The following is a 122,464-nucleotide window of genomic DNA, read 5'->3' on the forward strand; positions in this document are numbered from 1 at the left end:
AGCGAGATGGCTATAGAATTATAGCGGAAGATAGGTAAGATGTATAGGATTAACATTACGGCTGTACCTCCGAAGAAGCGATTATGTTGTATGAACTAGGCAGATACCCCGTGGTCAGCTTTCCTGTGTGATGTTATTAATACTTATTACACAAATGGGCATCGTCACACCATTGCACCTTGCCTAAAGTGGTGTGGTCCTCTGCCAGCAACTGAACGAAGCATGGGTTCGAGTCGAAACTGCGGCTTGAAGAAAGAAAGCCATGAACAATGACATATTGCTATCTGCTTGGTGAGCCACGATGAACAACTTTACTTACGTGTGTCATGTATTCATGGATATGAAAGCTTCCACAAAATGTCTCAGACCCCCTCCCGTGTTAGGCGATGTCCTCATTTCCTTCGAGGCAAGTTTAGATTATCTCCTTCCGATGATTTATACTGTTGAAACAAGCCAAGTTACTAAGGCATCACGAATAGTCTCAATGCCGATATTTGAGTATGTCAAATACAATGTGTTACATCATGCAAATCGATCGAGGGAGTTCTATAGGCAGTTCAGATAACAGAGCAGATATTGGTCCATCTGAGATAATACAGCAACAGTGACCTCCATATTCTGTATCTAACGAGGCGCGAGAAAATCATGACGCAACACGAGGCAGAAAAAGTGACGAGCCAACCCGGCCCAGACGGCCGCTGTAGAAGCAGTTAAGAACATACAAGATGGCCTTGCCATCCACTGCACTAGAACGGCGTGACCCCAAAGACAGGAGGAGGGCTAGTCAAACGTCAACTATGAGGTTACTGACGTTAGAGTAGCATGGTTGCTTTCATAAATACCGAAGAACTGAGAAAAGCTGGCCATACAAGCAACGGCCGTACGGGAACTCCTTATGCCAGGGATTACAGAGGAGGAGGGAGTTGGTACTTCATAACGCAGTCAAGGCTGTGAGGGTCCTTGACAGAGCGAGGAAGATGGACGAGCTTACTCAACTGTATTTGCAAGCATGGATAATATAGCAAGCAGACGACACTGTTCAATCGAGGTCAACCGCAAGAGAATATAATTTCTAGTCGTGCAGGGTGAGTTTAACCTTTAAGCCTGTGCCCCTGAGCCCCTGAGCCCCTGAGCCCCTGAGCCCCTAAGCCCCTGAGCCCCTGAGCCCCTGAGCCCCTAAGCCCCTGGGCCCTGAGCTCTGAGTCCAAAGCTTTGATAGACTTATCACAAGACTCGTCACAAACTAAACAAGTGAAAACCCCGAAAATTCACTTTGTAACAATCATTATATGTAGTCATAGAAAAGAAATGGAGAGTCCATTATGCATTCCAGTTCGTTATAGCTCAAGATGACAAAATGCATGAAGCTGATTGGGTGGAACCTTAAGTCCTGAAGGTACGTACCGCATCAAGCGGGCTCGGCCGATTAATATTCCGAGGATCAGCTCACCCAGCGACTCGGGTTGGGATGGATCCATTTCGATCTGAAGATGAGAGCAAGCGTGACGTCTGCAGCTATGAGCTGTACTCGACCTTCCCTGCAGCTGCTGAATCAAGAGCTTGAGAGCTTATCTCAGCGGGGAAATTCTTTAGCGATTCCCAACAGTGCCATCGCGACAAAACCAACGCCGCCCTCTCTCTCCAGCACCAACACATCGTCCTCAAGCAAAGACCAGACAGCATTTGATTTTGTCGCATTCTTTCCTGACTCAATCCAATTGTCAGCATACCAGGCCCATTCATTTCCTGATTCACGATGCTTTGTCAAACATGTCGGCGCATTGCTAGCCAAGCTACTAGGCAACTGGCCGCCACCACCACCAGAACCACACGGGTTGCGACGCAGCCTGCCTTCACAAGATTCAATGCCTCTCGCGCCTCTCGATTGACGTGTTTCCGTCAATTCACACCGATACATGCGCGACTGTACTCTACCTCACCCGACTCCTCTGCTGCCGCCGCTCCTTCGGCGCCCGCGACATCGAATGTCCCCGAGAAGCCCGACTATCTCGACGAGGCCGAGTCATCCATCTGGGACCAGCTGACGGCCGAGTTCTCCCCGACTGAGCTCCAGGTACAGGACATCTCGGGCGGGTGCGGATCCATGTACGGCATCGAGATCACGTCGGAGAAGTTCCGCGGCGTCAATATGTTGAAACAGCAGCGCATGGTCAACGCCGTCCTCGGAGACCAGGTGAAGAAATGGCATGGCGTGCAATTACGAACAAAGGTACCGGCCTAACTGATGCGGGCCGATCCTCCCCGCATGGGATCAAGGGGGATGAAGCGAAGGCTCACACAGACGGAGCCCTAGCCCTGCATAATATGGCCCACCAGAGCTGATTCTGAGGCGCCTCAGACGGATTCAGCTACATCCATGTACACAGCAACGACTAATAAATATTATGACAAGAGTGAAGAAGAAGAAGAATGATCCAGCACCGCGCCCTGAAAGAATGCTGAGTGTCGACATGTTACCAGACAGGCCGAACTGGCTATCCTTGACCCGACAATATTCCCTGGTATCGTGGTGGACATGTGTTCCGCCATCTGGGATTCCACTATTGATTGTACCCTGCCTCGGCTTCCCGGCATCTCTATTGGATGGGCTGATTCAATAGCAGAGCAATCTGAGTCTTCCTCCCGCTCTGCATATGTCTGCAGGTCATATGATACTATGCACGCAGACATGGCGGCACGCGCCTTGAAGGATGAGACACCTACTGCTGTTTGTTTTGCGCCACAACCCGTCAAACCAGCATCATCAGAGTTTCTATCGCATGGATATGGGATGGTCTAGACCGGTTTCCCACATACATGCAGATGTCATTTCGACTAATCTCTGAACCTCTTCTAGCACATCAAGATCTTCGATCGGATGATGTACTGATGTCTCTAGGGAACCAGCCCAGTCTCAGTGCGTACTGATCTACCAAAGAAGCTGGATACAAGACACAACTTGCACAATCCAAGGTCTCACAACAAGTCAAGGTTCGTTGACGCGCCGATCCAAGGGCTTTCCATGCATAAGAAGCTCTGCTGGGGTGCGGTTCTCCCGTCTTCACTCGGCACTCATGATGGGCATGCATCGATCTCAGCACTTGCCAACAGGTTGCCTACTTGGGTTGGCTGCACCCTCAGCCCGTGGGCTCCGCGCTACTCGATGCGCTACGCCTCCGACGCAACCACAAAGGCAGGCGCCATGTCGCCGGATAGATGCTCCGGGAGACCAAACGACCTCATGTGAAAATAAGCATCGTCCGGAATAGATTGCTCGAGTTCCTATTTAGTAGCCTTACGCCATCGACGCGTTTTCAACGGCAAGATCCATTGAACCTGGCAAACACGACCTAGATCATTTTCACGCTTCGCCCGCGCGATGTTCACTGGAGAAGAAGGCTACATCATATAGATGACAAATTGGACCATAGGGCTTTGGGGACCAAAATATCAGCTTCTACCAAACCACTGAGGGCAGGATATGTGTGTGATCCAGCTTCCCCCCCGGTCACGGATGAATATTGAGGTTTCCGACGGTTCCATGCCGCCTGTATTGCTTCTTTCCTTTTCGTCTGAAAGCCAGAGTGTCATTTCTCTAGCAACACCCGGTCTTGAGCGGCCCGTTCAAGAGATGAAATCTCCACTAAGGATCGTTCCATCGTGTTCGATGTGCTGTGGATCTCGTTGCCGGCATTTGAAGAAGGAAGAAAAAGAAGGCAAAAAGCAAACATAGCTGGAGTCACCGACCCTCCTTAGGCAAGACGGCCGAGAAGTGTAGCTTACCCGGCATGTCTTAGACGCATGCCAGGCGGACGGGACTACCATCTGTCTCAACAAGGCGTGGCGGGTTACCGACTTTCAGCACGCATGTGGCCAGATGTGCATGTTGGTTACCATGTCAGGCAGCCAGCTCATCAACATGGCAATGCTGTTTTCCAATCGGAAGTTTCCAACGGAGAATGTCCCGGACGTCATACAAAGCATGGGTTCAGATACATGCACGCATGATGATCAGGGACTAAAAGTAACCAAGTACTTTTCGAGCCCGATGGATCCATGCGCGGAATATATGTTTCCAGACGATGTCGACGTCAAACTGCGTGTCTTTTTGGAGTGTTTGCGGATCACTAATCGTCACGAACACCACCATCTCACCATGTACCGTGCCAAGCTTGGTCTGTAGGGCTAGGCTAGAGCAGGGACCCCTGCTAAGGGAATTAAGGAAGGGAGAGAGGGTGGGTGGGGACCCTTGTCTCCCTCCACCACGAACGACCTGTCGGATAGATGGAGTGGCCACTGCAACTGTATGTCACACCTTTAGCCCTGGTCTGACATACCCATGCGCAGTACCGTACCCGCAGTCCCTGGATCTTGGGTTAGCGGCAGCGATCCTAGAACCGATGCTAGATCTGGTCCCATCTAGAACCGACTTTGGCGCATCCACAATAAGCCATCAGCACGAGCGGTGACGGCCACGGCGCAACACAGACCCTTTCCAACAGATTAGCAACAATGGTTCTTAAACTTGTCGTCACGCATCCGACCTTGCCTCACGTTGACCCTTGGGGGAGGAAGAGCAAGCAGGGTTCTACCGGTGGCTTATCGAGCATAGTCCGGGCTGAAGAAAGACAGACACCCTTCGCGCCGTCTATTAGGACAGGGTATCCTTCTACTACTACATTCCTGACGTGCACCCAACTACAGCCCACGTCTACAACCACCCATTTTCCCCCTCTCGACTGCATCCGTCGAGTTTGCGTCTGTTTGGCAACAACTGGCGCTTTGCTGGTTAGTGGAAAAGCCATCTGCAAGCAATCTTTAATGAGGAGAACGCCTCATGTCTCGTATCCAACGATTGCTTCAACAATCTTGATCCTCCGCCACCGGGGATACCTTCCATCAGGTTATTGGCTCCCAAGGAGAGGTGGGCGACAAGAAGGAGCCAGTCGCTTGGAAGCCTGAAAGCAAACCCATTCCTCGAGGGACAGACCCTGGACAAGGGGGAAGACGCAAACCAGATCGTATCCCGTGGAACCAACCTTGAATAGAGGCAGCGACCTATATTAAGGTCTTGGTCGCAGGACTGACCTGAGTGATCATGCTAGCAGAGCATTACCATTATCTCATCTGTCCAGAGCTAGCTCAGACATCACCATCGCCATCACCATCACCACTACCGCCGTGTTTATCACTCCCAACACCATTCTCCATACAACAACCCCTAACACCAGCTTTCCGACCAGTCCAGGATACATCATGTCGCAAGAAGGCCCCGGCCAAGTTCCAAACCAGAAGATGCGCATCGAGGTGCAGCCGCCAGGTCATGTAGGAGTCAACCAAACCTTATATCCGCCGGTAGTCATAAGCATCCCCCACGACGTGAAATGCAACATGGTCTACGCCTATCTCAAACTCCCGTCTGGTAACTTCGCCGCCGCAACACTGTCGGGCATGTCGGAGTCCGGGGTACCCTATGCGATGACCCCGAGCAGCGGTGGAGGCGGCGGCTCTAGTTCGTCGTCCTCCAGCCACCCCCGAAAGTATTCCGTCTTCCCCTGCCTGTCGATCGAGCACGCCGGTAAATACAGGATCTTTGTGACAGCGATCAAGGTCCACAAGGACCACTGGGAAACGAAAGCCTATGCCACTAGTGATGAGTTCCAGGTATACAGTGATGCAGTGGACGACGTGACAGGTTGTGAGTTTTCTTCATGTTCCACTTCTACATGGTCTTGATTTCCCCATTTTTCTTCTCGGTCCCATTTGCGCCACGGGAATGTGCTTTTCCATTCCTATATTCATAAATAAGCCGAGGCATGAACCGCTAACACGACAACCGCGAAACAGCTCCCAAGGAGGAAACACTCCTGGAAAATCTACATCTGCAGGGATTTTGGAGAAGAGCAGGTGATCCAGATCCAACTCAAACTTAGAAAGGGAGTTGTTCGGCCAGACTGGTCGTTGGGCCAAGTGGCGCGGGATGAGGGAGAACTGTTCGTCGTTTCCCCCCTTGGTGTCTCTTCACTTTCTCTGTTGGACATAGATGGTTCATATCCCACCTTACTTGCTCCTTACTCATTCCGGAAAATTGGTGGTTTTCTACAGGTGTTTGGTTTTGGTTACTACGCTGCGGTGCTGGACTATGGATATACACCATGATAGAGGGATTACTGTTGTCGAGTAGCTTCCCCGCCGGAAGCGCACATTCTCCCTAGATCTTTGGATTAACAATAGTCACAATGCCAAACTTGGTCAGCCCATCGACTTTCCTTTGACGGTTATTGCGTAGTCTGTTGAGATGTTGGAACAAGAAGATCGACAGGGTCCGCTCTCAGCATTACGTGGGTGTCTCTCTGCCATTCTCAAGACCATCATCATACTACTGGGAAAGCCAGGAAAGATGACGATGTCATGGGCCCAGAATCGGCGAGCTTGACTGTTTGCGGAACATTCGCCAGGGCTGGCCGGGCAGGGGTTGGATCGTAGGGTGGTAACCATGGCACACGCGCAACGATGCAGGGTTTTCCGGACAACCGAAACCAACCCTGTCAGCCGCCACCACGCCATTTGGGGCCGTGAATGAAAATGTTGGAAATCATCCCTTGCAGGACTCGAGGAATGTTTACTGTACGTATGGGCTGGGGTGTTTAAAAATAAGCACGCGGCGCAGAACCGAGATCGGATGACACCATGCCACACCGGGGGCAATAGGGGCAAGATGCAAGTCTTAGACCCCCAAGTCTCCTTCACGTCTACCCTTACTTCTTTCTCGGTCGGTAGTACTGCATCGTCCCAGCCTCACTGGTGTGAAACGCCATGCTGTCGACGGACGAGTCCGGATCTCCTGCCCTTGCTTAGGGCCATGTAAGGGTCTGTCTGTGTGTGCATGGTATTACAAATGGACGGTGATAATGATGAAAAGGGATACATACGTAGGATCATGAGGTAAAATTACGGCCGGAGATGTTGGAAATGCTACCGTACCATCTGAACCTAAGGCATGCCGAGGATCGACAACAAGAAGAAGCATGGGGTCTCTAGGTGCGTTCCTATTCGGGTATGCATGACGAGCCACGGAAAACGGCAAACGGTAAACGGTGGGGTCCAGACCATTGGGAGGCTCTCGGCGGGGCGCGTCGCTTACGGTGGCAGCCAGCCTTACTTATTACCGACTGCCCGGGCCTTTAACGTCCCCTCGGGATCTTTAGATATTTTTTGGAAACGGAGGACGACATCGCAAATGCCAAAACGGGCCAATTGGAGAATTACGGTGGCATGTCTTGCTTGGACAGGCTGATTCAGGATAAGCTTCTTTATGCCATTTCATGCATTAATGCCCGACTCTGTTTACTGCCTAAGACGGCATCCTTGATGACATAGCTTGTACTACTGGACAATGAGACTGAAACTGATGAATACCATTCTGTACGGTATTATTTTGCTTTCAGATCTTGCCTGGTGACGACAGACTAGAAACATCGTGTACGTGTGCTTATTTACTTAACCGCATTGCGTGGAATTAAGAAACAAAAAAGTTGTCAAGCCGATTGTGACAAGCTTACTGGGATCTCAGGATCTCAGGATCTCGCATCCGCATCTCGCATGCCGTGAAACGTGCGAATCGGTGGCATGTCATACTTGTGGTGGCTTGGTGTCTGTATCTGGTTTTGCCAGATGCACGCTCTTGTGCTGCCGCTTGGCGATCTGGTGGCTCTGTCACCCTCTGTTTTTTCTTTTCTTTTTTTTCAGCTACCCCTGTAAGGTCGTACTGCACAATAAGAAAGATCAAGATTAGGCAACGATCCGCGCGCCCCGGTGGCTCGACACTTACGCAGCCCCGACGGTAGACAGGCGGCCTTGAAACAGCCCACCACCCCCCGGTCCAAGTAGTATTAAGCATGGTTCGTTCCGAGCACGGGGGGCAGAAGCCGTCGGGGAATTTATCGTCCCGAGTAGTGTGCCCATCATACATACTGCAGGATCTCGTTTCTGCCAACAGAAGAAAGTATGTCCCCACTAGATAGATAGAGCTAAGGTGATCGGAGAAAAAGAGAAGCGACCCAATCGTCAGTCGCATCATCATTCCTGACGCAGATATCACCATACATTATTTATTTACTTGGGGGTATTATCGGTTCGGGTAGAGGTCTTTTACGTAAAGAACCGCCCGCCGTGCCGCTCACAGGTTACACAGAATGGGGGTCAGAGATGACCGACTGTCTTACTTAATTCTTCCGCCACAGCGGACGCAGCACGGACGCAGGCGTTCCAGAACAGCTCCATGTGGCGCTCCTTAGGTTAGTTAGGGGGGGGGCGTGGGTCCTGCACAGTACTACTTTAGCGTACTCCGTACAGGGCAGGAGCTCAGACGATGGGCTTTTTGCCCTGGCTCATCATTCCTGACCGACCCAATCGTACGGACGAAACGGGCCAAGAACCGATGGGCCAATCATCGCCGGTTGGTCTGCTGGGCTTGTGTCCGTGATGCGGCTCTGTCTTGCTCTTTGCTTTTTCTGTTGTTCTTTGGCTTCACTCTCTCTCTCTCTCTCTCATCAGCAAGATACGTAGACAGCGCAACTCCGTGCAGACCTCAAAGACTGTACCAGCTGTCAACTTTATTTGATGGCTCAGTCTTGGCATGTCATGCTCGTATACCCTCATGAGTGGCTTGCCCAGCCATCGATCCAGCTTTCCGCCATGTTGCGCGGAAGCACCAGAACCCGCTGTCATCCTATTAGTTACTGGAAGGACTGCTGCCAGGTTACTGTGTCAAGGGAATGAATATGCAGCCTCGAGATGAGGCCCTGGGCGGTCTCTCTCTGGAGTGAGGCGGCCTGATGAAGGGGAGGGGGGCATGATGATAGCCTCATCTTACAAAGTACGTGGTCTGACCACAAAAGGTAGAAAGACCCGATCAGCCCCCTACCAGACCAGTCAGTACGCATGTCTTGGTTCAATTTCCCGCTCGTGTAGTACCGCCGACTCGTGATCCCCCTATATCCAAATGGCTCCCCAGCCGCGGGCTTTCGGACCCTTTAGTTTCGTGGTGCTGGCTGGGAACGAGCTGTGCCTATGACCTTGGCAGAACAGGGCGGTCTGGCATTCACCAGCTGGTCCGACGCCGAGCTGAAACATGAGTGCAAGGTATGACTCAAGTATGTACTCGAGGCCATGATCCTGAGCATATGATATGTGGCCCTCGAGGTCCACGCTTGTCACGCAGGTGTACAACATAATAGGGGTAGGCAGGGGAGTAGGAACCGGGTCGGCGGGTTATGCAATGCCACGTTCCCATCGTGCTTCGATCTCGTAAGATGATGACCCATGATGGATCTGGCGAAGAAAAGAACCGATTGGTCGGGCGCAATCCAGGCGTGCTTGCTTGGGGGGGCTGTCCAGTGTTACATAGAAATAAGACCTTCGGGACGCGGCAATGTTATCTCCGAGAAAAGGGGGCTCATAATCCCCGACATGGGAGATGAGCAATATGTCTTCCCCATGTCCCTACCGAGGCGTACCTAACGAGTATATATTAATAAATCGGTATATAAGAACTATTGGTATACATTTCCATATGAAAATGAGAAGATTCTCTACTACCCCTAAAAAGGCCCCTGGGAGGAAATGAGGCTGACAGATTCGATAAAGCTCACTATATCAAGAATGAAGCTCGTTTAAAACATCCTTAAGCGTAATAATGTAATAATGCATTTTAGATACACAGTGGATTTTAGAGATAATTAGAGAACACAGTACTTTGTTTATTATCAGATAACTATTAACAATGTCATAATACTCCTAACCCAACGAGCTATGCCTCCTTCCCGACAACGGCGTGATTCTTAGCCATCCGCCTCCGCATATCCCCCAAGTAGAACCGAACAGGCCACGTCCGCAGCCGCGTCGGCAGCGCCGGATACACCGCCCGCACCGCCCTCTCCAGCACCCAGTACGTCCGCCGATGCCGCCGATACCCGTAGGCCTCGCGCAGCCTGGGCGGCAGCCACTCGGCCGTGACGACGCGCACGCCCGGCAGAAACAGCCGCAAGTACCAGGGCGCCCGCCTCAGTGACAAGAGGTCCACGCGGCCACGGCCCGCGCGTGGTCCGTGACGACGAGCCGCTCGCTGACCTCGCGGTCGAAGTAGCGCCAGAAGTCGGCGCGCGTCGCGGGCCATAGGTCGGGCGGCACTTGTAGGGCGCACGCGAGGACGGTGTATTCACGGTATATAAGCTCGTGCTCGGCGGCGTCGGCGAGGGCGTGGGGGCCGAAGGCGCGCTCGTAGACGGTGATGGCGGTTCCGTATAGGGTGGCGGCGACCCAGAGCTGCAGTTGCGGGTCCAGGGCGGGATCTCGTCGAGTTTTTCGTTGGTCGGCGGTTCAGGGGTGGTAGTGACCCCTTTGTGGTTGGACGCCATTTTCTTTGAGAATATAAGAGGATGCGGTCTATCTTCTGGGGGTGAAGAGGATGCTGTCTTGGAATATGAGACGCATTATATGTGTGAGATAACAACCAATTATGCGAAGATGTCTTCTTGTCTTACCATATGAATGCTGCCGGGGCCCAGCATTACTGGCTCTTATCGACGACCCAGTACTTTCTATAGTAAAGTCACCTCGGTTGGGGTTGAGAGAACCGTTCCGAGGATGTCAAGTAAATCACTTTTGCCGAAGCTGACTTCAAAACTTGGGTTGTTGAAGCCACTGACTGACTAGCCAGTTGATGCACAAACGTGGTTTCCTAATCGGGCCCGTCTGTTCGAGCTCAGGTCACATCCCTGCTACGGCACTGCGGAGCTTATAATTACTAGAATCGCGCATGTACTGCATGCTCCCGTAGCGAGAATATCCGCAGGTGTGTCGAGGCCTCGGGAGAAGTTGTCCAGCCCATGGAGGATGGATGCTGCCTCGGTGTCCGAGGCGCTCACTCGAGAAGTGATGTGACTGTATGCAGCCCCCTCCGACTGTGCATGGCATTGCATGCTTGGAGAGACCAATCATATATCCAGGATGTCGGGATAGTACTCCCCAACCAGCCCTGTAATAACCTCCATCGGCTGGGCCAAGTGTGGGTAAGACGTTGGGGTTGGACTGAAGGGTGGCAGCTCAGAAACGCCAACTGGCTCGCTACCACATCCGCCGCTTAGGCTATATCAAGTCCATGCCTGATGATGTTCCTACGGATACCTTTGGAGTTGGTGTAGGTATCGCGGCAGAGGCACGCGTGGGGAAACCGGGGTAGGGATCGACAATATTCGTCGCAATATTGATAGTCCCCTCACTTCATTACGACAGAAGCTCTTCATGGTGATGTTGCTCAAATCCAGGCCTCGTGCTGTAAGATCTACATGGAGAAGAGGAAATCTACGAGTTTAGCAGGTGCACGTTTTCAGCAATAGGGAGCCACATCTCCCGAGAAAGGTAACACCCCCCCTTTTGAACGCTGAGGCGGGTGTTGATTGGTGCCACCAGTAATCTTCGATATTGCCTACGATGTCACACTGATTAAGGTTTGGGGTTATGCGCCGAGACGCCTCCTTTACAGCCCCTTCTTGACCTTGAGGGGCCAAACCAAGGCACAAACTCATTTGCTGGGAGAGTGTAGAAGCTTGTACGGAAGTCTTTATGAAAAGGCCTGTGTATTTCTCCGATATGTAACAGTCAATCTCCCCCAGATGTGTGCCATGTCGAAGCGCTCACGGCTCATAGCATCACCTAATCAAGCCTCACCTCTGGTAAGGTTTGGCGGTCTCCTATAGCGCGGCCGTTGACAAAGTGCCATGAGACGCCTCCAAATTTGCCTGAAACAATAGCTGGCCCCTTTTATGGTCTACCCAAGATCCTCCCCTAAGTAGTGATATCTGGCTGACTGGGAACGACCCAACGCCCGTTCTGATTCTTGGCAACATACACGAAACACCAACACCATGTACAACACTCCTGCAGGCAAGGACCGTGTTGGCGGCATTGGCAAGGCCATGTCAAAGGACAGCTCTCCATACAAGTCGGCAGGTCCTACTATGGTAGCACCTGCGATCACCAGATACAGCGAAGATGATGATCCAGATCACCCCGAAAAGGTCTGCGCGGCGCCCCCGAGGGTCGGAAAGAGGACAAAGGTCAAACGCCATTTCGCACGATTCTGGTATTGCTACCTGATTGCGGTCATCGTTTTCCTGGCCATTATGCTGCCGGTGCTGTAAGTTTCACTCCGTGCTGTCAGATCCCAGTCGAAGAGCGATAACCTTACATGCAACATCCGCAGCTTCCTGAAAATTATCCCCGCCACGGCCCAACGTATAGTAGACGACACGGACTTGCCCATCAAGAACGCGACCCTGAAGGCCGTGAGCAGCGACCTCATCAAGGTCTCGCTCACCACCTCGCTGAACGTCCCCAAGGGCCTCACCGTGGGCCTGGACGAGTTCAGCCTGTACATGTACAACCCGGACACCGCGGGCAGCGGGGTCTACCCGTACCTCTCGCTGGACATGAAGGGCCTGAGCCTGTCGGGTGATACCGACATCACCGTCCAGGACCAGATGCTGCGCGTCTCGAACCACACGGAGCTGGACCGCTGGCTGAATCGGATCTTTGTCGACACGACGACCGAGCTCAGCGTGCGCGGCGACACGACGGCCCACCTCGGCGCCCTCAAGATGCCCATCCACCTCGCCAAGACGGTGCCGCTCGCCGGGCTGCGGAAGCTCGACGGCATGCGCCTCGACGCCATAAAGCTGGTGCTGCCGCCGAAGAGGCCGACGGCACAAACATTGTGGGCAACTTCACGCTGCCGAATTGGTCCATCCTGACCATGGACCTCGGCAACATCACGCTGGACATCCTGGCCGACGAGATCGTGCTGGGTACGGCGACCATCTTCGACGTGTTCCTGCCGCCGGGGAACCACACGCTGCCGTTCCGGGGCCAACTTCACATACCGACGCTGATGGAGAACTTCGGAGGTCTTCTAAGCAGTCAGGGCGCATCCCTGACAAAGGGCCAGCTGATGCTCGGGGTCAGGGGCAACTGTACCGAGGTCGACGGGCAGCGCATCAGCTACCTGGAGAACGTGTTGAATAACCTGGTTATTATGACTGACGTGCCGGTCGCGCAGGTCCTCGGAGATCTCGCCGACAGCGTCGCGGGCCGCAACGCGTCCGTCTCGCTCGATGGGCTGCTGGGGCTGGCCGGGGACGTGCTCGGGCAGGGGCTGCAGAGCTCGTTGGACAAGCTGCTGACGGGGCTGAATATTTCGACGGCGGCGCCGGCGCCCTTGTCTTCTACTAGCCCCGGGCAGGGAGCTCGGGTGGTGGTGGGGGGTTGCTTGGTTCAGGGGGGCTTGGGGGGTTCATTGACAAGTTGAACATCCCGGGGATATTGAATGACACGCTGGAGGAGCTGCAGCATAACGATCCCTTGAACGGTTTGTTTGGACAGAATAACGATCCCTTGGCTGGTCTGTCTGGATTGTTGTAAATTGAGATTCTTTGGTGGGACTACTACTAGGCATGCTGGAGTTTAGTTTATATATTATTATAGAACGGAACGCCATAACATTATTAGCAGGCTACGGTAAACCGAACAGCGCTCGGCTCGACTACTTATGTTAGTATGGCCTCCTCTACGTTAGTCTCTTTCGACTTCACCGAATTCGAAGATATTGACACGGCCTTGCCTCGATGCGCTGTTGGGAGTCGAGGGTTATCGATAATCGACTCGTACCTAGTCCCGCTTCGGAGACTTGTAGAGAAACTTAGTACGACAAGGAAAGCCCTGCGGAATACGGAACGCCTAGCTACGGGCTTCGAGGACCTCGTCGTTATTTTTTTTAAAACCGAGCGATATAAAGGATAAGATACTTTATAAAGATATTATTACTAATAGGGGGACTCTTATCCTAGGGCTTTAAAACTATTAAATTAAATATTACGATTTATATTCTAAGGTTAGAAATATATCGATAATATTATTATCGTAGAAATCCGACCGTTTCGGAGTAATAAGATACGATAAGCGAAATGTTACAGTGCGTTTAGACTAACCACTGCGCCACAAAGCAAAAGCTTCAGAAATGACTAGACGGTCATTTCTGTCCAATTCCACGCCTTAAGTGCTACCCCGCGGGGGACTAACCCGCCGATCGTAACACGAAGGAGAAGAGACCCGCCGACGAAACGACTAAGCGGCTTATTAAACCGTGCAAGAGATACTTCGCCTATTATACTTAAATATTATAATAATATATTATTACGATAAGGATAGCTTTATAAAGAATATAAAATATTTAAGTTTTTTTCCAGAAAAAGCTAGTATTATTTCTTTATAAATATTAAATAACGGTTATAAAGTCGTTAAAATTCTTAATATTTACTTAATATATTTTATATAAATTAAAAAAGGTTTATTTATATAAAATTATTAAAGAAGTACTTATTCGACGTTATATTCGTTATTACCGCGAATATATTAATAGGCCGTCGAGTATTCGAGTTAAGTATAAATAGCTTTCGAATAAACGTTAAATATGAGTATATTATAATCTTAGCTCTAGTAACTCCGCCACTTTAAAATTAATAAAAAACTTTAAAAAATAAGTTTATAAACAGTTAAAAATAAAGTAAGTATAAGCCCTCGGATCTTTAGAAACCTATTTAATTAACCTGCTTATTAATTTTTTTTAAAGTCGACTAGCTTATAAAGTCTTATAGATATTAACGAGTGAAGTTATAAGATAAACCTCTAGTGTTTACGAAAGATAAACCACGCCGTAGAAAGAATAGTATTTTATAGAACTGACATAGACGATACGTTACTTATATTATCGCCGGGGCTCTCTAGAAACGAGCCCGAGCCCGAGCTAACGAATTCGACTCCGAGTCTTCTGATGGTTGGAGTGACGTAGCTGGTCCACTGACGGATGAACCCAGCTGCGTATCGTACGTATCATGCCGAGTAAGATCCAGATGGCCGGTCTGGAATCTTTACATCCTTTTGAGGACCTTCCAGTTGGCCTGGTGGCATGGACCAGTAGAGAAGCGTGACTGTTGGGATAAGATAATTGCCGCGAACTGGAGGTGTTATTAAGGGAATTTATTTCATGATATACTATAATTCTTTATTTCGGACGTTTCTCTTATTCTCTCTAATTTTCCCCACGCCACTGAACTTCCCGGGGGGGCCCTTACTCGAGATGACAAAGCAGCAGAAACCGTCTAATCTGGATACGCCTACGCGTCGCGCCCGACCTCGTCAGTATGGAAACGGAGAGCCGTGCCTTGAGCCATAGTAAGTAGAAGGATTGGTAAGGAGGTAAGGAGGTAGCCTAGCAGCGACTTGAGTAAGCTCCCTCGGCGCCGTATTGCAGAAATTTCGAGCCACCTCCTCTCAGGAGCCGTTGGACAGTAGCGTAAGGAGATTACATCTCTCGTATACGAGGTGGCGTTACTTCTGTTCGAGGTTCTAGCTTATAGCTTTATAGCACTCGCGCAAGGTGTGTATATAGGTGTTGCAAAGAGGGTACGCGTAGATAAAACCGTCCGTTATAGGTAGGCCTGCGTATTAAAAAATATCGTGACTTGGCTTATTATATTAGCCGTAGTATTAGTTAGCACCCGGCCTACGCTTTTTAGTAGCCCGGCAGCTATTCTTATCTTTGCTGATCGGTCGTCCTAATGCTGCTCGGGGGTGGGTTTTCGGACGTGACAAGAGTATTGTTAATAGGAACTGACGTAGAGAGACTTCGGGTGGCGGTAAATTCACGTTACTTGTCCATCGCGCGACGAGCATCTCGTTTAGCGACTCCGTGTTAGTGGGGTGAAGGAGTATATTGTCAAGTCTTCGTTATCCTAGACTCGACTAGAATGTTATTGCTCGACTCGTTAGGTGTTCTGAGTACGGGATTAGGTCTGGTGAGCCTGGGTTAGTATACGATCCGCCGAGGTATGAGATTTTATTAAGGTAAAAGCTTACTATAAGTATCGAATACGCCTTATTAAACGCTATTCTTAAATCTATATTTTTATAAGTATACTCGGAATAATATTAAGGTGTAATTTAATATTCGAATATAGCTAGTTCTTTTAAAATAATATTAGCTTTATTAAAGTACTCTAGCCTTTTTTTTAAACTAAGCGTAAGCAGCTTTTTTTACTTGATTTTTATTTTATGTAGTTTTCGAAAGGTTTTTATTAATATTAACTATGTGAGAAGCGTTCGAGCTAGACTTTTTAAGGATATTAATAGCGTTTTTATCTCGGTTTTTCCTCGCGTTCTCTTTATTACCGGTAGCTTTATTATAATCCTGCGATTTTTAAGCGATTATAAATATCGGAACTTCGTTAATTACGCGGTTCGCGACGTAGGCAGAGGTATATATTACTATAATACTTTTCCTACCGTTCGCTATAGTTCGCTTATAAACTTTTAGCTTAATATAGCGGTTGCCAAGCACCTTTAATCTTATAAGTCCCACGTTAGATATGTTTAAGCCCAGCTGAGCCGTTGGGTAGAATAATAAGGCTTGGCCAGTTTCGAGGGTAACGATAGTTTCGAAAAGCAGGCTGGTGTAATCGAGGTCTTTTTTATTTACGCCGGCTAGGTGCTTCTTTAATACTTCGTACTAGGTTAAAGAAAAGAAGCGGTGGATAAATGTGGTATTCGCAAGGTTAATTAGTTCCGAGGCGAGGGTGGGTTCTTAGGTAGCGATGATAATATACGTGCTCGTATAGCGCTATTAGCGTATAATCGAGGTTAAATCGCCCGTAAAAATACGCGTTAAACTAGACTATATAATAAATTATATATCTCTAATTAATTACTTTTATTAATATTTTTATAATATTAATATTATATTTACTTTATAAACTTTATTTATAGTTATTATATAACTATATATACCTCGATTTTTTAAAAAAAATAAATAAGTAAATAAAGAATAGAGTATAAGTATTATCGAAGTTAACGAATAAATTATTTAAGTCGACGATAGTTAAATAGCTAAGCGTGAAAGCTTAGATATTTTCCTTCGCTTATGCCGGCCGAGTAGATTACGTAAATAAAGAAGAGGTAAGGAACGTATTCTATAGTTGTAAGGGTATATTAAGTGTTACGTTTTAGCCTTTAATTTATTTAAAAAATTTTAAACTCCGACGAAACTCGGTATATAAAAACTTAGGACCCTTTATAGCTATTTAACGAATAATATTTATTATTACCTTTATATATAAGGGTGAATCGCCGGACATGGGGTCGATTATTATAAGCTTTATAATCCGTGAGATATTTAACTAGTTCTTCGTTAAGTATAGTGGTAGGATCTTTAGTCGCGGAGATCTAAGTTTAAGGCTCGAGAGGTTCGAGTAGAGGCGCTTTATAACTTAAATGTTTAAAGGATAAACGAAAATATTAATTAAAATACCGAAGGAGCATAAGTATATAAACTTATATAATTACGTCGTATTTTCGTTAATGAAATTATTATAGTGTATTATTATTTTAAATAAAGGGTTCGAAAGTTTACTCGTGCCGCTATTCTTATTAATATCGCTTTTTAAAAGGTAGCTTATTATATAGCTTTTATTTACGCCTTAAGATCTATAGATAAATGTCGACTAAGGAATATTTATGTTTATTAAAATAAATCTGTCCTCGCTTGCGATATTCGGAATATCTTATTAAATGTCGACTAAACCGTACTATAGGGTGAGTTAAGAGATGCCGCCTTTTATTTTAACGTTAGAGACCTACCTTGGGCCCCCCCCCCTGCTTCGGGCCCCCTGTTAACCAGCCACCTGATTTTTTACCCCCTTTAAACTTTTGTAACTTATTTATTAATTCCTTATCGTTTTATTTTTATTTTTTTTATAAAGTACTATTATTTAATTATAAACTAATACTTTAAAAAAAGCTTTAAAAAGCCTTAGATTATATTATAAATAATACTTTAATTAAGTAAGCCGCTCGAGAATACGGTATTTTTAAGTTAACGTTTTAAAACCGGCTTAAAGGTTAATATTCTCGATTAAAGGGTATAATAGATTTATAAAGGCTTAGTCTTAACTAAGAGAAGTACTTATCGTTATAAATTATTACTTAATAGGCTTTAAGGCTTCCTTTAACGTACGCTTAAGTAAAAGAATTCGCCGAGCATATTCTCTAAGCCTAAGGGGATCTCGAACTACTCGGTAAAAAGTGGCTGCAAGCCTTTTTACGTAGGAATCTTATTATAAAGGCTTAGAGAGCCCGATTTATCGATTTAAAACGTATTAATAAGGCTTTTATCGAGGTAATTCGGTTATAGTTCTAGCGGCTTAAATAACCCGAGATTCGAGAAATTAAACCGGCTAATTATTATAATATAAACGAAGCAGGGGTCTTAAAAGGTATCGAATCGAACGGTTTAATACTCGAAAGTATTAAAAACTAGTTTATTTAAAAAAAACAGCTTAGTTTAAAGGCTTAAACCTCTTTTATTAAATACGTATTTATTTAAAGGTATATATTACTTTTATTAATTATTTTTAAAGGTAAAACTATTTAATAATAATAGTTTCTTTTTAAGGGCTAGCAGTTTACCGTAACGGAGAATAGATGAATAACGGATAAGACGGCTATCGAATAGTTCGAAAAGATCTTTATCTCGAATACCGCCCCAGAGGACCCTTTAAAATACCGGCTATTCGTTATAGATAGCTACGAAAGTTATAAAACGACCGATTTTATGTATTTATATTTCCGTTATCGTATTCACCTTCTTTTTTTACCCCTTTATATAACTTATATTTTATAGCCTCTCGATTTAACCGTTTTTAGCGCTCTTAAATCGGTATATTAAAAAGTATTTAAGAATTTAAATTAATTAACGAACTCGACGGTAATTAATAAGCGATATTTATTTTAATACTATTAAAAGGTATGTTCAAAAGTACTTTCGAGCTAGAATATCCGAAGTGGCTAGAGGGTAGCCGGTCTTTAGCTAGTAAATATAGCAAAATTATTATTAAGCTCGTATTTATTCGAAAATATTAGTTATACGACGGCCGATCTTATTAAGATAAGGCTTAACGAGTTTAATAAAACTTTTTATACGCCTCGAAATACTGCTCGTAGTTCGGATATTATTTAATCGATTTTAAAAAAATCGAAAAAGTTTAAAGAATAAATATAACTTATTAACTTATTAAAAGAGTATATAATTATATAACGTTAACTATTTCGAAAAGTTTAAAAAGTATTCGATAAAAAGGAAGTATAAGTTATTATTTTATAAAAGTAAATTAAAGTACTCTAGGCTTAATTAAAGGCTATAAGGCTAAGGAAACGAAAGAAGGTTAATTTAAGCCCGAAATTAAAGTTTATAAAGATTAAAAATATATAGCGTACGTAACTAGCTATTAATAAAGCTAAAAATAGTCTTAATAAAAAGAGTAATAATAATAATAATAAGGCTAGTTCTTATATAATTATTATAATAAAGACAAGTTAAAAAGACGGCGTTAAATTAAAGGGGTTAATTTAAGCGAACTAGTTAATAGGGGGCCCGAAGCAGGGGGGGGGCCTAAAGGTGAGTCTTTAACATTAGTTTAAATAAACTTATTAATGCTTAAAGCGAAGAGAGGAATTTTAATAAACGCTTTAGCCTAGAGTTTATAAAAATAAATTCGTGCTTTAAGAAGATTCTCTCGTTTTTCGTATTAATACTATTAATAAGCGATAAGAGCGGGTAGAACTTTAAATATTCTTAAGGCATCTTATTTTTTTATTAATAAAGAGAAGTCGAGATTTAGTCGTAAAGTAAAGTTGTAGCGCATTAATAGTAAGATTAAAATTAAAAGTTAATAGCTTAAAAAAAGTATAATAAGTTATAATATATACTTTTAAATTATTATATTAAGCTTTTAAGGGTAGATAAAAATAGTAAAGCATTAAGCTTAAATATCACGCACATTAGAATAGATAAGAATAGTAGCGCCATAATTTCTATTAAATAGAACAATAAAAGCTTTAATAAAAAGATATATCTCGCCGTTCGTATAGTATATATAAGACCATGTCGCGAGGACTCGTATGTCTTTTTCACTCTGGTGTTTCTCTTGGCGACGAACAGCCGCAAGAATGTTGGTCCCTAATATCGGTCCAGTGCATATTGTTGTTCGCGAAAATGGAGCATGGGTGGCTGGTCGGGCTGAAAAGCATAACCGTCCAAAGCCGTCCAGCACAGTCTTTCAGTATCCTAGGCTGAAGTAGCTTGCTCAAATTGTCGAGTGTCGCATTGTCGGTCGGTGACGCTGTACTTCACCAGCTCAAAATTCGGGGAGCCAGTACGAACTGCAATGTTGCAGGAGCAGCTGCAAATGGCCGGCGGCTTCAACACTATCGGGCTCGAGATCACTGCTCCAGGGTGACGGTGGCGTGTGGGTGCCAAAAGAGTCGCTGTACGGAGTTGCGAATGGCAAAGACCTAGACGAGGCTGCCAGATAAGTTCTCCAATTGGTTCGTGCATATCCGCTGCCCCACCGCGGGGCATATCGTACGCTCCAGATGTTGTTCGCTGTGCACTGGAGACGAGACCAACACGTCTTACTGTGACAGCATCTCGCCGCCGCTTTATTCCTGTATCCTAAGACTGAACCAGGTCTAAGCGCGCATCCACCCCTAGGGCAAGTACTGAACGCCAAAGCTACTTACTCGCATCGAAACGGTCGTACAAGATAGGCAGCAATTGTGCCCAAGTTTATAGAACCATATCGTGTAGTACTTTTGCGCACCCCTAATTCATATGCGAAGTTAAGTTCATCGTCTCTAGCCATGTAAAGATATGCATCCTATTATCTGGCGTACGGGGATGTGGATAAGTTGGCACACGGCTATTGGAGTGGTCGACGATAAAGGGCGGCTGGCTACCGACGCCGGTCCAATTATGGATTTCCCGAAGTTGCTTGTTGACTTCGGCTTGTAGCCCACTTTTTGTAATGTTTATGCGTTCGGTGTTGACCCCGCCTTGGGCGCTGAAGTAGACTTCAAGAACATTTAGATCGTTCAGCCCTATAAGATGAGCTGTCTCCGGGTTATAATTCTTATTAAAAACGTCGAAGACAATATAGATGCGGTTTCATCTCTCCTTAATAAGAATACGAGGCACCGGAGGTTCAGTTAGAGTAATCAGGCCGTTTTCTGTAAGAGATCAACCGCCTTCGAAACAATCGCACCAGGAGAGGTCCAGGCCTCAGGGTAATAAGAACTTTTGGGCGAGATGGAGACGAAGACTCGTTTTAGATCGTTCGTAGTGTTCATATTCTGGGAAGTGGTTGACCTTTAAGGATTAATACCTGCACGCTGAGATCCGTGACGCATGGACGTAGGCGCAATCGTGTGAAGAAGCTATAATTATGCAGAATGGCAGCGCAAAGGGTAGTAAGTCCCTGAGAAGCCGGTTATTGACGTCGAGCCGCACGGGCCAGCAGGAGAACGCATCTCCTCGCATCATCCGGCTCTCTATTACTTGCTCCAGCTCCTTGAACCTAACTAACATAGCAATGGTCCACCATGAAACAATTTGTATACCAGCAAAGAGCTATGTACCAGTTGTGGCGCAAATCACGATGCGAATGCTAGTCAGTTGCGAGGCAGCGCCACGGTCTGGCGCACCAGCTTCTGAACGGTAAGGTTGTCGCGCATGAAAGCCAGAAGGACACTCTCAAAGCTCGTGAGGCAAACACCCATTAAACAAGCCTTGTTCTCACAAGACCGGGTGCCCGAGTTGGCGGACTAGTAGAACGTCGGTATTCCACTTCCTGGACTTTCGAGAGCCTAGTCGGAAATACCTGGTCACAAGCGCTTTTACGATCTGCTCCTTGGTGCCGTAGACCATCCGATGCCTTGCGCAGTTACGTGCATCGTCAGCTTCCTTCCTGCCTCATTAAACAGTAATGGAGCATCTGATTAAAGCAAATAAGAAAGTGCTTCTCCATACTAGACCCCTCGTTTTATTTAACCCTCTCCCGGTATACTATCATGATGTACTTGCATTGCTTCTTATTGAGGCAGCGGCTGCTTGCCCGAGTAAGTGGCTTCCCTAAGAAATCATCTTTGACGCCCTCCCAGTCACAAAACCATTTTTGATTTCTAAGTCACTCCGCTTCTGGTACCCAACGTCCATCCCATACCATATCGTGGCGCAAAAGTGGCTGGACATAACCAGATATCTCTTCGGTCGTATCTTGGCTATCCATAACCCGAAGGGCTCCCACGAACATGTGAATATGCCGTTTAACGCCCAAATGGAGTTCCGTCTTTGAATCATTCGCTAATACGTCTCAATCAGCGAAATACCGTGATTTCATCCAAGCGCCATAGCTAAGGACTTGCTCGCACGGTGGGATGTCTTTTGGGATGTGTTGACAGCACTCATACGCGTCTGGATGTATAATCTGGCCCTGACCAGGGAACAGGAAGAAGATCAAGGGTATAGCGCAGCGGTGGGGCACGGACACGCGACGCGCCGTGCCAGCTAACTCCAACAACTACATAACGGAACGGGCCACTCCCAAACGGGCCAGGTCCTAAACCTTGGCAAGAAAACACCACCGCATACAATTTTGATATAATCGCTAGCAAACTCACAGAGACTTACATTTATCACACTACTCAAACCCCTGTTAATGGCTGCTAATCGTGCTCGAGTTCCGCGAAGACTTCGAGGGAGGTGTCGTTTCTATGGCCCAACGGCAAGAGCTTCCGAGAACAGGACGTCCACCGCAACCCTTCTTGGTTGCCACCGCGCGACGTCTCGGTAGCACGAGAACCGTCTATGACTCACCGTTCAACAACAGAGCTAAATCCTTTCTATTGGTCGACATATTCCGGCAGGTAGGATGCATTCTGGTTGCTGCCTGCGTACGCGTGAATCCCTGAACCCGCGCCGAGGCGTGATGAGGGCGAGGACAGTATGCCATGTAAATAAATAGGCCCCAGGTTCTCCCTTTCTTCCTCTCACTCTTATCCCCTCCCAGGGTTTGCTTGTTCCTTCTCCGTCGTTTCTTTTTCTTCTTCCTTTTCACTTCCTCCTACTCCTTCCTAGGCAGCCAACTAATCAACCGGCTACATTTAGCTTGAGGCTGGTAAATCTCCGTAGCGCAACTGCACCAGCCAGGCCCCATCACCATGGACGAGTTCACGGCTACCAACTATTCGGGCGAACCCCAAGCGTCCCCTACGATGCCAAGGGACTTCACAGCGGCATCCCCGCTGATGGGCCATCTGCCCTCGTTTGCCTCGTTGGTGCCCGGGGCCCGCTTGTCCAACTACTGTTCCACGCCGCCGGCCTCGAGGATGACGGCACGCTTATGTTCCAGCTGACCCTCGCCATGGGCCTGGTCATGTTTGCCAAGTAGGCAAGGCCGTTACGGCTGCTCAGGGTGTGGTTCATGTGCTCCGTCCAGGTAGAGGGACGACATGCGACCTACGATGCCGTCATGGACTACTTTCGGGATGATGGCTTTCGGTCGCTGGTCTTGGCGAGGAGGAGTAAGCAGCATGGGTCCTCGTATGATGGACTGAGCGATTACACCATGGTGAACGGCTTTCCGTATTTCGGCACTAACCCGCCTAAACTGGACCATGTTCCCGCGCCGGCTCCAAATGGTTCGTTTTCCGACATCCTACGACGAGAAAGAAGACGCTGGTATATATGGACCGCACGCTCGATAAGGAGCCTTACCAGTTTTGGGTTCGCCACGACGACACGAGCTACTACACCATGAAGCTCTACACCTTTGGGCGTGACGCCAGGGCCCTGATCCCCATGCTTCACCACATGCAGGCCGTGTACGCGGAAAAGATGGCGGGAAAGCACCTCGAAGTCTACATGACCGAGGTCGTTGACGAGGCCGGCTGGTGTGGAAGAAGATGTCGCAGCAACCGCGGCCGCGGCGTCATGACACCATTAATATGGACGGCAACGTTATCGAGATCGTACTCAACGACATCAAGGCCTTCCTTCTCGAAAAACCCTTCTATTGCGAAAGGGCGTGCCGCATCGGCGTGGTCATCTTTACCATGGTATGTGTTGTCGCTTTATCGCCGCTGGTTAGGGAGACTTGCGCCATTAAAGCCCTATCTGAACCAAAATGCAAGCGCTGCTATGTTTCGTTACTAATACGGTTTTCTCTAGGAGCCCCTGGATGCGGCAAGTCGTCGTTGGCCCAGCTGGTTGCGGGCGTCTTCGGGCTGGCCATCCACATCGTCAGCTTGAAGACTCTGCACGGGAGCTAAGAGGCCATTGCCGAGCTATTTGGTGATATGAAGAAACTAGGCGTTCTCCTGCTCGAGGATATCGACGCCGCCGGGCTAGCAAACCGGGACCTGGATCCGGACCCGGACCTCTCGATGATGTCCAATGACGAGATCAAACGCGGCGGTTTTGGCGGCACGGCCCCTAAGGAGCCTGCCATGGCTAGATTGGTCGAGCCGCCTTCGCTCGACGTCGTCTTGAACGTCCTGGACGGTGTGTCGTCCGATGAGGGCCGCCTGGTGATCATGACGACCAACCGACCGGACGCGCTCGATGACGCGCTCATAAGCCGGGGCGCGTCGACTTGAGGATCCACTGCCCTTTAGCATCTGCCAAAGTGGCTCAGGATATGTTCTACCGCTTTTTCGGCCCGGAAGTTGATGAGGCGGAAGACGAGTCCACGGCGGCGAGCAGCTCCGAGAAGGGCAATACCACAGCCAAAAAGCCGGAGGAGATAGCGCATAGCGACGGCGGCGGCGGCAGCATCACCTCTTCTTCGACGAAGAAGCCGTCACCGCCCGCCACACCGGCCCCCATTAGGCCACGAGGACAGTTGGAGAGGAGCAAAGCCCTTGAGCTGGCAAAAGGATTCGGCGAGATCATGGGAGAGGAGCTCCTCAGCCCAGCCACCATCCAGGGCTACTGTCTGCAGATCAGGCAGGACCCTGTCGGGGGCGTCGAGAAGGCGCTCATGTGGAAAGAGAAGACACTAAAGGAAGCAAGGCAGCGTCAGCTCAAGAAGCAGGCCCAGAAATAGTTGTCGAGGAGCAGGGAGATGTACTCTGTCGGTATCTGGTGCGGTACGAAACGATGGAAATAAAGATGTTTTCTGCTCAGGTTACCACGAACTTGTTAACGTCGCACATGCCTGCCCGGTCGAAATTGAAATGGAAAAGCTGCTGCGGGACTATATATATGGTGCAGACTGGTTCGCCTAGGTATCTTTAACTGCGCGCTTTACCTCCTCATCCTCCTCAAGTAGACACCAGAGACACCAGACACACTGTAACTCCATTTCGGCGGCGCTTGTCTGCGAGTAAATGGCCGTCTCGCGTCCTTGGTCGTATTCCAACCCCCCCCCCTCCGGACCGGCCAGGCCATGGCTCGAACACTCAATTCAACTTCCATTTTACAATCCCCCACGACCCAGGCCTCGTAGTGTCTGGACCTCCCTGGCCGGGCACCCACCACGACGAGCTGCCGATCTTGATCTCGCGTAGCACGCCGTGCAACCCGCTATGCTGTAGTGTCTCGTGGATACGTTCCATGGTACGGTTCTGCTCCGAGGGCCCCAGTAACAGGTCGGTCTGCATGGCACTGAGTGTTTGGATCTGTATGCTGTACTTAGGGTCGTTGCCCAGCCTCCGCACGCTGTCCCGGAAATCTAGGGCGCTGGCTAGGAAGCGGGACTTGGTAGACTCGATATTCAGCACACCATCTTCACGGACTTGGTCGCTATGGGAGTATCTCTCAGCAACCCAGGCGGCGTTCGTAATGCGGGGCAGGTGATTGGGATCTTGGATACTCGAGCCGTGCCATGCAGTCTTCATGACGGAAGTGAGGTCGTCTCCCCAATTGGCAAGCATATAAAGAGGCTTCTAGACAACATTCTCATTGCAGTCGCCGACGGAAAGCCCCACTGTACCAGCGCACTGCTTGTTGCAACCAAATGTATCGCACAATGTGGTATTACGGAGTCGAAGTAGGGGCAATGTGGGAAGTCGCTATCGTACGAGATGGCCTCGGGTGGGTTGGGCGGAAGGCGCTGCATCCTAGTAATGGCTGGTAAGTGAGTAAGGATGCTGCCAAGGTGGCGGAAGAGTATAGTTAACATGCCTAGTAATAGTTGTTCTGTCAAATAGCGCTATACCCGTAGTCCAAATACGATAATCGCTACCTTGGGAGGCTGCCTTGCGAAGTGATGCTCGAGGAAAGGTGAGGTGGGGTGAAATTGGCGGCTGAAGAAGGCTCAGTGACGCTAAGAGCCATAATAGCCAATCGTTTTCTCCTAACCAAGTCACTATTTAAAAGGATGCCGTCAAACCCCTTTGCTAGGGCTGGTAGTTCGCTCCGGGAAGCTGGATGCACTCTTCCAGTGGGGTGCCGTTGGGGCTTCTAGCGCCTGAAGGGCTTATTAAAGGATGCTGGGGTGCTGAGGCCCCATAAGCTAGTGTCCGCACGAACCAACTAAGCAGCGAAAATCCCACCTCCACAATCCCTACCGCTGTACAAGGGCCATGCCGTTGTTGCGGCCCGCATTCATGCGCAGCCACTCCTCCCTTCTGAGACCGGCGTTACCATGTTCTGATTAGTTCACGAGCGCCTCCTGCAATTCGATGACGATAGCACTGGGAGCATTTGTCACTGTTTTGAATAGCGTCTAAACGACCACAGGCCCACGCGGGGACCTCGGCTGCTCGTTCGTCTCCTACAATATCGCGACGTAGTAGGTGTTTTAGGTAATAGTGTATAGAAAAAGCAACGCGGCTCTGCAGGCAGGCTATATGGGAGTTTGCGGCGACGGCTAGGATGCTCAATGGGGTAGTGAGGCCTGTGTTGTGGACTGGCCCTCGCCTCGAGTGAGGTCGGTGATGTTAGTGGGGAAGGATAAAAACTTTCAGTCCGCATAAGCTAATTGGATGATCAAGGCGATTGAACGTGCTGAGGTTGACCCACATGTACAGGGAATAGGTATCGTTTAGTTCGACTGAAGTGTAAGTAGGATTAAATATTTAATCTTTTGATTTTAGAGGACGGATTATTACCATTATATTTAAAAGATTAGGAACGACGCTCGACGAGTGTAAAGAACTATACACGAACGCCTTCGTTTCTAGGTGGCCTAATAACTCCACGCTAAAAGCGATTACGCCATTTTAAATTCCTTATGACGAAGGTTTCGTTTTAAGTGCTCTTATTATACCTAGGTAACTAACTATACTAAACTATTAGTATTTATTTTCTTAATCGTTACGTATAAGGATCTCGGAATAAATATGCGCTTATTTACCTCTTTCTATAGCTATTTCTCTAATATAATATAAATAAAAAATACGATTAAGCTTCTACTTTTACGAATATATATAATATAACTAGTTAAAACTATTTCCGACTAATCGGGGTTCGTTCGTTAAAAGTTATAGATAAGTAATCGCGAATTATAGGGGCATTATAGTAACGGTACCCAAATTTACGATACTAGGCATCATAATATTAACCAAAGTTCCTTCTAAAGCTTCGTATATAGCTTACTATTTAACTTGTACGTCGCTAATAATAATATTAGACGGATATAGGTTACCGTGAATAAAAACATGGGGAGCATTATCGAAGGCTGGGAAGTAGAAGTCGCGTATGCGACTCCGCAAAGCTTCGCATTCGGCAACTGATATATTAGGCGTTTCGCCTCGCCTAGACCGATCTATTCGTGTCTTATAGGTCTTATCGGTAATTCAGCCGAGGGCAGAAGTGCCTGATTTCATCAGTGCTGGGCAGAGGATAGGTATTACATATAATACCTCGATCTTGTATTTTAAGCATATCCAGAGTGACCTCTGCAATAGTCCGGAGAATGTTCTCGCGAACTGGTACAGGGGGGGTTGAGTCTGTCCATCTCAGCTCGATGCCATCTGCCCAGGTCGTGGCAATCAATAATAGTATCGAATCCAAATCGTAACCAATCAAGAGAGGCAAATAGGTGATTTGTTCTCTCTTAATGGCCTCCAAATGATGGATCTCCTTTTCGACTTTCAAAAGTCTTGAAGCGGAAAAGTTATGCTCGATCCGAATTGTAACCAGCAGGACATTCCGGAGCGTAACTCTCAGCTTCAGATCATGCAGCATATCTAAATGAGAGCGGAGACTGTTATCGTTTGGCTTGGGCAAGGCTTCCAGGTGGATCGTGAATTTTCTGCATCCCTTCAAAACCAAAGTCAACAAGTACGAACCCCTATGGTTAATCATGGCGAAGCTTCAACCCCGTTGCAAGATCCAGTGTTACTTCCACCCATGGGAGTCGACGCCTCAAGGCAGGCCGAATTAGCCAAGAGGCTCTGCAGGAATGAATACTGGCAAAGACTCTGGATCATTCAGGAGATTGCTCATGCATTCCGATTAGATGTACGCTTCGGTAGCTCAACTCGCTTAGAATGGGAGGCATTCATAGAGTTCGTCAGAAAGCATGAGATTGACGACCGGAGCGGACCTATTCGCTTGCATCGTCTCCGAAATGAGGTAGTGGTGGGGAGCTGCACGCTACAAGCTCTCTTGGTTGACCATTGCGACGCCAGATGTGCAGAACCGAGGGACAAGGTGTACGGTCTAAAGGGTCTTGCCGCCGACGCCGACGATCTCCCCGTAGATTATGGAAAGCCCCTAATGGAAGTCTGGATGGATGTGATGGAGTTTGTCAATAAGAAAACAACCTCGAAAATCCCCATTATGTCTTTCGGCGCCCTAGTCAGACATCTCCTGATGGGCGATGACATCACCCCTCTACGACGTGTTCTGCGACCGCAAGGAGTCACAGTCAACAAGTCCATGCATGTTGGCGAGAGCAAGGATCCCAAAAGCATTTGTCATGGATGGTTTCGTTACTGGGAAGATTCAGTTTGTGGGTCCATCGACGGTCGAGATCGTGACCAACGTGCGAAGCGTCGATACGTGGAGGAGCAAAGTACGGGAGAACTTTCCCAGCGATATAAAAAGTGCCACCAGGGAGAGCAACAAGCTTCTGCATGCGCTTCTGCAGTTACCTTCGACCCGGACGTGCGACAATCACGTCAGTTCCATCCAGTGGCAGGTACGGTCGCGCAGCCGCAGTCTCGACTCTGTACATCATCAAAGCGCGGATATAGGCTTTGCTTTGGCTGCAGAGTACCTCGATAGTACAGATAACCTTGCTCAGATGGGTAAGAAAGACGATGTGGACAAAGCTCCACGGCTTATCCAATTGCGTTCAAGGAACTCCCGAATTACCTGGCAGATGGGCATCGCGTCCAGCCAGGCTGAGCAGGGTGATCTTGTAGTCTGGGTCTCAGGTATAAGACACGCTATCGTCGTACGCAGAAGCGGCAATAGTAAGCTAGGTCACGCACATCTACAAGTGTACGGATCCGCTTGGATTACTGAAGATGTGGCTCGGTTCGAGAATAATCACGATGAGCGATTGAGGAGTTTCGGTCCGGAGGACTCTTTGTCTCTCCAGATGGATGCCGCCACGATCTTCGTTCTCGTGGCTCAAGATGATGCACGGTGTATCGGACTAACGGGGCGCGAAGGTCTCTGAAGCCTAACACATATTAGGAAGGCTTATATAGTCTAACAGCCTATATATTACAGGAGTGGATTGGGGACTCTGGTAATTGCCGGGATGATTTTGTTCCCCTCAGAACTCTCCTTCTACAAATTGCAATACCTGAGAATTCTCGTTTACCAAGAAGACTACACATGTGCTCAAAGGTGCCGAACCACGGGCGAAAACGCAGGTAAGCGACCAAAGCATCCAATTACAAGCTTCTTCAACGCGCCTACGTCTCGACACGTCTCGAAGCAACGCTTATGGCATCAGCGTACGCTCCGAGCACATCCGCTGCCCTGGCAAAGCACCCTGGGCAAGACGGATACGAGCAAGCCCTGAGAGCAGCATGTCAGCGGCGACACCACCGACGGCTGTACGTCCTATTATGGATTTTCGCGAACCAACTTCCCCAACCCTTCTCCAAACAAGCGCAGCATAAGCGCGGCATAAGCGCTGACACACCATTGAGAATCGTACCACATTGACAGGATAAGGGATAACCCAAGCCTGTGAGCATGCCTTCGCCCGGACCGAGAATTAGTTGCACCGCCGCACCCATGCTGGGCATGTCTGTCACAACTCTCCCAAGCCGGTTTTGCAGGCCTGCACTTTCCACCTTATCATCCATAAGGCATGGAACGTCGAGTGGAATGCCAGCGCTAGCAGCAGCGGATGGATGAGGATCGCTGTTGCGAACTGTTGGCCAAGAGGGTCATTATTTTTGTGAATCCGGCCGAGATCGTCCGAGACAGATATGAAAGGTGGATACGATGTATCCGATTTGGTGAGGTGTTGAACAGAGCTTTTCGTGACTTCAGCATCCGCTGAACCATGCTTCCTCCAGCCAGGGCAGACAATGCCAATGTGCTGTTTCCGAAGACTTTGCGACGGTGCCGTGTGGGATGGCTTCCGGTGATATCGATAGAATGGCTCTTCGAAATCACACCCAGGGTTGATATCGAAACCCAGCTCCGTGTTGTTCAGCTCGGGAATTGCTGAATTTACTCGACGCAGAAGAAGCAACAATAAAGTTGTTTTGTGGATCGATATCGGCCAGCCTTCTCCTCGACTTCTACATACTCTCGCTCGAGATTGATCAGCTGGTTTTGGTCTTGTCTGAAAAGCTGCAGGCTGGCTAAGCTGGGAATAGTTGTTGGAAGTGATTGATTTCCACCAAGAGTCGATCGCCAAGTATTTCAAGCATTCATAGATACCGGGAAAATCATGGTCGTTGTAAACCGATCTCCGGCGCCTGTTCAGTGGGCAATAGCAGGACACACGGAAGCATTCGAGTAGAAAAGCCACGGAGTATCCTGCTGCTCCGTTACAAACACCAGACAGAGGCGGGACAAAGAACAACAGTCTTCCAGAACGACGCTCGGACTTGCCCGTTGCCTTCAGAGACTTCCAGAGGACCGAACCAGGCTCAGTCTTGCTCCCCAACGCGCCATCTCTAGAATCGAGGCAATAATGGCTACAGGTGAAACTCTGGGACCTAGCAGGGAGGTAGGAAGCCTCTTCTACTCCGGGTGAGCGCATATCTGGGTGGAATCCCGTGATCTCTCCATATTTGATACTTTGTCATTCGATATAAAAGTAATGTGCCTTTTCTACCTGGTGTGCTTGTCTCTGTCCGTCAATCGTCATGAGCGGATTTATAACGCGTGCATTCTAAAAATATCGTCCACTACCGGCTTCCTGAGCGCGACGCCATCAAGTGTCCTGGCGTCTCGTCCATATTACTCCCCTGTCGTCTGCTACCATTGTACTTGACATCTGGACATCCTGTTTCACAATTCAAACATGGTGTGTGACATGCCGCGCCGGACTCGATGGCCAGCTTACTGATACGGCAAAGGAGCCAAAAAAGAGAGTCATCCTATAACCAGTCGGGCCCGCTGCCCATCGAGACGCCAGAGCTTCCAGAGGTGCTGAGATATGCCTTACGCAACACAAGGCTGGCGTGTGCTGGGGAACTCTTGGGCGCTTCAACAGTATAGCTTACTTAGTAACAACCCGTAGAGTTACAGTATCTGTCTAGCTGTTGCTCCGAGTTCCTAATCAACGTCCCTAATAGCTCGAAAAGTATGCACTATAGGACCTATGTACATACGCCAGTATATACATGAAAGTGCAGCAACTAATCGCTGTCTGCACTACACACAGTAGGGCCAATTACATGGCAACCAAATGAGACATCTAAGCATTAGGTTGTCTGTGCACGGACTGCAAGAAGCTAAAATCCGTCTGTCGTCCGTGCACAACTTCGTTAAAGTAGTGCCATTTTAGTTTGCCATGATATGCGAAGGTCTGGCGGCAGCCAACTCACGGTCCATGTTCCCGACAATCTTCGCAGAGACACCGTATCCCGTCGAGAAAGCCCTTACCCCAATTAGTAGTAAGCTCTTCTCCGTCGTTAATATCTCGGGATGCATAGATAATCATGCGATATCTCCCGGATATGGCTTCACCACATACCCTCACCGAAGGTCGTCGACAACGGTAATTCACAAACCGGAAGACATTACTCTCCGTCCTAGTATAAATCTGACTGACGGTCGGCTCTCCCGCCATGTCGGACCGTACAAGATCGAGAGCAAAGCCATCTTTGTACGTATATGGGGCTACGATACGTCCGACGATCTGTCCGAGCCGCTGGTTCTTTTTGTATGCTAACTCCCCTTTACCCGGAGAAACAGCACGAAGACCGAGGCCCTTAGGTCCGTAGCTAGCGACACAAGGCGTCCGGGCGAAGCAACTTCCTATACACTAGCACGCATCACTATGGCAAACAATACACTGCTCGCCGTCCAGAATGCCGTCGGGGTCAGCGGGCCAAGCTCCAGGCCAACCGTCTGGTTTGTCCCAACTCGGAGGGTCGAAGATGTTCTCGTGTACGTGTTAAACGTCTAATAGCTAGACCAGACGTTTTTTCGTCAACGTATCAAGCTCCTCCGCGTCGATCTCTTCCCATATCATCCTGGGGAATTCCACGTTTTTAGTAATCGACTTTTCGAAGAAATAACCCATCCTGGCGAGGATCGTAATACTTCGGTCGTTCTCGAGAATGGCGCGAAACTCTGTAGTGGTATCACTTAACATTTATAAGTAATCTTTCATCGTAATAGGGTCATCATCGTCTAATGAGAGGAAAGACAGCAGATCGCGATATTCTCCTAGAACGCTTACTAAGCTGCGTGAGAACTTCAGCTGGTCCTAGAACTTCTTCCGTATTTTAGGATCCACCCCCTTCCTTAGTTTTTCTAAAACCTTTTTGATCATGTCAGCGGGCACTCGCTCGTAGCCAAGGGCGGCAGCCTCCTTATCAATACTTTGGGCGACCTGGATTTTTACGAGGAGGGATAGGAATTTGTAAAGCTTGGTAGAGTTGTCCAGACTATCGCCAAGTATGTAGTGTTTCGCCGCTCGCTCAGCCCAGTCTCCAGTAATGCGAAAAGCAGGAAGCGTCACACTGCTTGACCTCCATATCGTGACGTGCGTGATAAATCGTCGGATACTGTTCGCGTTGGTTAACCGAGTTGCTAAATCTGTTTGGCTTGGACACTTTTTATGCTTCTTGGACTCCGTTACTACCAACTCTGTCGGGCTTGAACACTGTTTCTGCTTCCTGGGCTCTGCTACTGTCACTGCCGGAGCTCTCGCTCTTCTCTTGCTCTGCCGTCGTGATCCCGATCGCTGCCGCCGGCTACTAGGTATCCGACCGACTCCTGGTTCGGACCGAGCGTCTTTTGGCAGACTAGCCTCGATATCAGCATCGCCGTGTTCGGAAAGCGGCGACGCGATGTTGCTGTCATTTGAGGTCGATATCGGCTGTGAGGGGTTTCTGCTCACAGCTTCCACAACTTCTTCTCCGCTGGACTGTGAGTCTTGCGGGGTGGGGTGGGTGTGCTGTCGCAACAGCGGCCGAGTCTGGAAGGGTCGAAGAAGCCAGCGCGACTGGGACAGGAGGGGCCGGATCAGACTCGATCCGGCTTTCGACTGATGCTGACAGCAAGTGAAAGTGCTCGTTGAGTGTCTGCTCGCATCGCTGAATCCACGTCTGAATCCATGTGGAAGCAAAATTATTTAAGCGATTCGAAATAATGGTGTCTAGGGGAACTCTGGCTTCGTGACGCGTCTTGGTTGGTTTTGGGGCTTGGACTTGGCTCGGCCCTGTAGGAGCTTGCGTTTGTATATCGAAAGAGATTGCTGATATGACTGTTTCGAAATCCCGTTCAAGCTGTATAATTATTTCTCGAAGAAAATGATTAAGCTCTTGTGCTAGTCCGGCTGGCTGGGAAGGAACGGCCATTTTTATATAAAAGTACGTGCTGGTCTGTTTTATAATATTGAGGAAAGGTCAGTCTTTGGCTCAGCGCCCTCAAGGCTCAAAGAGCCCTAAGTAGTTGATCCTCGGTGCGTAGGACACTAAAAGGCCCTGGGATATTTACAGTTGTTTCACAGTACGTACCTGTAACCCCACCTCGACGTACTAGAATAGCTGACAGCGGGCCAGCACCCCAATCTGGGGCCCTAGTGTAGAAGGTCATTTCGCATACCGAAGCTTGACTGACTGCCTACGTGCCCCGCGGATTGGCGCAACGCAGGTCCCACGACAGGGATTACCCCTAATATGTCCACCCAGGATACCTGAGGGTTGGTTGAAAAGAACCGGCGCCGACGTCCCGACGCCCCGAAAATATACTTCTTTGTATTCGATGATTATTCGTATCCTTAGCAGGCTTGTCGAATGGACATGATGAATGGCAACAGAAGTTCGAAATCCGTCTCTATTTGCACTTTGTATGGATCTGGAACCAGCCTTCAAGCTCCACCTCATTTTGTTTACTAGACCGGACCAAAACCAAGACGAAAGCAATAAGGGATTGAAAACAATGCTGCTACAGGCAGTTACACCTGAGTTAATTTTTGTCCTGAAGATGTAAACATCGTCCGCGGAATCGCGCGTGCGCTTCGGCGCAGGAGGACGCGCGGCGCGAGTCTGACAGAATTACTGCCCAGCAGCCGTCCCAAGCGCTCCGCCAGACCCAGAAGTGGGAATGCCGCAACTTTCTCGCATTCGATGATAAGCCGGAAATCACGTGGATCACGGGTATGGTCTGGATCACGGAACATAGCCAGAACCGCCTCAGACGCTGGCGCCGTGTAGACGGAGAATGTGTCTTGCTGGTGGCCTCCGTTCTATCGCGTGGAGGTCGCAACCGCCCGTACTTCCGTCTCCGCCCCCTTCACTGCAACCTATTGTGCTAACGCGATCATCACGGCCAAAATGTAGAGATCCTCGTCGGCATTCTGGGAGCCAAGAGGCTGGTATTGCCGCATATCCAATGCGCGAACGGGTCCGTGGGCTGATGCTCTGTACACCGTGAACCGATTGGCCCTTTGCTAGTCGATGTGCTTCAAGAGGCATCTTGGAGGCGGAATTCCCCCGGGTTGTGGGCAGAAATGTCTGGCAATTGTCAAGTTCACACGGCTGTTTACCGAAATGGGGCTTGGGTGTTTCGGTCAGCGTGAAAGGGAACAAGTTAGTGAGAAGGCACTGGGCGGCGCAAGCGGTCTGGCCTTGGGCCGTCGAATCGTCGCTGGGGAACAACACATTGAGGCCATTGAGGATCTGCTGCTCGAGCGGCGATGGGGTCGTGGGCGGATTCGACGAGGCCCCAGCTTTGGGGACTTGGCCGGGCTGACGTTCTGCAAAACAGCAATGTAGGGACCGTAGATGCTGCTCGTTCCAGAAGGGGGAAATACGAACAGCGTTGAGTCTTGCTGTATATGACCATTCAGGGATGCGGCTGCTGGTTCTGCGAGAGTCTCGGTGGGCATGGCTAATGCACTTGTCTAGGCAGGCATCTGCACCTGCTGCTCGACGCGCACAGTAAGGCAGGGGGCGAAACGAACTCGCAAGTCGTTACTAGCGGTGGCATTCCCGAAGCGCGCAACAGGCGGCTAGGACGAGACGACCGGTCTTCGAAGCGCAGGGCCGAGAAGCAGAGCGTGTACTTGTGCTCGACAATTTCCAAGCTCGACGTCACTGTTGGGACGGGATGGTGCAGGTGGGTAATCAAATGAAGTGTCGGCGACTTTGCAGGACAGAGAGGGCGCTGCAAGAAGCGCTTCAGCTGGTTCGTGCGTCGCAGCACACGTGACGCTCACCACAGGGCCGGATGTGTGGTGCACCGGAGGGCAACACCCGCACCTGCCGCTGTCCGTGGGCTTTGATAGCACCTCGCCACGGCGTCATACCTTACATGTACTAGGCCGGGCGCGCATCGAGACGCGCACATCGAGACGCGCGTACATTCTTTCAACTCCACATAGCTGCGCTTCCGATCACGAAGACACCTAGTTAACGCCCGCGATAGACGCCGAGGTGACGCGACGCGAAGAAGAAAGTGCCTCCGCGGCGCAGACGAAGCTACTCCTGCCACCGAGCCACCGGCCTTGCCTATCCCCCGCAGCCTGGCCATCATGTCGCGAAGGAGCGCCAGCTTCTACGCCTGCCACCTGAGATTCTGCAAATCGTCCTGAAGAACATCAACGATAAACCGACTATACGGTCACTGTGTCTAGTCTGCTGGTCTCTTCGCTCGGTAGCGACGCCTTGGCTGCACCATCTTGTTGAATACGTCGCCACATCCGAGGGATGCCCCATAGCCTCGGTCTTCGAACCGTACCTGACCACCGCGTAGAAGGAGCAGTTAGGGAACAATGGCGAGCGAGTCCATCTATCCTCCTACTTCTGACGGAACAATTCCACCCGACCGCGCCCAACATGTGCGACGACTCGCGATTCTCGGGTGCGATGCCGATGGTGTTGACAGAAATACCGTGGCGCTGTATGCTGAAGAGGCCCTCAAGAACCTGGTCCAGCTGGGAACAGCCGAGTTGCACATCCTGACGGAGCAAGTGTCCGCTGGCCTGATGAGATGGGGCATTCGTACATCGCTCGCAGTTGCTGTAGACCTATTGCGCGTGGTATGACGTCCTTGCTACGCCTCGAAGCTCTCAGGAGTCGGATGCGCCGATTCTTTCACGACGAGACGGCCGCCGAGTTTCTGCGTCCCGTCCAACATCTGAAGCACGCATGGCTGGAGGTCGATGGTTCGCCCGTGGCTCTATTCGTCCTGTGGTACAATCTATGATCCATCATTCGGCCGGGACGCCGTGCAGCCTAGGCCTAGCTCTGAGCCCAGTGCAGGAGCCTCCTGTTTTCCACGGGGTACGTCTGGAACTTGCAATCCTTCAGTCTTATGGGTGTGTCGCTGCTCGAGAACCACGTTAAAAGTATGCTCGAGTCCATCGACTTGCTCCAACTAGGCCATCTTACCTTTCCCCCCGTAGAGCCCTACCCGCTTTTTACACCCCTCGTAGGCCGATTTCTCGAAAGCACCTCGCGCCTATGCGTTCGAGTTTACGCCCACCTGCTCTTTTCTAGCCTCGGTCTACGGCCGACGAGGCTTCCCGTACTCTCCCGTTATATCGCCCCTCGAACCACATAGCGCCCATCACCCATACTCCCCTCCCCCGTGCGCCGGGCCTCGTCGTCGCCGGCGGTCAAGCGGGGCTTCACTAACTCGAGCGCCGCATAGCTGTCATCCCCATCGAGCGGTTCCGCAACGTTTACACCGTCGCCCACATCAACCACAGCAAGAGCACCATCTCCTCCGCCTGCTTGAGACCACCGGCACCATCTCCTCGGCCGCCAACAAGCAGATCCTCCACACCCTTAAGGTCGAGCGCGAGCGCGGCATTACCGTCAAAGCCAGGACCGGCTCCATGATATATAACCTCACCTCGTCGATGCCCTTGGGCACGTCGACTTCCGCGCCGAGGCGACCCGGTCTCCCGCCAGCTGTGGCGGCGCCGTGCTGCTCGTCGACGCCAGCCAGGACATCCAGCCCAGACAGTCGCCAACTTCTACGCGCCTTCGTCGAGGGCCTCAAGATCCTGCCCGTCATCGACATGAGTGCCGCCGACGTCCTGCGTATCCTCGATCAGCTCGAGGGCGACCACATGAAGCCCCTGCGCATGCTGCTGGTGGACTTGTGGTACGACAAATTCCGCGGCGTCATCTGTCTAGTGCGCCTCTTCGACGGCACCGTCCGCGCCGGCGACAACCTGGTTAGTTCGCCACGGCCGAGAAGTACACCGCCGGCAAGATCGGCATCCGCTATCCCATCCAGGTTGCGCAGTCGGTCCTGCGGGCAGGGCAGGTTGGCTTTATCTTCCACCGGGCGTGAAGACGACTCAGAACGCCAAAATCGACCACGCGTTCACCACCGTGGGCTCTGAGGACATTGCGGCCCCCTACCCCGGCTTCGAGGAGCCCAAGCCCATGGTCTTCGCCGCGGTATTTCCCACCGATTCCAGCGACTACCACCGCTTGGCTGGCTTGGCTGGCTTGGCTGAACACATCGGCCAGCTTGTGCTCGGCGACAGGAGCGTGATTCGCCCCAAAGAACACTCAGAGGTTCTGGGAGCCGGCTAATGGCTGGGCCTCCTCAGTAGTCTGCACTGCAGCGTGTTCCGGGACCACGTGCGTTAAGAGCACGGGGCCAGCATCGCCATTACCGACCCCGCCGTCTCAGACGAAGGTGGGCTGGGAGGACGGTACCCCACAAGTCATGCAGATTTGGCCGAGTTCCCCGACGAGTATCACCGCACGTGGGGCACCGTGTTCTACAAGCCGTACGTGCTCGCGACAGTGACGGTACCCGAGGAGTATCTGGGCTGTAGCGGGGGTTCAAAGCCTTGGTTTTCGCATCTATCTACCGGGTCATTCTCATGTCATATATACAGGTCCTTGGTGTCTGAGCGCATACCAAATCATCCCTTCTGAACATGCGCTCAATGTATGGGGCACATAAGGCCTTCCTAAACCTTGATCTGCCTCCATCTCGTGCTGAACCATGCTGTAGCGTGCTGCCACATCAGATTGGTTGCTTACAGTATGAATATAGAGATGTCTAACTTATATAATACTGTAATACAGTACCGTAATAACGAAATCAAATCAACCGGCAACACCTTCCTCCCCCTACTCTTTCCGAAGCCGGTCTGTTGCTGTGGCATATCGAATGGTTGCCCGGACGGCTTCCAGGTCTGGCTTCCGCTTATTATAATTCTTCCCTTTGCCTCCAAGGTACTGCAATAAGAGAGGTTCCTCCTTCCTGTCTCGGTGCACTATAGCAACTCTGTGGGCTGAGATGTCCATCTGGTGCATCGGAATAGAGAGTGCTCGACTGTTTCCTTTGCATATCCGCATGCGCATTCTGCTGACGGGCCCGGAAAACCCACTCCTTTCGGGGAACCACTCAGTCAGCTGTGGCGATGCCATGACCCCGTACGCCTTAAGCTAAAGCACCCCTCCACGGACCACCCTTTTACGGATTACCGCGTTTCGCTTTATAAACGCGTTGGACCTTTAGATAATAATATAGATTCTTTTTATTACCTTTACCTCTTGATTATATATATTATTATTATTTTATTCGTTTTTTTCGAGTTATTTCTCTATATTATCGTTTAATACTTAAAGACGCGCGTAAGCTATAATACGTGACGTAAAACTCGGACTAGGTATTCGCGAAGCCGTCTATAGATAAGATACCGACCGATCCTATATTATATAGCGCCTAGCCGGTATATCGACGCGATAAGAGCTGAATAAGGACCGGTAGGTATTGTTACCATTTTTAAGACTTAATTAACGAATTAAGTTATCGGCTAGGCTAAACTAGGCTTCGTATTAACGCTCGTTAAGTTTAAATATATAACTTAACGAATATTAAACGCTTTTAAGGCGTTTTATATATTAAGGTAACGTTAATATACTCGATTTTTAATTAAAAACGAATCCGTTAAAACTATTAAGTTTAAAATAATTAATTATAGCCGCGTTAATAAAGTAATTATTATTAATATTAACTTTATTTCGATAGATTTAATACTTCGAAACTAGCTAATATCCTTTTTAAACGCTTTTATAATACTAACGAAATAAGTATCGGCTAAAGCGTTAGCGGTAACTACTAGGTGGTTACCGAAGCTACTAATTATGTAGTTTTTAAAAAAGACGTCGAAAAAGGGGAATAAATTACTACCTTAGAGTGTATAAGCTATAATAGGGTAGCCCTCCCGCCGCTAGTTATTTTAAAGGGGCTAACGTTTAAAGTTAATAGTTTTTAAATTAAGATGACTATTTTTAAGATAATTAACGGTTTAAAATATCGCTTAAAAGGTGGATTAATAATTCTATAGTATTAGATTAAATTTAAAATAGTTTTATTCCTTATATTCGATCTCGTTACGATAATAAATAGGTCGTTTTAATTTATAACAGCTATAATTTATATATAAACGAAAATTTTTTATAAGTTATATTATAATTATATCGTATAGGTTTTAAATATAAAAGTTTTTAAGTTATTAAAAAAAAGGCTAAAGATCCTTTTAAAGGTATGCCTAAACGCGGGTTTTAGACTTAAGCTTATTAAATTAAATATATTAAAGGCATACCGCTAGGCTAGGATCAACGTTTTAATTCTTTCGACGATTTAAAATACCTAGAAAATAGCTAGGATTTATTCGCGGGATCGATCGAAACTTTTATTATCGAAATATATTATCTTAATGGATAAGGGTGTCGCTTAATTATGTTTAAAGCCACCCTTAGTAGTTAATAAAGAATTTCCGCCCGATTTCGTTACTAAATTAACCTTAACGCCTATTAAAACACCTTTTAATAGTTAGGCATTAAGAAATAATAGTTAAAAACTAGCCGCTATAGATTTTATTTTTAACTTCTTTTCTTAAAGATTTTTTACTCGTAAGGTTAATAAGGCTTTTAATAAATAAATTAATAAAATCGTGAACCTCGAGGTTTAAATTAATTATTTTTAAGCTAAATTTAATAAAAAGATTACTAAGATATGTTAAAAAGTAAGAATTATATCGAGATAGCGATTTATTCGTATAGTTAATATATAACGGGCTAAGCGAAGGCTAAGGGGTAGGGTTATATTTAAAGACGAATTTATTAACGTTAAGGTATTAGTAAGCCGTAGAACGATATAAAGGGAATAAAAGACGATAAAACGGAGATAAAGGATTATAATATTATTAAGAATATTAGAAAATAGCATGTCCTGACTAATTTTAGTTATAGAAATGACTTTGAATTAAAAGGGTGTGTTTAGTAGGTTTTCTAGTCCGCGAAGGGGTGGTCCGTGGAGGGGTGCTTTAGCTTATGTTCTATTCGGAGACCTTCCTACAAGAGTATAGCAGCCCCCGTCAAAAGGCTTGAACGGTGCCGCCCGCATCCCGACACTTAAGCTTGCTTATATAACTATTTATTAAATAGATTTTTTATTCCTTCGTATCGTTAAGAGAGAATCGGCAATTCTTTAGCCTGTTAACTTATCTCTTATCTTTTATTCTTAAGGAGTTTCTTTATTACTTTTCCCTAGGCTTATATATATTAATATCTCGCCGCTCCTCACTTTATTAATAACCTTTTAAGTTTATAAAATAAGAGGTTAAGCTTAGAGTCTTTTTTATTATTAATAACGTACCTTATAAATAAATTAAATATATAAATAAATTAAATAATCTTTAAGACTTAATATAATTAAGTATAAATTAATTTTACTATAACGTATTTAATATTTTAAAATTAATCGGAATTCTTATTTTTAATTACTTTTATATTATTCTAATAAGTACGAGTATTATACCCGGGCTCTCCGCAGATTTTATAACGCTATAAGCGCGTTTTAAACGTCCTCGTATAATTACTCCTTTAACGCGATTTGTTTTATAACTATTTATTAACGTTCTTTTAAAATTATAGGTCTTTTTTAGCTTATATACGAAGTGATCTTTTATCTTATAGCCGTTTCTTTTTTATGCGGCGGCACCGGCTAAGTATCTTATTCGCTTTTCGTAATACGGTTACTTTATTTTTTAATAAAGCGAGCCGGTATATAATTTAGTTTATATTTTTTATAACTTAATTAAGCTTAATTAAAATTAATATCGGAGAGTAATTTTATTATTATACGATTCGATTTCTAATATATTTAATTTAAAATGGATTTTAATTAAATTATCTAAAGTTTTTAATTCTTAAGGTATAAATAAATTAAAAAAGGTTATTAAAAACGTCGGCGTATATAACTTTATATTTAATTATAAAATAATATATTCCGGGTTATACGATATAAATCTTACCCCTTGAAAACTTTTTTAAATATTTAAAACGGTAAAAATCGTTTAAAACGTTTTTAAAAACCTAAATAAAAAGTCCTCCTTTAAAATATAAGTAAGATACGCCCGTATAAAATGTTTAATTTCTTTCTCGTATAACCTTTTTAATATATAAAAACAGCCGATATTAAAAAATTAAAACTTATATAATAAATAAGAAAGTATATAAAGTATAATAATCGAGTTTTTTTTTATAATAAAGCTCGAAAATTATTAAATAATAATTCTTATAGCTAGTAAAAACTAATAAATAATAAATATTTTTATACGAGACTTTATATATTTATCGAAGTATCGAATCTAGTCCTCGCTTTTTTCGTTCGTAATCTAGCCGTTTTATTTTTTCGATAATAAGCTGTTTTCGTATTAAAAAAAGAGGTATGTTTTCTCGGTAAATATAATATACGGAAAAATAGTATAACTATATAATTCGACGCTTTAAATAATTATAACTTATTCCCGGTTCTCTTATTAAGTTACCCTAAGCTTCTCGTATTAATTAAAAGTTATAACGATTATTTTAAATGAGATTTAACTTATAAAAAAGCCGGTCTTATTAAAATTATAAATATCCTCTTTTTAGATCTTATATTTATTAATTATATTCTATATAAGGGTAGACTATACGCGATATGCGTCGAGATTTTTATAAAGGATTTTTAATAATTAATTCTTCGATTAAAACGCGTTTAGAGGTCTAATTATTATTATATAAAGTTCGAAGCTTAATTAACGCCGACACGTCCCGCGTCGCGTTAACGGAGTAATCGATTCGCTATATTTTTTATACCGCTAAACCAAGGAAGAAACGATCGCGAATTTAAATTAATTATATATCTTATAATCGCCCTTTCTTTTAAATTTATTAACTTTTAAAATTTCGTAAAAATTTCGCGTTTTATAAAAAGACCGAGCCGTCGGTTACAGAGGGTTATATAAAAAACTTTATATATTAGAGCTGTACGCTAGAGACTTAATTTTAAGTTATTTTAAAACGTTTAAAAAGCTAAAAGTATTTACTTCTCTTTTTAAATACCGACTATATTATATTATAAAAGAAATTAAGTATAATATACCCTATAAACGAGCTACGTATATAAGCGAGCTACGCACTTTCTACTATTAAGCCTTATAAGTTATAAATTAATTCGATTATAACGCTTAGAATTAATTAAATATATTAATAATAATTATTTTTAAAGGTTTCTATATTATTTTAATAAATACGCGTATTATACCCGGGCTCTCCGTAAATTCTATAGCGTTATAAGCGTACTTTAAACGTCTTCGTATAATTACTCCTCCGACGCGATTTGTTTTATAACTATTTATTAATGTCCCTTTAAAATTATAAGTCTCTTTTAACTTATATACGAAGTGATCTTTTATTTTATAGCCGTTTTTTTTATACGGCGGCGCTTACTAAGTATTTTATTTACTTTTCGAAGTATCGCGTTCTTACTTTTTAAAAGAGTAACTCGGTATATAATTTATATTATAACCTTTATAATCTAATTAAGGCTAATTAAAATAAATATCGAAAAGATATTTTAATATTATATATTACGGTTTCGAACCTATTTAATTTCGGATTAAGTTTTAATCGAGTTACTTAAAGTTTTTAATTTTTAAGGGATAAATAGGCCGGAAAACATCCTTAAAAGTATTAAAATGTGTAGCTTTATATCTAATTATGAAATAATATATTCCGGATTATTTAAGATAAGTCCTATTCTTTAAAAGCCTTTTTATATATTCGAAACGATAAAAGTCGCTTAGAACGCTTTTAAAAACGCTAGTAGGTAGTCTTCCTTAAAGATATAAATAATATACGCCCGTATAAAACCTTTAATTTCTTTCTCGTACGCCTTTATTAATATATAAAAATAGCCGATATTAAAAGGCTAAAGCTTATATAATAAATAAGAAAGTATATAAAATATAATAATCGAGTTCTTTTTATAATAAAGCTCGAAAGCTATCGAATAATAACTTTCGTAGCCGTCTAGGACTAAGAAGCGATAACGACCCTTCGTACGAAACCTAATATATTAATTAAAATATCGAATCTAATCTTCGCCTCTTTTATTCGTAATCCAGCTATTTTTATATTAAAAAAAAAGGTACGTTTTCTTAATAAAAATAATATATAAAGGGATAACGTAATCGTTTAATTTAACGCCATAGATAATTATAACTTATTCTTAATTCCCTTACTATGTTACTTTAAGCTTTTCGTATCGATTAGAGATGATTATAATTATTTCGGATAAAATTTAGTTTATAAGAAACCCGGTCTCGTTAAAATTATATATATCCTCTTTTTATATTTCATATTTATTAATTATATTTTATACGAGAATAAATTACGCGTAATACGCGTTAAAAATTTTATAAAAGACTTTTTAATAATTAATTCTTTAATTAAAACGCGTCTAGAAGTCTAGTTATCGTCGTATAAAATTAGAGGCATAATTAATACCGACGCGTCTCGCGTCGCGTAAACTAAATAAGTAATTCGCTATATCTTCTATACTACTTAACCGGGGAAGAAATAATCGCGTATTTAGATTAATAATATATCGAATAATTAATTCCTTTTTAAAATTAGAAAGCTTTCGAGAGTTTATAAAGATTTCGGATCGTGATCGAATTCCGCGTCGTTGGCTGCGTAACGTCGATTCTAGGATATAATATATCGCTATAGCTTTTCGTATACTTAATTTCGGGTTATTTTAAAGCGTTTAAAGGGTTAAATTAAACCTTTTTTTTTTTTTTAATTTTATAATTATTAAAAGAGAAAATTAATTTAAAGTTAATTATAAAAAAGTTAATTAAAAGTACGCAGCTCATTTATATACGCAGCTCGCTTATAGGGTACGTTAAAGGTTATTTAAATAAAATATAGCGAAAGTGTTTAATTTATTTATATATTTAATTCACTTATAAAGTACGTTATAAAATATTAAATATTCACTTTTACTTATAAACTTAACGAATATTATTTTATTATTAACCTTAAATTTAAACACATACCTTTACTTTATTATAATAATATACTCTTAATTAACCCTATATTAAGACAGAGCTTAAACGAACGGTTTATAAATTTAAATAATTACGATTATATATCGGAAACTTCACTGCCGCTATCTGCATTCCCCGTCACGTCGGCCAACCCTTAATCACTACATCCCCTGCTAGACCACCTACCGGATCTATTACTACCTTTACCCCTAATACACATACCCTCGCATAACTTTCTAAGTGAATATAATATCTAGTCTATAAGGAAAAATATCGGAGGGCTATTATAGTCCTCTCTAATACCTCGATATAGCCGGGGCGATAGCGGCGGGTAATATGTATTCGAACTTAAACAGTAATAACAGCATCCCTAAAGACCCTCATAATTAAGTCTTAGGCCTAGAGGCGAAATCGGCGCTTACCATAGGCTCGATACTGTTAAGTAATAATAAAAAAGTAAATATCGGACGCATATAAAAGCATATAATAAAACTCTACGAAATATAACGTAGGGGCTACGACGGTAGTAATACTAAAGACGGTATTAACGAGGGGAGCATCTCGGTAATTAAGATTCCTAAGCTACGATATCGGTATAACTAGCCCGGGTGTACGTATAAGAAAGTTTATAAGCGTAAAGAGCACCTCTAACGCTATATTAATACGTAAATAATTCACCGCTTTTATTAAACCTTTTTTTCTCTTCTCTTTTTTTATCCTTTTACTGATAATTTAATTTATATAATTATAACGTAAGAAACATCTCTTTTTAATAAATTTATAGTACTTTTTTTTATAAAAACCCTTTAACCGCTATAATAACTACGTGTCTCACTTAAACCTACACGTTTATTAAAAATATTATATAAGGCGTACTAAATACTTTTTAAAGGCTTTACTCGTTTAACTACGAGAGAAGAACTTAACTAATCGGCAGGGGGAAAAAAGTTTCCCCGCGTAATAATAAACGTAAAGAGCCTCTTACGAGACGTCTATACTAGAAACACGTTATAGAGTTTAAGTTAAAGGAGAAAATTACTATTAAGATTTCTTTTATCGTCTTTATTATAAAGATACTACGAAGGGCTTATAAAAAAAGAGAAGATTCTACGAAAATTAATACAAGATATCCTTTAGTAAATTTGCGCTTAATTTACTTAACCTCGCCGACGATCTAATAGCTACGTGGTTAACCGTGTATATCATTACCTTTCCCTTATAGTTGCCCTTATTCTCGTCGTCTTATACTATCTAGAGGACTAGGGAGATGTCTCTTAGCTAAGGTCTATAGTTATAGTAATAAGTGGCTTACGATATAAGGAGAAATAGCCTACTTATACTATACCTTTTTATATTAATAACGTACGTCACCTTATTATTAACCCCCCCTTATAATCGACCCCCTTAAAAGATTAATAGTATAAATCGACTATTAACTTTAAATAATAACTATTCCTTTAATTTTAAATTATAATATAATCGCTTTTAATAATAAATATAATAAATCTTTTAAAATTCGATTCTTTTATTTTAATTTAATCTAGTCCCTTTTTTATATATTATATACTTTTAATTAATATAAATTTCGAATTCGGACTAATTTATACCCTTCGCTTCTTTCGTAGCTTTACGAGCTTTAACTTCTCTTTTAAAGACTATAATTATAATTTCGTATTAATTAATAAATAATCCTTCTCTTAATATCTTTTTTAAATCTTTTTAAATAGCTAGCGTTATATAGTAGGGTTATTTTAACTTAATTAATAAAAGTATTAAATTTAGTGCTTTAAATTAATACATATTTTTAATATTAATTATAATATATAATTAGTTAAAAGAGTTTAGAAAAGTATGAGGGTCTTATCTTAACTAGCTAAGGCTTATGTTATCTCTTCCGGTTGTTTTCGGTTACTGTTTTCGAGTAAAAGAGGGCTAGTAAGTGGCTTAGTAACATATACGTGCTAAAAACCACTATCACGCTAACCACCCTTAATATTCTAAGCTAATAAAGCCTTTTTATAAGCTCTAGTATAGTATATAAAGAAGTTCTATTTATCGATAAGGGCTAAATTCGTTAATAAAGATAAAAAACCGATCTCTTTTTAATAATAAGCTTTTATAAAAGTAAAGACCTTAATATTAAAGGGTTAAAGAATATATAATAAATAAAGAGGTAAAAATAATAAGTAAATATTATTTTAATAGTAAAGGGATATAAAACCGTTAGTTATATAATTGCTATACCTATTTAAAATAAGTAAACGAGCATCCTTTAAATCGTCCGGGGCGGTTTTTAGTATAAAGATATCTTCGAGCTATTTAACGGCGATTTCGTTATTCGTTTAGCTTTTATTACTTATATCGAACTTTTATCCTTTAAATTTACCGAGTTTTTAAAGGAATTATTACTTTTAAACCGATTTACCCTTATAAATTATTAAAGGAGGGATAGCCTTATTAAGTACCGATATATATTTTAATATAGTCGTTTAGTACTTTAAATTAAGCTGTTTTTATTAAATAAAACGTAATTTTAAACTGTTTATTATAATGTTATTACTTCTTTAACCTTTTAAAATACCTTGCTCGTTTATATTATACTTGTTTTTAAGTTTAATAGTTTAAATTTAAAGTATACGTAATTTAATTAAGAATTAAAACTTAATTACTTTAATTAATGCTTAATTAATACGCTAAGAGTTAATATAATATTACCTCTTTATTTATAAAGCTAGGTAATATTAAAGGAATAAATTTATTTAGTTTTTACCTAATGGTATAAGGTTATTATAAACGGCTAAAACGCGCTAAGCTAGTTCCTTAATTTACGTATGCGTTAGTGCGACGCTAAGGGCTTCTTAGGTTAAAATCTAGTCTGTTAGATACTTTTCTTAAACTAGAGAGAGCTTCTAATAGGTAGATTTTAATTCTCGACGTAACTATCGGCCGTGAAGTCGATTAATAAAAGTAGACCGTAAAATACCCTAATAAAGGGCAGCCTTATAAATAGATTTACTGCTTACTATATTTTAGATGGCGGTAAAGATATTGTTTTCGGTATATGAACATATTATTAATAGATTAGTATATATTTAAAAGAATGAAATAATTCGGATTAGAATTCGTTAAGAAATCTCTTTTTAAATCGAAATAGCGGTGAATCGTGGTAGAAGTCGACAGGGGGGTTAATTATGAGGTGACGTACGTTATATATAAGAATTAACGAATAACTTATATTTAAAGGTGAATTATAAATGTATTTAAATTTAGTTCATCTACGTATTATAACACCTTAGTGTTTAGTATTAAATTATAATGTGTTAAACTCTTAATAAAAGAGCACTAATAAAAGTAGGTAATAAATGTATTAAAATATACGGATTTTTATATATATTATACTTATAATAGAATTAAGTAACTAGCTATTATTTTAATAATAAAATATTAATAAAAGTATTTATTTTATATAGCTCTTATACCCCTAGTTTAAGTATTATATAAATAATAAATATAGCTTTTATTATAAGTAATTATAAGTTATTAACTATTAGTATCTACTTATTTCTTTATATAAGATTAGCTAGTAAGTTAAAGGGGCGGTAAATAAAGCATCATTAATATTATTATTTTATCTCTAGCCTTTAGTCCCAGCAGCTTTAAAGATTAAGCAAGCTTATAAGAAAACCTCTATATTTATCTTATCTAGTTAATATCCCACCCACTTTAACGTCGGGTCTGTAGTTTACGCGCGCGCCTCTTTGTAGCTTTTTTTCGCAGTCCTGAGAAGCCCCTCTTAAAATCTAAGATACGCTCTTGCTTGATATCTGCTGCCTTGAGCCATGAGTTCTCCTTTTGAGAACGACCTAGTTATTTTTAAGATACTCGCTCTTCTTATTCCGTAACCGCTTATTAATTAGCTCGACGCCGGCGTCGTTGCCCTAGAAGCTTGCGTCGAAATCTTTAACTATATCTAGGCTAATGTTAATTGTGACTTCCTACGAGTTATTTTTATCCTTAAAGCCTTACTACTTAATAAGGTACTAGATAGTCCGACTTTTTTTTTACTTAATAAGTAGTTTTTTAACTTATTAAATATCTTGCTTTATATTAAGTGGCACCGGCGTTCTTATAGTAATATCAACTACGTTCACCGATTTTATTTAATTTTTTCTAACGGAGTCTAATATCACGGTATCTTGATTTATACTAGAAACTAAAAGTGTTTTTATTAAGGACGAGTGCTTAAGGCCGACGGATGGCTCTCCGAGCCGTGGATTAAGCATGCCGGTGAGCAGTACGTCTTCGTAGGGTTCATTAAAAAGCGAGAGCTCTTCGTTACCGTGGGTAGATAATAATATATTAGGTATTTTTATTAGAGTAGTAATATTAGATATATTATTAAGTGGGAACCTTAATAATAAAAGAAGAGACGTATTAAAAGAAAGTTTATAGAGGCCGTTATTATCTTTTTACGTATTAATAATTACTCGGCTAAGGGTTTTAAAGGTTTCTAGCTCTTAGCTTTAACTTTTTAAAAAGGTATAAGTGTCTATACTCGCAGCTAAGCATGAAGTCGATTTTATAAGCATGCCCGACGGTAATAGTGTTCGACTCTATTATTTAAGTCTTTTATATTTAGGGTCTATTTTTTTCGACCTTAATAGTGAGCCCTTTAATCTTATACGCATTGTCGAGGTAATAAATTAAATTAAATCGGCTCACGAAAATGAATAAGTATAAGAGATATAAATATAAAATTAAAACCGAGTTCTTTTAACTTGCGATAAATTCGGATACGTAGCGTGAAATATAACGTTTCTAGGTAAAGAGGTTAAGAAATTACCTTATCTTTTAATTCGCCGAGAGTAGGGTATTATAAAGATAAGCTAAGTAATATTCGGCACAGGTAACGGCGTGGCGAAAGGTGACTAAATTATATCGTAGTAGAAATACTCCGTTATTAAGGTAACGTTAATATTGGTTTTTTTACCCTTATTTATTATTAATTCATAAGTTATATAAGAATTAAAATTCGATAAAACTATATTTTTAAGAATAAAAATACCGATTAACATGCCTTATAAGTGAATTAAATATATAAATAAATTAAACACTTTCGCTATATTTTATTTAAATAACCTTTATATTTAATTTCCTTTATAATATAATATAATCGATACTTAAAAAGAGAAATAAATACTTCTAGCTCTTTAAACGTTTTAAAATAATTTAAAATTAAATCTCTAACGTATAGCTTTAATATATAAAGTCTTTTATATAACCCTTCGTAACTAACGGCTCGATCTCTTTATAAAACGCGAAATCTCTATAAACTCTCAAAAGTTAACGGATTTAAAAAAAGGGCGATTATAAAATATATAATTAACCTAAATTCGCGATCGTTTCTTCTTCGGTTTAATAATATAAAAGATATAGCGAATTAACTACTTCGTTAACGCTACGCGAAACGCGTTAATATTAATTAAACTTCGAACTTCGTATAATAATAATTAGACCTCTGAACGCGTTTTAATCGAAAAATCGATTATTAAAAAGTCTTTTATAGAGATCCCGATACGTATTATACATAATTTACTTTCGTATAGAATATAATTAATAAATATTTAATTTAAAATAAAAATATTTATAACTTCGATAAAACCGGCTTTTTTATAAATTAAATCTCGTTCGAAATAATCGTTATAACTTTCGATTAATATAGGAAGCTTAAAATAATTTAATAAAAGAACCGGGAATAAATTATAATTATTTAAAATATTAGATTATACGGTTACGCTACCCTTTCGTATATTATATTTATTAAAAAAATATACTTTTTTTTAACACGAAAATAATTTATTATTAAAGGATTAAATACTTATAAGTATTAAAAACGGCTAAACTATAAACGAGAAAAATAAGGACTAAATTCGATATTTTAATAAATATATAAAATCTTATACGAAGAATATTTATCATTTATTAATTTTTAATAACTATAAAAGCTATTATTTAATAACTTTCGAACTTTATTATAAAAAGAATTCGATTATTATACTTTATATATTTTCTTATTCGTTATATAAACTTTAACCTCTTAATATCGGTTATTTTAATATATTAAAAAAGTCGTATAAAAAAGAAATCGAGTGCTTTATACAGGCGTATTTTACCTATATCTTAAAAAAAGACTTCTTACCAGCGTTCTTAAAAACGTTTTAAGCGACTTTTATTGTTTTAAATATCTAAGGAGGTTTTTAAAAGGTAGGATTTATACCGTATAACCCGGAATATATTATTTTATAATTAAATATAAAGCTACGTACGCCGACGCCTCCGGCGACCGCTTCCGGCTTATTTATACCTTAAAAATTAAATTACATAATATCAAAATAACTCTCCGATATTAATTTTAAATAAACTTAATTAAATTATATCCCGGCTCGCTTTATTAAAAACTAAAATAACCGTATTACGAAAAGCGAACAAAATATTTAGCCGGCGCCGCCATATAAAAAAAACGGCTATAAAATAAAAGATTACTTTATATATAAACTAAAAAAAAACTTATAATTTTAAAAAATATTAATAAATAGCTATAAAACGAATTGCGTGAAAAGAGTAATCGTATAAAGACATTTAAAACGCTCTTATAACGCTATAAAATCTACGGAAAGCCCGGGTATAATACTCGTACTTACTAGAATAATATAGAAGTATCTAGAGATAAAAATTCCGATTAATTTTAAAATATTAAATACGTTATAATAAAACTAATTTATATTTAAGTATATTAATTCTTAAGAAGTATTTCATTTACTTATATATTTAATTTATTTATAATGTGCGTTATAGTTATAAATCTTTTTACTTTTTCGTAACCGGAATTTTAATTTAAAAAAGTAAAAATCTCGATAATAAAATAAACTAGGTTATATATCCCTTACCTCTTTATTTTTTAACCGTAAAAAGCTATAGGATAGCGGCCGTCGAAAGGCCGTAATACTTCTTAGTATACGACACGATAATTATTTATTCGAAGTATAATTAAATCGTATAAAGCCGTAACCTAGATAGTATTACGCGGTGTTACTTTATTTAATAAAGAAACGGCGAAACTGTTACGACCTGACCTAAACAGGCGGCCAAGATCCACCATCCGGCACGGAGCCAGGATAACCCGAGGCGTTTACGAAATCCTATATATAAAGCTAGTCTACGATAACGCCCTACTAATAATAATAGCCCTATTATACCGCCATAGAACGTCGATAAGTAATAATACGATAATAGTACACTACGACCAGCCAATTAAGGATAGACCACGGTGGACAGACAGGAGTAAGCAGACAGGACAAGGCAGATAACAAGGGATGGCCTAAAGTTACGTGCAGATAAAATAAGGGAGCTACCAGATTACAACGCTCCTAATAACCTAGGAGCGACAAGATCACGACGCTCCTAGTAATCTAGGAGCGACGGGATCACGACGCTCCTAGCGACCTAACTCGGATTAATAAAAAAGAGATTAGATATATAACGATAGATATTTCCTATATATTTTATATAAATACTTTTTATTTTAATAATTAATTTAAATATTAATCTTAACTTATTAATAAAATAAATAACTTTAACGAAATTATTATAAATACTTTTAAACTTATATATTTTAATTACTTTCGTTTTTATAAATTATTACTTATTATATTAATAAAAGCAACTTTTATCGCATATTTAAATACTTTCTTATATTATTAATATAAACCTTAATACGTTTTATTAAGTTTCTTTTAAAACCTAAATAATATTTATTATATTTTAATTACTTTTATTTTTACGAATTATTATTTAAACCTTTAAATAATAATATTATAAGAACTATATTTATATCTAGCCTTAATAACACCGTTTAATAAAGAAAGACTTTTATCGCCACCCCTAGTACCTCCTAACGAAACCTTATTATAAATATTAATAATAACGATAATAATAACGAGCTTATATAATAAATATTAATTAAACGAATTAAAGAACTCGAATAAAAAAGTACTAATTATTAATATTATTACGTTAAGCTTAAAAAAGAGCGTAACGAGCTCTTAATTAAAAGCATTTTAAAATAAATACTTTATAATATTAATAAGCTACGAGAAAAGGTGCGTTTCTTTTATATAATTATTAATATTATTTAAACCTTTATTATATTAAAAAAGGGTATAAAGATTAATACGTTAACCCTTTTTAACGAAATAAACGGAAACCTCCGAAATTTCTTTATTTAAGTTAAAACTTATTAATAATTTTATAAAAAAACGTTTTAAAACGTTATTTAATAAGTTATTCACGCCGCCTTGTTCTTTAAAAATAAAGCACTCGTTTGGTTTAAACCTTACTTAAACGAACTTATAAAAAACGATTAATAAGTTAAACTATACCGTATAGAGGTATAGCGTATTTTCGAAAGTTACGACGGCTTCGAACAAGCTTTTAAGTCATTTTTCCAGAACCCCGACGAAAAGCGATAGGCGGAGAAGGAGCTTAAAACCTTTAAGTAAAAAGGATTAGCCGCTTTTTATACAGCCGAGTTCTGGCGTATTATAACTCGATTAAATTATACCGAAGCTATAAAAATTATAATATATTATTAAAGACTAAAAGACGATATTAAGAACGAATTTAGTCGGCTTAACGCCCCCGATAATTTTTTCTCGTATATAGAGCTCACTATTAAGATCGATACCCGCATATACGAGCGGCGCCGTAAAAAGTAAGGCGGACTTTAGCGATAAACTAATTAAACCTTAATTAATATAAAGCGATTATAATAATATAATTATATACCGCTTAAAAATATTATAATATATAACTATTATAATAAATTTATAAACCTCGATATTATTAAATATAATAAATAAAATAAAAAGTTACGTAGCTTTTATTATAATTATTAAAAATTAAGATATTACGTTCGAAAATATCGAGTATTAAAAAAGGATTTTTAACGAGTTTTAAAAAAACGATATATTAACGCTATTAAAATAAAAAATACTATTATAATAATTATTAAAAATAATAGCGTTATTATTAAATATAATAATTTATCTTAAATAACCTATTATAATAATAAATATACTTCCTACTTAGCGGATAAGGAAAATACCGGATAGTTTTTTAAAACCCCGGAAAGCAAGGAGGGCCATAGTTAAAACGTCGCGATAACGCGAAAGGAGCAACCCCTCCTTTATAACGAAAATAATAATTTAATAAATAATATTATAAACTAATTAAAATAATTAATAAATTACGAATATTTAATAAATATATTAATAAACGAGCTAGTAAACGAGATCGCTAAATTTAAAAACTTTAAAATTAATAAGTAGTTAGCTATCCTTAATATTTTTTACCCTAACTTAAAACACCTACGCTAAATACTTATTACGGCCGGTTTTAATTAAAAAATTTATAATAACTACGTAATAAAAAACGACTTATAAATCTCTTTTATATACGAAAAATACTTCACGCTTTTATAAATCTCGTATATATATAACGTTTATATAAAACACCTTACGAAAAAGCTCAAGTACGAATAATTTCCTCGAAAAATCGGTAAATAACCTATTATATAACTATACCCGGATTATATTATTAAAAAAATTTAAATATTAATCCTAAACAAATAACGCGTATACTTATTAATATAAAAAAACCTATAATAATTATAATAATATTATTTAAAAAAACGAAATTAAAGGGAGTATTTCGAGAATTAATAATTTAAATATACTTAAAAAAATCGCGAGCTTATAAATATTTAAAAAAAAACGTTTAATACTTCTAAAACGTATAGGTATATACCTAATAAAAAAACCCTTTTAATATACTAAAAAACTTATAAAACGCTTATAAATTATTATAAACTTAATAAACCTTTAAATTATTAAAAAAACCCGAACTTTAAGTATTAAAAATAATATTTCATATAAGGAAGAATATAGAAACACCCTCATCGGCATACCGAAAAGCGCCTTATAAAAAACGGAGAAAATAATAGCGATAATACGAGGATCGATCGTAAAGAATTATTAATTACCTATAAGAGTAGCGTTCGGGAAATAGACGCCGCTTATTATAAAAGGACGATAATAAGCGGACTAAAACAGGTCCTTATGCTAAATAATGGATAATCGAGCTATTTATAAATATATTATATTAATATTAAATATAAAAAAAGTCTATATTAAGGCGCTACTCGATAGCGGAGTATAAAAAAACTATATTTCACCACGAATCGTTAACTGCCTTAAATTTAAATAATAAGAAAAAAACGCCGTATACTAACTTAAAACCGTCGATAAAGGATTTATAACTTATAACGATAAAGAAGTATAAAAAGAAATCGCGAACTTTTTAATCGATATCGGAGGACGCTATAAACGAATTACGTATAATATTACGGACGTTATAAGATATAATATAATTTTAAAAATATCCTAATTACGAGTAAATAATTCTAAAATTAATTAAAAAATAAGTTAATTTTAATAAAATATATTAAAAAAAGGTTTAATTAATAAATAACGGTTTAAAAAACGACCCCCTAATAAATTTAAAGTTTTTAAAATATATATTATTATTAAAAAACTTAAGCCGAATATTATAATAACTATATTAAAAAAGTATTAATAATTCGAAGTATTTTTTAATAAAAAACTAGAAATGAGCTTACCGTTTTATATATAATAAAATTATAAAATACCTTTTAAAAATAGGAAAGAACCCCTATTTATACTTATATATAAACTTAACCAGGAGTACGAACAAGCTTTAAAAAAATATATTACGGAAAACCTCGAAAAAAAAGTTATATAACTATTTATATTACTAGTAAGCTTCCTTATCCTCTTCGTTTTAAAAAAAAAATAAAAACGGGAAACCTAAGTAATATATATATATCAATTATTAAAAACTTAATAAAATCACTATTAAAAACCGATACCCCTTATTTTTAATTAGCGATTTATAAAATAAATTATTATACGTTAAAATCTTTATAATATTCGACCTCCTTAACACGTATAACTTAATTTGAATTAAAAAAGAAAAAGAATAGAAAACCGCGTTCCGAATTAAGTACGGCTATTTCGAGTATTAAACTATACCTTTTAACTTAATTAACGCACTAGCTAATTTCTAATCCATAATTAACCACGTCTTACGAAAATACCTCGACAAGTTCATCGTAATATATCTCGATAATATCCTTATTTACTCCGAAAACGACAAGTAATACCGAGAGTACGTAAAGCTAATACTCCGGAAGCTATAAAACGCTAACCTATTAATTAACTTAAAAAAGAGCGAATTCTACTAACGATCCGTCACTTTTATAAAATACGTAATATCCCCGGGCGAAATTCGGATAGAACTTTTAAAAATCTCAGCAGTTAAAAAGTAGCTTACGCCCACAAGCGCTACGGAAGTCAGATCTTTCTTAAAACTAGCTAATTATTACTAGATTTTCGTCCCCGGATTCGGCAGGATAGCGACACCCCTAACGAACCTAACAAAGAAGGACGAATTATTCTAATAAATAGAAAAAGAAAATAAAGCCTTTTACGATATTAAGGAATAAATCCTTAACGAACCGGTATTTTACGTAATAAACTCGTTTAAACCCTTTAAGGTTAAAACCGATATATCGAATTACGCGATCGAAAAATAACTAAGTTAACGAAATAATAACGGGAAATCGCACCTTGTCGCATTCTTTTCGAAAAAGCTTAATAAACCAGAACTTAATTATTAAATCTACGATAAAGAGTTAATAGCTATTATTAAAGCTTATAAAGAATAAAAGCATTACCTTAACGAAATAAAAAAACTAGTTAAGGTTTATACTAATTATAAAAACCTTATAACGTTTATTATTATTAAAGAGTTAAATAAACAATAAATATAATAGTTTAAATTCTTATTAAGATTTAATTTCACTATTATTTATTAAAAAAGTAACGAGAACGGTCGCGCTGACATATTAAACCGACGACCGGACTATTAAAAAAATCCCGCCTAAAACGCGGACCATCCTTACCTACGACCAAGACGGTAACCTTATACCGTTAAAATAATTAAACGTTACGAACTATATCTAATATAATAACGATTAAGTTACTAAATTCCGATAATTTAACCAAACCCCCGACCCCGCGAACTACCTTAAGAATCACTTCGAAAACCGCGACGGTCTCGCCTTTTACTAAAACAAGATCTATATCCTTAAGCAGTACCGCGAAGACTTTATCTAAAAATTCTACGAGCACCTTATATACGAACACTAAGGAATATTTAAAACTTAAAAAAAGATTACTAAATAATTCGATTATAAAAACCTTAAATTAATTATAACTAAAGTAATTAATAAGTATAACCTCTATAATAAAATAAAAGCTACCCGATACCGGCCGTACAAAGAACTATAACTAATCCTATTATTAAACAAAGCATAGAAAACTATTATATTTAATTTTATTATTAAACTATTTTTATTAAAAAAACTTTTAATTAAGGTTAATTACGATAATATCTTAATAATTACGAATAAACTCACGAAATATACCTACTTCTTACCGTATAAAAAGTCTAACGATACTAACGACTTAATATACACGTCCCTCCGAATAATCGTTAATTAATACGGGCTGCCCGGAATAATTATTTCTAATAAAAACAAACTATTCACCGTTAAATTCTAAAAGTTACTTATAATATAACTTATAATTAAATATAAACTATTCACGGCTTACTACCCCTAAACGGATAAATAAACCGAGTAAATAAACTAAACCTTAAAATAATACCTACGCTACTATATTAATTACGAATAAAATAATTAAGTATAATTATTATTAATAACTTAATTTATTTATAATAACGCGGATAACGAAACTACATATATATTACCGTTTCGAGTAAACTACGGATATAATCTAGAAATTATTAGAAAACCACTAAAAAGAGAGCTAATACTAATCGCGACCATTCAAATCGAAAAACTGAAAAAACTCCAGATTACGTTATAATAAGACCTTACCTTCTTCTAATAACGAATAAAGATATATACCGATTAGACCAGGTTAAAGGGACTAATTTTAAAAAAGGAGAAAAAGTATATCTTTTATAACGAAATATTAAAACTAAGCGATTAAATAATAAATTAAATTTTAAAAAGATCGGACTATTTAAAATTATAAAAGTTATTTTAAAAACTAAATACCGATTATTATTATTTAAAATAATACGGATATACCTTATATTTTATATCTTATTATTTAAACTAGCGGCTAAAAGTACCCCGATTAATATATAATTAGAAGTTATAATAAATTAATACGAATACGAAATCGAAAAGATTATTAATAAAAAAAAACTAAACGAAAGTATTAATACCTCGTTTAATAAAAAGGTTACCCACTTAAAAATAATACTTAAAAACTTAAGAAATATCTAACGAACGCCGCGGAGGAGCTTCAGGAGTTCGAACAGCAGGATCAACGGGAGACACCAAAGGACCCAGACCCCCGAAATTAGTTAAACCTAGAAAAGCTTAATCCACGTTAAAAGGAACGCTTATAAACTAGAGGTCCCCCACTAAATAACTTTCGTAGCCTTCTAAAGCAAGGAGGATATCGTCCTCTTTATTTAATTCCTCCATATTACGATTAAATAAATTAATACCCCTTTCCTTCACTTTTTAACGAATCTTCCGAATCCGTAATAACCGACCCGCCGCCTTAATAAGTTAAAATTAAAGCTTAACTAATTCCGAATATAGTAATAAAAGTTTCTCGCTTATAACCTCTTTATTTTTATTTAATTTATATTATTACGTTAAAACTTATTTTAAAAATAAAACTATTAAAAAATTATTATATAAACGACCACGATTCACGTATTTTTTATAGCGTAAAAAACGATCCGAAATATAATAATTAAACTTCTTATTTTTAAAATAATATAAATAAAATATATCGGCTAAACGACTATTAAAAGTAATAAAATAATAAAGAAAAGAATACTCGTAAATTTTAATAAAAAACTTTTTAATACAACTTAATACTATAATAAATATATATTATAATAAAAATAAAAAAAAGAAACTTACGAAAATCCCGATACGACGAGAGAATAACGAGTATTTATAACGATTAATTATTTTAAAAACAAAATAATAAAAAGAAAAGAAATAGTATTACGACCTGACCTAAACAGGCGGCTAAGATCTATTATCCGGCACGGAGTTAAAATAATTTAAAACGCTTACGAAATCCTATATATAAAACTAGTCTATAATAACGCCTTACTAATAATAATAGCCCTACTATACCGTTATAAAACGTTAATAAGTAATAATATAATAATAATACATTACGACCAGCTAATTAAAAATAGACCACGGTAAATAAACAGGAGTAAATAAACAGGATAAAATAAATAATAAAGGATAGCCTAAAGTTACGTATAGATAAAATAAAGGAGCTATTAAATCACGACGCTCTTAATGATCCAGGAGCGACAAGATCACAACGCTCCTAATAATCCAAGAGCGACGGGATCACGACGTTCCCGGCGACCTAACTCGGATTAGCGAAAGAAGGATTAGATATATAATAATAAATATTTCCTATATATTTTATATAAACACTTTTTACTTTAATAATTAATTTAAATATTAATCTTAACTTATTAATAAAGTAAATAACCTTAACGAAACTATTATAAATACCCCTAAGCCTACGCACTTTAATTACCTTCGTTTTTATAAGCTATTACCCATTATATCGATAAAAGCGACTTTTATCGCACGTTCAGATACTCTCTCGTATTACTAACATAAACCCCAGTACGTCTTACTAGGTTTCTTTTAGAACCTAGATAGCGTTCGTTATAGAGACGACCTCGCTTAAGTATTATATAACGAACATAGTTAAATTAAACCCGGCGCTAGTCTTTTATTTCTTACTCACCTTTAGAGGGTAAAACGCGGCTAAAATCTTATTAGTAGGTTTTTAATATATTCACTATTAATTAATTCCTTTATTTATAAAACTAGTTTTTTTAAGCTATTAAATATTTACGGTCTTTTTTAAAGCCAACCGTATTTATTTTATAAGAGAGCGTTTTAATTTATAACGTGACTTCGTTATAATCGAGCTAGCTTTATAAAGCCTCTCTTTACTTAGCCGGTAATATTAACGGGCGATTAAAGTCTATCTTTATAAATACCGATCGAAAATCTTTAAGTTACGCCGGGGTTTTAAACTAAAGAAGTTTATAGTTTTATTAATATTAATTATATTTACTAAGTAGTATTTTACTAGGGATTTTATTAAATGAGCTGTCCGTACGTACGGGGGTTCCGGGTTTAATCGGGGTTATATTCCTATATTTTTATTATTCATGTCTATCTTTAGTGCGAGCTGCGAGGGGCATCATATGCCCCTTTTTATAAAACAGAAAAGGGGTTTGTACGCGCAGGCACGTGGCACCCCTTTTAGAATAGTATGGAAAACCTCAGTTCCTGCTGTTCTAATAGTTTTTAAATTCTTATGTGCGGTAAACTTTATAATTTAATTTATAAAATAGCCGTTATTTAAGGTTACCGCGTTAATTAACGATATAAAATTCGAAAAAAGTGTATACCGTCTACTTTAATTAATACTTCGCGTCGAGAAGTATATAGGCTTATACCTTTAAGAAAGCCAGCCCGTACGGCTTATATAGAGGCCTAGGTTCCCTAAGATTTAAGACTTTTTAGTTTATTTTTCGGCCTTTCGGCGCACTATTTAAAAAAGATTAACTAGTCGAGCTTATTATCCGCCCATTTTAAGATCTTATAACTTTTACTCGGCCGAGGTGTAAAGGCAAGGATTTAGTCTACTATTTTAAAGTCTCTAAACGCTTAAGCAGATAGAAAATTTACGAGCTAGTATAGGATTAATTAAGCGAACAAAGGTAGTAAACTATCTTTTCTATTAATTTATTTTAATTTAAAAGTATTTAAGTTTAATATATTAATTAAAGATTTTACTTTAAAATCTTATAACCCACTTTTTTAACGTGTTTTATATACCTTTAATATACTCTAGCTTAAAGTTCACTTTAAACTTTAACTCTTCGTTTTTTTAATTAATTATATAAATAATATCTTAGAGTATATTTAATAAATACTAAAACTATAATAGATTACCGAAGTCTAGTTTTTAACTTTATAAACGACCTAATAAGTTTCCTTTAATTATATTAATTTAAATTAATATTATTTACTCGGCTACTTTTATATATATAATTATAATAATTACGAGTTTAAAGCTAATCTTATAAGTGAACGTAGTTTACTATCGTAAGAAAAGTTAGCCGGCGTTTCTCTCTTAAAAGACTTAACTTATCCACTAGCTCTTTATTTATATACTAGCTATTAATTAATTATAATAATTATTAATTAAGTAAGGATATTAAACTTAATTTATTAACGTTATTAAAAACTTAACTTCCTCCGAAATATTAAGTTTATAATCGCGTTTTTATATATTATAAAATCGTTATATCTTATTATTAATTATTACGATCGGCGGGTTAGTCCCCCGCGGGGTAACACTTAAGGCGTAGAATTAAATAGAAATAACCGTTTAGTTATTTCCGAAGCTTTTACTTTATAGCGTAGTAGTTAGTCTAAACGCACTATAACATTAATACTTTAAGTAATAGCCTTTCTCGTTTTATTTAACCTTCTTAATATAGTTATTTCGATAACTTCGGTAAAATGTTTTATTATTCGCATATTATAAAGGTTAAACTCGAGAAATCGTAACGTATATTTATTTAAATTAAAAGCTTATACTCTCTTAAATAATTAATAATATACGACTTTTAAAGTTTTATCTCTCGTTTATAATTTATTTTACTTTTCTATTAAAACTTCTTATAAATAACGTGTTTATTAATAATAAATTATTTCGATAACTTATTTTAAATAATTAAATTAAAAGCGGCTTCGATATCGAACCGATTATAACGATTTAAAGAAGCTATATTTATTTATATTAAACGAACTACTTAAAATTTAATAAAAATTATAAAAAAATAATACCTAGTAATAAAATAAGAAGTTTTATATATAAAAAGACCGTTTAATAACTAAGTTAAAAGAATTTTAAGAAGGAAAAATAAGGCAAGTTCATTAGAAAAGGTTTTTATAAGTATTTATCTTCGGCTCTATAGAGCCACATTTAGAGTTTCTATTTCGTATAGGGCTACCCCTAACTCCATTTTCCGCCCAAGTCTAAAAACATTAATTTATTCGCATCTATATCTGCCCAAGTAGTTAATAACTCCTGGTACACTATGGCAGTTCACTTTCAACAGCTCCGTTATCGCAATAGATAAACCGGAGGGACCTGAACAGGAGTGAGCAATGCCAAGGCTATCCGAGCCGAACCTGAGCCGGCCTGAGCGAAGCCTGAGCAAAAGCGGCGAGGGGTTATGTAATCACTAGCGTCCAGATTGACGAGGTATAACATAAGTTCCACTAATTCGTCCTAGCCTTCGCCCCCTCGGGAGGGATTGTTCAAGTAAAGTGAGAGCCGCCAGTTCTTCTTTCCATCGTCAAGTTGCTGCAAAACTGTTTGGTTCCAGCACCTAAAATTCTTCCAATAATGTTCGTGTTAGCTTTCTTAGAGCAGCACGCCCATAGTTTAAGAATGATACGAATAAGACTAGTGACATGATTGACACTAATTACCGTGCCAAGACGGGCTTTTCCTCTAGTACCGAGTCTGGACATTGTCAGAAGTGCGGGACCCTGTCAGATCGCGAAGCAGTGGGTGATCGCCTGGACGCGGGGAATGCTCAGGGGTGTGCCTGCAGACATGCTCCAATGAGACACATGCCTCGGCCCGTTTTCCTCTTGCGATTTGGAGATGCCCGTCCAAAAATGAAAGATGTGCATTGCAGCGACAGCAGATTTACGTATTAACTAATAGCTGCGAAAGTGGCATGGGGACCACGAATTTAGGGAGTCGAGCAGAAGTTGTCATTGCTAATTAACCTGATTCTCTTACCAGGGAATAGTTTGCCGGTGCCTACATTGGTATATAATACTATACTCAGAATGTAAAAGCACCCCTTTACTTTCGGTCAAATATAGCATAACGAATATATCGTCTTCAGTTGCCCAACCCTTGGGAGTCAGCGTATTTCACGATACCTCAACTCATGATATCGCTGTTGTGATGGAGGATCCTTCCGCAGTTATACGGGAGACACAGCCGAACTTCGTCAACCAAACATCGTCATGCACGGCTAAGAATAATAATATCCCTGGCGCCACCAACGTACCTGGAGGCAGCAGCGAAGGTGAAAAGCCCGAGGAGGAGAAGCTTAGAGCATACACGGTGCAGGAAGTGACGGAGCAAAAGTCGGGGAAACGACCTCTGGACCATAATAGGCAGCGACATTTACGATGTAACCGAGTTCCAATATCAACATCCAGGCGGTTCCAAAGGTCAGTGGTTTAACAACCTCTTACCAATACTCAGCTTTTGTTTCTTTCTCTATTTTGTTTCTTGACTATATCCGGTAGTGTGCTTCATTGACCTGGCTGTATATGCACAGTGATGCGTGGTGTCGCCGGCAAGGATGCGACCAAGAAGTTCGAGAAGCACCACCGCCGTGGCATCCTGGAGCCGTATAAGCCCACGTATCAGGTTGGCGTACTGGCTGCGGCGGTGTCGCCACCATCTAGGGGTAGTTGGGACCAGGCTGATGCTGTTGTTTTAAAGAGAAAAGGGGGCTTGCTCGGTAAGCTCTGGAAATAGTAAGGCATGGTCGCACCTAGACTACAGCGGTTGGGGTCCTCATTCCGGGTAGTACATGCCACTGAAACGAAATCAGGATAGACGAGAGACAATGGGGCTTGTCGGACTGCATGTTTCGTTTACGGAAATTGACGATGGATGACACGTTGTTGTCAAGCATCAGCGAACAGGCATGCCATGGCAGCTGCATGGTAGAAGTTGATAACAATTTGACTACTGAGCGCGCACACCTATCTTGGCAGTCTTTACGGCTCCTTCAAGTCTTACTACCGTGACGATTTCCGACGTTTGGGCGGATTCTATTTTGCGACTGTGCCCAAATAGCGTGATCATTCCAGGGGTAACATTTGCGAGATGCACACCAAGTAGCTTCACCGCCTACGACGAACGAGAGCATGCCATTATGCATAGTTTAATAAGTAGAACAGAGTATATAGAAACAGTAATACGTATTTATCACCTTTGCTTATGCGAGTGCATAGTAATATTAGTATCATAGTAGGGCGAAGGGTTCCGTGCGCCGCAGGAGATAGCTGCTCAGTATCAACATAGTGATGGGGCTGTCATAACGGATTAGGGAATAACCATTACGAACAACGGTCTCGAAGAAAACCCTCGTCTCTTTCAAATGAAATTTGTAGCGGCCTTCCTTTTCTGGGCTCGCTGCAGGGTAGAAGCACCTAGTGGCTCGGGAGCGGCGCACTTGCGGGCTCCACCCCCAAGGCAGCAGAATAACTCCAGGTTAGGCGGCGCTTCATTAGTCCCATCAGCGGACACGCGAGACATTACTAGCACAGCCAGGGGTCGCTCTCAATGCAAGAAAAAATGGTGATCACACCATGAGAGACAAATACTGCCATCTAGGTGGTCACACCATAAGTGGAAGGCAATACCGTGCACTATGAACTGGCTGTCTGTTCGTCTTCGAACTCTCCCAACCTATGGCTTGAGTCCCTTGCTGAGCGGTTGGATTGCATCGTTTCAAGTCTCCAACCTGTCCTCAGCTGTCACCTTGGACAGTTCAATGCCTGCGTTACCCCGTAACAGGAGAAACATACGAGACTTGCAGGGCTAAGAGAGATATCGCGCCAAGAACGGCCTGTAAATGCGCTTGCTAACAGCTCAATCAGGCAACCATAAAGAGGCCGTTACACTGTCCAGCTTATCTCGCGTATTGAAAATAAGAGGAGGTTAAAGAGCAATAAGTAGGAACCACTAGAAGTGCCCGAAGAACGGAAGGGGCTTGACACCTGTCAGACTTGGCGAGGAGGAATCTCATGTAGGGAAGTGGACTCAAGCCGGGCCTTCGGTGTAGTAGGGGGCCTATGAAGTGTATGCGCTGAAATAGCTTAAAGAAGGTATTTTGATGTGATATGATAGCAGATGTGGTATAGATGGTGGCTACACTTCAGATCCCAAAGATCCACGTGAGAGGACTACCGTATGGGATTCCTATCCTGAAATAGGAACATATAAGAAATCGACATCATGGACCGGGTAGGCCTTGTCATAGAAGAGCGACGACGAGGTAACAACCAAAGAGGCTCAAACAAGGGGTCACCCGTATACGGACCGCAATTTGATCGTCACGAAGCTTGCCTAGGTACTTAATTACTCAGGCCATGTGAAAAGTTGCAGAAATATGTCTTGAAGTGCCGCAAACAGCCAGATGGAAAATGGATGCCTAATTCTCAACACACACATTTTCCTAGCTCGTAAGCTCTGGGCAGTATGGCCGATCCGAGTAGGCCGCAGGACCAAAAGCACCGTGCCCGCCAATGGCGCCAGCTGTGGCATCGGGATATCTACAGAATGGTAAGATAATAAATGAGTTACTGTAGCATTATGGGTAAAAAGACGTCTCAAGATAGACTGTGCATTTTGAGATGCCTGGAGACCGAATTTCCCATCGTTGTCTGCCCAGGTGTGGCGCTTAAGAGGGGTGGGAAACACGGTGGCCCAAGCGTCGTCGGACTTTAGCCACCCAAATCTGGTTGGTCAGCCACTCACTGCCTTCGCTGTCCTTTCACCCTCACCAAGACAATCCCAAACGACCCCAGATTTGACTTCCAGGCAGCAAGATTCGATAGTGAACAGCAGGGTTCCTCCTTACCTGCGGTCGATCTGGTGCTCCACATTGAAGCTAAGAACGGCCGCTTGACTTTACCTTAGGCACCGAAATTGTTCAAACTGCGCACCTGCAGTGTCCGTGGGCCGGGAGGCGTCGCGCCAGCGAAGGCAGCCATATTCTACCTGAGCTTACCTACTCGTACAACACAAAATGGGGGATCAGCGACTTCACATCCGCATCTTCCAGTTCCTTTGGAACCAACGTACTGTTCGTCTATCTATTATATTCTGTCTGTTCGCCGTATGCAGCAGCTTTCTCTATTTTGGGATATTATCCTTGTAATCCGACATATTGGTCGTTACCCCCATCCGGGCCTAACCTGACTGGAGGCTGGACCCCGCCTAACCTTCGCACTAATAACAGCACATCATCCCCGCCATCAACCTGGATACACAATTCCAGCATCTTGGCTTTAAACAGCAGCCTTACCTAGGCAGACACTACGCATACCATATCAATTGCTGGTGTCAAGCTGCTCATTTCGTATCGATATATTCTGTAGTCAACGATCCCGTCATCGGCCAGCCATTCCATCACCAAGCCGCAATCCCATCGACACCGCAACCCTCACTGTCGCTAACTAGGTATTTGGACGTACAGAACAGGGGCCTTGCTCTAACACCCTAGGCTGACTGGTCTGAGGGGGACGACCGTCACCCAACATGGAGTCTTATCTGCCCCTGGGTGGCTTCCAGCTGCCATTCCAGCGGCGGCTCAGCAGGCTCTACAATGACACCAAGAAGTCCTCCGACTTCGTCAAGGAGCCATCCTCGGAAGACCCGGAGATCAAGGCTCTGCATCGCAAGCTCAAAATCCAGAAGGACCGCCTCGTCGGCTGGGGGCTGGAATGGAGCGACCCGTCCAATCAGTCGGCCGAGATCGACGAATCGCTCTCCAAGGCCGGGCTCAGCGACTTGGTCGGCAGCATCATGTCAACTATAAAGGACATATTGGCAGAGGCCGAACCCCTGTGGCTGAGCTCCAAGCGCTGGATAGGGGAAAAGGAACCCGAAAGGCCCGTAGGCGACAAGAAGATCCCCATAGTCGTGTGGGACAAAACGCGATTCGAAGACTTGATCAAGGACCTCACAGCTTCCATCGACACCCTCCATGATCTATCCAGGACCAGGTCGTCTGCCACGTCGTCGAGCAGGATGGGCAGATTGACCAAGTCGCCGTCTTTGCTGGAAGAAATGCGCCCGTTCGGCTCGACGCGCATTCAGACGCCTCAGCAGATTGATCCGCAGACACTGACCAACATCCAGAACATGCAGGCTGTACCGTTGGCGTCGCCCATCACCTCGGAACGGCGCTCCCAGGAGATCGTCTTCATGGGAAAACAGGCGTTTGCCGATGTGCGACGCGGACGCCAGGGATGGTCACCGCTTCTACTCGAGTATGCTCAGTTCGATCCTATCTACTCGACGACCGGCATCATGCCTTCCATGTCCCGCTTCGAAAAACTCAGCGCAGGACTCCAGGCCGAGTCGCACAGGTCTCCTGGAGCCTGGAGTGGTTTGCCTCTGTTGCTCGGCTACTACGAGGACATGGAGAACTCCCGACTGGGCCTCGTCTACCAATTCCCCGCCAACTTCAGCCCCGTCACTTTCGAGAACCTAACACAGAACCCCATCGACAACCTGTGCACGTTGAGCGAGCTTCTGTCGCGTCCCGATTTCGAGCCACGCTTGGAGGCAAAGTTCCGCCTGGCCCACAACCTCGCCAACACAATCTTCGACATGCACGCACGAGGCATCACCCATGGTAACCTTCTGGATTCAACGATATCATTCTGCAGCCCGGTTGGCAGTGAGCACAGCATGGATGTGGCAGAAGTTGATGTCAGGAAGCCTCTTGTGTCTAGTTTTGACCTGTTCCTGAGGATGGTCCGACGCTACCGGCATCAGTGGGAACCACCCTCTACCGACATCCCCTGGACCCACGAACAACACCCCAGTCACCCCTGGCTAGCTCCAGAGACTCCAAGACCCTCGACCTCTACTCCCTCGCTATGCTGCTTGTCTCTATCGGTCTATGGACAAAGCTTGAGAACTTGACCCGGGCCCGAGCTCACCGAGCATTCCGGAGTCTGTCCTCGAGCAACTTGCTATTAGATGTGGCACGCTCTACATGAAGGCGGTGCAGGCCTGTTGGAACGCGGTCGACCAGGAACTTATGCGACCAGGTGCAGGCGACGAGATACTGAGTCAGGTTCAGATCCGAGCTAGTCGCTACCTCGAGGCCTGCTCCATTATCGACGGTGTCAGTGGCCTGGACGATCGGATTAGCGCCGATATTGGAGACGTGCCTATCACTCCACGCGAGCGTCAGCCATCGCTTGCCGTCTCCATGTCCTCCCTGGCTGGCCCGTCCAAGGGCGACACCAAATCCCGATCCCCCGCTACCCCTCTCCCGGCAGAGCGCAGGGTTGAGCAATCCGATGTCTTCCAGCCAGAATTTGCATCAGATCTGGGGAAGCATGGTTCAACTTTTGGTGAATTGCCTTCTGAGCAGGGCAAGAGTCGCGCAGGTCCCACTCCGGCCCAGACGACCGAGCCTGTTGCTCCCCTTTCAGATAAGCCTAAGGTATCCAAAGCTCGCCTCTATCCACAGATTCCTCTGCCGCCTGATGCCGTCAAGCAATGGAATAGTGTGGTCATGCCGCAAATCAACATGGCGCTGAAACACTTCTACCGCAAGAACCCCGAGTCCGTCGAGATCTCGCTCGAGTCTATCGGCGAGTCTCCACAGGCGATTACGCCCACGGTGCTTGTCGTTTGCACTTCGGTCAGCAAGGTCCGCTCTATCCTGAAGAAGAAGCTCGGTGTGCTGTTTGATGGATCCACGGGATTTGGGCTCAAAGTGTGCCGGGGGTCCATGCTTCGGTCTAGGAAGGGGAGGTGACCCGAAGCATGGCCAAGAGCGATGAAGCAGGATCCGACATGGGGGAGGGAGAAGTGGAAGCTGCCAACCCCGACTACCAAGAACGACCTCATAATGGAGCGAGCATTGGAGCTTGGATTGGTGACCGGCACCTCCCTCCAGTGAGCCTTGGCGGCCTGATCATGGTCGACGATAAGCCGTACGGCATGACGGTGCATCACATGCTGGACGACCCCGACCAAGCCCACAACCAGAAGGACGATCCGATAGGAATACCACCGGTCCGAAGTAGTGCAGCCTCTCAAAGCTTCACCCATCTACAAGAGACGGATACATCAGAAAGCAGCAGCGGCGACGACTTCGCGTGCGAGTTCTCCGACAGCGAGTCTGACTACTCGGTCACAGACTTGACTAGCGACGACGAGAGCGAGGATGAAGACGAAGAGTTCATGGAACCTGGGGACATACCAGGCATAGAGCCAGGTCTGGGAGAAGGATATGTCGTAACGCAACCGGCCCTGGACGACATAGGCGACGGCTTCTATCCCTCGGAAGACACCATGGATGATGACCATCTGGATACTTGTCGTCTTGGCGAGGTATATGCCTCTTCGGGAATACGAAGGCGCCATGATCCTGAAGGCCTCATTCACGAGATTGATTGGGCCCTCTTCTCGTTTGAAGATGAGAGACTTCCAGACCAAGACCAGAATCGGGTACCGCAGGCTTTACCGGACTCGCCAAGCGGCTTACTCCAACCCACTGCGATTACTTCCTCGTCGGAGTTGCTCGGATTGGAGGTGCAGTGTATTGGCCGGACAAGTGGCATGCAGACGGGCTTGATCATGCCCGCCCTCACCTCGGTCAAGATCTACGGGCGCGCATCCCCAGCCACACGTACCAAGTCAGCAGCAAAGCCGCGCCGAGAACAGGAGGAGGCAAGACGGAGCCGACCATGAGCGAGCTGACCACTGCCAACATGCGCAGGATACCGGGCTTATCACTGGGCGTACCAGGAGATTCGGGAGCGTGGATTATGGAGCGCCACAACGGCTCACTCTGCGGACACGTTCTGGCCTGGAGCGAGCGCAAGCAGGTGGCTTACATATGTCCGATGGAGGTCTTGATGTTGGATATTGCCGAAACGCTCGAGGCTTCCGACGTGAGACTACCCGGTGGGAGATCGGTGTTATCCGGTCGGCATCAAGAGGTTGACCTAGACGACTTGGTTGATGAGGATGAGGATGAGGATGAGGATGAGGATGAGGATGTGGGTGCGGACGAACCGGAACTCACGAGCAGTATGAGAAGGCTTGCGGAGGATCTGGATAGGATACACATGGGAGAGCAGTAGGGTGGTATCATGATGCATATCAATAATTGATTGAATGAGAATAATGAATAAAAGCCCTTACCCCTCTCATCCTCTTGACTGACCAGGCGCTGACGGGCGCGAACCCTGTGATGATCGCCAGTGCCCCTCCAGGACTGCCACCAAACTAACCGTCGCAACTATTGGGAAGCATTGCAAAGCCGGATGGGGACTGAAGCCCTGAGCTTACGTGCTTTATCACCTTTATTTCTAGACGTTGGGCCGTACTATGTAAGCGCCGTTTTGTGTCACCTAGAAATGCGCATGGGGAGATTTCAGGCTAGTTTGGTTAGTGTATTGGTGGCGGTTCACTTTTTAATGCCGCCCGCCAGAAGCGTTAAACTTGGGTCTTGCCGAGTTGTTACGGCCGGCCAGCACTAGGGAACTTAGGAGATAGAATCCTGTCCAGAGGATGAGAAATGTCCATCTCATCTCTAATGCCTATTCTTAAAACTGCATCTTGTTATTACTAAGTCGGTTGGCAAGAATGAGAAGCAGGGTGCATGGGTACGGAGGCGTCTCCGAGGCCAAGACCAGCAAAAATTGGCAGGGTGGGTTATGTCCGACTCATGTTTGCCGACGGTTGACGCAATCAGGGGTTCTCCATCGGCTTTCATAGACTTATCGCCGCAAGGAGAGAAGGGTTAGTAATTCAGTAACCATTGTCAACGAGACCTCAATTGCCATATGCGAAAGCCCCTTTCATTGCTTCGAATCCTACTTAATCTATTCGTTTATTGTTATTGGAATGAAATGGCGCAGGCATGACGACAGTGAGGGAAGAACCGCTTAAACTCCGATCGGCGGCGTTAGCTCTGAGCTCTACTTATGTCAGCAAGAATCTCAGGCACTCGCTACTCGCTACTCGCTACTCGCTACTCGCTGGCTAGGAAGTTGCTGCAGCTAGGCTTTGATAAGTTGAAGTTAGTGAACGACCCGTGAGCGACCGACGGCAACTGCCGGTGCGGAAGAAGACCGCGCGCCCACTACCGATCTCGTGGGTTCTCGTGGGTACCGACCAGCGAAAAGTTCCCACTTGCATGACGTCCTATCTCATTGGAGATCTACTTTTATCTAGATGCATCTGTGTGGACCGACACCGAGGAGCGCCACTTTTCACTCCAGCAACCAGGCTCGGAAATAGGATAGCCATGGAAACTTAACGTCATCGAAGTTTCGCTGGCTGGGTAGATAAATAAAAATCCGAAAAACTCAACTCCCCCGATGCTGCCGATTTGTCAGGTCGCTTGGGGCTTCGAGTAATATAAAAAGCCATGTCGTTGCCGCACTGGTTTGGGATGTTGTTTTCCGGAGAGCATCAGAGTCTTTAGAGACAATAATAAACACACACAGCTTTACTATAAAAACAATAACTTGAACGGTTTCCCTTGAGTGTCTAGGATACTAGAATATATTTTCGCAAGCTTCCACCTACCACATCACACATCAATCTCAACATGCCTTCCTTCACCGTCTTTAAGGGTACCAAAGATGGCAACCCGAAGAAGAGCACCACCACCCGGCCCGACGAGCTCCAGGGCGACCAGGTCTACATGCGGATAACTGCGTCCGGTCTCTGCGGAACCGATCTTCACTACGTAAGTTTGAGCCCATACTGCCCACACCTAGCTTATCCCTCTAGACGTATATATAAATATACTGACACTGCCATCCACAGAAAACCGCCGACATGGCCCTTGGCCACGAAGGCGTCGGCGTCGTCGAGCAAGTCGGCCCCGACGTCAAGGACCTCAAGAAGGGCGACCGCGTCGGCTGGGGCTACGAGCACGACTGCTGCGGCCGCTGCCAGGAGTGCCTCAAGGGCAACGAGTGCTACTGCCCGTCGCGCGCCATGTACGGCTACGCGGACCTGGACCAGGGCAGCTTCGGCACGCACGCCGTCTGGCGCGAGGCCTTCCTGTTCAAGCTGCCCGACGGGCTGAGCGACGAGCATGCGGCCCCCCTGCAGTGCGGCGGCGCCACCGTCTGGAACGCGCTGCGGGCGTACAACGCGCAGCCGACCGAGACGGTCGGCGTCATGGGCGTCGGCGGGCTGGGCCACCTGGCGATCCAGTTCGCGGCCAAGATGGGCTGCCGCGTCGTCGTGCTGAGCGGCAGCGACAGCAAGAAGGACGAGGCGCTGCGGCTGGGCGCGCACGAGTTCCACGCGACCAAGGGCGCGACCGAACTAAAAACCGAGACGAAGCTGAACCGGCTGCTGGTGACGACGTCGGCCATGCCCAACTGGGACCTGGTGCTGCCGCTGCTGGCGCCGGGGGCCGTCATCCACCCGCTCGCCATCGACGAGGGCGACCTGCAGATCCCGTACATGCCGCTGCTTCTGGGCGGCATCGCGATCCGGGGGTCCGTCGTCGCGCCGCGCCACCTGCACAACGAGATGCTGCAGTTCGCGGCCCTGCACCGGATCGCGCCCGTCGTCGAGACGTTCCCGATGAGCGAGGAGGGGATCCGGGAGGCGATGGGGAAGCTGGAGAAGGGGGGGTGCACTTCCGGGCGGTGCTGAAGAACTAGGGAAGGGCCTCTTTCGGGCGATCAGCTTTTAATGATGAGATGAATGGGGTATTCATGAATGATTAAGCATTGGTGTTGTAATACCACATGGACAAAGCGAAATTATAGAGGTGTATGGATAGGTACGTATAGAGACGATGGAACAGAGAGAAAGAGATATACCTATCCAGACCAGTGGTAGACTTGGAATAGAATTGATACCATAACCACTCATGAAGACTTCTCCTTTGATCTTTTCAGCGCCTGTCCTATTCTTTTTTTTTTTCCTTGTTTACGTTTCGATGTTGAGGCTAGAAGATTCCCTCAGTAATTGATCACCTTTGGCTAGGCTAACACGGCAACAATGGATGGACCAAGAAGAGCAGGCATGAAAGAATGTGACCTGGGTTAAAACACCAGAACAATGAGGGATAGTCCTCCCCTTCTGTTGGTTCCTGCCTATTGTTAGGTCCATTGTTCCTGTAGGTCTTCGTTATGAATGCTATTCTTTCCTGCAGGCGGGATATATAGCCAGGCCATCTACGCCCAATATTGACGCCTGCTCTAATCCATCATCGTGTATCTCCTTTCATCAACCTCTAGTAGATCTAGAGGGAAGTTACTTACCAACATCCACTAGCCACTTGGCTGCCCGCCCCCGTATCTGTCCCTCCTCTCCCACTTCTAGCCAAGATGCCCCACCAGACCCTCGCAGTCCAGGGCCTCCAGATCGAGGTCCCGGCCTCGTACCACTGGCTGATCGTCCACGTCCAATACAGCTGCGGGCACAAGCCGCAAAAGAAGAGCGGCGGCAGCAAGGGCGCCATCCCCGCCACCGTCCACCTCCGGGGCGACGACAGTCCCCACGCGGGGCCGTGCCTTCCCTTTTTGAAGGGCCTGCGCGGCTGCTACGTGACGGAGATGGTGCACCAGCTGGCTGGGCAGTGTCCTGTGTGCGAGAGAGATCAGTGATCTCGTGGCCGAGGGGCTGGATATGCGGTTTTGAGCTGGGTAAGTAGGTAGGCGTCTCGTTCCTCGAACAGATAGATGATGCTCGAGTCTGAAGAGAAAAGGGGTCTAGCTTGAGGGTGCTGACGGGAGGGGAATAGATTAGCAGCGGTGGCAGTAGCAGGTAAGTTTTATTGTAAATACTTCTTGTATACAAGAATTTCACAAATATAGGAATTGCCACCCATAGTCGAGAATGCTTGCTTGTTGTTTGTCTCCTGAATGATTTCACGTGCTTGAAAATCGCGTTTCAGGGGAGTTGGCAGGGGGGTCCTTTTCTTTGTCCTTCTGGAAGTTGGTACACCTGGAATAGGTCCCATGCACACCTACCAGGGGTGCACGTTGATCATTCATAGTGACCACGGTGTTTGCATCACGACCTAACTCGAGTCCTTGTTGGTGCTTGCCCATGCTGCATGTGACATTTGGGGCAAATGGCATATCCATCTCATCGATAACGAGGAGTATAAGGCCACCAGTTCCGGACAGTCTTCGCATATGAACGACATGCTTCCTTAAAGACAAAAATTTCGAACACTCACCCTATGAAGCCTTACACCGATTTGGAATGGATCAAAAGGAAAATACGAAAACATATTACCCACCACGGGCCCGTATGCTACTATCCCCTTGACCGCTGAAGACAGCCAAAAGAGTGGGGTCTTTGTTTTATCCAATCACATAGCGTGCATCTAGCTATAAGCTAGTGGCACAGCTCACTCAGTGGTACGTGTGAAAAGCTTATAGCTAGATGCACGCTGTGTAATTAGATAAAACAAAGACCCCACTCTTTTTGCTGTATTCAGCGGTCAAGGGGATAATCCCGAGAAATCTGCTATGAAATCTATATCACGAATTATACGTGCTGTGATAAATCGAAAAAACAGCCGGGCATTCTAATTAAACGTGATGACCACAAGGGAGATTTCGACACAGCTTGCAAGCGAGAGATCGGGTATTTATGGTACAAAAGATCGCTGCTGTGTTGAATGTAAAATGCGTGAGTGGAAGGAGACCTCGAGAAACCCGGCAGAACTCAGAAAGGTTGATTCGGGCGTTGGCATCGGAGGTGCCATCGAGGTTCTAGAAGAGGAAATGAAGAGAATGGAGTACGAAGAGGAACTTAAACAAGAGGTTGCGAAGATAATACTCAAGTAGAATCAGCCTCAGCAGTCATCAAAATCAACGAAATCGGAGAAAAGAGATCCCTTCCGTGAGAAAGCTCTTCCCGTTTGTGCAAAAGCATCCAGAAGGGTCAGCGAAGCGCTATGGCTCTCATCCGGCGCGAGTCAAGTAGCGCAGTTACGCTGATCCCTGTCCTATAATCATCTATGCGTCCGTTGTGGGCAACTCCCTCCAAGGCGGACACGCCCCGTTGATCTTCGCCTGTGGCGCATCCACACCACATGTGTCCCGGTTTTCCAGCAGCAATTTCACGATGTATGGCATTACCCTTAGGTAGCTGGACAGTAGGAAGGTGGTTGTTTATATTCAGAGGTCAAGTAGCAATGGCACTGCGTCCCAGGTTAGTCGTGGTCCGTCGCCTTTTAGACGGCGTGGGCAAACACAATAGCAACAGCAGCAGTTGGCCGACGTGGGCAGCTAAACCAACCTCGAAGGAATCGGGTCCAAGCCGACGCATCTTCTCACTTTCCGGATCAGCAGATGCTCAGGGCCCTTGTCATCGACCATCGTTATAAAAGGGTCCGGTACATCTCGTTAACACGTTACCGGACAGGGCGGCCGTGACATACCGGAAGAGAGGGATTCGGAACAGACGCTCCAGGACGTCCAAGAGGTCGAGCAGGATTTCGTGGCATGTAAGTCTAACAGGGCATCGGATAACGAACGCGGTAGGCCGTAGGGCGTCATGCTCATGGACAAAGTCATCGAGCGCATAGTATTAGACAAAGCGACCAGTCCTCCACCGTGTCTCTATTTAGCAAGTGGAAGATATCATCGATGTACTCAACCTAACTCTCCCATTCCCCAAGAAACTCGAGAATCGCCCAGATAGATTGCCAAGATCAAAGAGACATTGCTGTTCTTAACCTCTCGCTTATAGAGACAATTGATGGTGATGCTCAATGAGTGGATGGAAGGATCTAAGGAGGCTGAAAGGACATGATCGATCATTTTAAACTCAAAATTACAACATGAACAAAAAGTAGAAAAAAGGGAAACAGCTTGGTATCTCATATATGCTCATCAAGGTCAAGATCCACTAGAGACCTGATAAAGGGGGCAAAAAGGAGGTTCAAATCCTCACCCCCTGCTATGACCCGTCCCTTTTCATCACCAAAGGTGCCGTCCATGGTATAGATGTGCTCTGCCTCCTCTTCATTCAACCTGCGCATTCCCAAATCACTGCAGACGAAGCCTGGCCGGGGACAAAAAAAACAATGATGGAAAACCCACTGAAAGGATTGAAAACTACTACTAGAGAAATACGTGTGAACGGGTATCATGTGTACGCGAAAGAAACAAAAAAAAAATGACGTATCCCTCACCCCATGCCTTCCTGCAATGCCCTGTCTTACTATCCATTCTCGATCAACAGGTCTCTCTGCCACGCATGTGTATGCGCGCAGTCATCCCCCCATCCCCTCTCTTTTCTCTTCACCCACCCCTATGATCGTCCTTCCTTGTCGTACTCAGGAATTTTCGTCTGCTGCTTAGCATGCAACAACAAGACGACGACAAGATGCCCTTCTCCTGTACGTCCCATGAGAAAGAGACAGGACTAAACAGGTAATACTGATCGCTAACATGCTTTGGTCTCATCCATTCATGCCACGTGATAATTAGAAAACCGAACAATGACGCTAGATTCCTCCCAATGCTCGTTACGCAAATGAAAATGCCCTTGATAACCCGCCCAGTAATCCTTGTGATATAGGTTCTGTCCCTGATCGTCGCCCCCTGCCATTTCCGCTCCGAAGCCGGGTACAGTACGGGGTGGTGTTGCGGATGAATATAGGATCTTGCCGAATTGGCCAGCAGACCAGGACTGTCTCCATGGTGATCCTTATAGAAGCTCGGTACTTATTTCGTCCCGAGGCGAAGTAGTAGTAGTATAACGACGTGCGTTTCATCACGCGAGAGAGATTGCCGATTTCTTTACTCTTCTTTCTCGTTCCCCTAAGCCGCCGTGCTGTCGACTGGAACCCTCTCCTCCGATGCTCCAGCTTCAGAACCGGCACGCGCCCAATCTCCGTCATGCCGCCACCGCGGCGCGCGCTGCTGCTGCTGCCACTGCTCATCGCCTGCCCGTCGCGCAGGTCCTCCCAGTGTCGCCGCAGCGTCTCCTCGCCCACGACGAGCTCGAACCCCGCCAGAAAGCAAAAACTGATCTCGAGCCGCGCCAGCTCGACCTCGCTGACGCCGCCGACGCGGGCCACCTTGGCGTGCGGGTACGACAAGTCCTCGAGCGCCTTCATGGCGACGCGCAAGCCCGCCAGCAAAAGCCGGTGGCAGTTGCGGCGCGTGACGGGGATCGCGCGCTCGTCGACGGCCAACCGAAAAATGTAGAGGGACGTCGCGAGGTAGACGGCCGTGCTCATCGGACAGAAGCGGTGCATTCTTAAGTAGGTAATCCTCGATGCTGATGGGCGGCGGCGCCTTGCTGTAGAACTTGCGCGTGATGGCGCTGTGCTGCAGATTCAGCGGCTGCGAGTTGGCGCCGATGACGAGGTAGGGCTCGGGCGTCGCCGTGGGCGGCGGCGGGGGCGGCATGGGCGTGTGCCGCAGCTTGACGCCGTCGATGGGCGCCTGCGCCTGCGGCGGGAAGAAGGGCGAAGTTGTGGAAGCCGCGGTGGCTTGCGCGGCGGCTGCTTGCTCTTCCGCCTGGGCTTGTTGGTGTAGCCGCAGCAAGCTCCTCTCGGAATGCACGCGCACGATGTCGGCCTTTTCCTTCGCGAAGCCGCGCATGTGGGGGATCGTCGGGCTCGTCGGCGGCGGCGTCGGGGGTATGTCGCCGGTGACGCGCACGAGGGCCTCGATGCCGCCCGAGAGCAGCTTCAGGGCGGCGATGGGGCTGAGCTTGAAGAGGTCCTGCGACGAGATGCTCGGGGCGTGGTGCAGCGGCGGCGGCGTGCGCGCCTGGACGATCAGCCGGGGGTCGTCGGACGGGATGGGCGCGGGCGGGGGGAGGTCGGCGTCGCCTGCTTGGGAGAGTCTTCGGAAGGGCCTAGAGCATCTCCTCCGGGCGGATGGTCGTGGGACATGACGCCTTTGTAGTAGGCGCGCAGTCAAATTCGGGGAGGGTGTTTGTTCACCACACCTGTCTATTACCAACAGATGGGACTTGGGTTTTGGAGTATTTCGCTTCTTGCTAAAATCGGCTCGAATGTTGGTTCCTTTTGCAGTGTCCGCCTTCCATCAATGCCTCGTTCGAATTTAGGCCTAGGCCAGGGTCGAGAGGCGAATTAAAAAAAATCGTCGATCAATCAGTTCGCGCGGACCCTGGTTTAGGGTAAAGTGGGTTTGGGTTTCGGTTCGATTTCGTCGCCGTGAAGAGTGGCTACCGTACCGACTGAGGCTTGGGGTGCGCGTTGAGCCTCATATCATGATCATGTAGTAGAACAAAGCACATGATTTCCCTCCCCCACGTCACGTTCGTCTGACAGTCGCACACTACGCAAAAAAATGTGTACAAGGTACGAGAAGAGAAGAGTGCGCGTAATAGATGGGGGGTGCGCGGGAAGTATTTAAACAATAAGGGCGGAGGAAAATGGCGCCTAAATACGTGTTCAGGTGATAAAGTAAATCGTGGGTTGGCGCAGTGTTCCCGTATCACGAGAGAGAGAGAGAGAGAGAGAGAGAGAGAGAGAGAGAGCGATCGATCAGAAAAGCGCGGGTTTCTGTTACGTTGTTGTTTCGCCTCTGTCTGCTGTCTCGGCCTCCCTACTTTCAATGTCTTCTCGGGTGGTGCAGGTGGTGCGAATGTGGGATGTTCAGCACGCGTGGGGTTGAGCTCTTAGCGGGTCGGGTTGCTTGGGCTGCTTTCATCTCAAAGTGAGGGGTAGGACGACTGTAGGACTGGAGGACAAGACCGGGACCAGGCAGAGAGATGGGGACGAGTCATGGTTCAATATCAGTTTCTGACTGTTAGATTGAGATCAAAAATCGATCGAGAACTCATGATCCAGGTCGCTATTGGGGGCTCGTTATATGTATGAATGGAGCTGGCTGCATATGCCCTTTTCTTATCGTACCATCTTTCTACGCTTCGGTACGCCTGAACGGAAGAAAGAGGCTGGCTGGGATGCGGGATAGTGGATGAAATAGTTGGTGAGATCCCTTGGATGCGTACGCGCGTGCAGCAAAGCAATAGTAAAACTGTACAGTACTCCGTAAACACATGGCCAATGCCCGCTGGCTAATGGTGAGGCGGGAGAAAAGTCCCGGCGCCTTTCCTTTCAATGTTAATTCTCGGGTCGCTTAGATCAGGTCCTTGGGTCTTGCGTGGGATCGGCAGTGTACCCCGCCATCAGGCCAGTTTGCCAGTGATCTAGACTCTCTCTCGGTCACCTGCGGGCTTGTACAATAGGATCCCTGAAAGTTGGTCTATTTCGCATCCTTGTGTGAAAGCCCTTGTGCAGGTATTTCATGCGTCTGCAATACCTCTATCGTGCTGAAACGTATAACAGTTACCCAGCTGTGGCATATTTTTAACGTGGTATTTCCTTAATATTTTTATGTTTCGAACGGGACGACGATGTACTTCCTCTACGATAATGGCCTGTCGATCCTTCATCTGAAGTCCGAAACGGTATCCGTCAACTAACAAACTTTCAGGGGGGCGGGTGTATGGATATCTGACCTGTCTGCCCTAGAGAGTGTCCTGGATGCACTCCTTCCCGGCTGTTGAGGTTGCAGTCCCAGGGGAAAGGCACCACTGTATTTGCTAGGCGGGCAAAGATCTACATGTGTGAAAACATTCGAGTCTCTTTCGATTTGCAATCTCAAGATTATGATCGGATCTAGTCTTCCCCAGAAAAACAATGGCAAAGGCACTGGAGAAGATGGGAAAACGAAAACCCCAGTCCCAGCCCCAGCCCCCCTCCCCCAATCTCGGAGTCCCTGGCCGGCGGTCCTCACTTTCAGAGACCCTTCCCTTCTAGCGAAGTCAATAAGGACAAGCGCCTACATATTTGAATGCCTCGTGACTCGACTCATATCCACACAGAAGCGCGGTTTGGTCTTTGACAGCCCAGGGTTCAACTTCTTGGCTGGGCTAGTAGAGAACATCTCGGAATGGTAGTACCAAGTGGTGAGGGCTATTATTATGAGTGGTGGAGCGAAGCAAGGACATCATACCGCATACTTGAGTTGGACCGTGAACAGTATTTCGCCAATATCTTGAACGACTCCGTGCTACATTGCCTACTCTCTGAGCTCATACGCGCGGTCGTGGGAAAAGATGCTTCGTGCGTGATATGGACCTGTCATCCGACCTGAAAAAAAGAAGAAAAAAAAGAAAAAGGTTGCCTGCATGTTATCTGCTGTATCGAATAATCCGTTCTGCGACATGCCTAAAAAAAAAAGAACTTCAGGCTGCACTAGCCGCGAATCGAACGCGGGGCCCATCGATGGCAACGATGGATTTTACCACTAAACCACTAGTGCTTCTCAAATGGGGTAAAGTATAGGGACAAGATAAAAAGATACTATTATCATATATCATACATTTCCTTTTGGAGTAGATACCTAGTTTTGCTAGTATCTTGAGGAACTTGATTTACTTCTCCTACACGGGCAGCGAAAGGACAGCACTCAGTCAATACACCGCAAGACCAATTCAACAAGTTTCCCATCAGGTTATTCATCAAAAGAAGTTGAGAACAGCGTTGGGCTTACAGGGCTATAGAGATAGGTTCTCTCCAGCACAATGCAGACACACGCATATATCTTAGACCCAGCAGGCAAGCAGCCACACCCGTAGAAGCTGCAGCTATCCAGTCCACACACAGTCAAAGTTTCATTATCTGGCCGTCTGTATATATACCACGTAGCGATATAACAGAGTAGTTAGGGTAAGTTAGGCAAGTAGCTCTAAGTATCCAACAGTGCGATTGGTTCGTCGCAGCATGAACATGCACATACACACCCCCAGCTCAACACCCCGAAACCACCTTACAATCCAGCACCGCGCTCTGCCCGCCCCGAACCGCCTCGATCCCCTGCCGCAGCACCCCTTCCAGCTCGTCCGCCCGCTCGACCTTGGCCGCGAACAGCTCGCCGCCTGCCGCCGCCTTGGCGATGCCCGAGAAGTCCGGCACCGGGTCGAACGAAATGTTGATCTCCTCGTTGGTCGCCTTGGACCCGAGGCCCTCGGGGTGCACCAGCATCATGGACTTGCGCGGCGCGTTCCAGCCTATGTGGTCCAGGGCGTCAGCATTTCGTCTTGTCTTTCCTGAGAGAGGATTCTCTTCTCTGTTTCATGTGGGAGGAGTAAAGCATCGATCAGACACAGCTGAGAACTAAACGTACCTTTGTTGTTCAGCACAATAGTCAACACCGGAATCCCATACCGCCGCGAAATCCAGTACACGCTCCCCGGCACGCTGAACAAGAACGTCCCGTCCCCCACGATCTGCACCACGAACTGCCCCTGGCCGTGCCCGCCCGCGAGCGCGTCGCTCGCCAGCTTCAGCCCCAGCGCGGCCCCGCCCGACCACCCGAGCCCGCCGCCGCCGCAGTTGATCCACGACCCCGGCTGCTCCGGCTGCAGGTTGTCGTGCACGAAGCCCGTGTTGGTGACGGCCTCGATGGCCCAGATGGTGTCGCGCGGCACCAGGCCCTTGAGCGTGCGGCAGAGGTGGCCCGTGCCGAAGGCGCCGTCCTGAGATGGTTTCGTCCGCGCCGCGATGTCCTCCAGCTTCTTCGCGTGCGCCGCGACGAGCGCGTCCCAGGCCTTGGCGGCGGCGTCGCCATTGAGCTGGCTGCTGAACTTTTCCGTCATGAGGTGCGCCGTGACCTGCTCGACCGACGTCAAGGCGTCGGCGCGGTATCGGTGCTGCGCGGGCACGTAGAAGAGCGGCATCATCTGCTTGAGCGGGTCGACGTCGATGTGGAAGACCTGCGCGTCCGCGGCCGGCTTGCACTGCGTTGGGATCCAGGGCACGTCGCAGTCGAGGATCACGATGACGTCGGCCTCGCGGATCTCGGCATCCACCCCAAAGCGCAGGCCGAGCCAGCCCGGGTGCGTCGCGGGGAAGCACATGTCGCTGCCGCCCGTGTCGAGCACGCGCAGCCCCTTGACCGTGTTGGCCAGCGCCACCAGCGCCGGCGGGACCTGGTGGTTGCGCCCCGAGTAGCCCGTGATCAGGAGCGGCTTCTTGGCCGCGACGAGCGCCTCGGCGATCTTGGCCACTGCGTGTTGCGGCAGCCCGCCGAGCTCGACGCGGTCCCAGACGCCCTGCTCGAGATGGTAGGGCTCGATGTCCTCCTCCATGACCTCGCGGGCGCCGATCAGATACACGGGGCCCTGGGGGTCGCTGGTGGCGAACTGGAGCGCGCGGTTGACCATTTGCTTGATGTTGCGGCCCGTCTTGACCTCGGCCGCGTACCGACAATACTGGCCCACGATGAGCTTCTGGTCCGGCACGTCCTGGATCCAGTGGATGTACTCGGTGCGCGAGCCGCGCATCTCGCCCTCGAGTGTGAAGGGGCTCATGCCCGCGAACACGAGCACCGGCGCCCGGCCCGTGCTGGCGTTGTGCACCGCCGCGCCCAGCCCTTGCGTGCCGACGTCCACGTGCACGATGACGACCTGCGGCTTGCCGGTGAGACGTGCGTAGCCGTCGGCCATGGACATGGCTACCATCTACAAATGGGCGAAGAAGACGTTAGTGTCACGTTACTAGAACGGGTACGGGCATCGGGTCGGGTTCCACAAGCGGGCGCATCTACTCATTGGGACATGTGATAATCCGGGGAAACTGGCCGCCTTTCTCGTTTTGCCCCTTTACCATGGCCTCGATGATACTAGGGTGGTCCGAGCCCAGGTTGACAAAACAATGCGTCACGCCGGCCTCCCATATTGCCTCAAAAAAAGCAAACGAAGCCGTATACATATCGGAGGGTGTTGTGGAAGAAGAGTGCCGGCGACTACTATTAGGTTTAGCGTGGAGGGGTGTGAGGTCCTGTCGTGGCCCTCGAGATCTGTAGCTCAGAGGTAGAAGGCGGGTAGGTTGTGACAGAGTTGGAGATGTACAAGCAGGAGTATGTATAGGGGATGGAGGTCTTTTAAACCGAGGGGCCCGAAGTGAACCGCCAAGTGGGAGGGGACCTGCATGGCCAAAGGGAGTAGACGAGGAAAAGCCGAGCCCGGCATCTTTATTCCAGCTCTGGCCGCAGCAGTGCACATCATGCAGCAGCAGCAGCAGAGTTATTCCGGGGAGGAATGCATGGCTCAGTAGTGGAAGCCAGTGGCCCCTAGGATCATGACCAAGTTCACTACCAGCACTACCCCGCGGCGCGGACAATCTGTCATGTCTCGGCCATCGTCGCGCCCCAGCCCCTGCTTCCACGCTCGCGGCCGCGGTGTCGCTGCTAAAAGAAGAACCGTGACGGCCAGGCGCGGGCTGTGATAGGGCAGCGGGCCAGGAGCTACGAGTCGCCGGTGCAGTAGCGGATGCTGCGGATCTGCGCCGCCATACCCCAACCTGATATTGATTGTGACGAGAGTGGATCGCGTTGGTGAGGAGTAGTCGTGGTTTATTAGGGCGTGGGGTAGTAGTCGTCGTACCCCGATGTTTTGGCGGGGTAGCAGATAATGATGATAGTGCCGATAGCTTCCACGGCTGCTGGCAGTGCATTATCAGAGCGTTTCCCCCGTCAGCACCCGCAGCAGTTGGACCACAGGTAGGGTACCGGGAAGTTGACGATGGATGAAGTGCCTTGGACATATTGGACGCTTTTCCTCTCATGTTTCTGGCGCAACCTGTTCGATTGTTGACCCGTTCAAGTTGAAACATTATTACGGGAATATGAGGTAAAGGTCAATGAGGGCTTCTCTGAATGATATTCCGGAAATACTGCTAGGAACGCAGCTTCCTCGGTATGCGAATGATACAGTTAGCATGCTTTTGGAGACGACCGCTCTTCCCGCTGCCCCCACAATCTCCAATGCACTTCATTAATGCCTGGATGCTCGGAAACGCTCTCTGGTCTACGCACATAACTACACGCACCTATGTTTCCAAACCAACGGGATGGCGATTCTTCCTTCACCTAAGTAACTGGAACATGGCACACATTGTATTCTCTGGTTTCCCGGGGAGCATCCTAGGTTGAACATTCCACGTTCCACAGCCCACACTACATACATACCTTCCTTCCCCTTCCCTTGCGTTGGCTTGAAACCCCTTTAGCACAGGCTTTCAGGGTGGTGCATCCCATCCCACCGAATCCCAAGTTTCCGGGTCATCCAGATGGTGGTTTTTTGCAGATCTTGGCAGATCACATACTAATCCTCAGCAAGACCAGCATGAGACAAATGAGCAGCCAACAAACAGTCATGTGCACAAGACTTGGGTCTGCGCAAACCGGCATTTACGTAAGTCATGACATGGCAGAGAACGATGCGCTTAGGATCGGCTCTATTGAAGAGCCTCATGCCTCATGCCCCATGCCCTGAGCCGCTGTGTCGGTAATTAGGCTAGAGTTCAAGATGCCTGGTATGAATGTGACTGTAGTCTTATTGCGAGTCGGCCGCTGTCAAAGGGGGTCGCACTTGCATGCCTATCCAATGGCTGGCACCGCTTGAGCAAGAATAAACCGGTTTCAACACCGACCGATCATGATACTCAGCAGAGCAACAATAGAATGACTCTTTTGGACCAAAAAAAAACCTCGTTCCTAACACTGGAACTATGGCTTTCTATCCTTGGGTCATTTTGAACTGTTTTCGAAGCATATCACCGGAGTAGCTTCGGAACATAGGCCCGTTCAAACCCACCGAGTTTACTGCTTGGCACTCACCGCTCTCGTAACGCTTCACCGACCTTGCGCCACACAACGACACAAGCCTCTATATATGTGTGGTCTATGTCGCCAACTCAGTGATGGCGTAGAGTTGGATGTTCTGGGCGTTTCTCAAGGATAGAAAAAGCAACACGGCGAATTCAGGCGAACTCGATGAAATCATAGAGGGACCGCGGGAGCTGAGGCCTCTCAGCACTGTTGGCCGGCAGGACTGCCACGTCTCGGGCCTACGCATTCTAGCTCATGTAAAGTTCGGCAATCATCTATCGATCTCAGCTTCTTTCGGACTCGACAGTGCCTTGCTTATCTGGTTCTGCAGCAGCTGGCTGGCTGTCATGGGCTATGGAAACTTGTAAAAATTGAACAGGTATGTGACAGAAAGATAACTCTTGGTTTTGGGGAGCTGTTGTGGACTTTTTAGGGGTTCGGAGGCACCCGGCGCCTGTGCGTGGTTAGTGCCTTGCAAACCCACAGCCTCTCACCAAAACCAGGTTCTGGGATTATGCGCACCATCTGATAGGGTTCTATCCGTAATTGTCAGACATTGATCAAGACAAACATGAACGCCCTCTCATCAGGTAATCAAAGTCTAAGCCGGAAGCAGAGAAGTGGTAATTAAATCCTGACCGGGAAGATAAAAGTGAGATAGAGTGGTGGGAATGTCTTAGATGGCCCGAGAATGACAGAAAGGTCTTGTACGGTAGGCTGGAAACTGGATCTCGAAAAAAGGCTAAGTTACAGGGGGCAAAATAGCAGAACAAGACTCCGGCAAACAATGATTGGCGCAGCTTCCGCCACGACCGTTAGGACGTTGCAGAACAGTGCAACGGCTCTCGCACCTTGCAACGTGACTGGTTCCTGGCTTGCTGGCCACGCCTTACTACAGGCCATTAAGACTTCTCGACCCCAGCTTTCTGGCTGCCCGGTTCTCCCGATTACGTCGTCAATGTCCATCTTATGGAATGACGACCTGCCAAGCGCGAAGCACCATCGTGGAACCCCCTAACACGCATTAGACGACAAACATGCGTTTGGTGCTGATTAACAAGCAATGCAGGCTTGCCAGACTTTGCTCTCGCACGCGCCCAGATGGAGTCTCGCCATCCACCACCACCATTATCTTGAAGAGGGCTCCCGATTGCCCCGATGGAACGATCGCAGCTGCAACACACCCAAGGTGAACTATTCAATGCGTTGCCTCTCCCTCACCTTGACTGGCTGCAACCAAGGATGGGGGGCATGAATGACCAAGCCAATTAGACCGGTGGCGACGTCGACCTTAGCCAATATTCTCGAACGGGCCCGACCAGATTGGTCCAGCAATGCAAGCGGCGACCCGACAGCATCGGACCATGTCGCCCATTGTTCATTGTTCCAGGATGCCACTGACCACCGATCGCAATAAACACCGGGGTAATGTCACCTCTAGGCTCTGCACCGCCCTGCTCAAACCTACAGATTCTGGGCCCTGTCCAACGTCGATCGGCAATTTACCCGTCATACTGTAAATAATGGGCAAAAAAAAAAAATCAATGCAGGGGAATACCTCCCACCGACTCATCAACCATGACGGGTGATTGGTAGATCTGAGCCAGCTTTACCGTACTTGTATATGGTGGTGCAGGTGCCCCGGGACCCGAAGTCTGTTTAAATGAAAGCGCTCCCTCAGCGCCTCCTTCCTTCCTGTGACACTCCGTGCCAACAAGTGACACTACTTACCTTAAGTAGACCGTTTTCATATTGAACGAGGCGGCGATTCTTTCCCTCCCGCGTTCACGTCCAAGACCTTCTCCCACCCTTATCCACTCGTTCCAAGGTTGAATTCGTCTTTGGAGATCCAAACAAGAGACCTATAATTTTTTGATATTGGTTTAGCGAAGACAACTTCAGGAGAACTTGATCGGAAACATACACCCATCATGGGTCAAGGACCAAGTTCGCCGTTGGCCGGCTGCCTCAACGCCGTCTGCAACGGCCGCACCGGCTGCGTCGCGTATCCCGACACCCCACTCTACCAGGTCGCCTGGGTCAACCGCTACAACCTCGACATCCCCGTGAACCCCGCCGCCGTGACCCGGCCAGACACGGCCGAAGATGTGGCCGGCTTCGTCAAATGCGCAGCCTCGAACAACGTCCAGGTGCAAGCCAAGTCGGGCGGGCACTCCTATGCGTACGTTGCACGCCACACACCCACGATGCGGTTCCCTATACCCAGACTTTGATTCCCGATGAGCTAACATATGATGCCCTCCCTCCAGCAACTTCGGCGTCGGAGGCAAAGATGGCGAGCTTGTCATCGACCTGAAGAACATGCAGCACTTCTCCATGGACACAAATACCTGGCAGGCCACCATCGGCGCCGGCACGAAGCTCGGAGATGTCACCGACAGGCTCCACAAGAACGGCAAGAGGGCCATGGCCCATGGCACGTGCCCGGGCGTAGGCATTGGTGGGCATGCAACCATCGTGAGTTAGCTGAACTCCAATTTTATGCGCAATATGCTGACTATTGTTCTTTCCAGGGTGGCCTAGGTCCCTCGTCGCGCATGTGGGGATCTTGTCTTGACCACGTAATGGAGGTTGAGGTGGTGACGGCCGACGGCAAGATCCAGCGGGCCAGCGAAAAGGAAAACTCCGACTTGTTCTTCGTATGTGCATCCATCCATGGCGAGCGAGCAGAACTAACTCATGATGAATAGGCTCTGAAGGGTGCTGGCGCAAGCTATGGCGTCATCACTGAATTCGTCATGAAGACTCATCCCGAACCCGGCAGTGTCGTCCAGTACAGCTTCTCGTTGACTTTCGGAAAACATGCAGACATGGCCGACGTCTTCGAGCAGTGGCAGACGCTGATCGGCGACCCGGACCTCGACCGCCGGTTCGGCACCGAGATCGTCATGCACGAGCTCGGCCTCATCATCACGGCCACCTTCTACGGCACCGAGGACGAGTTCAAGGCGACGGGCATCCCGGACAAGATCCCCAAGGGCAAGATCTCGGTCGTGATCGACGACTGGCTCGCGGTGCTGACGCAGCAGGCGCAGGACGCGGCCCTGTACCTGTCGGACATCCGCAGCGCCTTCACGGCGCGCAGCCTGGCCTTCAAGAGCGACGAACTGATGTCGAAAGACGGCATCTCCAAAATGATGAAGTACCTCGACGACCAGGACCGCGGCACGCTCATCTGGTTCCTCATCTTTGACGCGAGCGGCGGCGCTATCGGCGACGTGCCGATGAACGCGACGGCGTACTCGCACCGCGACAAGGTCATGTTCTGCCAGGGCTACGGCATCGGCATCCCGACGCTGACGCAGACGACCAAGGACTTCATGAACGGCCTCATCGACACCATCCAGGGTACGGTGCCGCAGACCCTCACCACCTACCCGGGCTACGTCGACCCGCAGCTCGGCGCCGGCGCGCAGCAGTCGTACTGGGGGCCCAACCTCGACGCGCTCGGCCGGATCAAGTCGCAGTGGGATCCCAAAGACATGTTCCACAATCCCCAGAGCGTCGCGCCCCTTACGCTCAATGCGCGCCAGGAGTCGTCGGCAGCTAGCAGCATTAACAAGCGACTGCTGCGCATACTGTGAAACCGAAGCCGCTTGTAACGTGACAACGGCGCAGCAGCTTTCTCGCTAAAGGAATATGGAGAAGTGGAGGAAGGAACCTAAGAACTGCTTGCTTTTCAATTCTTATGATTGTACGACTTTTTATTCTTCATGTTGTTATGCTTTTTTGATACCCGGATGCCTAATTAGCTAGACTAATAACAGCAATGATCAACACCTGCCGTATGTCCTATCAGGTCTCTCAGGCTTTTGGTTCAGCTCATCACTATTCGTTAGTGCGTGCATGCCACCCTGGATCCCTTGTCTCATTAGCGTGCTATTGGTATAGCTATGCCTGTCTGAACGCTAGCTGAGCATGCGAGTTTGGAAGGTTGTTTCCTAAATGGACGACATGTTTGATTGCTTTTGCCGCCATTTGATTTTTCCTCTCGTAGCGGGTGTGCCATGTTTTACATCGTACGCATCGTGGTTTCGCAGCGTAACCTAGGTTTGTTTACGCATGCCAGCCACAAGCAGTCTTATGCCAGTCGTCCCGGCTCAAACTGTCATGGGGTGTTGTTATGTGTGCCGCGACCGCGCGGTTATCACTTCTTTCGCCTTTGCGGAAACGATGTTTGCTAATTACTGCCCAGTCTACACTGACACCGACTAATTCTCTCTCGCAACTTTCTATCACCTTGACTACCTGGCTGAGTCCATAACTAAAGCATCGATTGATTTGACCCGGGAAGGGACGCCCAAGGGGGATGGCTTTATGGTTGTGACTCTGGGTTGAACAGCTTCTTTGGGCCCATCCGTGTGTCCAACCTCGCGACGCCAATGGCCAGAGGCCAAAACCAAAAGCTATTGGTATGCGGCACATGCCACAACACATCAACATTCGCCTCATCGTATTGTTGGCCAGTTTGACCAGAGTTTCGTGGTGGCGTCCAAGCTCCGTGATCTTGGATGTCGGGCCGACATGGCGCATCGGAGTCCCAAACATGGTGCATTGGGTCCTGGCCCCCGACTGCTTGGTCGCACAGCGCCGCGACGGTACGATCGCTCCCCATCGTCGCCTCCCATCGTTGCTTTCGCCCGAGATAGCCTGGGCTGGGCATACATGCCACCGCCGTCACGCACACTTTTGGTGCGGTTCCCGCCCGACATGGGTTTTCTTTTCTTCTATCGCCCATTGGCTTTTTGGATATGTATTTGGGTAGTTGTTGTTCAGTCCATCGATGGGACTTGCGCGAATGGCGACCCCGACTCTCTCCGTCAATTGAGGTCGGTCACGGCTCAAGCCTACACGATGAGCGACACACACCGCCGAGCACCTCGCTCGCCACCGCCGCCATCTCGATCTCTATTGACGTGGGGATACACGAGCTTCAGAACCTTCTCAGGGCGGAAGCATGTCTTCAATCCAATTGCTTGATATGCCACTCGGGCCCAAAAATGTGAGGAACAGCAAAAAAAGAAAACCTTGCATCAGCCGTGAATCGAACACGGGCCCATCGATGGCAACGATGGATTTTACCACTAAACCACTGATGCATTCTCGGAAGATTTGGTTGCGGATACGGTTTTATGTATTACGATTAGTTATATAGGTCTGGTGAGACTCAATAAGCCAAGTTGTTATCATGTGCCATGTCACTTTGGTGGGTGGGCAACCGACAACGAAGCCACTGCATGATAAGGATTTGGCCGCCACTGCTATCCAGCGCTAGGGAGGATTGATTGCCTCGCTAGATATGTAACGACACAATCCTCTCTCATGAAAGCAATCAACAGGACCGGCGGGCTGTATGGCAAGGCGAAACAGAGCTCGCTGGCGTGCGATTCCCCTATTTGATCTCGCGCATCCTAAATCAAGTTGGTCTTTCTCCCAGCCTCATGAGAACTGGATTTCGATTGCGACGATGGAAAACTGGTAAGAAGATAGGGCCCACAGCTCTGTCTTCTTCGGAATAGGGGCTTGGTCCGGAGGGGCCTAGGACACCAGCCAGATACCTGTAATCACATCACAAACGGTTCTGCACCGCCGTAACTTGATAGATAGAATCCTAGAATCAAACATAGGAGGTAGCTACTGTCTTATTTCAAGACCCGGGACTCCAAATTTCGTGTGTTGGGCCGACATGTGGCAAGTTTCCGGACGTCGTAGCGGCTTCCTGACAAAGCCCATGATCAGTGGTTCTCCGGTATGTTGGTATCATAAACTGCTTGTTGATGACTCCTTCTCTTGGTCTTGTAAGGAAAGATTGCCTAGGTGGTGCTGATGAGCCTGCTATGTTCCCCTGTGTAAATCTCAGCATGCGTATAATAATGCATGCAGCGAACCACCGAAGCTGGCAATCAGGGTCGCTTGTCAAAAGCAAGTGACATGTCTGATTGCTCCTAAACTCATTGCTATCTGGTGGTAGCAACTTTTTTCCTTCTGTTAGTCTTTTGATTCTACGTGGACGGGCTAAAGTTAAAAGGAGAAAGCTTCGTCTTGGACGTGGGTGATCTTCTATCCTATGCTACCTTTGACCCATATCCTTAGCAGGCAGCGGGGATATCTTTTCATCCTGATTTATATATTACCAGAGAGAGTGGTAGCATATTTCAATTTCAAACTAAACACCCTCCTTCTTATGAACTACTCTCGAGAATTATTGAGACCGTGTATTTCTACCACAATAATACCATCACCACTTTTCCACTCTAATCAACACCACCGAACTCCTTTTCACAGGACTACCATATCATACCTACACAGAGATACCACACACGAAACAATGGCCCCATCAACGTTCCCGCAATTCACCCGCCTCTCCCCCGAGCTCCAGGCCATGGTCTGGCAGGAGTTCGCCCGTGACGAGGCCGCCAGCCGGATCGTCGTCACGCACAACGAGCAGCGGATCTACGAGGACGGCGAGCGGCGGCGCGCGGACCTGCGCATCATGCCGCTGAAGCGGCTCGTGAGCCCCCTCCTCACCGTCTGCTTCCAGGCCCGCGAGGCGGCGCTGCGGCACTACCGGACGCGCGTTGAGGTGTTCGAGCGGCCGTCCCCCGTGCCGTGTGTCCTTCCCAACAGTGGCAGGTCTTGGGCCGCGAACCTCGAGTTCCTGGTCTGCTACCGGGCCAAGACCCTGATGGACGTGGAGGGCGAGGGGGCGATGTTGACGGAGGAAGATGAGCCGCAACTCGAGCCTCAGCCTCGCGGCTGCGTCTACCTCGACCTGGAGAGCGACCGCTTCCTGATCTTTGAGCAATGGTGCTGGTCCTCTGGGGTCTGGCAGCACTACGGGTTCAGGGCACTGTCGGACGCCATCGACGACGCGCGGGATCACAGTGGCCGCATGGGCCGCGCCGACTTGGACGCGCTCCTGGAACGCCGCCCGCCAGTGCTCCGGAACGCTTCGATCAAGCTACTGGACGAGGTCCTGCAGCAGATCCGCCATGTGGTCATCGACGACCACGTATCCGCCGGGGAAGGAGAAGAGGAAGGAGGAAACGGAAGCGGAAGCGGAGGCCAAATCAATCCGCCTGCAGCGGTGGATGCTGATGATGAGTCTTCTACCGCGATCCAGAACACCCTGCCGAGGGCCTTCTCGCCCGAGGGATCGTCTCTGGGGCTACTTGGTCACCGAGGAGAGGGCCCGCTGCTTCTTCGACGACCTCGAGGACAAGGGGCCCGGGCACCTTAATATCAAGAAGGCGAAGATGGTCCGTGGGCCGGGTGATGAGGAAGACGTGAAGAGGTATCTTGATTGGGACGACATTGATGCCCAGGATATACAGGGATGATATGTTTTTCACTGGTTGCGTAGGGAGATGTTCGGTATACGCCAGGTCTATTTCGAAGCTTTCTGAGACATACGCAGTTACCTGTCTACTTTCAATCCAATGTACCCGTTCCCGTTTATCATCTCTCGCAACCCAGATCCTCTTACGTGTATCAGAGCTAAGCATAACCACTGGCGATCAATTTTGCTCATTGTTCCGTCCATCTTGCTTGTCATTGCCTTCAGTGTCAGGGCTCGGGCTGTTAATATCCAAGAGCGAGAAGAGCTAGAAGTGGTGCTCTAGGCATAATTAAACGCGTCGTGAATAATTACTGCCTACCTTAATCAGCTCCGGAAACGAAACAGCACTAGGTATGAGTACGCGAGTGTCCCACTGAGCAAGAGCGTGAGGGGGTGAGATTCAGGACCAGACAGGGTACGGCAGGTGTGAGGAAGATGTGTTGAAGATGTGGTGAGTGAGTGACATTTTGGGTAGTAATTACTAGAGGAGAGAACAACCTTAACTTCAGTACAGATGCTTATTAAATACAATCAGTAGTGTCATTCTCGAAACTGTATAAATACCTACCTGTTTCTTTACTTAACCTGCCCTTTCTTTTTCCCTCTCTTTTTCTTGCGATCGCCGAACTGAAAATCACCAACAGCACAAGCAGACTCAACTTCGTCAACTTTGCTCACAATATCAAACCTGGTATCCGCATTGACATCCTTTCAGAAGAAATTTTTCGTGCTCACCACTTAATAAGTTGTTCTCGTCCGATCACGGCTCTTTCTTCGACTAATGCGTCAAAGCATCCCCGAAAATCATCATGACGACCCTTGACGCCAGCATGTCACAGCAAGAGGGCCCCGCCACTTTCCACCCGTTCCCGCGTTTGCCCGACGAGTTGAAAATGATGGTCTAGAATCGCTTTGTCGAGGCTGAGGCAGCCCGCCGAATCGTCATTCTCCACACAACCGTTGGCCGAGACAACCCCGAGGGTCCCCTGCCGCCCGATATGCTGCTGGACCTGAAGGTGCTGGCGGACAGAGACTGGAGTGGCGGGAACCCGCGACGATATGCTCATCGACATCCAGGCGGACGCGGCTCGTCACCGAGGCTGCGTATACCTGAACCTATCGACCGACAGGTTCCTACTGTTTGCGCAGTGGTGCCGGGAATCTTACGGACTCCGGGCCTTCTCGGCGGTCTTGGACGACTTCAAGTACCACAGCATCCCCTTCGGCGTCGAGAAGCTGCTGGCGCGCCCACCCCCGGTGCTCCGCAACGCCTCCGCGCCGCTGCCAAAGGACGTTACTGCCGGCATACGCCAAACGGTGTTCCCGTGTAACCCTCGGGGCCAGTGGATAGACCCGGCCCGCTGGTGGCTGTACGAAGACCAAGTTTTCGCCAACGTGCCGGGAATTTTCATTATTCGCAATCGAGAACGGCGCCTTCGAGTCCCCCGCGTAGGCTAGAAATTTGCCGAACGCTTTCGAGCCCATGAGTTCCTCTGCTGACTCTTCTGATGATGACTCTTCTGATGATGACTCTTCTGATGATGACTCTTCTGATGCTGGCTCGTCCGACGCTGGCTCTGACGCTGGCTCGTCTTCCGAAGTTCCTCCCTCCGGTCCCGTTACGTGGGGATTCCGTGCCACAGACGAGATGTACCGCACCTTCTTCGATGATATTGAAGACAAGGGCCCAGAGCACTTGCTTATCCAGAGGGTGGTGCAGAAGGCGGATGTTCCTGGTGAAAACGACTGGGACCTCGTGTGGGCGTAAGCTAGGCTATTATAAGCTGACCTCAAGTACCTTCCTGTCACCACTGGATTCCCTCGGGGCTATCGCAACTCGGCGAGATCTCAGTGATTGGTTGCCCTCCTATCCATGGATACACACACTTCCTGACGTGTCAGAATGCCCTGGCATTGTCAAGAACACTGGCCCGCACGCACGAGGGTTGCGTGTGTTCATACTCAGATATTGTAGTACGGGGTTAGACATATTATTAGGACGCCGGTGAGCGTCTATATATAGCTCAAGAGCAGAACTGTATTAATCCAGACCTATAAACTCATTTTTTAACCCTTCTTATGCGTATAATCACTTAAGTAGTATACTTAAATAAATAGTAGTAGAGCTAATAGTTATATTATAAATGTGCTAAAGATGTGATGGGTAGGTGGTTACGACAGTGCTTAAAACCTGAATAATAGCAGGTTAGACAAGATTATTTTATTAAATATACTTAAATAATTACTAAGCCAGCTAACGGTGCTACGATCACTTTATATAATAGCGACCCTTAAATTTAAATAGCCTTTAATAATACTATATATAAATTAGTATATAAACTAGTTAAATTTTAATTTATAGTTAATTAAATAATATTATCTTTTTTTTAATAAGTTATAAACTTAACGAGTTAATATTATAACGCGCGATTTAAAATATTATAAATAGCTTATTAATAAAATAAGCCGCCGAGAAGTATAATATCCCTAGAATAATTCTAAAGGCTTAGATTCACGCTCGTAAGATTATTATTAAATAGGCTCTCGTACGTACGGTGGTTCCGGTTTTAATCGGGGTTTAATTATTCTTATTCTATTATTTATATTTATTTTTAATACGAGCTACGAGGGGTATTATATGCCCCTTTTAATAAAATAAAAAAGGGGTTTATACGCGTAGGTACGTAATACTTTTTTTTAAAGTAATATAAAAAACCTTAATTCTTGTTATTTTAATACTAGTAACTTTTTATTTTAATAATAAATTTAGTTAACTCCCTTTATTAAGACGAGTCTTTCCGCCGTAAAGGTTTTATACGAATAGGTTACGTTAATTCGGTATTTAATACCTGTTTAAGCTGTATAAATAATATTATATTTTCTTAATATTATTTTTATTAAATAGTAAATCTTTTTAATTAATTATTTTAATTATTTAATAATAATAACGGTATTAAATTTTTTTTTATATATTAACGTGTTTTCTTTCCCGTTATAAATTAAAAAGAATTATTTAAAAATAATAATAGTAATAAATACGCGCTTTTATATATTAAATTACGTTATACTTTATTAAAAATCGTATCTTTTTTTTACTCGCCGTATAAGTCCAGCCGCTCGATATACGCTTTTATATATACGGTGAGGCTATTCGTTAAAATTATTTACTCGAGGGCTTTATTTAGGGATTTTGGATTAGGCGTTTATAGGGTTATTTTAGCCGTCGACTTAATAGATTCCTAAAATCTCCTTTTTTTTATATAATTCTCGGAGCGATATAATATTAATTATTAGTTTTTTTCGTTCGTTATTCTTAATTTAATTAAATATTCGTTAAATAAATATCCTCGTTAATAAGTTAATAATAAAACGCGGCGTCCATTAAGTAAATAATGCTTTATTATACGTTTTTTAGATCGAAATAATTATACTCCTTTTCGTTATTTTTTAACTCCTCCTTTTTACCTTCCTAGTTTCGGACGAAATCCCCGTATTCTTTTTAGGTAAGGAAATCTTATCCCACATTATTACACGCTTAGAAATATTAGATTATTATACGGGTTCGCTTTTTAATTAAGTAATTTATTAATTAATAGCTTTATTTATAATAAATTCGGCAGGTTCTTTATTTAAACTACCGGTTCTTATATAATAACTTTAATTAAAAAGTGTTAACGAGTTATTAATTACCTTTTTATTTTAATAATTAATTATTATATAATAATTTATTATTATAAATTAATCGGTTTTTTATATATAATTATTTATAAACCGTTTATTAATTAAATATATATTTTTAACCGGGTATTAATATAATTCCTTCGTTAAATATTATTTTAAGATCTTTTAATCCGTTATTATATTTAATAATATATAAAAATTCGAGAATAACGCTTTATATATTAGCTTTTAATAAATAAAAGTTAATAAAAGTTTTAAAACTTTTTAATAAATTTTTATAACGGAGGTATAAAAAGCGATCTCTTTTTCGAATCCTTTTTCGAAGGCTCGTTATACGAACTAGAACTTATTTAGTAAGATTTTTAAAATTTTAATAAATTATTTCTCGGCGTTCTTATTTTTTATTTATATAAAAGAGGTTATTATTTAATTTATAAAATATTATATATAATTTATTATTATATTAAAATACGAATTTATTAAATAATATATCTCGTTTTATTTCTTTTCGAGTTTGATATAATTAAAATAAAATACCTCCGCACGGCTAGAAAAAATATTTAAAAAAACTGTATAGTATTAGTTTTTTAATATATCTAGCCGTCGGCATATTCCGATAAATATCCGTACTCTATTATAAAAGATGTTGTACGGCTTGCCGGTATAGTTCTTTTCCTTCTTTTATACTTTCGAGAAAGTAACGACCTTATTTTAATCGATTTTACCGTTATAAATAACTCGGTTTAAAAAGATATCGTATTCCGTGATATACGCTGGACTAGATAATCGTGCCGTCTGGTCCGGCGGTATCGGAGTCGGAGAAGGAAAAAGGATAATGTCTTGCGACGCTTGGGTGCTTAAGAATCCAGGGTTAGACGTCGGGCCTAGAGTATTTAAGACTCCGGGATTGAACGTCGGTCTTAGAGTACCCTGTGGTGTCGCGGACGATTGCTCCGTACGGAGACCGGGTATCTCTCGCTTAGGCGGCGGTTCTTCGATTGTCTGTTCTCGGGAAGAGTATAGAACATCCTCTTTTCGGGTTTCCGAAGTCGGTTCTGCTGGTCGGTCCTATTAATATATAGGATTAGCCGGTAATACTAAACTTATAAGCTTAATTTTAAAAGATCCGTTTATTAATATATCGACTCCGTATTTTTTAAAGTAATTAAAAAGCTCTTTTTAAAATATATAATTAATTTAACCGAATTAATATTTAGTTTATTCGTTAAACTTTATAATAAACGACTTTTTAAAAAAGGTCCCCTTTATTTTTAATATATAATATTTTAAAAAGTATTATATAAAATATATTATAAATAATTTAAGTATTATTTTTTTAAAAAGTATATTTAAAGGTTTAAATTTTTAAAAAACGAGGTTAACGTTCTTTTTTTAAACTATTAAAAAAATCCCGGTATTTTAAAAAACTTTTTCGTATATAAATAATTTAAAATCTAAAGTTATCGGTTTATCTAAATTCGGTATATTCGGGCTCGATCTCGATTCGCCGACCGTAATTAATTTTATTTTAATAAGGGTTATCGTTTTATAAATTATACGATAAGGTTATTTAAGTATATAATTATATATAGCTTAGCTAGTTTCGCATATAATTCGGAACCTAGTCTCCTCTTTATAATATATACTCGGAAAAAGGGGTTCCTCCTCGTACGGTTAATTCAATTCGGCTTTTCTTCCGAATCTCTAACGGGCGGAAATTCTCAGGGCTCTTTAATACGGTCGCCCTTACGTCGGTAAAAGCGTAAAATCGTTTTTTTACTCTTATTAATCTATAATCGCTACAGGTAATTATTAATTAATATTAAATAAGCTCTCGTATATATAATAATTCCGGTTTTAATCGAGGTTTAATCGTTCTTATTTTATTATTTATATTTATTTTTAATACGAGCTATAAAGGGTATCGTATACCCCTTTTAATAAAATACGAAAGGGGTTCGTACGCATAAGTACGTAGCACCCCTTTTAAAGTAATATAGAAAACCTCAGTTCTTGCTATTCTAATAATTATAAAATAACGAAATAAGTCCTTTTAAGCCTTAATAATAGCGGAAGAGTTTTAGATCGTGACTTAATGCCTTGCGTAATATAATTTAAGCTACTTACCGGCGTATATTATTTTTTAAATATTCGCTTAACGGATTTTTTAAACTAATAAAATTAATATAATATTTAATAAGTATTAAGTTAAAAGATTTATTACTTATTATTTATTTATCGGTATTACGTTTTTTAAAAGGATAGATTTTTTAAAGCTTAACGTAATTTCTATAGAAGAAATTATCGAGTTTTTCGAGCGGTTTAATAATTTTATTTTAAAATTAATCCCTTCGGAGTTTCGGTTTAATATCGACGAGATCGGTAACTAGCTCGGCTATAAAATAAATATAATAATTATTAAACTTATTAAAATAAAAAAAAATTAATTATAAACTCTTTTAATTAAAAATAAGTTTCTACGATCGAATATAATAATACTTTAAGCCGAGCTTTACCTCTTTTTATTATATTTAAAGGTTAATAAGTCTAATAGTAATAATTTTTAAAAAAGGAGGACTCGTTAACGAATATTATAAAAGATTAAGTTTTTACGATATCCTTTAAAAGTTAGACTGATAAGGAGCTAGCTTTAATATAGTTAAATAAGGTTTTTATCCCTTATATAAAGCTTAAAAACGAGGACTAATAGCGGCTTATTATTTTAAATAGTTACGTTAGCCACGTAAACGAGGATTTTATTATAATATATTTAAAGTATAAGATATAACTTCTTTTCTTTCCGGTATACTCGTTATACTTATTATAACCTTTAGATTTTAATTCTTTTAATATATTAAAAAATAACCTTATATTATATAGGGCTTAATAATATAAATATAAGTAAGAAAAACTTTTTTTAATATTACGAGCTAGTTAAAAAGTTTACTTTTTAACCGTATATAATAATTAGCGGCTAAGCCGTAATTAATATATTCCCTCGCGATATTAATAAGCCCCTTAACAGCCGGAACTAGATGATGGAAAACTAGGTAAAAGTAGAACCATTTGAGCCTCCCCTCGATGTTTTCGATAAATAATTCTCTATAGCGTTACTAATACCTACGACTAGCCGCTAAATTAAAGAGTTAACGGATATACTTAATAATAATAATACTATTTTTAATAACGCGACGCGCCGGGTTTTATTTTAAAAGCTTTAAAAGAGTTTAAATGCTTTAAACGACTAGATTAATTAATTAAAGCACGAGAAGTTAGTTTTAAAAAATAATCTAAAGAAAAAAAGAAATAAAAAGAGGAAAAAAGTAATACTTAACCTTAACTAGAAATTTACGCGTATATAAGATGTTATAATAATTAAAAGGGAAATAAATAGCGTTATATTAAAACCTTAAACTATTACTCTTTTATTATTAGTATTAAAAGTTATTATAATTAAATTTAACTTTAAATCTAAGATTAAAAGTGTTATAAAAGCGTTTCGAGACTAAAACAGTGTTTTTAAGATTTTATATTAATTTTTAATTAAATTATTCATATTATTATTATATAGTATTATTATTAGTTTTTAGGGTCGCCGTTGTATAGGGTGACCGTAGCACCGTCAGCTGGCTTAGCTCTCAGGTTATTCCTTCTTCTTTTTCTGTCAGATCACCTGCATTACAGCTGTTGCCTCCATAAGTAACAGTCCCACAATCAGTCAACATCGTTGCTTCCATTGCACAAATTCACATTCTCTCCCACCTGCGCTTTTCCTTCCTTCTTTCTCATTTTGGTGTCAAGTCAAATAATATTTTCACCTCAGAATCCTCTGCCAAACCTAACAACCTGCCCGTCCATGCACTACCGACGACAGAATATCTCGAGGAGCCCAGCAAGTCTTGAACGCGCTTCATAGCAGAAAGAAACGCATCACTTCGCGATACTTTATCTGTTAGTTGCTGACTTTCTTTATTCGTTCTATTTCAATTGCTCACAAACCGAAAAAATATCTAGCCAGAACAGCACAACCATCACCATGGCCACCGTGTTCTCCAAATTCGCACGCCTCCCTAACGAGATCAAGAGCATGATCTGTGAGGAATTCGCCAAAGCGGAAGCAGCCAGCCGCCTCGTCGTCCTCCACGCGAACGGCAGCAAGGGCGACAACATCAGGCTCCCCCTTTGCGCACTGGCTGGAGCTCAGCCTCATGCCGCTCAAGCGTCTGGCCAGCCCCCTGCTCTTGATCTGCGTTCAGTCCCGCGAAGTGGCGCTCCGGCACTACGGCACGCGCGTGCACGTGTACGAGATGCCTTCGCCCATGTCCGACCGGCTCTTACAGACGTGCGAGCAGTTCATGGAGGAGCATAGAGTGACGGAGCTTTCGGACGACGACGACCAGGCAGCGGAGGACGAAGGTCAGGCAGTGCTGCCGTTCCGGCCCCCACATCCGTTGATCACGGATGTGAAGCCCGTTTGGGCCGAGAGAGAGCTGGGGAAATTCAGTGGAGGACTGGATCACAAAAGGCCACCGAGGATATGCGCATCGGGCCATTCGAGGAGGAACCGCAGGAAGAGGATGAAGAAGTCGCCGCTCAGAGCGAAAACTATCGTGGCTGCGTTTATCTCGACCTTGCGAGCGACAGGTTCATGTCCTTGGGCCAGTGGCTGGTCGTGTACCCGGGCGAGAGTCGGGCGTACTACGGACTCCGGGAACTGTCGGACACGCTCGTCGGACACGCTCCGCGCCTTCAAGTACGGCGAAGCCGCGAAGCCGAGTGCGATCTGGACGTTGTGCGCGAGATCGTCGCGCGGCGCCCCCCTGTGCTCCGCAACGCCTCGGCGCGCCTGAGCGACGAAGTGCTCATGGGCATACGCCACCTCGTGTTCCCGTCCTACGGGCCCTGGGAGACCTTCGACCCTAGCGGCCCCGATTACGAGCCCTTTCAAGAAGACGATATTACGGTAAGTGATATGTCTGTCGGTGTCTATTCCTTCCTATTCCAGTCGTTATTCCTCGTCATCCCGGCGTCTCGGAAGGAAAAGATTCACCGTTTATTTGAGCAGCTGCCTTTATCCCTCTCAGGACATTCCGTTCAACTCCGAAATAAGTAATAAACGCTGAGAATCGATATGTAGACCATCAACTACCCTGGCGAACCCCTGTGCGCTCCCCGCCATTTACGAAGATGACTCCTGGAGGCGTACCCTTCCCGGCGCCTTCGGAGCTATGGACTCGTCGACAACATGGGGCTTTCTAGCCAACAATGAGGCGTACCGGGCCTTCTTTGACGATGTGGAGGACAAAGGTCCGGAGCATCTGCTTATTCAGGAAGCCACCAGGAGAAGCCCCGGTACCTATCCAGATGAATGGGGATTGGTCTGGGGAGACGGCGATGATGGAAGTGGTGACGACGAAAGCAGCAGTGACGATGGAAGCACTGGCTACGATAATGGAAGCAACAGTACCGATAGAAGCACTGGAAACGATGCTTGAGGACGCGGGTAGACAAGGTTGTGACCCTTTCAGGCGGCAGCTGGCTCAGCCAGTCCGTCACATGACTAGAACAGTCGCCGCCCCCTTCAGGGAGGAAGATAAATTTTGGCGGAGGGTGCACCGGAAACACTCATGGATGATGGCCTTGAACTCTTTATGTAGGTAGTAAGGACGCTTCAAAGGAATCTCGTCTCTTTCTGTGTTCATGAGGAATGTGTTAAGAGACCGTTTCTTCTTTACTCTCATCTTCCCGGATCTCCCCTAGTAGAAGAGATGCCGCCCATTTTGTAGAGCCGTTCACTGACATGATGTTGGTTGTCAGTTATTAGCTGGTGGAAGGAATACGGTGTAGGGGAGGGAAGGTCAACGGTGTTGCGAGGTTGATATGAGATCATGTATATTAAGTAAACATCACACATTATAGTGCAATATATATTACATGTAATGTCCAGACATCCTTCGTCCTATCTACTGAACCGGTGCATATCCAGAGGGAGGGTTCAGACCATCCGGAATCTCCAGCTCAGCCGTATAGTACCCAGGCGCCGAGCTGCCGCTCCACATCTCCTGAATACTAGGCAGGACGGTGCGGTTGTGGGTCTTGCCGGCGCCGCACAGGTCGGGGGCCGGGTAGCGCCGGTTGCCGCCATCGGTGTTGAAGGCGCCGGCGTAGGAGAAGTTGAAGTACCGCTGCGACAGCTCAGTGACATCGTCATTCCACGCCCGGACCCGGTCGCCCGTCTTGTCGGCCACGAACTGGAACACGTTGGCGCCGACGTCGAAGCGGCCGAGCGTGTGCAGGTCCCAGTTGGCCTCGACGGTCGCGATCTCGCTGTAGTGGTTGTAGAAGTGGTCGTCGGTGGTGCCGACGAGCTCGGCGGGGACGGCGTCGCCCAGCAGGATGCCGAGGATGCGGTTCTGGATCGAGTAGGTCTCGTTCTCGTCGAAGGTGACGAGAACCAAGGTGTTCTTCATGAACTTCTTGTCGTTCAGGAGCGGCTCCAGGAAGTTGCGGGTCCAGGCGCCGGCCGTCTGGATGTCGCTGTCGTGCGCGTCGCTCGTCATGTTGGGGGTGATGAACATCCACTGCGGCAGGGCATCGTTCTGGAGGTCCTGCTGGAACATGGTGAGGTTCTTCATCGAGGCCAGGCGGTCGACCTGGCCCGCGGCCGAGTTGTAGATGACGGCCGGGTTGTGCTTGCGGACGTAGTCGTTCTTGCCGTTCTGCTGGTTGACCCACGCCTTGCCGGAGAACCCGCTGAAAGGCATGTCCTAGTACGGTGAAGAATGTCAGCGATTTTCATCTAAGATATAATCTCGATTGATCGAGTATGACACATGGGATATCTCATCATAGAGTGGGGTGGCCTGTGGTCGCAGCATAGATTCAAGGCGGATGGGTATTGAGAGTGGGGGGCAGACTGACCTCCTGGTACTCAGCCCATGAGATGCCCTTGTCCTCGAGCAGATCGATGATGGTAGAGACGTTCTTGGCAATCTGGTTGAAGTCGTCGTTCTGCATCCCAAAGTAGTCACCACCAATGGCGGGAGACGTAGTTGGGCTCCGAGGGATGAGTGACGGCGTGGTAGCCAGAGAGGGTGATGCCCTGCTTGGCGAGCCAGTTGAGGTTCTCTGTTCATCAAGGTTAGTTATACATTGCGGTCGGACTTCGATAACACAGTTGAGCAAACAGTTTACTAACCATCACCGTATGCCATGTCATAATCGGTGTTCTCGAGCCAAATAACGACGAAGCGGTCGAACGCCTTGCCCTTGACATTGCTGGTGTTGCTCAGGGTCTTGGCCGTGGCCTGGGCGGCGTAGACGTCGCTGGTGGCGGTGGCCGTGTACAGGTTCTCGGCCTGGGCGGCGGCGCCGACGGCCAGGAGGGGGAGGAGAGACAGGACTGCGGAGCGCATCTTGACGGCTCTACGAGGAGAAGCGAGAGACTGAGCTGACTTTGACTTGGAGCGCAATGAGACAACAGCAACCCCGATGCCGTGGCGGGGGGGGGGTGGGCGCGTCTAGCTTTATTCAAGTCCCGACGGGCTGGGAACTTGCTAAACCGTCGGTTGACGACCTATCGCTTGACTGTGGTGCAATTTTACAAGGGCCCACCAGAACAAGTAAGGTTGCTCCCGGCACAGCTTGGTAGTGATCGAGACATTTTCTTGGCTACCTGCCTGCACCGGTAAGGAAGCTTTGCGCGGAGGCTCCATCGGCTGCGTCCATGGCGGGTGGGAGCGAGACTAGGATGAGCTTGGGAAGGATTCTGGAATACGACCCCACCATAAGTCCATTCACCGGTGCACCTATTGCCAATACCTACTCCTTGGCCAGTCGAATCATCATAGCTGCCTGCTCTAATATGCTGGGATTGATAGTCATTGTCGTTACTGCCGATTGTACTCGTCTTTTAACCTTCTGTCACTCCAAATTCATGTGTCGATTGAAGCCGGACGAGTTTTGCTGAAGCCGTCAGTTCTCTGCTGCAGAAAGGAAGTTTGCTTCTTCCTTGACCGGGATCACTGGGCTGCATGCCGAGACCTGTAGATGTTGGCCATAACGCTCCTACCGAATCCTCAACATGTTGACACGCCACCCTATTTGCCCGTACTGTGGCCGGATAGCCGTGCGGGGGTATTGTGCATACACCTTCTGTAATTGGCTTAGGTATTGGTTCCAATCGGGATTCCGCGTGGGCGAAATGGTGCTCAGGCGACAGATGCCGGCTGCAATCCGCCGGGCCAACAAGAGATTGCTAGATGGTAAGCAAGCGAAGCGAAACCAGGCGCGGCGTCGTAATCATAGTTGCCAGCGAATCAGCGGTGCCAGTGCGAGCGAAGATCAACACAGCCTCAGGGGCTATTGCGCAAAATAATGAACAGGAATCCCAAGTCGACATATGTTCGGTCAGCAACAGAGGCAAGCCTCTTTCTCTCGGGCGAATTCCCACTTACGAGAAAGGAAGGTCTGTAGGGGAGATTCCAAGCACGTGTCGTCGGAAAAGCCAAGCATTGGGCTGATCTACCAAAAGTGGGCGACCAGCCCCACTGTGGAGGGAGGGGAAGCTAGCTGCTTAGCTCGCCCAGTTTGTGGAGCCCTGTGGGCTGTCGCAATAGCCCATTGGAATTCTGCCTAGAGAGTGAGCCGCAGAGTGGCCGCTGGAAACATCTGGGTGCCGTAAGCCGCGACGCTGCGTTCTATCGTTGGATCGGGTTGCTGCGATTGTCTTAAACAATGCGCTAAAGGGCGAAGCTTTCGGGCATACAGGGGTCCCTGAGCACACCTGCTTACTGCCAGGACTGCGATTGGTTCTTCGACATGCTGATATTCGCTAGTGCTCTCGTGTGCCTTATCCCATCCTTACACTCCCATGACCATCCACTCTGCCGGGTTCTTTTGGGATGGCATTTCACATAGACTAATTCCACTTGTCGCTTTCAAGCTTTCAGATGAACATTTCTCGGAATCTGTACCCTACTTTTGGCCGAGACAAGGCATACGCCGTATTCGCCCACAGTTCTGCTATCCAATGAGCTGCCAGAACCTATCCACGCCAAGTCAAAGTGCAAGTCCTTGATATTCTCATCTTCTGGCTACGACTTGGGCGGGTATTGTGCAGACCAACACCTCATTGCCAAGGCGTGATTGTGACTTGCCAAGCAGCTCTGAATGAAAACATCACCTGTTGAGTCTTGAATTGTTCTGTTCCATGAGATAGTACAGACACAACCCCCATTCGAATGCACCAGACCGATATATTTCTGGTCCCTTCCTCAATCACAAGGCCCAGTCATGGAGGTCAGCGACGTCAGGAATCCACCAGGCCAAGAGGCCAAACATCAATCAACAGATGATGAAATGTCTTCCCCATCTTTCTCGAGAACATCCGACATGTCATCCTCACGGAGTGACATCACCCTCACAGAACACAACCTCAACCCCAGACACATCCTACCACCAGCTACGAGCAAGCTCACTCGCTGTCGATTGCCAACCCTCTCGCGCTTCCTAGCGGACTTCACCCTGGGCTTCGCCGACGGCTTGACCGTCCCCTTCGCCCTCACGGCCGGCCTGTCGTCGCTCGGCAAGACGCAGACGGTCATCTACGCCGGCATGGCCGAGATCTGCGCCGGCAGCATCAGCATGGGCATCGGCGGCTACCTGGCCGCCAAGGGCGAACAACAGGCTGCCGCCGCTTCTTCCAGGCCCGACGAGGGTGAGACCGAAGAAACGGGAGGTGATGAAGAGAAGGAGGCAGTACTGGGAAGTGCTGACGTGGTTGAGGAGTACCTCGCGCCCCTTAACCTACGGGGAGACCTGCGCGCGGCCGTGGAGGCGCACCTCAGGAGCCAGCCGGCGCTCGTGGATGCGCTCGGTGCGAAAGCACGAGATGATGATGACGCGGAGACCGGCTATGGCGAGCGGCGCGCATCGTCGCCCGTCATGGTGGGGCTGTCGGTGTCGATCGGGTACCTCCTCGGCGGCCTGCTGCCGCTCTTCCCCTACTTCTTCGTCAGCCAGGTCGGCGATGGCCTGCGGTGGAGCTTCGGCGTCTGCATCCTGGCCCTGTTCCTCTTCGGCTTCACCAAGCACTACCTGCTCCAGGACGGCGCGCAGAGGTACGGTCGCCACCCGCTTCATAAGAAGAAGGCGCAGTGGAAGCGCGTGAGGGCCAGTCTCTGGGAAGGTGCGCAGATGGTGGTGCTGGGCAGTATAGCGGCGGTCACGGCGGTCTTGGCGGTGAAGGCATTGGAAGGGTTAGCTTCGCGGGACTAGAACGGGGTTGCTAGCGTACTAATACTAATGTTAGCGAGATTATGATACATCGTCACTTGCTCAATGATGTCAACTGGGTACGATATGATGATGGTTCCGCTGGCCACGATCGTAGAGCATCAGTTCAGGAGCCAAGAGGTAGCAGTGGAAATTGCATCTAGTTTACAGGTTTCACCCAATACGTAACTAAGCTTGGGATCAATGTTTGGCATTGACCGCCTCTCGGAAATGACATCAACCCAAAGCAAGCATCGTCGATTGTCATGATCTTGACAGCGCCTCCAAGCCCCTTTTCTCGTCGGTCGTCTATCGTCCCAATTCCCAATACTCGAGCATGCCAAGGAGAGCCACAAAAGAAACATCATCATAATGTTTTCTTTTGACATAGTGATCGAGTCCTTCCTTAACCCATAGGCGGCGGTGGCGCGCCCCCGCGGCCCGGAGGCGGTCCAGGCATCGGAGATGAACCGCCACCCCCACCAAGTCTCACGAACGGAAACCCGCCCCCCGGCGGACCCCCCAGGCATGACCCCGGGTGGTGGCGGAGGTGGCCCTCCTCCTCTCCCGGAAAAGCCCCCTGGTCTTGCTGCGGGCGGCGGCATGCCTGGTGGTGGCCCCGGCATCCCACCCATCATTGGCGGCGGAGGCGGTCCCCCCTGGTGGTGTGGTGGTGGTCCTCCGCCCCCACCACCGTTACCATCACCATAGCCCATGTCGTCCATCATGTCGCTACCACCACCACCACCACCACCACCACCACTACCACCATCATCCGAGTGCGAATAAGACGACGCCGATGACGGGCTAGATCTACCACCTCCACCACCGGACTTGGGCCGCTTCCGATTTCCCCTCCTCCTCCTCCCGGGGTCTCCGACGATGACGCTTCCTCCTCGATCCCCCACCGCCGCTACTGCTACCGCTGCCATAGTACGACGAACTGAAACTGCCGCTGCTGCCCCCGCTGCGGCTGCGACTGGAACGCGGCATGCCGATGCGCCCGCAGCAGATCAGGAGCACGAGCAGGATCGCGACGAACGCGACGACGCCGCCGATGATGCCGCCAAACGCATCCTGGCTCAAACCGTCATGAGAGGAAGACGGCGGTGGCGGCGGCGGTGGCGACCCGTCTGTCTGCTGTGGGGGGTCGGAGCCTAGTGTCACGATGGTTGTGTAGGTGTTGGCGGGCTGGGTGACGACTTGGGTGATTGCTGGTCTTGCATCTCCTCCTGCGGCAGCGGCGGCGCGGACAGGATTGTTACTTATACGAGTAGTGGTAGGATGGGTAGAGTATGAGGAGGGGGTGGTGGAGGAATAGGGGTGGATGATGGGCATGACGAGCGGGCCGGCCGGCTGGGTGATCGGGCCGGAATACGGGAGTCGCTTTTTATTTTATGATTCCACATTGACTGCGACCCGAGAGAAACGGAGAAGTGATTGAGTTGAGACACCCTCTTGGTGTAGCTCTGCGCTATTGTTACGGTTTCATCCAAGCCCGAGGTGACCTCGTGTCGATCAGTGTCCCCTAGAACTATTACTGTTCCCAGAAAGGTGGTAAGAGAGACAGAGAAGTGAGAGAGAGGAAAGGGGGCAGATGATCCATTGCGGCGCGGGGCGACCTTGTGATACTACAACCTTTCGTCCGTTTGTTATATAATATCAATGAGAGCAGCCGAGTAGCCAGCTGTAGCCGCAACCTTGGCCGTCTTCCCCTCTCTCGAGGTTTTGGTTTTCGAGCGTAAGTCCAGCACACCATGTCATACCCGCCTGCGTGCTGTTCTCGTCTGTCGCATCTTTGTCTTACCTAGGCAGGCTTACCCGCCAAGACTGCTGTGCAGATAGGCAGATGCAACGCACACACACAGGAGTCCGGGCGAAAAAAGGGCCTGCGTCTATGCATTGCAGCAGCAGCAGCAGCAGCAGCAGGCAGTGAGGACGAGGAGAAGATGATGCGTTATTGTAGTTGGTTGTGGATGGTATTGACAACGTGGCTAAGGACCCTTGGTATTGGTTTTGGGTGGAAAGGGGGGAGGGGGGGCTCGGAGTTGTACTGGCTCGCGTATCTTGATAGACTGGACAGAAAGGATGGTGGTGCTGCTGTTGGCTGCGCTGCTTGGGGTGGTTTCCCCTCACCTAGCCTCACCTGTCCTACCGACCCAGCATCTGAAAGCTGTTCGGTAGCACACATACAGCTCATGAAGGTAAGAATTGCCGTAGCCGACAGGACAGATTCGTAGGTAGCTTACCTGCCAAGCTGCTTACATACTGGCAATGGGATCTTTTGTTTCTTACCTGCAGACCGCTATTCCAGACTATGTAAGCAGCCGTGGGGTTCCTGGATATCCATCGCAGCAGTTTGGTTTTTGCTGTCGAGTCCCGTTGAGGAAAAAGGAGAAGGGGGAAAAGCGGCAATTGGATCTCGATTTCGTTGGTCGTCCCATTCCCACCGAGGTGGATGGTGGAGGGGCAAAAGCTATGTGTGTGTGTGTGTGTGTGTTGTGCGTTGGAGTGATGCTGCAGCTTTCCGGATCGAGAGTTGCCTTATTTCTCGCTGCAAGGCTCCGGGGTGATGGTGATGAGTTGAACCATTGGGGTTTGGAGCGTTTGTTCTCGTCACCGTGCGTGCGTGCGAACGAACGGGTTACACGGGGAAGAAGCAAACAAAATGCATGCATGTCAGACCTTTTTGGGGGCGAGGGCCTTGTATCAATTGACGACTAACGTCTTTTCCCCCTTCCCATTCGTTGATCCTCTCTCTTGCTCGTCGAATAGGCATCCGCATTTCCTTTTTCTGACGTGCATCTTTGCCTCTTCCACGTGGACGGAGCAGGAGCGGCAAGGATGGTGGTTCCTGCCGGCAGCCAGAAATCGGGACTGAAATATGCAGCCATGGAAGAAAAGACATGTTGAATCAGAAGAGCGTTTAGATTTAGGTTATGTTCTTCCTCGCATATGTCTTTCCTTTCGTTGCAGATTGATGAAGGCCATTTCCATGGATTGGCGTTGGACCAACTCCATAGGTATGTCTCAAGCGTGTGCATCCCGGCTTGCCTCCCCCGCTTCGCATCGCATCGCGTACAGTTGCTGCACAACGCATAAGGGCGCAAGGCGAGGAGACAGGCAGGCAGGCAGGCTGTCGCAATGGGTTCGTCCATCGTAAGGGCCCTCATTGATGGGTTGTTTTGTCGGGTCGGATCCCCCCCTTGGTGCGGTGGCCATGTGCCACGAGATTGGGACAAGTTGGACGTTGTGCGGCGTCTGATCCGGCGGGTTCAAGTGATTCGACGCTTGTTCAACCTTGCCAAGCAGTAGTACGAAGAGCCCCGATAATGGAACCAGACCTGCCAGTTTTCGTATTGCTTCGAGTCTCTACAAGCAACGTTCCCCATGGTAAGCTTCCCTGTATATAGTATAATCTTCGTGTACGGTAGATTTGACTTCTTAATAATAGTGCATCCCCCTTTTCAACTCTGGTTCGATGCTAAGCCGGCGAAGTCAAAACGGAAGACTCACAACGGGCTAGTTACACTCATTACAATGTAAGAGCAGCAGCTATTCTTACTTAGACTCAAAATTTGCTCTACTATCCTCTTTCTGCGATGATCTCTTACCCTCGTTCTGTCCTGTCTGGACGGCAGGCAACTAGTCAAGGAGGTCCTGCATAAGCAGGACGCGGATGAACCAAGGGGCATCACGTGTCGACCTATACTCACGCTCAGGATATACGTGTTCATTAGCGTGAGGTTTCGATGCAGGGGTCGCTGGAAGTCATGACTCATTATAGTCAGGTACAGCTTGGCAAGGCCCGGGCCGAGGCGGCAAAGCCCACCCCGGAAGGGCGGGTTTCCTTGAGCCGGACTCCATATGCCTCGGGCGATATCTTGGATCGAGGGTTTGATCTTGGATGAAGGTTCAATATTGCCCTTGGCGTGGACTACAGCTATTATGCAGACGATGCCTCGATCTTCAAACAGAGGCTCGTTGTTTGGGATCCCAATGTTGTGAATTATTACAGTAACAAGCATCACTTACAGGGGGGAGGGGGGCTATTGGTTTTCATCCCTATGCCCGAGAAGCAGTTGTGCGTAAAACGCAGTTTATTATCATTAATTACATCTCCGTATCACATCCGACATAATACCCATGAAGCCAAGGTACTCTGCTTTGGTGACCCCCATGAAACGCTGTTCTCAGATACGACCTGTTTATCCCCCTCTAGTTTGATGAGTGATGCATATGCATCATGAGCGAGAGTGGCAGGTGGTCCTCAACTCGCATCTCGTCTTCTCTTCTTGAGTGATGCCCGCTGATTGTCCCACTCTTTTCCACCCTAGTCGTGGACTCGCTGGCGCGCATCGCCTTCAACTGGACGTGGTAGCTAAAATCGGCCGAGGTCAGGTCGTCAAAAGTCCCCATATTATGACTATAATTATGATTCACGCCATCGTGGCCCGAGAAGGATCCGCGAGAGGCAGAAGCAGCACGGGAACCTTGAAGGTTGCGGATGAACTTACGCATGCCGGATAGGGTCGCGTCCGGGATCTGATGATGTGGGAGTTGCCGATGCGGGGTCCGCGGTGATTGGTCGGCCCCAGCGGTGGTCAGGTCCGAATCGCTCGCATCACCGACAATACTGTGCGGTGGCGTTCGCCGGTTGCGGATCCAGGAGCTGAGAGACTTGCCCATGCCGGTGAGACGTCCCACGAACTGAGCGAGGATCACTGGCATCGAGAGGGCTATCAGCCCGACATTGATTTCAGCCATGGCTATTCGCCATATTGCAGTGTCAGCCTTGAACAATTTGCCCAAAGTCAGATGTTCTCGGGGAGGCAGGTGGTTGGAGTTGACGCACCAGCTGGCGTATATGGGAACAATGTTCCACGAGAAGTCTGCCGGATCCATAGAGGTTTTGTTTTGACGAAAAATCAGATTCGTCAAGCCAGCAGCAATAGCTCTGGGTGGAAATCTATCAGCCGAGTCCGTCGCCTCAAAGAAACACTGATCGAATATTTACTTACAGTAAGCTAAAGCACCCCCTCACGGGCCACTTTACTAAGCTACCTTTACCCCTGTAATTAAAGCCATTTCTACGGCTAGAATTAACGTAAATACACTATCTTTCGTTATTTTTAATAATAATACAGTCCTCCGCCTCCGTGCCATCATTTTTTATAGCTTTTATAGCGTTGCGAGGCCTTCTTAGTATTTCGACGTCGCTAGCTTTGTTCTCGTATACGACCCTACCCTTTAGCCTCCGCTTAGCCCGGCGTATATTAAGTATACGAATAAATTACTATCCTGGTACGATTCTTACCTTTTAATATATTCTCGTAGTTTTTTTATCGAGCTTAGTTTAAAAATAATCGACTTAAGCTTCGAAATATGCGATTCTATTAACGTTTTAATTTAGGGCCTTATTAACCTTTTTAATAAAGAGTCGTTAAAAGGATATTTTAAAGTAGGGTCTATAGTAGCTAATTTTTAACTACTATTCTATAATTCCTAATTATTAAAGGGTATTTTAATAAGTATTAAAAGTAATTCGGCGAAGAAATTAAATATTAATTCTTTTTTTAATTATTTTTAATAGTTTTAAACGTACCCGAGTAATCTTTATATCTTTTAAAATAATATATTTTAATAATAACGGTTTTAAGCGATCCCGCGAATAAATCTTAGCCGTTTTTTAAACGTTTTTAATTATAAAAGAAATTAATATATTAATCTTAATTTAGCGGTATACCTTTAATATATTTATTTTTATAGGTTTTAATTTAAAGATTATATTCGAATATTTTTTTAAAATAATCCTTAATTTTTTTTAAATAAATTAAAAACTCTTATATTTAAAACCTATATTATATAATTATAATATAGTTTATAAAAAACTAGCTATATTTTATTTAAAAAATAAAGTTATAAAAAATTATTACTCGTATATAATTTATAATTATTATAAATTAAGATAATTTATTTATTATTATAATAAAACTATATATAAGGGATAAAAATGTTTTAAAATTTAATTTAAAGCTATAACATTATTAATCCACCTTTTAAGCGACGCTTTAAACCGCTAGTTATTTTAAAGATAACGGTCTTAGTCTAGAAACCACTAGCTTTAGACGTCGGCCCCTTTAAAAATAACTAGCGGTAAGAGGGGTACCCTATTATAGCCTATATATTTTAAGGTAATAATCTATTCCCCTTTCTCGACGTTTTTTTAAAGCTAGATAACTAATAGCTTTAATAACCACCTAATAATTACCGCTAACGCCTTAGTCGATACTTATTTCGTTAATATTATAAAAGCGTTTAAAAAGAATATTAATTAATTTCGAAGTATTAAATTTATTAAAAAAAACGTTAATATTTATTATTATAGCTTTATTAATCCGGTTATAATTAATTATTTTTAACCTTACGGTTTTAACGGACTCGTTTTTAGTTAAAAAACGGGTATATTATCGTTATTTTAAAGTATAAGAGGCCTCGAAAGCGTTTAATATTTATTAAGTTATAAATTTAAACTTAATTAATATTAATATAAAGCTTAACCTAGTTTAATTAACCGCTTAATATATTAATTCGTTTTTTAAAAATAGTAATAAAACCTATTAATTTTTATTAAACTTATTTCTAATAAGTATACCGGCGAAACGGCGTTAAATATATAATCGAGGGGCTAATTATTTACGGGCGGATTCGCGAATAGCTGCTCTAAGCTTTATATCGCGCATAGTAGCCTATATACGTTTTTTAATATTAAACGAAAACATCGTTATAAAAAATAAAAATAAGCGAAAAAAATAAAGGTAATAATAACTTTAAAAAATAAAAAGTAATAATTAAATTAAAAAGTTTTCTAATTAGATACACGGTAAAAAGACGCGTTCGTAAGGTAAAACGCGGTGGCCCGTGACGGGGTGGCCCGTGAGGGGTGCTTTAGCTTAAACCCGTAAGAAAAATGAAGCTGATGCCGACTTTCCGTCCTGTTGAGAGACGCAGCTGGGGGACCTGGTGCAACGGGATGATCAAGATGTAAAAGTCGGTGATTACACTAAAGTAGGCCATAGCCGTGATCAGATTGCTGCCAATAATGGCGCATCGTTCCGCCATGCCCAGATCGAGCCAGTCATCATGCTCACTCGGCCACGGGGAACAGGCCACCGGCATCATGATGATGTAGACAACGGTGGATGCGACAAGCAAGGAGATGCCGGTCCAGACCATCGCCTTCACGAGCGTTACTGGCCGGAACAGGCGTCGGTACAGGAGCAGGAAAGACACCTTGATCAGCACAAGGCAAATCTGGAGAAGCAACGAGTCGGAAAGGGAGCCCTAAGATAGCAAGTCAGATCAAGGTTGCCAAACTTGTTATCGTAGTGAATCAAGATGTCGCCACACACCTTCATATATTCCATGTAACGTCGGAGAGAGACATCCCACAAATGGACCCTTAGTAAACCACCTCCCGGCTTATCGCAAACTGCGAGCAATGTGGTCAGCAATCGCCAAAAACGAAATGATTTTCTTCTTAATAGCCGTCTCGCCCGATACTTACGCCCGAGCACAAGTCCAGAGTACGCAAGCGTACAGATCTAGACCACCAAAGCAAGTTAGCACACACTACCGCACTCCCCCGCCACAACCGGCCATGCAGAGTAATAGACAGATATTTTACTGACAGTTGCCGCGATACAGAACCCTAGGTCGAGCCATTCAGTCAGTGCTGGCCTCAAACAATGAGAAGAGCACGTATGAAAGCAATCAGAACCTACAATCATCTATGCCAAACGAATGAGTTACCCGTAGCCGGGTGTAAATCCTGGACGAAGTGCATGTGACGACGATGGGGGAAAGAACAGAGATGACGATAACCAATTGATACGATATCGATTCTGGATCAACCAAGTTGGACTCGCGACCTGGCGGCGGAGGCCTTAGTGGAGTGGTGTCAAGATACCCGGAGTCCATACTGAAGAACAATATTACACAGGTCGGTTAGATTGCGTGAGATCTAGTGGAAGCGAGGTTGGAAGTTGGAACGATGAGGAAGGGAAAATACAGATGAGAGAAGCGATTGGCCACCCGTAAGGGGTCGGAACATATGTAATATTGATGCCTATCCGACGGCCGGATAGCAGCTGGTGACACAGCATTTAGAAGTTTGCCATGCAATATAGAGAAATACCATCGTAGCCAAACATAACATCCCTTGCCTACATCTCCCCTCGAGGAATTTGCAGTGCATATCTTCTGCACTCTGCTCAACATGTCTGGGAGGGAGAGAAATGGAAGAATTAAGACCCTCTATTGGCTAAATTGACCAGAATACTATTATCAAGTTCGAGGAGAGCAAAATCGTGTCGAGAGCATGAGTAAGCACTAGCACATACCATTCAATCATGAGGAAATCTAGGGGTAGTAGACCAAGTCGCTAGCAACTGCTTCGAAAGGGTCAACCGTTGCGACTGCAGTAAACAGTGGCCACAAAAATGTTGTATTAAAGCAAACAGCTTACGAGTTAGAGTTGTTAGGTATGTAGCATGGCCCCTACACCGTCCAGGATACCCAACATGCTCTCTTGCCTTCGATCGTTCTCGAATCGTCTGTTTTCTCCGCCCAGGCCTGCTTTCTGATAGTCTGCTGATGGGATGAGAATGACCTCAAACAGCCAGAACGCCAAGTACCCCAGGCGCCGCCTCCATATTTTATGGTTCTCAAGAGCATTAACGGCACTCTGGATGGATCGTCCTCACAGGCAGCCAATCTCACGTGTGAGTTCATCGATATCTAACCCAATTTCTTCCAGTCGTAAGTACTGATACTAGAAAGTATGCTATTGCTAGTAACGAGGAGAAAAGCAGCCGGGGAAGGCGTTTGGATCGATGACACGGGAGTCGGCACTGTTGATCCGGGGTATCGTCGATCCAGTTTGTTTCAGAAAGCCCGGGGCAACGATGGAGGCGGCTACATATGTATTACCCATTGATGGCTATTCCCAAATCATTCAGATGGCATCCTGGCTCATCATTGTACTAGCTATCGACCAAGTTTGTCGAGGATTGGGAGGGTTAGGAGACCGATCTCGACGAGATCTCTCTATATATCTAGCAGCCTACCACAAAGGTCCTCGTTGCAGCTGAGTTTTGACTATGAAAGGAACATGAAACGGGAGACGGAACAAAATCTTCGATATAAATAAACAGTCAAATCTCAACAAAGCCTAGTATTGCTCTTACATACACGATCTCGATATTCCCCTACTCGTCGGCAGTTATGTCCGGACCTGTGAACTTCCGATACTCCCCCACCTCGAATCAGATGTTCTCTTACAATATGGTAACCCCTCTTAGCTGGCGGGCCTATATGCCACTATAAGTAGAAAATAGGAAACAGCATTATACTAGCAATGCGTGCGTCGATACAACGGCTGAAATAGTTGCTGGCTGGCTAGCTAAAAGCGAATATGACAAAACATATGTGATGCGATGTGCTGCACTGATAGGTGTCGGTGCTGCCAGGGAGCCCGTTATGGAAGAATACATCGTGATAGTAAAGTTCTTCTTACCATTAATTACTGGTCGAATGGGTAGAGATCTACGTAGCTGCGCCTCTCTTGTGCATATGAGAATAAACGTGGTCCTACACAGACATCCGGTAGGTTGAGCGAGGCAAGCTTCGCCTGAAACTGCATGTACGAAGAACATTCGGGATATAGTGCATGTAGTTATCGAGTCCGCCCAAACACCAAGAAAATTGACCGGCGGCAGTGCTTTGCTTGGCAGAGGCGGACTATGCACGAGCATGGGATGGATGCTTGGCAGAGCCACGCCACATGCCAAGCCAACTGAAAGGAGTTGGCCAAGGGGCATGGCGGCGGAATCGTAGAGATGATCACCCGTTCGCCATGGCAATCCCAAGGAAACTCCTAAGAAATGCCAAAAAGCCTGCCGTCGTACTATGACTAAAAACAAGACGATGAGTAGCTTAATCGAACCCCAATCACAATTGCTTTCCCCCATGGCAATTGAGATTTCGAAATACATCACCTGACATAGCATATTGTAATAGGACTTACAGATCAATAATGGCGACACAACAATTCGACGAGAAATTTCCTGACTAGACTGATGGCATCAGTAGTAAGGAGTGCTGGTCCGACCGCGTGCAACTACCATACCCCGTCCAGAACGGGGAGTTGTCCCATTTCCGCACGTTCAAGGCTCATCTAAAGGAGACGTACAGCAACGCGCACTCGGACGAGATCAACGACATGAATGGCCACGAGCCAAGACGACTAGTGGCGGCCCGGCTCTGGGTCGTGGGCAAGCCAAGCCAACCACGTAAGATTACCGCGCATCGAACCCACCAGCAGCGGCACTGCTGGGCAGTAAAAAGAAGAAGAAGCAACTCGCCGGGCAGCGTTTGGTTTGGCTCGAATGGCCAGGACCAGGACCAGGACCAAAAGACAATGTACGCCAGAAGCTTTTGCCACTTTGCCCTTTGATATTGTCAGTTGTCGCCGTGGTGGCTGTGGCCGACACCGAAACGCCGGCGCGGGGGACGTTGTCACGTCAAAAGCCGGCAGCAGCCCTGTTGCGATGGCCCGAACATGCCCTTCTACCAGGTCCTCGAGGGTAGAATGCGGAGGTCTTGCACTCTATGATGTAGAGAGGTTAGCATATTCGATAGCGCTTGCTTGCTTGCATTGCTGCGCAGATAAAGACGAGCGAGCCAAGACCGTTAAGAAGGTGATGGACATTGAGGCTCCACTGCACTGATTGCAGATGTGTGATGTCTGTCGATCGTAGGCGGACACACCGGGCGCAGCAGAACGCGTAACAAGACAGCGCAAGATACGACATCGACTTGGAGAGATGCGATGTGATTGGAACTGAACAACAAAGAACTTCCCAGCAGCATCTGCACGAGAAATAAGAAGAAAAAAAAATTCGAACCAGCTTCCGATTTATTTTCTTGGTGGAGGAATCGCGCATGAATTGGTATTTGAATTTGGCAGCTGTGAGTTCGAGGTTGCATGTGATGGTGCGTCACAGACCCATCGAATAGCACAGTGGATGCTAGCGCTCTCATGCTGGCCCAAGGGCTCCTGGCTCCGAGTGTGCCGCCGGTCTAGACTTGGCCCACCCCGCCACAGGGTGCTCCAGCACTGCTCCAGCAGCTAATTTAGGTCCCTGACTGCTCCAGAAACTCCAGAAACACCAATGATGGAATGTGGATGGCACAATGGAAACCACAACGTCAAAACAGAGGAGACGGAACGAGTGGCGGTTTTGGGAGGAGGGGGGCCTGGGTACTGGCCTGGGGGCTTTGGGGTAACATGGAATGGTTTAGCCCGGGGGGGGGGGGGACCATAAACGACAGACTGCTGCGACTTCTGCCAGAATTCTGCTGCCACTGCGGCCGCATCTACGTTGGAAGGTCTCGGCGATGGAAACAAAGATTCTGTTTCATGGACCTGGATGGCTGGAGGTTTGCCCAGACTGCCCAGCCAAGGCAGTGACTGAACAGTGATTTGTGTCGAGATCCAGCTGCCAAGTGTCGCCTACTGGAGGTGTGCTCTGGTGGTGTGCTGTAAGAGGAGACCCGTACAACCCTCAACCCGTGAATTTCATCTTCCTGTTTCTCATTGGAACCCGAGTAGAAAGAAAGGTAAAAAATAGATGAAACAGGGTTGATGATACGCTCCCGTATAATAGGGGCCAGTGAAAGAGTCGCAGGCGGAGCTGAGCAATGATAAAAATGGAAGCAAAATAGAGAATATGATTTCTGTCTGTTGTTTTCCCTTGGTCGGGTTTTCTCGGAAGGAGGGTTTCCAGTGTGTACAGGTGTTTGAAGTGTTTCCTACAGTTCCTCTGGCTCCGGTGGCAGGCCTGCTATGCCCCCACGCACGAAACAGTTCAGGTAGCTGTTGTCGGGCTGGCCCCCACTTTCATATCGCCAGGACGTGTTGCTCTTGGCTATCATCTCGAAAATGCCCACTTTGCCAATCCCATCCAAGACACGGCCAAGAGCCCGCCAAGTGCCCGCCAAGCGACGGCCATCTCCCAAGAGCCGCATGCAGAACTACCATACCAGGTCGCAGTGGTAAGGCAGAACAGGGACCTGTCTGATTCAGTCCCGCGCCCCACCCACCTGTGGCACTCTGGGCCTTGGGAGGTTTGACGTCGTCGGACGAAAACCTTCCAGGATCCCTTCACCCTTCTTAAACTTTTCCCTTTTCTGCAGCCAACAACCTGGCTGCTGCCAGCCACTAACCCAACGGCACACGGCCCTACAGCGGCCCTGACGATCCTGTCGTGACCTGCCACCCGTGATGCGTCTCCCGCCGATTGGTCCGCCGCCTGTCAAGCAACAGTACGTACTTGCCTTTTGTTTCGTTTCTGCGCAACCCCCTCCCAACCCGGCCTGCCAGTCCCTTGCGACGCTGGCTTGGATATCCTGGAAGCTAAGTTCTCCTCGTTGCTATTTTCATCATCTCTGAAGGCCTTGGCCGTGTTTCGATCTAACCTCGTCGCCATCCCCGGAGCACACGAGCTGTGTTGCTCCGGGCCACTCGAACCTCGCGAACCTCTGTGCGGCCCAAGTCATGGCATTTCTACAAATTGCGCCAAGCGCGTTTGCAGCCCAATGGAACCTATCACCTACCCCTGTCCATATATAGCGTCCTTCGTATCTTCCTACACCACCACCCGGCAGAGGTGGGTCAGACTTGATACTATTCCCAACCTTAACACACTGCCACTACTGCCCACTGCTACCTCCCGGCCTGTACGTACTCCTTCCACTTGCCAAGAATGACGATGATCACCATCAGCCAGTGACAAGAAACGGCACTGGCTGGTTTCGAACACCGCAAATCTATTAGCAGCCGCGCTAACACACTTCGCGTACAGAGATGAGGGAGGGAGAGTCTGTGGGAGTCTGCGACAGAGCAGAGAGGCAGGCATTTGTCCGCCAGCGCTGGGTGGCGGGCGCCTGCCAGATTGACAGACGGCCATTGACTACCATGCTTATCTCTGGCAGCGGCCCCCCTGCTGCTACTATACCCTGGCCGATCCGTTGCTTGGCATCCACGTTTCCATCCAGCGATGTTTCCTAATTCTTGGCTCTTCAATATTGGACCCACGCGCCGAGAGCCTAAGCCATGAATAAAGGAGACGTTCACGCCCGATCCCCATCTATGATCCTCACAAGTGCTGCCGTCGCTGGGATTCGAGTTCATTTCGTTCAGAGGCCGGTTCTCTTCTTTTTCGCCTACTTGTTTAGAGTTGTTTCCTACATCTGTCCCCCTTTCCTTTCCTCTTTTCTCTTTCCCCATTACCCATTCCCCCTCTTCCCCAACTTTCCTCACAACCTTTTATCATTCTTCGTCTGTGTTGTATATATATCATATCATTTATCATCGTGTACACATCGTATAACGTCACATACGCTCTTTGCCACTGGCAACCAACGGAAAACCAAAAAATCACAAAAAAAAAATGGACAAGGCACCTGCCCAGGCGCCTCCATATGGGGATACCAAGCCAACTACCAAGTTCCCTATACCACTGGAGAGGCAGGCCCGTCCAACTCCTTCTCCGACTCATCGTCACAACAACACCAGAACCGCATGTCGTCGTACCAGCTACCACACCCGGGCCAACCAGCGGACCCTTACAACACCACCCCGGTGGACGAGAAGCGACGACTCAGCATGGGCATGACCGAGACGCAAGTCAACTCGGCCGCATCGTCGATGAAGGATGGCAAGGAGGGGCATGATATGGAGAAGGGTGCTGCACATGGTCATGGCCATGATGGTGTCGATATCTTCGACCCCAACCGGCCGAAGCTGGGCCTCAAGCAACGCATGCACCACTTCACATGGGCCTGGTTCACTACATCCATGAGCACAGGTGGTCTATCACTGCTCATCTTTGCTCAGCCTCACCAGTTTCCCGGACTGCGACAGATCGGCCTGTTCGTCTATATCCTCAACGTCATCATCTTCACCCTCCTGTGCGCCGGCATGTTGACTCGGTTCCTGCTCCACCGCGGCGACTTCGCCAAGTCTCTCTCGCACGAGCGTGAGGGCTTCTTCTTCCCCACCTTCTTCCTGTCCATCGCCACGCTCATTACCAGCACACAGCGCTACGCCATCCCCGAAAACGACGCGGCGCTCATCTGGGCCATTCAGACGGCCTTTTGGCTCTATGTCATCGTCACCCTCATGCTGGCCGTGGGCCAGTACAGCTTCGTCTTCGCGAAACACAACTTGGGCGTACAGACTATGATGCCCACCTGGATCCTGCCCATCTTCCCCATCATGCTGTCAGGTACCATCGCCTCGGTCATTGCCGACACCCAACCAGAGGTATCCGCGGTCCCCATCATCGTGGCCGGGCTTACCTGCCAAGGGCTCGGTATTTCTGTATCGTTTATGATGTACGCTCATATGGTTGGTCGCCTCATGTCAGCCGGTACGTATTTTACTGTTTCATCCCCTGTCTCATCGCAATTTGAGACGAAGAAGACCGATTACTGACTCGATATCCAGGCCTGCCGAACCGAGAACACCGACCTGGTCTGTTCATGTGTGTCGGACCCCCGGCTTTCACCGCGCTGGCCCTGATTGGCATGGCCAACGGCCTGCCCGACAAGTTCGACCCCACCTTCGACGGCATCATTGACGCGCCTATTATCCGCACCACGGCCGTCATGGCCGCTGTGTTCCTGTGGGCATTGGCGGTCTGGTGGTTCTTCATTGGTATCATTGCCGTCATTTCGAGCCCGCCCAAGTACTTCCATCTGGGCTGGTGGGCCATGGTGTTCCCTAACACGGGTTTCATTTTGGCTACCATCACCATCAGCAACGAGCTCAAGAGTGAGGCGGTCCGGTGGTTCGCCACGGGTCTGTCCATCTGCCTACTCTTGATGTTCATCTTTGTTGCCTACAACCTCGTCCGGGCCGTCATCGTACAGGACATCATGTACCCCGGCCGCGACGAGGATGTCAACGACCACTAGAAAACGAACCTACGCTCTACATCACCACGGGGCTCTTCAATTCTCTCCCTCCAAGCATCTCCTTCTCTTCTGACCAGAATGCGGCAACACTTTACAACTACTGGGGTTTAATATTTCATCTCTCTCTCTGTCTCTTGTGTCTCTCACATACACATGGCCCGGCGCTTGGTTCTTTTTCTAGATGGGGGCATCATACAACATCAAGGTGGTGGTTCGGCAAAAGAAGCCACCATGGGGGACATCCAAAACCATGGGCGAGGCTTTTCAACTTTTTTTTGGCTCCTGATTTCTGTTTTTTGAGATATCCAGCCCGCAATATCAAGGCGGGGCACACGTCTAGATTTTTCATCGTCATCATCTACATCTACATACCTCTAGATGGGGGAGGCGGGGGGGGGGGTCTAATGGTTACAACGGGTCAATGAAGCGGGAAAGAACACAGCAAGCAAGCATGGATAGACATGATGGACGGATGCACATGGTTTCTTGCATGTTTAGACGGGCTTGTGGGTGTTTGTGTTTTTCCAGCATAGCATGTTTCCTTCTGCTCTCTCTGCCTTCCTATCTTCTCTCTATATCTCGCTCCCTCGCTCCTTAATCAAAGTACATAGATAGGAGACCTCTTAGATAGAAATCGACAATTTCAATGATAAGCCAAAACGATTGAGTGTAGTGCTATGCCACGCCTACGTTGTGTCTGACTCACGGCAGAACCGGGCGATCAGTGAAAGGCTTAGCGAGCTTGACTAGAATTCCCAAGATCATGGGATGGGATTTTGGCGAGGCTGGAACTTTCCGTTTCTGTCGTAGATCAGAGGGCAAGCCGTATCAAAAGCCCGAATTGGATCTGGCTTGGCCGCCTTGTCGACGCGAAGCCAACCTGTATCAGGTAGGGAAACGGGTATCAAAATGGCGGGATGGGCCGTCTCTTGCCTCGCCCAGTCAAACTTACCTATATTCTATATCAAACGAGACCGACAAACTGGATGACGGAGTGAAAACCAGGCCAAGTGGGATGAACTCCCAAGTCCAAAGACACCGGTTCGTGGATTAATTACATACCTCTGACGAACTGAACGGGATCTTGGCGGGTTTGCGGCCAAGAAGTTTTTGGTTTTGTTTATCTATTATGCTTTTTGGTTCCTGCATGCTACCACCATGTCATGCACCCGTCTTGACTTCGGAGCGCCAAGGCGGGATGGGGCGTGTACATATATAATAAACCTTGCATGATGCATGTGTGCCTGACTTGGTACGGTAGAATGACTCGTGATATGAGGCCCGTTTGCTGAGACTGGATCTTTTTGACCGCCGCAGCTCTCAATGTCGACATTAGGTCGTCGCGTTCTTTCGCAGCAGCATCTTGACAATATCGTGGTGTGTCCATGGCAGACAGACATACTACCACTAGGGGAGACTTACATGAGCCTGCCG

General features: G+C 45.7%; 27 protein-coding genes across 27 annotated transcripts; 17 read left to right on the top strand and 10 right to left on the bottom strand.

The window, feature by feature from the left end:
- Window positions 1-1,756: 1,756 nt before the first annotated feature.
- Window positions 1,757-2,242, top strand: PG994_009886 (uncharacterized protein; the record flags this gene model as incomplete). The annotated part of the gene is made up of 1 exon (XM_066861295.1): window positions 1,757-2,242. One exon carries the CDS (start codon window positions 1,757-1,759, stop codon window positions 2,240-2,242), a length of 486 nt encoding a protein of 161 aa, XP_066710405.1.
- A 3,014-nt stretch (window positions 2,243-5,256) lies between these two features.
- On the top strand, window positions 5,257-5,933 carry PG994_009887 (uncharacterized protein; the record flags this gene model as incomplete). Its single annotated transcript, XM_066861296.1, has 2 exons — window positions 5,257-5,698; window positions 5,848-5,933. The coding sequence occupies 2 exons, from the start codon at window positions 5,257-5,259 to the stop codon at window positions 5,931-5,933; spliced, it is 528 nt and encodes a 175-aa protein (XP_066710406.1).
- Window positions 5,934-9,842: 3,909 nt separating this feature from the next.
- Window positions 9,843-10,418, bottom strand: PG994_009888 (uncharacterized protein; the record flags this gene model as incomplete). The annotated part of the gene is made up of 1 exon (XM_066861297.1): window positions 9,843-10,418. One exon carries the CDS (start codon window positions 10,416-10,418, stop codon window positions 9,843-9,845), a length of 576 nt encoding a protein of 191 aa, XP_066710407.1.
- A 1,509-nt stretch (window positions 10,419-11,927) lies between these two features.
- On the top strand, window positions 11,928-13,366 carry PG994_009889 (uncharacterized protein; the record flags this gene model as incomplete). Its single annotated transcript, XM_066861298.1, is given in 3 exon segments — window positions 11,928-12,199; window positions 12,224-12,740; window positions 12,758-13,366. 3 exon segments carry the CDS (start codon window positions 11,928-11,930, stop codon window positions 13,364-13,366), a joined length of 1,398 nt encoding a protein of 465 aa, XP_066710408.1.
- A 9,797-nt stretch (window positions 13,367-23,163) lies between these two features.
- PG994_009890 (uncharacterized protein) lies at window positions 23,164-23,393 on the top strand (the record flags this gene model as incomplete). The annotated part of the gene is made up of 2 exons (XM_066861299.1): window positions 23,164-23,207; window positions 23,237-23,393. 2 exons carry the CDS (start codon window positions 23,164-23,166, stop codon window positions 23,391-23,393), a joined length of 201 nt encoding a protein of 66 aa, XP_066710409.1.
- Window positions 23,394-23,907: 514 nt separating this feature from the next.
- PG994_009891 (uncharacterized protein) lies at window positions 23,908-24,600 on the top strand (the record flags this gene model as incomplete). The annotated part of the gene is made up of 2 exons (XM_066861300.1): window positions 23,908-24,060; window positions 24,307-24,600. The coding sequence occupies 2 exons, from the start codon at window positions 23,908-23,910 to the stop codon at window positions 24,598-24,600; spliced, it is 447 nt and encodes a 148-aa protein (XP_066710410.1).
- A 41-nt stretch (window positions 24,601-24,641) lies between these two features.
- Window positions 24,642-25,049, top strand: PG994_009892 (uncharacterized protein; the record flags this gene model as incomplete). The annotated part of the gene is made up of 1 exon (XM_066861301.1): window positions 24,642-25,049. The coding sequence occupies one exon, from the start codon at window positions 24,642-24,644 to the stop codon at window positions 25,047-25,049; it is 408 nt and encodes a 135-aa protein (XP_066710411.1).
- A 355-nt stretch (window positions 25,050-25,404) lies between these two features.
- On the bottom strand, window positions 25,405-25,842 carry PG994_009893 (uncharacterized protein; the record flags this gene model as incomplete). Its single annotated transcript, XM_066861302.1, has 1 exon — window positions 25,405-25,842. One exon carries the CDS (start codon window positions 25,840-25,842, stop codon window positions 25,405-25,407), a length of 438 nt encoding a protein of 145 aa, XP_066710412.1.
- Window positions 25,843-28,300: 2,458 nt separating this feature from the next.
- Window positions 28,301-29,579, top strand: PG994_009894 (uncharacterized protein; the record flags this gene model as incomplete). The annotated part of the gene is made up of 2 exons (XM_066861303.1): window positions 28,301-29,093; window positions 29,149-29,579. 2 exons carry the CDS (start codon window positions 28,301-28,303, stop codon window positions 29,577-29,579), a joined length of 1,224 nt encoding a protein of 407 aa, XP_066710413.1.
- A 3,228-nt stretch (window positions 29,580-32,807) lies between these two features.
- On the bottom strand, window positions 32,808-35,435 carry PG994_009895 (uncharacterized protein; the record flags this gene model as incomplete). Its single annotated transcript, XM_066861304.1, has 5 exons — window positions 32,808-33,590; window positions 34,085-34,124; window positions 34,507-34,793; window positions 34,864-35,303; window positions 35,390-35,435. The coding sequence occupies 5 exons, from the start codon at window positions 35,433-35,435 to the stop codon at window positions 32,808-32,810; spliced, it is 1,596 nt and encodes a 531-aa protein (XP_066710414.1).
- Window positions 35,436-36,320: 885 nt separating this feature from the next.
- PG994_009896 (MIT domain-containing protein) lies at window positions 36,321-39,282 on the top strand (the record flags this gene model as incomplete). Its single annotated transcript, XM_066861305.1, has 7 exons — window positions 36,321-36,520; window positions 36,574-36,713; window positions 37,202-37,230; window positions 37,260-37,737; window positions 37,805-38,082; window positions 38,161-38,344; window positions 39,245-39,282. 7 exons carry the CDS (start codon window positions 36,321-36,323, stop codon window positions 39,280-39,282), a joined length of 1,347 nt encoding a protein of 448 aa, XP_066710415.1.
- Window positions 39,283-63,202: 23,920 nt separating this feature from the next.
- PG994_009897 (cytochrome b5) lies at window positions 63,203-63,787 on the top strand (the record flags this gene model as incomplete). The annotated part of the gene is made up of 2 exons (XM_066861306.1): window positions 63,203-63,434; window positions 63,585-63,787. The coding sequence occupies 2 exons, from the start codon at window positions 63,203-63,205 to the stop codon at window positions 63,785-63,787; spliced, it is 435 nt and encodes a 144-aa protein (XP_066710416.1).
- Window positions 63,788-66,580: 2,793 nt separating this feature from the next.
- On the top strand, window positions 66,581-70,155 carry PG994_009898 (uncharacterized protein; the record flags this gene model as incomplete). Its single annotated transcript, XM_066861307.1, has 5 exons — window positions 66,581-67,804; window positions 67,876-67,938; window positions 68,007-68,780; window positions 68,840-69,705; window positions 69,789-70,155. The coding sequence occupies 5 exons, from the start codon at window positions 66,581-66,583 to the stop codon at window positions 70,153-70,155; spliced, it is 3,294 nt and encodes a 1,097-aa protein (XP_066710417.1).
- Window positions 70,156-71,630: 1,475 nt separating this feature from the next.
- PG994_009899 (GroES-like protein) lies at window positions 71,631-72,697 on the top strand (the record flags this gene model as incomplete). The annotated part of the gene is made up of 2 exons (XM_066861308.1): window positions 71,631-71,771; window positions 71,852-72,697. The coding sequence occupies 2 exons, from the start codon at window positions 71,631-71,633 to the stop codon at window positions 72,695-72,697; spliced, it is 987 nt and encodes a 328-aa protein (XP_066710418.1).
- A 680-nt stretch (window positions 72,698-73,377) lies between these two features.
- Window positions 73,378-73,656, top strand: PG994_009900 (uncharacterized protein; the record flags this gene model as incomplete). The annotated part of the gene is made up of 1 exon (XM_066861309.1): window positions 73,378-73,656. One exon carries the CDS (start codon window positions 73,378-73,380, stop codon window positions 73,654-73,656), a length of 279 nt encoding a protein of 92 aa, XP_066710419.1.
- Window positions 73,657-76,538: 2,882 nt separating this feature from the next.
- Window positions 76,539-78,286, bottom strand: PG994_009901 (cyclin-domain-containing protein; the record flags this gene model as incomplete). Its single annotated transcript, XM_066861310.1, is given in 3 exon segments — window positions 76,539-77,250; window positions 77,261-77,869; window positions 78,228-78,286. 3 exon segments carry the CDS (start codon window positions 78,284-78,286, stop codon window positions 76,539-76,541), a joined length of 1,380 nt encoding a protein of 459 aa, XP_066710420.1.
- Window positions 78,287-80,810: 2,524 nt separating this feature from the next.
- On the bottom strand, window positions 80,811-82,522 carry PG994_009902 (uncharacterized protein; the record flags this gene model as incomplete). Its single annotated transcript, XM_066861311.1, has 2 exons — window positions 80,811-81,109; window positions 81,187-82,522. The coding sequence occupies 2 exons, from the start codon at window positions 82,520-82,522 to the stop codon at window positions 80,811-80,813; spliced, it is 1,635 nt and encodes a 544-aa protein (XP_066710421.1).
- Window positions 82,523-86,603: 4,081 nt separating this feature from the next.
- PG994_009903 (uncharacterized protein) lies at window positions 86,604-88,277 on the top strand (the record flags this gene model as incomplete). The annotated part of the gene is made up of 4 exons (XM_066861312.1): window positions 86,604-86,854; window positions 86,943-87,150; window positions 87,207-87,332; window positions 87,384-88,277. 4 exons carry the CDS (start codon window positions 86,604-86,606, stop codon window positions 88,275-88,277), a joined length of 1,479 nt encoding a protein of 492 aa, XP_066710422.1.
- Window positions 88,278-91,021: 2,744 nt separating this feature from the next.
- On the top strand, window positions 91,022-91,933 carry PG994_009904 (uncharacterized protein; the record flags this gene model as incomplete). Its single annotated transcript, XM_066861313.1, has 1 exon — window positions 91,022-91,933. One exon carries the CDS (start codon window positions 91,022-91,024, stop codon window positions 91,931-91,933), a length of 912 nt encoding a protein of 303 aa, XP_066710423.1.
- Window positions 91,934-93,166: 1,233 nt separating this feature from the next.
- Window positions 93,167-94,022, bottom strand: PG994_009905 (uncharacterized protein; the record flags this gene model as incomplete). Its single annotated transcript, XM_066861314.1, has 2 exons — window positions 93,167-93,801; window positions 93,974-94,022. 2 exons carry the CDS (start codon window positions 94,020-94,022, stop codon window positions 93,167-93,169), a joined length of 684 nt encoding a protein of 227 aa, XP_066710424.1.
- A 6,207-nt stretch (window positions 94,023-100,229) lies between these two features.
- On the bottom strand, window positions 100,230-101,515 carry PG994_009906 (uncharacterized protein; the record flags this gene model as incomplete). Its single annotated transcript, XM_066861315.1, has 3 exons — window positions 100,230-100,559; window positions 100,990-101,156; window positions 101,449-101,515. The coding sequence occupies 3 exons, from the start codon at window positions 101,513-101,515 to the stop codon at window positions 100,230-100,232; spliced, it is 564 nt and encodes a 187-aa protein (XP_066710425.1).
- Window positions 101,516-101,676: 161 nt separating this feature from the next.
- PG994_009907 (uncharacterized protein) lies at window positions 101,677-103,128 on the bottom strand (the record flags this gene model as incomplete). Its single annotated transcript, XM_066861316.1, has 4 exons — window positions 101,677-102,480; window positions 102,635-102,724; window positions 102,762-102,841; window positions 102,912-103,128. The coding sequence occupies 4 exons, from the start codon at window positions 103,126-103,128 to the stop codon at window positions 101,677-101,679; spliced, it is 1,191 nt and encodes a 396-aa protein (XP_066710426.1).
- Window positions 103,129-105,106: 1,978 nt separating this feature from the next.
- PG994_009908 (VIT family-domain-containing protein) lies at window positions 105,107-105,991 on the top strand (the record flags this gene model as incomplete). Its single annotated transcript, XM_066861317.1, has 1 exon — window positions 105,107-105,991. One exon carries the CDS (start codon window positions 105,107-105,109, stop codon window positions 105,989-105,991), a length of 885 nt encoding a protein of 294 aa, XP_066710427.1.
- Window positions 105,992-106,453: 462 nt separating this feature from the next.
- PG994_009909 (uncharacterized protein) lies at window positions 106,454-106,699 on the top strand (the record flags this gene model as incomplete). The annotated part of the gene is made up of 1 exon (XM_066861318.1): window positions 106,454-106,699. One exon carries the CDS (start codon window positions 106,454-106,456, stop codon window positions 106,697-106,699), a length of 246 nt encoding a protein of 81 aa, XP_066710428.1.
- Window positions 106,700-106,801: 102 nt separating this feature from the next.
- PG994_009910 (uncharacterized protein) lies at window positions 106,802-107,326 on the bottom strand (the record flags this gene model as incomplete). The annotated part of the gene is made up of 1 exon (XM_066861319.1): window positions 106,802-107,326. The coding sequence occupies one exon, from the start codon at window positions 107,324-107,326 to the stop codon at window positions 106,802-106,804; it is 525 nt and encodes a 174-aa protein (XP_066710429.1).
- Window positions 107,327-110,206: 2,880 nt separating this feature from the next.
- PG994_009911 (uncharacterized protein) lies at window positions 110,207-113,302 on the bottom strand (the record flags this gene model as incomplete). Its single annotated transcript, XM_066861320.1, has 2 exons — window positions 110,207-110,943; window positions 112,948-113,302. Coding segments are annotated over 2 exons (1,092 nt in total), but the record flags the coding sequence as incomplete, so codon positions are not given.
- A 6,331-nt stretch (window positions 113,303-119,633) lies between these two features.
- PG994_009912 (C4-dicarboxylate transporter/malic acid transporter) lies at window positions 119,634-121,030 on the top strand (the record flags this gene model as incomplete). Its single annotated transcript, XM_066861321.1, has 2 exons — window positions 119,634-120,483; window positions 120,561-121,030. 2 exons carry the CDS (start codon window positions 119,634-119,636, stop codon window positions 121,028-121,030), a joined length of 1,320 nt encoding a protein of 439 aa, XP_066710431.1.
- Window positions 121,031-122,464: the final 1,434 nt, after the last annotated feature.

This window comes from Apiospora phragmitis (genome assembly GCF_038363925.1).
Source record: "Apiospora phragmitis strain CBS 135458 chromosome Unknown utg000010l:1.0-9815664.0:1.0-9183399.0, whole genome shotgun sequence".
Classification (NCBI taxonomy): Eukaryota; Fungi; Ascomycota; class Sordariomycetes; order Amphisphaeriales; family Apiosporaceae; genus Apiospora; species Apiospora phragmitis.